The sequence below is a fragment of the Rhinoraja longicauda genome, chromosome 26 (genome assembly GCF_053455715.1).
Source record: "Rhinoraja longicauda isolate Sanriku21f chromosome 26, sRhiLon1.1, whole genome shotgun sequence".
NCBI lineage: Eukaryota > Metazoa > Chordata > Chondrichthyes > Rajiformes > Arhynchobatidae > Rhinoraja > Rhinoraja longicauda.
Window position 1 is genome coordinate 23,227,239 of NC_135978.1, and position 104,553 is coordinate 23,331,791.

Here is a 104,553-nt window from a genome sequence, read left to right on the forward strand (position 1 = left end):
GAGTAACTGGCACTCTTCGAAAGTTATGGACGGGCTTCAGAATATTCTCTGGAATGAGGTAGATGGACACATGGTGCTTTTTTTTCGGATCGTGGTTTGCTTTGAAGTGAAAAGGGACGGGTCGGCTGCTCAGAATGCTATTGGGTCCTCTTGTAGGAGCTTGCGGGTTAAGGAGCTGACTTGATGATCGATGTCTGGGGCCGTTTATTATTGTTGAACTTCGCTGAAGGATTTTTTTTAACGTAGTCTGTCACAATGAGACTTGAATGCAAAACAGTGCTGGAGTCGACTGTATGTGTGCACGGAGGCGGGTTCTGATTGACAGATCGACGTCAGCGCTAAGGCAAGTAGGCCCTGTACTCAGAACATTATCGAGCACCAGAGCAACGGAGAGATTCTGCAGCATCCAGCAGGTTCACCGTGAGAATCATCTGATAATCTTCAACTTCGCTTTATCTACATTGATAATATAAAGACATACATCAGACCCCCCCGCCCCCTCCCCCCTAATTATCCCAGGAGCAGTTGGGGAGTGGAACGCTCTCGATCGTGGGGATTTCTGCAGAAATCATCTTGTTTGCAAGACCTGGGATATCTTTTACTGGGCTCGCCCGAGGCCGCACATTCCGAGACTTTGGTCCATGGTCGTACTTTCACCAGTGGAACTACTGGGGGCCCCCTTAAAATAATTTGGATTTGCTGCATTTTGCAAAACTTCGAATGGCGAACCGCTGATCGATTCGGATAGAAGACGGGGTTCAGTTTGTTGTAAGTGATCATCCGTGACGGTTGTTTAATCGAAATGCAATGCAAAAGGAGTATTATAAAATTTGAAATATAGATCCGTTAGAATCTATAACCTGGCTGATGCATAGTAATTGAAGAGGTCCATTCTCTCTCTCTCTCTCTCTCTCTCTCTCTCTCTCTCTCTCTCTCTCTCTCTCTCTCTCTCTCTCTCTCTCTCTCTCTCTCTCTCTCTCTCTCTCTCTCTCTCTCTCTCTCTCTCTCTCTCTCTCTCTCTCTCTCTCTCTCTCTCTCTCTCTCTCCACTCCCTCGTTCTGTCAGATGTTGAATGCAGAAAGTGAGTTTTCGCATTGAAACACTTCTGTCCAAAGAAGGAGGCCCTTGAGTTTGAAGGTTTGCATAGTTTAATTCCTAATTGTACAACACCTTAGAGGAGACAGTTTCAGCTAGACCTGGCGGACCAGTATGTTGTCTGTCACTGCGTGACCCTTCTGTGGACTATAACCTTTCTGTATATTTTATTTTAATCTCATTCTTGCTTGTCTGGTCACATCGGCCTAGGAGTGGAAGTGTTTTACAAGAAAACTTGTCTCCTCTTGTCTGCCGTCCTTTCAACCTTTGGTTCAACTTTCCTATTTAAACCAGAACGTCGAAGTTCCAAATTGAACGTTGGATGATTTGCACGTTTTCCAGCAATGTCTATTTTCACTGACCAGTGAATATAAATGATTTTGACAGATTACAGAAAATCTCAGTCAGAATTTATCTAATCTACTCAAATAATTCGGACTTCTGTTCGTTTTAGTCGAGTATATTGGTAACCCACCTTGATCGCTCTACACTATTTATTAATCTGTATTAAATTGGCAAATGGCAATTATTGTATCAATACTCACCTCCCGATTTCCTGATTTAATTTGTTCAGGGTATGTTACTTTCCGCTTTGTGAATTTTAATTGTCGAAAACCAAGAATATCTTCATTATATATTTCGGCAAACCACGGAACACTAGTTCTGTCCCATTTCTTTGGTTCCAAACATTAATCTGAATACTCTCTGCCACTAACCATTACCTAACGTTGTTGTGAAATGTAATGTTACAGTTAAAAACTTCGATAGCTTCGACTTTGAATCCACACCTGGTAATGGATATAAATTGCTTGGTGCCTGATACTTTCTATTGCAGATTGTGCCCGCACAATCACATAGAGACCGAAATGTATATATCTAGTGAGTTATGAATGCAACGGTGAGGTCCATAAGGACAACTAGAAAAATTGGAAAAACCTAAGAGAAAATGCTGAGCCGCATTCGCTAAAACTGGCACCGGACGTTTCTGCAAAGAATCTATTTAACTCGGCGCAAGAGTATATTTTAAAATGCATTGTTTATGTACTTGCTTAATATTGTTGGGGTGTTTCAGTCTAACATGCTCCGAGAAGACTTCCTGCATGCACGCCATGTGTCAAGGTAGATAGAGCAGGATTTGAAGGTTTTGAATCGGTGACTCCATCTGGAAACATATACCACATCCTGACGACCAGTAGTAAACTTAATTATTGTGAAACATTTTGTAAATGTCTATCTGAGTGTGCAGAAGCAACACGGGGAGTCTGCAGATAACAAACAAAAAGGTGTTTTTCTTCTATTTAATGCCTGTTGTTCTAAAACAGCAAGTGCTTTACAACGAATCCAAGAGATCAACATCTCCTCACTTGAATCTGGACATTTATTCTTTGAGATATAAATCACTGTCCTGCGCCATCAGGCACATTCCCAAGTTGTTATTTGAAGGTTGCGAGTTTAAATTATTGCTGACTCCTAGCCCCATACATTTGACACATTGAGTTGTGTATATTGGTACCTTACCAAAGCAATGTGCAACCCAGACAGAGCGAGAATCCAGGGCGGGCATATAAGGGGGTTGCAAATCCTTACTCTGGGATCCCGTCGAGGAATAGACACCTCAACTTTTAGATATGTGGGTAAGATAGACCCATAGTGATATCGTTAAATTTGGTTATTCAACAAAATGTTACCCTCCGAATAGAAGTGGTAGATAATAAAGCGGAATGTTTAGCTGTGCGGAGTAATTACATCCACGCTGTTGCGGATGTTTGAAATTTACTCCGCCAAGATTTCTCCCCCAACAACATGTCAACACCCCCCCCCCCCCTCCCACCCCCACGGCCAAATATAAAGACGAATAACCATGGATGTTCCGGACGATATCAACTTTAAAAGCAATTATTTTTCTAACCATATTCCATTGTTCAAAACAGGATTACAACAAACAATCGGAGACAGACCATTGCCATGAAGAATTTAACGAGACCGTTATTTCTGGGGAACATTACAATTATAGAGCCATTCAAAGAGGAACAGACAAAAAAATAAGTGAAATAGATTTTTTTTAAAAGTGGAGATATGTCCAGTTCCATCGCTCCCTATTCGATTGGCAAATTGGTCAATGGACTCAACATAAAACCATCTGATGGGACGTGGGGATAATGTGATCGATGTGCGAAAATAAACCACAAGGAACATTTTTTTTGCCATTAATGAAACAATGGAGAGGGCAGGATGTGAGGAGAAACCGCTACAACTACAGGTACCGGGCCTAATGTATAAATCTAAAATAAAACACAAAAATATAACAAATTTTAAATTAATCTTTCGCTTTCAAAACAAGCAGGAAATACAATTCGCTCTGAAGATCAGTGTGTGAAAGAGAGAGAGAGAGAGATGCGTGCGTTACTTGTTTTGTTACGTTTCTGTCAAATTTGTTTTCCCGTGTATTAAAGCTCCAAAATGAAATCAACCCAAAATACATTTAGTTACCTCTGACAATTTTAACTTAAGTTAAGCCTTCTTCTAATTTACACATGTTTTTTTTCTGTTAGAAATCTTTTTTCGCTTACGAGGTTCTAAGAACCAAAACTTCTCACCATCTACATACCGATAAGTGGGAGAGAGGTCCCTGTCTGTGAATGGTTGTGCCACTTGTCAGTGATAAGAAGGTCAAAATATTTTAATGAACAGTTGATTATAAAATCAGAGTTTTAACGCCAAAAAAAAAAAGACCTAACCGAATCTTGAGGGGCGTGAGATTTTCGATTCCAGTTTCTTTCCGGCTTACCCACATATCTATATATCAAACCTTGGGTCTATTTTTTGTGTGTATGTGTACCTGAAGGTTTGGGTTGTCTCTTTCAATTCTCGGTTTATTCTTGAAGTTAGCAACTTCTTCCCATTGAATGCTCTCTTGTGAATTATTGCAGCGCCTCGCACAAATTGCGTTTCGTCTCCCATTCTCGTGAAATATCCAATGGTGTTGAGCTTCACTCAATGTGTTAGAGGTTGCTGAAAACTCTGGGCGCAGGTTTTGTGACCCTTAAGTGTCTCGGCTTGAACACGTGGGTAGTATTAAGGCGAAATAAAAGGCGATAATCGGTGCAGAAGAGGAAAGAAACAAGCACCAGAAAAGGTGATTGCAATGTTTTACAGCAAATGGTCATATTATATTCCGATGAGGGAATCCAGGTACAAATAGGTCACATTATACAGAAGCTAAAACTGACAAGCTGATAAAGTGAGGGAGCAGGAGATGAGAAATGAACAAGGAGGCCTTTGCGTGACGTAATAGTCTCAGAAATATACTTAATTCAAGGTAATTTATAATCGATTATTAATTTATAAGCTAAAGATCGTGAACAGAACCAGCCAGTGACGAGACTGCAAACTCCTGCAAGTTGCAAACAAATTTTTAATATTGCACATAGTAGAAAGTTCTATCTAATGGGGGCTAATGTTTGTTTCTGTGTAGGAAGGAACTATAGATGCTGGTTTACACCGAAAAAGACACAAAATGCTGGAGTAATTCAGCGGGACAGGAAGCATCTTCTATCGAGAGATGCTGCCTGTCTCGCTGAGTTACTCCAACATTTTGTGTCTATCTTTAAAGTTTTATATAGTTCGCCACAGATACCGAGTGATCGGTGATTACTCTGGCCCGAGTTTGGTTGGATTTCCCGAAGGATGTTGAATTTCGGCTACTGACCCGATTGTTTGGGAAATCGGCGGCTGATTTCATGGGAGGATTTGTGTGCGGCCTTGACATTAGAGGACGTTATGTGTCAAAATAAGTCTTCAAAACAACGACGTACCAAAATATATATTACAGGTTGTTTTATTTTCATGGTTGTGAGATTGCACATCATACATCAGGAACAATTTCTCGCTTAATCGAAACATGAACGCGTGGAGTTACAGCCACAAGAAGTTCATGGCAGAAAATATTTCAGGTGTCTGGGACATCCTGTTCAGCGAGTTATTATACATCAACGTTTAATTGTAATGTTGATACGTTTTCGTTTGGCAAAAAAAGTAAAGGATGTGCAACCAAAATGTTTACATGAAATCGGCTACGATCTCATTAAATGGCTGAACTTGTTCAAAGAATTGAACATTCCGTACTTAGGAAACTGTATCAGACCGATGTAGTTCCCACATTCCCGCAACCGATGATGTTGTTAGCCGAATCTTCAAGTCAACGCCACTTTGTCATCCCCATTGCCAATCTCAAAGATCCGCAACACTTTACGTGAATCTCTTTGCGTCCCTACCTCTCTAGCAGCGTATGGGCCAGCTTCTTCAATCTCCAGCCAGAGACCCTCGTCACCCACCAAATAACGCTCTCTGAAGTTTATACATTTCAATGAGAGATCATCTATTCTTCGAAACTCAAACGAGTATCATCGTCCACAGAGCAGTCCTTTCCATGGAGGCAACAGTTTAGTCAACGTTCATTGCACACATTTGGGGTACTTCCGTCAGCGAAGAGGGCCAAGAAATGCTTCAGACCGTGTCCGTCTAAACCAAAATATTGTACAATTGCAGCAGGTCTGTTGCATACCTGACACATTGATGATTAGCGATCCAATTACCGGTCGGGTGCCTTGCTTTACCTGCGCCTTAACCTCCTATGGTTTGTGCACAAGGGCAGACAAATGCCTCTGAAGGCAGCACTAACTATTTTTTAACTATTCTAATTTTCCCTTCTTTATACCGAATTGGGGGATTCAGCATATTCCCGCGATGTAACATTTGTACACAAGGTCGCCTATCAATTTATGTCATATTTCCATCCTCCTCAACATCCGCTCTCCTGCTTGGCTTTGTGTCGTCGCTGATACACTTTGTGTGTCGTTTGCGTTGCTCATTTGCAATTGATATTAAGTAAAATAACTGGAACCCATCATTGCAGCTCGCCATTGTTACACCTTGGCATATCGGCATGACTAATTAATTCCCACTCGATCTTAACTAAACCAATGTCCCCAGTCGCTCCCTCCGATCCCATCGGCAGCGTTCTATTCCCACACCAAGTTATTCGGACAAGTTAGATTTCGAACAATTGATGGGCCAACGCTTTTTGAAACAGTGCTGGGTAACTTTGAGAACTTCTTGAAACTACACGATGCGGACCATTCGGGTCACCTATCATATGCCGAATTAGCAGTCTCGCTTATTTTTATATTCTTCCTTATCAGATATTTCTAAGGATCCATTTTACACATTTAAAATTTACATACGTTTTCGGGAACATATTTCCAGCAAGGGATAATTTTAACCAACGCAGTTACGTTTTAATTAGTGTTCTTTGTAATATTTGCGCTCCAAAGTGTCTGATATTAATTTGTGGCCTTTGCGCTGATCTTCAAACTAGTCGGAACAAATATAGACACAAAGTGCTGGGATTACTCCAGTACTTTGTATCTATATTTGGTATAAATTAGCATCTGCAGTTCTTTGTTTCTAGTATTCAGAACATTTTTTCCCCAGACTGTTCCCAGACGTGGTATTCTGTGAGGTGATGCTCTGTTTCGCTTCCACGGGGCTTCTGTGTGCTCCGGATGCACGACTCTAGATTCTTCACATCCCCCTGAACGCTGCTTCTTCAGTTAGAGCGGCCATGGCTGGTAATCTTCTGGAGCCAGTACTTTGCGGATAAAGGGGTCTTACAAACTGTGTTTCTCACTCGCCTTTCCTTCAGAAAGCCTGAGCGAAATAAGGGCAAACAATTTAATATAATATAGTTTAATATAATTATCTATTTCCAGTTACTCTAGAACTTTGTGTTTTGGTCAGGATTCCAGCGTCTGCAGTTTATTATGTGCCGATCTCTTTCTACTGTCGCCACTATTCAGTCGGCGTTTTCTATTGTTTGAAAGTATAACCGGGGAGAAGGGAGGTGGTTATTTAAAATTCAACATCACAATAGTTTAAAATGCAGATCGCATCATGTTAACGTCTGTGATGATAATGCGATCTCCTATCTAATAGTGGGCGGACAGCTGATGGTGCAGTGGTATTATCTGTATCATTTTATGTAATTAAAAGTGAAGTGCTCCAAAAAGATTTTTTTATAAGTACATCCAGTAATTCCTGAAAAGACTTGCCTTCTTCACGTGTTTGGGACGAGTGCTTAAATTGTCTCCAGTATTTTCCCAACTGGCTTTCAGAGACCACCCATTTATTATCCACTGCCAGACCAGTTTATACCTCCTTTACTACCTCGGCTCGTTTTTGGGGGGTTCCAACCAGGCAGACCCTTCCACGCTCCGTCTGAGACACAGTTCTGCCACAGACACACATCAGAAGAGCTTTTCATAGCAATAAAATCTTCCAAATGTTTAGAGTGTGCAGGCAGTTCTGTCCAAACATTTCAGTGAACTGTAAGTATTAAAATTGCCGGGAGGTCCGAGGAAAGGTTGTTGGGGTTTAGGGTGGGGGTGGGGCGGGTGAAGGGTGGGGCGTTTAGCATGGTCCGAAACGGGGAGTTGCACTTTGTACCACACCAAGGATCTGCACCTCCCAGAGCAATCGTTTTCTCCAGCAAACTGGGCATCACTACCAAGTGCAAAACCAACTGGAAAAACAAAAGAGCTGAAGTTGCGACACAGACGCAATACAAACATACCATTCACTTTCATTTGGTTTAGGGAGGTTGTGTCATAAAATAAAAACGATGATACGATGATACGTCTTATCACAACTAAACAAGCAAGTGGAGGGAACCCGGAGCAAAAGAAGGAACCAGCTGGAAACACACTGGCCAATCACGCAGCAACTTTCTGTCCTCTGTCGATGTGTTTTGGGGCAAGTTAGCTCTAACGTTTCACAAAGTTAAAGCCAGGAGCTCTTCGATATTTTTATATATGTTATTTACACAAAGATCAGTGGTTGCCGGGAACCCCGCTGCCAGGGCTGGTGGTGGAGGCAGATAGGATAGTGACGTTTAAAGAGGCTTTTACATAGGCACATGGATTATGGAGGGAATGGAGGGATATGGATCACGTGAGGGCAGAAGGGATTACTTTAACTCAATATCGTGCTCCGCATAAGCATTTTGGGCGGAAGGGCCAGTTCCTACGTCGCTCTTTGTCGAGTGGCCCGCTATGCGCCACTAACACTTTCTGATTTTGTTCCAAACATTTAGAATTTGCAGAACTTTGCTTTTTCTGTAATTATTTTTAACACATAGGGTAATGGGTATATTGAATGAGTTGCCAGAGGAGGTAGTTGAGGCAGATACCATATAACAACATTTAACAGATATTTTGACAGGTACATTGACAGGAAATATTTAGAGGGAGATGGGCCAAACATGGACAGGTGGAACAAGCGTAGATGGGACTGCTTGGTCAGCATGGGCAAAATGGGCCGAATGGGCTATGACGCTATGACTCTAAATCCAATCTATATATCCCTTCACAATTATGAGGGCATTGTCACCACTGGTGAAGAATTTGGTCATTCAGTGGCAATTAATGGGATCACCTGCGCTTATTGAGGTTGCTTGACACAGTTGCTCGGAGTTTAGTATAGTTTCGAAATGCAGCGTCCGCACCGACCTGCGATCCCCGCAAATTAACACTATCCCACACACACTCGGGACAATTTACAATTATACCGAGCCAATTAACCTACAAACCTGCACTTCGTTGGAGTGTGGGAGGAAACCGGAGCTTCCGGGGAAACCCCACGCAGGTCACGGGGAGAACGTACAAACTCCGTACAGACAAACAGCCGTAGTTTTGATCGAACCCGGGTCTCTGGCGCTGTAAGGCAGCATCTCCAACGTGTTTACCGTGCCTTTATGGTGCCGGAGCTTTAGAATTTCCGCGCACAATAAGTTTTATCACATAAATCTTGAAGTTAAAGTCTCTAATTCCTTCACAGAAATATTTCAAAACATAATAATTTGAAAGTTTATAAAATGAATATATTATTAAGCTTTTCTCTTCGTTGTATGGGCATGTTCTAATCTTTATTTAATGCTCCTTAATTTTTTTTTAAATAATAAAATATCGTGCGCTCTACCTGCTTATATACTTATATCCTTATCAAATGAATAGAAACAAAATAAAAAGACAGATTTGCAGCTTTATTATAGCCAACGGCGGCCCTATTTAAGGCGACACGGAGCAACATATCTGAGTTACATACTCAGAAGAATGAGATTACAACAAAATTCTTAAGTAAAATAGAAAGATCAACGTACGTTAAAAGGATGATCACAGCACATTGTGTAGGTGTCAACTCGTTGAAAGAGTTCACCAATTAGTTCCAATCCAGTGGCTTCGCCCCACGTTCCCGACAAGACTTTTGAACCCATCTAAACATCTAATACCCCTTTGAAAGATTCTATTGAATCTGCTTGTTAAATTTGAACATTACGGAAGAACGATTTAGAAATTCGGCAATTCACTAACGTGCACAAAAAGAACTCTTGCGAGTCCAGAACACCACATAAGAACGCCTACATTGCAATTTTAGAAGACCCAAGACCTCAGGTGATTTTTCAATCCAATTGTTAAAGTCAAGTCAAGTCGAATTTATTGTCACATTTATAAGTACGACGAGCTTCAGTACAGTGAAAATCTTGCTTGCAGCAGCTACTTTTCCTACAATCATTGTGTTCTCGAACCTACTCGCATATCGGCTCAGACATCATACATAATTATGCATAAATTCCACAAGACAGCGAAAAGAAAAATATCGCAAAATCAAAACATTAGTGCAAAACACAATTAGATAAACAAGGTGCTTCCATTGCCGAGGTGGAATTAGGGTTGTGTGGATCGGTTCAGGAACTGATGGTTGTAGCAAAGTGGCTGTTCGTGAAACGGGTGGTGTGGGACTTCAGGCTTTTGCACTTGACTTTGTTTTAATTTGCGATGCTTTCAATTGTACCGCAGTGTTCTCAAACCAGATCAAAGTGAACTTACATCCTCAAGCCTGACCTGTGAGTTCACCCAGCCAGCGTTTTGTGTTTTGCTCAGGATTCTAGCAGTTGCAATTTCTTGGGATTCCTTAAAATGGACCTCCGATTACCTGTCCAATTTTGGTTGGGGAATCTCAACCAGAGCTGCAACTACTTTACTGCACAGGTTGTGTCGGAAAATAACTGCAGATGCTGGTACAAATCGAAGGTATCACAAAACGCTGGAGTAACTCAGCAGGTCAGGCAGCATCTCAGGAGAGAAGGAATGGGTAACGTTTCGGGTCGAGACCCTTCTTCAGTCTGAAACGTCACCCATTCCTTTTCTTCTGAGATGTTGCCTGACCTGCTGAGGTACTCCAGCATTTTGTGATACTTACTGCACAGGTTGGTTCTGAACCAACATGGAACTCTGCTGATAAGGGAATCTAATGGAAGTCCATACTTTGCATTCTAGACTGATGAATAAGGCAGCTCAAGAGCAATTTGAAAATCATTCAGCATCCATAGTCACCATTTCGCGTGGTATCAATTTTCATTACTTGAGCAGAATATATTGGGCCTTGTTAATAAAGAAGGGTGGACTGTTGCATTAGATTTGTTTGTACTTTGGTTCCAGTGCAGCTGCAGGGTGTGTGAGTGCCAACAGGCCTATTATCCTGGGATGTGGGTTTGGATATTGCTCTGAATATTTGAGCATTTTGAACATTTCTTTGATGTAAAAAAATCAAAGAAACCAGAGATTTTGTTAGAAAGCGATGCATTGGCCCGTGAAATTTGAAAATGGCTGGAAATGGCTTATCTTAAATCTTTGGATCCTACTCTAAACACTAGTAATAACAGAGACAGAGCTAATTAGCACCCTTCTGAAATTTATAATTTTCCCATTTTTAGAAACGGAATTGAAAAATAGCATTGACATTACATGAGACAAAGTTTGAGGGTTTTGGAGAAAAACAGAAGAGAGAATTCCAGAAAGTAATCCCAAATCACTGGTAAATAACCAGGCGTACTGTGTAATAAAAATGGAATTTCACTCAGTCACTCACCATACACCAGTGTATCAGATTATAGGGAATAGCGGAGCCTTTGTATGTTACAGACAAGGGCATTCATTTTTAGTTGACATGGAAAAATATACTGAATTATATAAAGCAAATTGTAAATTAATGGTAAAAGTCGGGATGCTGTAAAATAAACAGAACATTTGATTTAGTAAATCAGATCAAAGCAATGACCTTGGCCTTGAATAGAAATGCCAAATACTAGAGGGCATAGCTTTAAGGTGAGAGGGCTAGTGTTTGAAGGAGATGAGAGGGGCAAGTTTTTTTACACAGAGTAGTGGGTCCCTGGAACTGCCAGGGATGCTGGTGGAGGCAGATACAATAATGGCTTTTAAGAGCCTTTTAGAGAGGCACATGGATATGCAGGGAATGGAAGATATACCGATTATGAATAGGTAGATGAGATTACTTTGACTTGGCAACATGTTCTTCACAGACATTATGGGCCGAAGGGCCTGTTCGTGTGATTCCATGTTCTATTTCAAATGAGTAGAGAGGTACAGTATGTTGAGGTAGCTTGCAATCCAGATGAAGTATTGGTTTTAAAGTCATATCTTCATAAGAGATGTCATGTCCAAGTTTGCCTTCCATCACTTAAACTTTTTTAATAAGTCAGCACCCCAGTAAATAGTTACTTATAGTATTATAGGCTGTAGAAACGGATCCAGATACAAAACAGTGAATCTATTTTGAAAAAAAGGCAAAAGGATATAATCCAACAATTTAGGTTTAGAATCTAACAACTTAGCCAATTTCAGAACCAGGTTAAGTTTTTCCTAATTATATTTGTATATAATTATATTTGCTATTATTAATTTTACAAATACATTACTGATAGGCACTCAGCGTTAGAAGAACTGCTTATGGCACAGGTCCTCTTCACCAACAGCATTAGTTATCAGTTAGTGACCCCGCAATGAATCAATAACATGCATTGTGCATTTGACCACCAATATATGCCGACCTGTTCAAACTTCCTCCCACTTTGGGCAGCCCACCTGATGGGATCTGTCTCCAGACATCCTTTGGATCAAAGTAAAGGAATCAATTGAAATGAAGAACAAATTCTCGAATGAATAACCCTGCGCTTTTCCACTATTGCTGTTGAAATTGTCAGTTTCGCTTTGTGCTGATGGAAGCCAAGGGTTTTCCCCAAAAGGAATACATGGGACATTTATATTAGATTTGATTTTTGTTACTCAATATATACAACTCCATTAATATTTAATTTATTCAATTTTCAGTATCTGGGCTTCATTGGCAAAAGTAACATATATTGCCTATCCCTAGTTACCCTTTGGAAGGTGGTAGAGCAAGCTGCCTTCTTGAACCACTGAAGACCTTTTGTTAAAAGGATCCCACGCAATTGCAGAGGGGAGGGTGGAGGGGGATTTCTGGTATTTAGATCCAGTGATGATGAAGGAATTGTGACACCTTTCCAAGATTGGATTCTTTTTTTAAAATTTTATTTTTTATTTTTGAAAAGCATATGTACAGATCGAAATAAGAAAAAACACATTTGTTACAAAGTTCTTACATAGCTTCAATTTTTAAATTTTTGAAGAGAGAAAGTAAAAATAAAAATATAAAACTATAAACTTGGGGAGAGAGAGTAAGAGGGTTTAAAAAAAAAAAAGGATCTAACAATAAAAATTAACGGGAGTAGATCCGGGAGACAAAAACCACAGCTGTACATCCAACCCCCAACTCAAGTTTCAACTTTTTATTTAATTTTTTTTTAATTTTAGTCCTGTGCCAAACCCATTTACTTTTCTAAAAATTCAATAAATGGAGACCATATTTTTAAAAACAACACAGGTTTGTCGATTAAGGCAAACCTTATTTTTTCCAAATGCAGGGTCTCTGTCATTTCCATAGTCCACATTTTAATTGTGGGGGTTATTGGTTTTTTCCAAAATTTAAGTATTAGTTTTTTCGCAGTTATTAGACTGTAATCAAGAAAATGTACCTGACTTACTGTAAAATTTGTAGTATGTTCTGATAATCCTAATATAATTAATTTTGGGTCCATATCTAATTTTTTATTAATAACTTTAGAAACTATTTTAAAAATCTCCAACCAGAAGTTTTGCATTTTTATACAAGTTACGAAAATATGAGTTAAATTAGCTTCTTGAAATTGACATTTATCACACATAGGAGAGATACTAGGAAAAATCCTATTTAATTTCGTCTTCGAATAATGTAATCTATGTATTATTTTAAATTGTATTAAGGAATGTCTAGTATTCAATGAACATTGATGTATATGTTGTAAACTTTCATCCCATATATCTTGCATTATAAATTGATTCAATTCGTCCTCCCATGCTCGTCTATAAGATTCTGATGACGGAATGTCAATGTCAAGGAGAGTATTGTAAATAAAAGATATTAATTTATTTGAGTTATAATGTCGATTCAGGCATACATCAAGTGTTTCTGGACCTCTAAACTTATATTCTTGCATGTGTGATTTTACATAATCTCTAAATTGTAAATATCTAAAATAATTATTAATATGTAATCCGTACTTCTGCTGTAACTCCTGAAACGAAAGAAAAGTTCCCTTATGATAAAGATCTCCCACCCTTTTGATTCCATAACTTTTCCATTGAGCAAAGCCTCTATCTAAGACAGACGGTTTAAAAGAAGGATTATTCGCAATAGGAAGGAAAACAGATAATTTACTCAATTTTAACGTAAGCTTTAATTGTTTCCAGGTACGGATAACACTATGTATAATGGGATTACCTCCATATGTTTTTTTATTTAAATTTATTGGAGCTAAGAGGATCGCACCAATATCGAATGGTAAACAATCCTCTTTCTCCATCTTTAACCAATCCGGTTGTTGATCAGAATCATCCAACCAGCAGGTTATATTTTTAATATTAACCGCCCAATAATAAAATAAAAAGTTAGGTAAAGCAATTCCTCCATTAATTTTAGACTTACATAAGTGTCTTTTATTTATTCTATGAGTCTTGTAGTCCCAAATAAAATTAGTAACAATTGAATCAATTTTAAAAAAAAACTTTTTTGGAAGATAGATCGGAATTGCTTGAAATAAGTATAGTAGCTGTGGAAGAAAGATCATCTTTATAGCATTACTACGACCAACTAATGATATAGGAAGTGTTTTCCAAAATTGGATATTTCTGTGTAATTTAGCAAGTAAAGGAGGAAAATTTGATTTAAATAAAGAAGTATATTTCCTAGTCACGTAAATTCCAAGATATTTAAACTTTTCATAGGCAATTTTAAAAGGAAATTGTTGAAGTATGGCCGGATTATGCTCCATTATTGGCATAATTTCACTTTTATACCAGTTAATTCTATAACCTGAAAATGAACCAAATTGAGTTATGAGATTTAATAAATTCGGAATGCTAATTTCTGGCTTTGTAATATATATTAATACATCATCCGATTGGATTCTGTACGATGGTGGTGTTCTCCTGCACTTGGTCAATATGTCAAATGTTTGGGAAAGTCGTCTCTTCCCGATGGTACACACTGTAGTCGCTGTATGCAGTAGTGGAGGGAATTATTACTTAGGGTGATTGGAGTTATATCAATCAAGCTTGGATGGTATTGAACTACTTGAGAGTTGGAGCTCCACCTGTGCAGCAAGTGGAGAGAATTCTGTTGCATTCCTGATGGTGGAAAGGCTGAGTTGTGTCAGGAGGTGAGTCAGAACACCAAGCATCTGACCAGGTCTTGTAGTGTTGATATATATGTCAATGGTTCACTCGAGTTTATGATCATCTATAAGATGGGCTGCAGTTAATCGACTTGGCAACTCTTACAGCATTCCAAATCCTCACAGGACTTTGACTGTGGGGACTTGTTGATGCTGCAGAATGTTAAGGATAAGACTCTCTCTTGTTGGAGATATTTAATGCATGCCATTTCTGCAGTGTGAACTTTACTTGCCACTTCAGTTGGATTTTCTCTAGGTCTATCCATGTATGGACTGGTTCAACTGCCGAGGAGTTGCAAATGCAATTAAACATGGTGCAATCATCAGCGGACAACCTACTTCTTACCCTGATTGAAGGAAGATCATTGATGAAGCAGCTGAAGATGGTTGGTGTTAAGACTCTGGTTAAAAGATAATGGCTGATAACTTGTCTCAGTTTTCTACTCCAGTTATAAGAATCTAATGGCAGTAAAGTAGAACATTAAAAAAAATCTATTTGGAGTTAAGTGAGAGAAAAACAACTTATTCACCACCAGATTACTGACCTTCATGATAACACATGCTCCTTTGCACGTGAAGTACTCTGTGTTTTATGTCTCCTTGATATTTATTAAATAACTCAAGTCAAGGGAATGAGCCTCCCTGCTGTGCTTGGGTGTCAACAGATTTCAATATGCTGACTGCACAGTGGCACAGCTGGTGGAGCTGCTGCCTCACAGTGCCAGAGATCCGGATTGGATCCTATCTTTGGGTGCTCTCTGTGTGGAGTTTGCATGTTTTCCCTGACTGCATTGGCGTTTCTGGATGCTCCAGTTTCTTTCCACATTCTCTAGATGTGTGCGTTTGTAAGTTAATTGGCTGCTAGAAAATTGTCCCTAATGTGTAGGGAGTGGATAACATCGAACTAGTGTGAATGGGTGATCGATATTTGGTGTGGACTTGGTTGGACAAAGGGCCTGTTTCAATGCTGTATCTCTAAACTGAACTAAATGTAATGCTGAGGCTCTATAAGGCGCTGAACAGGCCGCATTTGGAGTACTGTGAGCAAATGTGGGCCCCATATCTGAGGAAGGATGTGCTCGCTCAGGAGAGGCTTCAGAGGAGGTTTACAAGAATGATTCCAGGAGCGATTGGGTTAGCATATGATGAGCGTTTGACAGTACTGGGCCTCCACTTGCTGGAGTTTAGAAGGTTGAGGGGGAACCTCATTGGAACTTACAGAATAATGAAAGGCATAGATAGAGTGGATGTGGAAAGGATGTTTCCACTGGTGGGAGAGTCTCAGACCAGAGGTCATAGCCTCAGGATTAAAGGGTGCTCTTTTAGAAAGGAGTGAGTAGGGTAGTTAATCTGTAGAACTCATTGCCACAGAGGACTGTGGAGGCCAAGTCAGTGGATATTTTTAAGGCAGAGATAGACAAATTCTTGATTATAACGGGGTGTCAAGGGTTATGGGAAGGCAGGAAAATGGTATTAGGTGGTAGAGAACAGCCATGATTGAATGGCAGACTTGATGGGCCGAATGGCCTAATTCTACTCCTAGAATGTGAACTTGTAAATAGGGCTCACCCAAATTAAGCAGCCTTTTAACGACACACAAATTATTCTAAAGCAGACACCACCCTTTCCAGTTCCAGACTATGATCCCATTCACAGAAAATTACCATTACAGCTAAAATGCCTCCTCACATTGGAGTACAATGTGCTAACAGCTTTCAATCTCTGAGAAGAACGTTGCTAGGAAAACCCACAAATAGTATTTTCCCTCTGGCTCATGAGACTGCCTAGTGAGAGAACAGCTGTGTTGAAATCATCAGCTATAAATTACATTTTCTTCCATTGAAAGAAAATATTTTAAACAGAATTATTCTGAGAGACTCATATCTTTTTAAATTCAACACCACAAAGGGAACAGCTAGTCTCTGTCAAATTCTACTCCGTGTGCTGATTTGCTGCTGAGATTCTCAAATTTCAACAAATATTATACTTCAAAATATTTGTTTATTAGCCTTGGAATATCATGAGAGACATAATAGAAATCCAAGTCTTTCCTTTTCTCAGTACCAATTTGGTTCATACATTAATAAAAAGTGTGAAATGAAGTGTGGAAAGATCTGATAAAAGTATATAAAGTTATGAGAGGCATAGATAGGACAGTTAGAACCTTTTCCCCAGGATGGAAACATCAATGACTAGAGGGTATAACTTTAAGGTGAGAGGGGCAAAGTTTAAAGGAGGTATGGGGGTAGCTTTTACACAGAGTGGTGGGTGCCTGGAACGGGCTGCCGGGGAAGGTGGTGGAGGCAGATATGATAATGGTGTTTCAGGAGCTTTTAGATGGGCACATGGATATGCAGGGAATGTTGGGATATGAATCACGTGCAGGCAGATGAGATTAGTTTAACGTGAGATCATGTTCCGCACAGACATTGTGGGCTGAAGGACCTGTTCCTGTGTTGTACTGTTCAATGTTCCAAGTACAATCAATAGGATGATAATAACCTTCAGAACTAGGATTATTACTGTGAAGGAGAGATCATTTAGTTCATCATTAGTCAGCAACGTGTATTCCTGAACCCCTTAACAAGGCACTGAGTGATCATACCTCTCACTCCCAGCTGCCCTGCTCATCCAGAAAGATCTATACAGCAAGCTGTGGGTCGATTCGTGCTGGATTCACATTCACACAGCAGTGCGCAGCAATGGAGAGAGCAGGGGTTCATGCTAGGTATCTAGCACTTGCTTACTGGCGAAGCAAGGCACGGCAATGGGGATATTGTTGGCGATACACGCTTTAGCACTAATTCCATGAGCTCTCAGGAATATAGGTTCCCAGATTCCCAGGAATACATCCCAGTGAGAAACTTAAAAACATCTAGATTTGTCAAACATTTTCTCCCTTTCATAAATCTTTGTTGTCACTGCCTAGTTATTAATTTCCAAATGCTGTGTGCCATCTGATTATAACATTCAGTATTTTTCCTCCATTGATATCAATCTAATGTTCTTTTTATAGGATATTTAAATGGGTTAACAATATACCTGTGGGATCAGAATAACAATATATCTTCAAATGTATTTTCCAAACACGTTCAAACTTATTCTCTTTAGAATTTACGAAAATCAAACTGCTGAGTCTGAATATTTTGTTACAAAATACTACTCTACCCAAATAACTCGTAATTAGAATAGAGGGAGTAATACCCAGAATCAAAATGATAACAAAACTTCTGTTTTAGTTACAATGGAGACAGAGGATGTTGGAATCTTGAGCAGAAAACAACTCATTAGGTCAGGCAGCATCGGTGAAGGGTATGGACAGGCAATGCTTTGGGTTGGGATCATTCTTCAGATTGATTGGGAAGGATTAACTTTCAGCTAAAGCATGCATTGGAATAATTCATCAAACCAAACTTTTAGTGGCATGATGATTTCAGGTACTTCTCATTCTTTGTGATTACTTTTAACATTAGAAATAATTGCTACATCTAAACCATTGGTATCTTTGTTTTTTTTTGCATTCTATTAACATTATACCTAACAAATTGAGGCTAGAAAATGCATTTCAACTGTGAGCCAGACTGGAAGCCTAGTACCCTACTTGGCTTTTGCCTGCTAGGAATTATTCAGGTGCCAGTTCTGTATATGCCACAGGGTTCTGTTCCATTGAATCCCAAACGTTGTCTGTCAAGTTGCCACTGCAGAAGGAGCCCATTCTCTGAGTCTGGAATCAATTTGAATCAATATAGATGCACCCACCACTCTGTGTAAAGAACTTGCCAAAATCCTTCTGAAAATCACAATACACCAAATCCACTGAGGTTACGAAAGGTGCAACAGGAATGTAAATCCTTTCTACACTTCTTCTAACATACTTTTTCCTCTGGATCAAACCAACACATTTCTTTGTAAAATTATTAATTTTTAATATTTAATTCTAATGAAATAATATTGAAACAATTTTTGATACATGAATAAATAATAAGTCTTAAAGATTTGGGCTGTTCTGCAAATCACTTTACAAATGATCCTTTTTCAAAAAAATTATCGATATATTGGTGGAAGTTTCATGTTCAGCTGGCACTGTAAAACCATGCCAATGGCCAGGTCGCTCATTATACAAGCTTGTTTATTAACAAATGAATCTTGGCATTGTGGGTGTTGTTGGCAAGACCATGTTATTGGGTGAAGTGTATCAGTATTGAACCCCACTGACAACTAAGGAATAGTGTTTTATTTCCAAGTAAGTATAATGTATGGTTTGGAGGAGAACATAAAGGTGGTGATGTCCCCAACAATGCCCTTTACTCTTTTGAGGTGGTAGAGTTTGGGAGATACTCAAGAGAAGAAGCCATGATGTGTTGCTGTGGTACACATTTAGATGGCCCTTACTGCAGCCAGCATGAACCACATTTAAGGTGGGTGCCAACCAAGCAAGCCATTTTGTCCATTTTGGTGTACTTCTTCAGTGGCGCTGCACTAAGTATTCTATCAAACTTGTGATATGTCTCGTAAGTGATGGAGATTAAGATTGCTTTATGAGGTCAGAAAGTGACACACTCACCACAGAATATCTACCCTCAGACTTACTTTGTAGCTTCTGTTGTTCTTGTAGCTTGGCTATTTTCAGTAGTCTCTAAACAAGAAATGGGAATGTGTTCAGAGAGTTCCTGAATACATATGTTTAATTCAATGAAAAATGATTGACTAACACAAGATCACTGCCAAGGTTGGGATTGCAGAAAGTTGAAATATTTGCCACAGTCCTGAATCTGCTATTTGAGTTTTGAAATTTGATCATATTTGTTTCTGTTACTCATTGGTGAATGGCATCACTGCATTCCACTGTCACTGTGATTTATACCTGCAATTAATTCACTTGTGGATTTCCTTCAGCAACCTTTGAAATATTGCAGAAAATGCACAGAAAATGCATTGCTTAATACAGTAGCTTAATTAGCCGGCATTTTAAATGAAACATATCTGAATTCCCTTTGACATTACTATGCCATGTTGCGATGCAGCGCAGCAGAACTTTTATCACTCCTTGTATAATTATGTGAGGTCCATGGCCATCTTTAATTTACAGTTCCTTGATTATTGAGGAGTCATGATGTGGTGCTGTAATACATTTTTAGATAGCATGCATTGCAGGCTGCATGAATCATCTTCAAGGTGTCAGACTGATGGAGTTGGGGAGGTGGGAGAAAGCTAGAAAAAGAAAGGCAGTGTTGGGGACAAGCTTGGGCTCTGATCATTAGACAGAGGTTCACTTGCATCTCTTCGAACCTCACCAACTGCATTTAGTGCTCCCAATGTGGCCTCCTCTACATTGGCGAAATGAAGTGTAGATTATGCGACTGCTTTGCTGAACACCTGCACTCCACCTGGCAAGGTCTGCTGGATCAGTCGGTTCCTAACCTATTCAACTTACCTTCCCATTTCATACCGACCTTTCTGATCTTGGCCTACTCCATTGCCAGAGAGAGGCTACACTGGAAACTGGAAGAACAGCACCTCATATTCCTCTTCGGTAGTTTACAACCCAACCTATGAACATTGAATTCTCCAATTTTCTTTCCCTTTCCCTTCACTGTCCCTCGCACATACATTTCTCCCACCATCTCCCACTACTCTAGTTACCCTGGTCCTTTCCTCTCTTCCGCACACTTGTTGCATATCTGACTCTCCTCTTCTATTCCTCTCTGAACCTTTTCACCCATATCCTGCACACTGACTTTACGTTTCAGTCCTCCTCTTTTTTCCTTCTGCCTCCTTTTCACTTCTAGCCTTCATCACATTGCATCCATCTGCCAGTCATACTCTCTCCAGTATCCAGCTATCGCTTGCTAGGCTTTGCCCCAGCCCCTCCTTTTTTCTTTCCAACTTTCTCTTTCCTACTCCATTAAGTTCATAAGTTCATAAGTGAGAGGAACAGATTTAGGCCATTCAGCCCATCAAGTCTACTCTGCTATTCAATCATGGCTGATCTATCTTTCCCTCTCAACCCCATTCTCCTGCGCCTTCTCCCCACAGCCCCTGATCAAGAATCTATCTATCTCGTCTTAAAAATATCCATTGACAGCCTCCACAGCCTTCTGTGCCAATGTATTCCACAGATTCACCACCTCTGACTAAATAAATTCCTCTTCATCTCCTTCCTAAAGGGATGTCCTTTTATTCTCATACTATGACCTCTTGTCCTTGAATCTCCCACTAGTGGAAACATCCTCTCCAAATCCACTCCATCCAGGCATTAGTGTGAAGCATCCCAACCCAAAACATCATCTGTTCATTCCCTCCACAATCCATTCCTCCACAGATGCTACCCGACTCACTGAGTTCCTCCAGTGCTTTGTTTTTTTGAACATTGATCTATCTCAGTGACTTTGAACATTGGATAAATGTTGACGAGCTTTCCTTTGCTTCTTTGAAATACGCCGTGGGATCATTAATATCCGAGGACATTCATGTAAAAGACAGCACAAGTAACAGTGCAGCAATCACTCAATATTGTGCTGAGGTGTTAGCTCAGATGTTTTGTGCATGAGTTGATGGTCTACAGTATGCCTCTGGTACAGTCAAGTGTGCTAGAACTGAACTGAGTTGATGTTCTGTGCACTTGTCTGCAGTGAATTAATGAACACCAACGAGAGGTAGATTTAAAAGGTGAACCTCGGCCTTGGCTGGGTTAGAATTTGCACATCTCTCGGGTCTTGAGTGAGGCAAAAAAATAGCTCAAGTGGCTGCTTTGAATATCGATGAGATGTTCAGCAGATCAACAAAGATTCCAATGACCTCTTCTCATGTAACCAACCGATGCTCACAGTCCAGAAATAAAAAGAGATGCTGGAAATACTCAGCAAGGCTCTTTGCTTTTAAAGTCAATGTTCAAAAATTGGCAGACACCTGGCTACTGGATTGAACGACAACCAGTCATGAATGAATGAAACCCCATTCCAATGGGAATCATTAGCTTCAGTAGAGAAAGAGAGAAATATTGGGGAAAATAAAGCAGGGAGCGTTGATTTGAGTTATAATCCATTAAAAATATTTATATTTTGGAATTGGAATAAACATTAAAGATTTAATGGATAAATTCACCAACCCCACACTGCCAGCATGGAATAGGTCTTGAAGAGATTGTGGTCAGAGTTGAGCCAAACAGTCAATCCCTTTGATTGCAGAATTATTGAATTTCCTGTCACCTTGTGAAAGGAACATAGGTTAAGTTACAGAGTGACAAATGCAGATGATGAAGGGTCTTTGAATTTCAGCATGGCTCAGAATGTAGTGATCTCCCCTCTAAATTGGTTCAAATCCTATTCTTGAGGTAAGGACATAATCATAGAACATATAGCAGTACAGCACAGGAACAGATCCTTCTCGCCACAATGTCCATGCGGGTCGAACATAATGCCAAGGTCAACTATGCTCCTCTGCCTGCACATGATCCATATCCCTTCATTCCTGGTATATCAACATGCCTGACTAGACACCTCTTAAATGCCGCTAATCCATGCTGTTACATCAGAGCAGGACTGAGAGAATGCCATTAGATTGCTGTCTTAACTCCTTTTTGGAAAGATCTAAAAAACTTTTTGGAACAATTGATGAATAAGACCATACCATTGGATTCAAGGTTGTTTTTATTGGGAGATACTAAAGGAATATTACCAAGATTAATTTTAGATAAATATCAGGATTTTTTTTTTCAAAATAGCAATAGCAATAGCAAAAAAATGTGTGGCGGTCACTTGCAAAGATCACAATGAAATAAGAATTGCAAGATGGTATGCAGAAATGCGTAGTTGTATCCCATTAGAAAAAGCTACTTATAATCTGAGAAATAAATATGATTTCTTTTTGAAACTTTGGAACCCATCTATCTATCTATCTATCTATCTATCTATCTATCTATCTATCTATCTATATAATACTAAAACTCTGCGGTCCAACATTCCGTATGTATGTATGTATATGTGTATGTACGGAAGATTACTTACAAACCCTACTCCTCCTAGACGGTACACCAAAGCGCTACGATTTTTGTACCGCCGTATTCACCATTAACCTGGGCAACTATTGTAAGTACTTTCGTTCAAATTGAAGCTACCTTTTTAAAGCTAGAGAGATATTAAAGTTTAAATTTTTCATTTCTAACCCTTTTCTTCAAGGGGCTACATTTGTTTCCAAAAGTTTCCAGAAAAGGATTTAGTTTTCAGCAAGGATTTAGTTTTCAGCTTGTGACGGCTACATTGTTTCGAAAAGCTTCCAAGAAGTCTTTTTTGTTATTGCAAGTCAAGTCAAGTCAAGTCAGTTTTATTTGTATAGCACATTTAAAAACAACCCACGTTGACCAAAGTACTGCACATCTGATTAGGAAAAAACAAACAAACATCTGATTAGGGAAAAAAAAAAAGAATGAAGGCTATAGTGGTCACTTGACATACACAGATCAGGAGGACGGGCCCAACGGGCACACTTGGAGAGTAAGAGTGGGGCTGGGGGAGGAGAGAATGGGGGGTGTGGGGACGGGCCCAACGGGCCCTCTTTTCCGGGCCCAACGGGCACACTTGGAGAGTAAGAGTGGGGCTGGGGGAGTGAGAATGGGGGGTGTGGGGACGGGCCCAACGGGCCCTAGTATAATACTAAAACTCAGATCTTGTGTATATTTTTTTTTGTGGTTTGGCCTGATATATTCGTAACAGCGATTGCAGCAAAACGGCCAACCGTAGCGCGACGGTTTTCGCACCGCGTCAATCGCCAATCTCGCGCTCGCTTGGCCGTGATATTTTCATTTAATTTGGTCGCGTGTTTTTTAAGTTACAGAGGTTTTAAAGCGCTGCCCCCCCCCCTTTTTCAGGGGGGCGCTGCGGTGAAGATTTAGTTTTCAGCTTGTGGCTTGTGACGGCTACATTGTTTCGAAAAGTTTCCAGAAAAGGATTTAGTTTTCAGCTTGTGACGGCTACATTGTTTCGAAAAGTTTCCAGAAAAGCACTGATTGTTTTGTTATTGCAAGTCAAGTCAAGTCAAGTCAAGTCAATTATATTTGTATAGCACATTTAAAAACAACCTATGTTGACCAAAGTGCTGCACATCTGATTAGGAAAAAAAAAAAAAAAGAAGGTTATAGTGGTCACTTGACATACACAGATCAGGAGGACGGGCCCAACGGGCACACTTGGAGAGTAAGAGTGGGGCTGGGGGAGGAGAGAATGGGGGGTGTGGGGACGGGCCCAACGGGCCCGCTTTGAACGGGCACACTTGTTCTAGTCTATATACTTTTAAACCTCAGATCTTGTTTATATATTTTTTTGGGGTTTGACCTGAATATATCGTATATTTATACGTAACAGCGATTGCAGCAAAACGGCGGACCGTAGCACGACGGTTTTTGCACCGCCTCAATCGCCAATCTCGCGCTCGCTCGGCCGTGATATTTTCATTTGATTTGGTCGCGTGTTTTTTAAGTTACAGAGGTTTTAAAGCGCTGCCCCCCCATTTTTCAGGGGGGCGCTGTGGTGCAGATTTAGTTTTCAGCTTGTGGCTTGTGACGGCTACATTTGTTTCCAAAAGTTTCCAGAAAAGGATTTAGTTTTCAGCTTGTGACGGCTACATTGTTTCGAAAAGCTTCCAAGTAGTCTTTTTTGTTATTGCAAGTCAAGTCAAGTCAAGTCAAGTCAGTTTTATTTGTATAGCACATTTAAAAACAACCCACGTTGACCAAAGTGCTGCACATCTGATTAGGAAAAAAAAAAAAAAGACAGTTATAGTGGTCACTTGACAGACAGAAAAGGATTTAGTTTTCAGCTTGTGACGGCTACATTGTTTCGAAAAGTTTCCAGAAAAGCAGTGATTGTTTTGTTATTGCAAGTCAAGTCAAGTCAAGTCAAGTCAATTATATTTGTATAGCACATTTAAAAACAACCCATGTTGACCAAAGTGCTGCACATCTGATTAGGAAAAAAAAAAAAAAAAGAAGGCTATAGTGGTCACTTGACATACACAGATCAGGAGGACGGGCCCAACGGGCACACTTGGAGAGTAAGAGTGGGGCTGGGGGAGGAGAGAATGGGGGGTGTGGGGACGGGCCCAAAGGGCCCTCTTTTCTAGTATACTACTAAAACTCAGATCTTGTGTTATGTATGTATATATTTTTGGGAATGACCTGAACCGTACGTAACATCGATTGCGGAAAAAAGGCAAACCGTAGCGCGAAGGTTTTCGCACCGCCTCAATCGCCAATCTCGCGCTCGCTCGGCCGTGATATTTTCATTTACTTTGGTCACGTATTTTTTAAGTTACAGAGGTTTTAAAGCGCTGCCCCCCCCCTTTTCAGGGGGGCGCTGCGGTGCAGATTTAGTCTTCAGCTTGTGACGGCTACATTGTTTCGAACATTGTTTCGAAAAGTTTCCAGTGTTTTAAAGTACTGTTTTTTGTTATTGCAAGTCAAGTCAAGTCAAGTCAATTATATTTGTATAGCACATTTAAAAACAACCCACGTTGACCAAAGTGCTGCACATCTGATTAGGAAAAAAAAAAGAAGAAAGTTATAGTGGTCACTTGACATACACAGATCAGGAGGACGGGCCCAACGGGTAAGAGTGGGGCTGGGGGAGGAGAGAATGGGGGGTGTGGGGACGGGCCCAATGGGCCCGCTTTGAACGGGCACACTTGTTCTAGTATAATACTAAAACTCAGATCTTGTGTATATTTATTTTTGTGGTTTGGCCTGATATATTCGTAACAGCGATTGCAGCAAAACGGTGGACCCTAGCACGACGGTTTTCGCACCGCCTCAATCGCCAATCTCGCGCTCGCTCGGCCGTGATATTTTCATTTAATTTGGTCGCTTGTTTTTTAAGTTACAGAGGTTTTAAAGCGCTGCCCCCCCCCCTTTTTCAGGGGGGCGCTGCGGTGCAGATTTAGTTTTCAGCTTGTGACGGCTACATTGTTTCGAAAAGTTTCCAGAAAAGGATTTAGTTTTCAGCTTGTGACGGCTACATTGTTTCAAAAAGTTTCCAGAAAAGCACTGATTGTTTTGTTATTGCAAGTCAAGTCAAGTCAAGTCAAGTCAATTATATTTGTATAGCACATTTAAAAACAACCCATGTTGACCAAAGTGCTGCACATCTGATTAGGAAAAAAAAAAAAAAAGAGGGTTATAGTGGTCACTTGACATACACAATCAGGAGGACGGGCCCAACGGGCACACTTGGAGAGTAAGAGTGGGGCTGGAGGAGGAGAGAATGGGGGGTGTGGGGACGGGCCCAACGGGCCCGCTTTGAACGGGCACACTTGTTCTAGTCTATCTATCTATCTATATAATACTAAAACTCAGATCTTGTGAATATATATATATATTATTTTTGGGTTTGACCTGAATATATCGTATATTTATACGTAACAGCGATTGCAGCAAAACGGCGGACCGTAGCACGACGGTTTTCGCACCGCCTCAATCGCCAATCTCGCGCTCACTCGGCCGTGATATTTTCATTTAATTTGGTCGCGTGTTTTTTAAGTTACAGAGGTTTTAAAGCGCTGCCCCCCCCTTTTTCAGGGGGGCGCTGCGGTGCAGATTTAGTTTTCAGCTTGTGGCTTGTGACGGCTACATTGTTTCGAAAACTTTCCAGAAAAGGATTTCGTTTTCAGCTTGTGACGGCTACATTGTTTCGAAAAGTTTCCAGAAAAGCACTGATTGTTTTGTTATTGCAAGTCAAGTCAAGTCAAGTCAAGTCAAGTCAATTAAAAACAACCCATGTTGACCAAAGTGCTGCACATCTCATTAGGAAAAAAAAAAAAAGAAGGTTATAGTGGTCACTTGACATACACAGATCAGGAGGACGGGCCCAACGGGCACACTTGGAGAGTAAGAGTGGGGCTAGGGGAGGAGAGAATGGGGGGTGTGGGGACGGGCCCAACGGGCCCGCTTTGAACGGGCACACTTGTTCTAGTATAATACTAAAACTCAGATCTTGTGAATATATATATATATTTTTTTTTTGGGTTTGACCTGAATATATCGTATATTTATACGTAACAGCGATTGCAGCAAAACGGCGGACCGTAGCACGACGGTTTTCGCACCGCCTCAATCGCCAATCTCGCGCTCGCTCGGCCGTGATTTTTTCATTTAATTTGGTCGCTTGTGGCTTGTGACGGCTACATTTGTTTCGAAAAGTTTCCAGAAAAGGATTTAGTTTTCAGCTTGTGACGGCTACATTGTTTCGAAAAGTTTCCAGAAAAGCACTGATTGTTTTGTTATTGCAAGTCAAGTCAAGTCAAGTCAATTATATTTGTATAGCACATTTAAAAACAACCCATGTTGACCAAAGTGCTGCACATCTGATTAGGAAAAAAAAAAAAAAAGGTTATAGTGGTCACTTGACATACACAGATCAGGAGGACGGGCCCAACGGGCACACTTGGATAGTAAGAGTGGGGCTGGGGGAGGAGAGAATGGGGGGTGTGGGGACGGGCCCAACGGGCCCGCTTTGAACGGGCACACTTGTTCTAGTATAATACTAAAACTCAGATCTTGTGTATATATTTTTTTGTGGTTTGGCCTGATATATTCGTAACAGCGATTGCAGCAAAACGGCCAACCGTAGCGCGACGGTTTTCGCACCGCCTCAATCGCCAATCTCGCGCTCGCTCGGCCGTGATATTTTCATTTAATTTGGTCGCGTGTTTTTTAAGTTACAGAGGTTTTAAAGCGCTGCCCCCCCCCCCTTTTTCAGGGGGGCGCTGCGGTGCAGATTTAGTTTTCAGCTTGTGGCTTGTGACGGCTACATTGTTTCGAAAAGTTTCCAGAAAAGGATTTAGTTTTCAGCTTGTGACGGCTACATTGTTTCGAAAGGTTTCCAGAAAAGCACTGATTGTTTTGTTATTGCAAGTCAAGTCAAGTCAAGTCAAGTCAATTATATTTGTATAGCACATTTAAAAACAACCCATGTTGACCAAAGTGCTGCACATCTGATTAGGAAAAAAAAAAAAGAAGAAGGTTATAGTGGTCACTTGACATACACAGATCAGGAGGACGGGCCCAACGGGCACACTTGGAGAGTAAGAGTGGGGCTTGGGGAGGAGAGATTGGGGGGGGTGGGGACGGGCCCAACGGGCCCGCTTTGAACGGGCACACTTGTTCTAGTTCACTTTAAAACTAGGATTAAGAATTGGAAATATTTAATTTTAGGATTGTTTTGATACCCCTAAAAAGAATTTAATCAGAAATTAGCCAGAAGTGTTTCCTTCTTGTCTCCAGGTTTCCTTCTTTCTTCTTTCTTTCTTTCTTTCTTTCTTTCTTTCTTTCTTTCTTTCTTTCTTTCTTTCTTTCTTTCTTTCTTTCTTTCTTTCTTTCTTTCTTTCTTTCTTTCTTTCTTTCTTTCCTTTTTTATTTTTATTTCTTTATCTTTCTTCTTCTCCTTTTTCCTCTTTTTTCTAACTGGGGGGTGGGGGGAGGGGGGTTGTGGGTGGGGAGATAATACAGAACAATACAGGTATAATCGAATTTAAAATGTATAATCGAATTTATAATGTAGGTACCATCGCGTACTATGAGTTCATACATGTATTTGTTTTGTTAAAATTTAAATAAAATTAATTTAAAAAAAAAAGATTGCTGTCTTGTGATGAGACATTAAAACAAGAGCCCATCAGTCCTCGCAGTTGGATGTAAAGGGTCCCATTTACCTTGGGTTCAGCATAAAATATATTAGCATTACTATGAGTCACATTATCTACACACATGATTGCTATTTGTTGGACGTTATTACTTACAAATTATCCACTGCGCTTTTCATATTAGACTATTATTCAAACGTATTGCATTATTACCTATATTTCAAAAGCACTTTGTATGATTGTAATGTGTTTTAGGGCATCCTGATATCATTAAGGGAGCTGCCTAAATGAAAGTCTTCCTTTTGGATTTATTTCTGGGATAGTCCAGGTACAGATCAAATTCCACTGAGTTTTAATGGAATTTTGAAGGAATCTGGTATAAGTTGGTGTTTTGACACCTCTCCGATGTAGTCTTATTCCTGGTCAGTCAGATGGAGGTACTTTAAATCTAAATCAGTGTTTCAATTGTACATCATGGACCCAGTACTCCAGTGAATGCTGATTAAAGTTTTCATAAACAGTCGAAATATAGCCAGAAGTTCCATTCAAGTCAGATTTGCTTCCAAATTCTCAGCGGTGGTATTAACTTGAGGCACTCTTACAGAGCTCAATACAAAGCCGCGGTTATAGAAATAGGTGAGTTACTGAAAGTTCTGAGACAGTAACAGGACACACTGCCAATCCTGGGAGGAAAAGTATACTTTTAATGATGGATGTTAAAGAAATAAGGCTTGCATTTCCATCTGACCCTCACTTTGCCTCTGTACTTCCAGCAAGGGATTGCCAGGTAGCAACAAAGATGGGCAAAGAAGCCAATTTTACTTCATTTCCTTAATGAAGGAAAACTGAGCCATTTGTAGCAATATTTCCAACAAAACCTATGTCAGATTGAGAGTTTGTCCCACAGACGATTTTAAGGCGACTGCCAGCGACTAGGCTGTCGCCGACAGTTCGCCAGGGTGTCGCGGGCATGATCGTGAGGAGTCTTCCAAAGATCGTAGTGGATCATAGTGGATCTCAGTGCGTCGCTGAGAAATCAAATGGTTTGAAATCTCTCGGCGACAGCTGGCTTGTCGCCAGGCATCGTAGCTTATTGCGGGCGCTGTCGCCTGCTGTCCCTAGGTTTGATAGGTTCTCTTAAGATGCATTTAGAAGCACATAATATTAAAATAAGTAAAGTCATTTAAAAATACCATAAAATGCTTGTGTTTAACCAATTTATTTACCGTCAGGCCATTTGACAGGTGGATTGGAGGCCACAGTTTGATGGTCAGGTAAGCGTGGGAATTTTTGCGATGTTTTTAGCCTCAGCCATTACATTTAAAGTGGGCTCCAAACCCAGATATTCAACCCTGAAAACAGATATGCATCTCTCTTACATTTTCAAAGAATGCCCACACACTTTTCACAAAAATCCACTGAACCACTTTTTTTTAATTTTTTTTAATACAGCTATTAGTAAACTGGAAGTAAATCCGATGTATTCCTTGTTACAGTGAAGCTTAGTTTTTAAGGTGTTATAGTTCAAAACTCTCAAGTACTTACCGACTTGTCAGTGATTTCAGCGAAAACCAGAACGCCGGAGAAGCATTGACAGTGTGGGAATTTTCACGATGTTTCAGAAGACGCTGTAATCTCGACCTGACTCAACTTGTCGTGGTCATCGTCGTCGGGTAAAAGAAAAGTTCGGCGATCTGCTACGACTTTGACAGTCGCCGGCAGTCGCCAAAAAAATCGCCTAAGTGGGACAGGCCCTTATTAAGCAATAGGTTGATATATCTCATCGCTTAATAGATGTCACAAAAGTAAAGGATGACAATGCAGGATTCTGAAGAAGGATCCCAACCCAAATGTCATCCGTCCGTTCCCTCCACAGATGCTGCCTGACCCGTTGAGTTCCACCAGCACTTTGTGTTTTGCACAGGATTCTTACCATTGCCAATCCTGGTAGGAAAGGTATACTTTTAATGATGGATGTTAAAGAAATAAGGCTTGCATTTGGAGGATGCCAGCAGATTGGAGAACTGCAAGCATTATACCTTCTTTTCAAAATGAGATGAAAGGATAAACCAAGTAAACAGATTAGTTAGTTTAACTTTGGCAATGGTAAAAGTGTTGGAATCAATGTTGAGGAATGGTATAAACCTGCATTTAGAAAGGTACGGGTGACGTTTCAGGTCGAGACCTTTCTTCAGAAATGTCACCCATTCCTTTTATCCAGAGATGCTGCTTGTTACTCCAGCATTTTGTGTCTATCTTTGATGTAAACCAGCATCTGCAGTTCCTTCCTACACATTTAGAAAGGTACAGTCAGCATGGATTTGTTGAGGGATTGTTGACTTATTTTGAGGAAGGATCAAGGGAGGGTCTGTGTTTGATTAAACCTACGTGGATTTTAGAAAGGTTTTTGACAAAGTCCTATATGGCAGGTTTGTCAACAAAATAAAAGACCAAGTGAACCAAGGGAGAGTGACCAATTAGGCTTAAAAGTGGCTCATTGGCGGGAAGGAATGGGTCACAGTCACCAATGCTCTTGCAACTGGAAGATAAGTGTCCACAGGGCTCAATACCTGGCTCTTTGCTTTTATGGGAAATATTAAGGATTCAAACTTAAACATAGGAGGCAAATGAAAGATGTGTATAGATGATGCAAAAAAAAATGATCGTATGGCCGACAGTGATGAGGAACACTCCCAACTGCAAGGATATGAATGCTCCATTCAGTTAGCAAGGAGAATAATAAATGGAATTTAATTTAGGGAAGAGTAAGAAAAATATATTTGGGGAGATACCAGATGTTAAGCGAATGTATACTGAATGAAATGGCATGGAGCATTCAAGGGACCCTTTATGTCCACAAATCCTGATAAAGGTAACAGAACAGATTAGTAAGGTGGACAAAAAAACCATATTGGATGCTTTCTCTGTTTGTCAAACATAAACTGTAAGGACAAGGGGGTTATGTTATAACTAGGAAGGACCCATTTTAATTTGCATCAGATGTGAAAAACCAAAGGCATTAGCTAGTATTTGGGGTGGTTCAACTAATTAGTAGAGATATTTGAGGATAAATGAGAAAAAAATCCTCCAAACGGTATTAGAAGTCTAGATCCCAACGCTGGAAAGAATGCTAGGGGACGGAAAACCTCATTGCGTTTAAATAGTTTTCAGGCATGTACTTGAGACATGTAACCAGCAGGAATGTGGACCAAGTTTAGATGGTAAGATCAGTTCTGAAGAAAGGTTAATTCTGCACGGATGCCTGTGGACTTGCTGAATTATGTATGGTTGTTTGAAATTTCCAGTACCTGCAGTTTTTGTTTGGCTTGGTACCTCTTTTTGCTTAAACAAACATCACAGTTCTCAATAGTCTTTGGATTCACAGCACAGTGGCACAGCTGGTAGAGCTGCTGCCTGACAATACCAGAGACCTGCGTTTGATCCTGACCTCGGTTGCTGTCTGTGTGGAGTTTGCATGTTCTTCCTATGACTGTGTGGGTTTCACCGGGTGCTCTGGTTTCCTCCCACATCTCAACGACGTGTGGGTTTGTAAGTAAAAGTAATTTGCCTCTGTAAAATGCCCTAAGTGCGTAGGCAGTTGATATAAAAATGCGATAACAGAACTGGGGTGAATGGCTGATCGATGGTTGGCGTGGACTCAATGAGCCCTCGGGCCTATTTCCATGCTATATCTTTAAACTAAATGGACAACAGCACCAGAAAAATAACTACAGCATATTTTACAACCTATGTAGTGCTCTTCGAAGTGTAGTCACTGTTGTTATGCAGGAAACATGCCAGCTAATACCTGCACACCAGGACTCCACACTCAGCAATATGATACTCATTAAATAATTTTGTTGCACTTTGTTATAATTTTCCAGAAGTCTCTGGATAACTATTATGTGTCCCATCAAAGTCATTCCAAGGAACATTTTACATATTCCTGAAAAAACTGAAAGGACCTTGATCTAATGTCTCGTCTTAAGGACAGTACAATATTCTGCCAGTGGACTGTCAACCTAGATACTTGTGCTCGTCTACACATTAATGGAGTGGGCTTGAACCCAGAACCTATTAGGCTAAGATAGAAGGAAGCTGCTAAGCCATGGTTGACCAAAATGTAAAAACAAGGAATTGCAAATGCTGGTTTATACCAAAGGGAGACATAAAGTGCTGGATAAATTAACTGGTCTAGCAGCATCTCTGGAAAAAAAGGAGAGATGACGTTTTGGGTTGGGATCCTTTTTCAGACTCTCGAGTCTGACTCGTGCCTGATTTGCTAAGTTACTCCAGCACTTTTGATTGTTGAGGAGGTTGGATGATCTTTTGATTGGTGGAGAAACGGGGGAGCTGTTGTTTCAGTATAATCTTCCTGTAAAGTTAGTGGAAGACAATTTTAAAGGAAGCAAGGAAAAATGTGTTGCAGGGAAAGGGGCCAATTGGAGAGCTCTTTAAAAGTCCATCATATGAATAATGGGCCAAATGGCAACCTTTTGTGCTGTATAATTTTGTAAATATTGTAAACCTGAACTCAACCTTAAGCTGTTCAGAAATATGTAGGTTAAATACCTGGAGATAGTTAATTTAATTTTTTTATTCACTACTTGTCATCTCTATGTTATTTATTGTGACACTTGCACCTTTCACTTCATATTGAATCCTTCAGCAATTTATTTTGCATACCAGGGTGAGGCTAGTGCTGGTAATAAATCATTACAATGATGGCACAAAGATCGGAAGCCAACTAGAATGAGAGGTGCGATTATGCTTACAGCAATTGGGAAAGTTGTGAAGTGCACTTAAATGGACCACTAATTAGTGTGCAGGCTGCAAAAACCACGAAAAAGAGCAAAGTTATTATTCATTATTCCCAAGCGAGCAAAACTGGAAACTGCTCACTTAAAAGAAATGGACAGAATCAATGAGTTTTGTTAACAGGAGTGTAATTAGTTCAAGCATGTTGGCAACTAGTGAAAATGCTTCAGGATATCTTGGCATCTACATTCAATTTTGAAATTTTGTTAAATAGATGATGATTTTTAAATGATTTTTCGCTGTTTTTGTAAAGGATTTGGTTCTTTGATTTAGCTCCATGTAAAGAGATGTACACTGCAACTCGTAGCCTGCTAGCCGATGACCTGTGTCCTTCCTGCACAGTGTGTTGGAAACAGCAATACCGATGAGAGTGAATCCATCTCACTCATTATCTCCGACTGATATTATCAATAACATAAGAATGAAATAACATGTAGTTAAAGTATCTTTCATGGTCTTCGGCTATCCCAAATTGTTGTACACTGAAGATGCATCTAAGGTGGAAGCACTATTGTAAGGAAATTCAAGCAAAGTCCAACTACCAGTGTGCAAGGTTTCAGAGCGAGAATAATGACCAGGTAATCTGTCTTTACTGGTACTAATTGGGGATAACTGTGGCTAGGACACCAGGGCACATTTTTCAAAGTTGTACTGTTGTCCATTTTGCATATAGCTGAGAGAGCGAAGGGGATCTCAGTATAATGGCTCAATCATCTGTCCTTCACCAGAAATTCAGTCCGTACTAAATAGGAGTGCCAAGTTAGATAAGGTGTTCAAATGTTTTGTGCGGGTTTGAGTACACAATGTTTTGAAGTCAGTTTCAGGCACCAACACTTGTGCAGGTTTCAGTCGGGCAATGGAATACAATCATTGTATCTTGCCGACCGCACACATTTAAAAAATGAATAGAGGTACTTATAATTGCTTGTGGAATCATCCCAAGTGGCCGACTCAAAGGGCCAAGTGTCCTACTTCAGGTTAATAACAATGATATGTTTCTACGAATATAGTTTTCTTATGGACAGAGTACCAAAATGATGATGAACAGGAACTCCCTGCAAAGTCCAGCCAATGGTCAGATCCTACAACCAAAACAAGACTGTATGTCAACACTTCAAAATCTGATTTCCAACACTGCATGCGGGCAAAAACTTGTAAAGAAAAAAATATATTTTGTTGCGAGATCAGAGTAAAACTCGGCTTCAACCTTGCATTCATGCTTGAAATTTCCATCCACCAGCGGTTCCAGTGGTTACGTCTGCAGGGCTGTAATGCGCCCAGTACTAAGATGAGATGCTACTGTCCAACCTACGCAGAGCTTCATTGGAGAGAGCAGCAGATGGATGTCAGGGACATATGATTATTTCTGGGATGCCGAATTAAGTAGCAAGAGTAGGAGTGGGATGGTGAATTAAAATGTCAGAGTGGGGGGTGGGAAGGGGGAATTAAGGTGTCAGTATGGGAGTAGAATGAGGAATTGAGGCATCAGGGTGGGAGTGGGATAGAGTATTTGTTAATAGCTCCCCGTTTAATGCACATCCCCTATTCTCAAAACCCTGCAAATTTCTCCTTCTTGAATGTATATCTAATTTCCTTTTGCAAGTTACAATTTAATCTGTTTTCAGTTTTCTCAGGCCAAGCTCAATTTATCAGCTTAGGATTCTGGGACAATGGACAGTCCACACATGATGGGGCAGTCAACACATTTTATTTAGTAGTTACATTTGTAGATTGATCATTTAGATTTCAGGTGGTGGCTTGGTGCCAAGTCATTCTGGTGCTTGAAGTTTTCCACATGCTGAACCCTCAGGCATAATTCCGAAATCAGGGGGATTCAGAGTTTGCCCTATCATCCTGCACAAATCTATCTCAAAAACATTAGAATTAAACAAATTATTGATGGATGTCACACAAAGATTAATTTTTCTATCATTGGCAAGAATAATTCAAAAATCCTGCTTTTTAAAACTATTAGTTGAAAAGCCAGCAATAAGTCATTGGGAGCTATACATTTTCATAGACCATAGAACAGGAACATGCCCTTCGTCCAACAACATCCGCGTCAAACACAACGCCAAGTTAAATTAATCTCCTCAACCTGCAGGTGATCCATATCCCTCAATTCCCTGCATATCCATGAGCCTATTTCAAAGCATCTCAAATGCCACTATTGCATCTGTCTCCACCACATGGCAATGCATTCCAGGCACTCACCAATCCCTGTGTAAAAAAACGTGCCCCGCACATTTTCTTTTAACTATGCCCCTGTGACCTTAAAGCTATACACTTGAGTCTTTGACGTTTCTATTCAAGGAAAATGGTTCTGTCTACCGTATCTATGCCTCTCATAATTTTAAATACTTCTATCACATCTCCACTCTGACGCTCCAGAGAAAATAACTCTAGTTTGTCCATCCTCTCCTTATAGCTAATACCTTGAATCCAGTATTCTGATAAACTTCTTCTGCACTTCACATTCTTTCTATAATGGTGACCAGATCTGCACACAATATTAAAAATATAGCCTAATCAAAATGCTATAAAGTAGCAACATGACTTTCTGAATCTTGTACTCTTGTGCTGACCGTTGAAGGCAAGCGTACCATGTGCCTTCTTTACTACTCTATCTACTTGTGCTGCTACTTTTTGGAAGCTGTGGACTTGGACCCCAGGATCCCTATGACAATCATTGCTGAACAACATAATGCTTTTCAGAATTTTGTTTTTAATTTATCATCATTGAATTAGGTTGGACATCTAATCTTTCACACTTTCGATGCAGCTCTCCAATCATTGCCACTCCTCCTGTTCTTTTCCAAAAGTCCTGCAACTTCCTCCTTCTCGAGTATTTATCCAGCTCTTTTGTGAATGTTACGAATGACTGTACTCAGGATGGGAGAAAAGATTCAAGGATTTGCTGAAAGCTTTTGAATGAATGCAATATTCCCACTGACCCTTGAGAGATCCTTGGCAGCTCAAAGTGGAGAAGGAATATCCTGGTGGTTTTGATAACCTTGAATCCAGGAACATCAATGAACCCGTGTAGCCTGGTGTGGGAATGCACCACCTCACAAACTACCCATTCACCCACCCTGGCGATCCTGCACTCACCCCATCTGTGGTAGAATCTGTGGCTCCAGCATTAGCCTCCTAGTCACCTCAGAAACCACAGAACTAGAGTGGATGAAAGCCATCCTTAATACCGAAGGATTGCCTACAAGGAAGAATGTTGACTCTGTTTTCATGACCTTGTCAGGAAGTGTAAATTTGATGCATTAAAGTACCAATACCATAAAAAAGTGATTTACAGTGTATTCATTTGTCCGTTAACTTTATCGGAGATAGTAACTGTTGGGTACAACAACAATATGGATGCTTGTAAGTCACTCATGGAATGCTGCGATGGGAACTGTAGGTTGCTTCTCCTGGACCAATGAGCTAATATAACATCGATTAGGTGTTAGGTCCCTTCAGTATGTTTATCTGCTGACATGATTCTACAGAACAGTAGGAGGGAGTGACTTCAACAGTAGGACAGCCAACTAGAAATTGGATTGAACAACTCTAGCGCTACTTCTCGTGAATGGTGACTGAGGAGAGATTTGGCTCACAATCTCAAAACGTATTTGAAGTAAATGCACTGTGAACACAAGAACACAAGAACACAACTGTGTAACTTGAGCAGTAAACCAAAGAGTAAATCGGTCAGGTGAAAAATTTGTAAGCTTCAAACAAGTTTAGGTAATGGAAAAGGTTGTATTTCCTTAGGACAAGGAATGTGGAATAGATTCCATAAGAGGGAACTGCACTTGAGCTTGAATATCAATTGAAAGTGGAACTATATTTTTGCTGGGAAATAAGGTTGAGCATTGTAGAGCTGGAAATCAAATTGTTTCAGCGTGGACGTCATGGGCCGAAGCATCTACTCCTCTGCCACATTGATCTCTATTCTACTTTTTATTTTTATTTTTTATTTATTTGTTTTTATTTTTACAGAACTTTTTAGAAAACAAACCCTCCCACCCTTCCCCCCACCCCCCTTATACTAACCCCAAATAAGAAAAAAGAAGAAAAGAAAAAAAGATTAAAGACTGCCTGGTTGTTGGGGGTCCTGCACACGCCCCATGGAATTCCAAACAGAATAAACTGTATATATAGATCTCTATTCTACTTGATAAGACCAGGGACTTAGTCTTCAGGACAGTTGATGTATGAACTCTAAACAGACAGACTTGGTATACTGTGCAGAAAGGAAACAACAGATACTGGTATATACCGAAAACAGACATAGAGTGCTGGAGTAACTCAGAGAGTCAGGCAGCATCCCTGGAGAAAAAGGATGTTTCGGGTTGGGACCTTTCTTCAGAATGAAGGCTTGGTGTACTCTCAAACTCCTTACAGTCTTTACCCACCTGAGTGCAGACACATTAGTGTAGCTGACCTTCCATCTCTAAACATCTGGGTGTGGAACCAAACTAAGTGTCATCCAACTCTTGTGAATCGGTGCGCCGATCGAAAGTGATGATAGCAGAAACAAACATAGGATTTATTGCATTGTCATGCATGTTATTGGTAAAACCCACTAATTACCATTTGAGAACGGAACCTAGAATTTCACTTGGTCATTACAGCCAAAGGTCATGCTCATTATGCCCTATGTTGAGTATATCTGCACTGTTTCATTAGGAGATGCTGCAAGAAAAGAGTGCTGCAGAAAGTGAAGAGAGCTATCCAGCAGCTCAGGTGGATGGACACCAGGAGCACAATGTGCAGTCGCCAGGGCACGGAGCTCCAGGAGCCAGTAGCATGTCTCCAGGCAGCCCACAGGGACAGGACCCCGACCAGGTAAGAAAGCGTCATCTCTCTCTGTGCCGCAGAATGACATTGGCTTATTTGGAATTCACAACCCACCCTGTTCACCCCAGTAATGATTCTGCCTCGATTCCCTTCTCCTTCATGGATGCCGTGGACATAACACATCTAGACAAGTTTATCACCTTATGCACAAGTACAGAGGTACGGGAATAATGATAAGGTTGCAGCATCACAGACACACAGATTCAGACACACCAAAATATAAATAATATATAGATTATATAAATAATATAAAATCCTGCACAAAGCCAAAGAAAGAATTGCAAAGAAATTAGTGCAAAACACAATCAGAAGTCCAAGGTTGTGCAAGTGGTGATCAATGGTATTAGGTTGTCAAGGTAAGGTTAGGGTTGTCAAGGTAAGGTTAGGGTTGTCAAGGTAAGGTTAGGGTTGCGCAGGTAGATTCAAGAACCTAATAATTTTAGGAAAGTAGCTGTTGCTGATTCTGGTGGTGTGGGACAATGCATTGACGAACTTCGATCTGAGCTTCAAATCTTCATTCTATCAGTCACCAAGACCACTCCTTTCATCTGTGGAACTCACTTGCTAATTATCATTCCTAGTGAGAACCTTTTGCTTTTGTAACCTGCACCCCTGACGTTACCAATGGTCTGCCTACTAGCTCAAGATGCCAGTATCTGGAGCCTCATGTCAACAAAAGGAGAATGCTGGAAATGCCCAGAACATCAGGCAGTGTGTGTGGAATGAGGGAAACTGAGTTAATATCACTAATAGATTACCTTGCAGCCGAATTAACCCTTTGTTTCTCTCGACATAAAGTCCCTCATTAATCAATTAACCAAACTGCTCGGTAAACAATGAGATCACTTCAGCAACCTGGGCTTCACTCTGTCAAAGACTAGGGATACAAAGGGTGCAGAAGAAAACAGAATTCTGTCCGTGCTGTAGAACTGGAGGAAGTCAAGAGGTCAGGAGGAGCAAGTCCATGGAAGGATACATCTAGCATCAAATTTGAGGATTTTAAACTTGAAGCATTCTCAGACCCAATGATCTTCTTCTTCTTGCGTTTGAGGCAGCAGAAGTTATGAAGCGGCTTCTGCTTCTGCTGTCTCTGTTTGTTGTCGTTCGCCTGACTGAGGTCAGTTGACAGGGCTCACCACGGGGAGGTCGACAACGTGAGCCCCACCCAATGATTCAGCAACAAAAACAAAAAGAATGCTGGAGACTCCAGTTCTGATGGAGAGTTGCTGATCCGAAACATTATTTTTTCTCTTTCCACAGCTGCTGTCTGACCAGGTGAGTGTTTCCAGCATTTTGTTCTTTACTCCCCGATACAAAATTCTCCATTTCCAAAAGGAAACTTCGCCACCTTTTGGTCCCTCTTCTGCATCTGTCTTTCACTCGGAGGATAGTGGTATATGGAACGAGCTGCCAGAGAAGGTAGTTAAGGCAGGTGCTGTAACAAAATTTAAAAGACATTTGGGCAGATACATAGGTAGGAAAGGTTCAGAGGGATATGTTCCAAATCTGGGCTGGTGGGACTAACATAGAAATCTATTGTCTTACCTAATCTTGGTCGGCACGGTCAAATTGGACCAATGCACCTGCTTCCGTGCTGTTTCACTCAATGACTCTAATGTAGCCCCTACCTTTGGCGGGTGGACTGTGAGTCATCTCATCTTCCACACATACATTCTCCTCTAAACTATTCAATGTTATTTAATTCTTCACCATATTAATCATCCTTAATATCAACCTCTTTAGCATTTGCCTCCCTTAATTTCCCACCTATATTTGTTTGGGTCCAGCCCTAAAAAGATTAAAAGTACCATTAGCAAATTTGCAGATGATACAAAGCTGGGTGGTAGTGTGAACTGTGAGGAAGATGCTATGAGGTTGCAGGGTGACTTGGACAGGTTGTGCGAGTGGGCAGATGCATGGCAGATGCAGTTTAATATGGATAAGTGTGAGGTTATCCACTTTGGTGGTAAGAATAGGAAGACAGATTATTATCTGAATGGTGTCAAGTTAGGAAAAGGGGATGCACAACGAGATCGGGATGTCCTAGTGCATCAGTCACTGAAAAGAAGCATGCAGGTACAGCAAGCAGTGAAGAAAGACAATGGAATGTTGGCCTTCATAACAAGAGGAGTTGAGTATAGGAACAAAGAGGTCCTTCTGCAGTTGTACAGGGCCCTGGTGAGACTGCACCTGGAGTACTGTGTGCAGTTTTGGTTTCCAAATTTGAGGAAGGATATTCTTGCTATTGAGGGCATGCAGCGTAGGTTCACTAGGTAAATTCCCGGAATGGCACGACTGTCATATGTTGAAAGACTGGAGCGACTAGACTTGTATACACTGGAATTTAGAAGGATCAGAGGGGATCTTATCGAAACATATAAGATTATTAAGGGGTTGAACACGTTAGAGGCAGGAAACATGTTCCCAATGTTGGAGTCCAGAACCAGGGGCCACAGCTTCAGAATAAGTGGTAGGCCATTTAGAACGGAGATGAGGAAAAACTTTTTCAGTCAGAGAGTTGTGAATCTGTGGAATCCTCTGCCTCAGAAGGCAGTGGAGGCCAATTCCCTGAATGCATTCAAGAGAGAGATAGATAGAGCTCTTAAGGATAGCGGAGTCAGGAGGTATGGGGAGAAGGCAGGAACGGTGTACTGATTGAGAATGATCAGCCATGATCACATTGAATGGTGGTGTGGCTCAAAGGCCGAATGGCCTACTCCTGCACCTATTGTCTATTGTCTATTGTCTATAAACTGGCAAGCATCTTGAGGTATCTGGCGACACATGTTACAAACTGTGAGACTGTACGAGATGTTCTTTCAGGTTTAACATTACTGGTTTCTTCCATAAACATATTTTATGATGAGGATAAAGGAGATCAGCACACACCTCCAGGAGACATGCTCATGTTTTCACAATATTATCACTGTGCCAGCTACACACTCTATATTATATCTCCGTAAATAGCTCAATGATACAAATTATTGATTGCCTCCAGCTTCAGAGGTAAACAGCACCTCTCCTCAATGGGCCCCTATGTTTCCCAGTACACATGGGTGTCCATAGAGTACCATCCATCAGATTTAACCAAACTCTCACATAATGTGCCTATGGCAATGTGTCTGTTAAATGACCGATGGTACCAGTGTATGGGCCAAGTCTTGACTGGCACGCTGAGACCCAGGTAGTAGGCCTGGGTACTACATGAGCAACATGAGTAACATGAGCCTTGGTTCAGTGGAATAATGGATAAAACTAGAAAAACATCAGGTTGGAAAAGGATTTAAAAGGAAAAGGAAAATCTGGAAATGTTGCTTCTCCAAAACACGAGTGCAGGCTAGTGGCATAGAGCAGCAGCGCGAGATCTGGATCAGTCATCCAGAGCCAAGAGTTCCAATCCCACCATGGCTAATGGGAATTTAAATTTGTGTGATTAAATATATCTCTAACTTATAGAAGAACACTAGATTGTGATTGTGATTTTAAAGATAACACTTGCTAAAAGAAATTCTTGCAGGGAAAGGAAATCTGTTGCACTTACCCATTCTAATTTATAGCTAGCTGCAGACCCACTAACATGTTGAATCCTAACCGGCCGTTTAGTTTGGGAGAACAATAAAGGGCAGTTTAGTTTAGAGATGCAGTGTAGAAATGGACCTTTTGGCCCACCATATCCATGCCGACCAGCGATCCCCACATACTAACACTATCCTACACACACTAGGGAAAATTTACAATTTTAGCAAGCCAATTAGCCTACAAACCTGTACGTCTTTGAGTGTGGGAGGAATCTGGAGCACCCGGAGAAAATCCATGCAGGTCACGGGGAGAACATACAAACTACATACAGGCAGAACCCGTAGTCAGGATTGAACCAAGATCACTGGCACAGCAAGGCAGCAACTGTACCATTGTGCCACCATGCCGCCCACTAGTTTAAAAGAGGACGACTAACATCCAAACATTCAAACAACATGTCATTTAAAAAATGTTGATGTCTTTTATAAGCAGGAGTTGTAGAGAGGATGTAGGAGGAATTAGGGGGCAATTGATAGGACGGTCTGCGATGGAGAAGAGTGCTCTGCAAAGTGAAGCGAAGAGGCTGGAAATGGATTTTAAGGAACAAAAGTGGAGAGTGACTAAAGAAGTGACGAAAGGAATGGGAGAGTAATTGCTGAGAGAGTGGAGGGTACGGGTGCGAGATTGGGGGATGGCATTGGGACAGAGGGGAAGGGTGGCCAAGGGCAAACCTGCAGCCAAGAATAAGACTGGATATGCTGAGAGTTGAGGAACAAACACATACAGCCACTGATGGCCTGGTAGAAGGGTAGAATTTTGTAACAAGAAAGCAATTTATGTTAAGGTAAGGCTTGGGAGGATTTTAAGAAAAATAGAGTTGATTGAGGATATGGTTATTTTTAAGGTGTTGAAGATCTCATTTATGATAACCAAATGTGGTTTTAGATGTTTAGCTCAAGGTCCGGTTACAGCTTGTGGTGTGCTGGATGCTAAATCTAATCATAGCCCTAGGCAAGGGGATGGGATTGACAACAGAGAACAAGCCCTAATAGAAGGTATTTATTCACAAAATGCTGGAGTAACTCAGCAGGTCAGGCAGCATCTCAGGAGAGAAGGAATGGGTGACGTTTCAGGTCGAGACCCTTCTTCAGACTGATGTCAGGGGGGGCGGGACAAAGGAAGGATATAGGTGGAGACAGGAAGATAGAGGGAGAACTGGGAAGAGGGAGGGGAAGAGAGGGACAGAGGAACTATCTAAAGTTGGAGGTCAATGTTCATACCGCTGGGCTGCAAGCTGCCCAAGCGAAATATGAGGTGCTGTTCCTCCAATTTCCGGTGGGCCTCACTATGGCACTGGAGGAGGCCCATGACAGAAAGGTCAGACTGGGAGTGGGAGGGGGAGTTGAAGTGCTCAGCCACCGGGAGATCAGGTTGGTTAAGGCGGACTGAGCGAAGGTGTTGAGCGAGACGATCGCCAAGCCTGCGTTTGGTTTCGCCGATGTAACGAAGTTGACATCTAGAGCAGCGGATGCAATAGATGAGCTTGGAGGAGGTGCAGATGAACCTCTGTCTCCAACAGTCCGGGTGAACCTCTGTCTCCAACGGTCAGGGTGAACCTCTGTCTCCAACAGTCCAGCAGTGGCGGACCGCTCCCTCCATAACTCCCTGGTCCACTCGTCCTTTCCTACCCAAACCACCCCATCCCCGGGCACTTTCCCCTGCAACCACAGGAGATGCACCACCTGTCCCTTTACTTCCCGCCTCAACTCTATCCATGGACCCAAACAGTCTTTCCAGGTGAGGCAGAGGTTCACCTGCACCTCCTCCAACCTCATTAGGCCATTCTGCTCATCAAGTCTACTCCACCATTCAATCGTGGCTGATCTATCTCTCCCTCCCAACTCCATTCTCCTGCCTTCTCCCCATAACCTCTGACACCTGTACTAATCAAGAATCTATCTATCTCTGCCTTAAAAATAGCCACTGACTTGGCCTCCACAGCCTTCTGTGGCAAAGAATTCCACAGATTCACTACCCTCTGACTAAAAACATTTCTCCTCATCTCCTTCCTAAAAGAACTTCCTTTAATTCTGAGGTTATGACCTCTAGTCCTAGAGGTCCATACATATTAAGTATTAAGACACTATTAAGAACAAGGAATAAAATTAACTTCTTCATAGAGCCCAGGTCTTGAAAGTCTTTGGTGCATTGGACATCAAATATGGAAAAGGTGTTTATTGATAATTTTCTGCTATGGGGTTGATCCAATTTCCTCAGGAATCCTTTATTGTTAATGATAAATGATCATTTATCAATTAGAAATCTATTTTTGTAAAATGTTATCTTTATTCACACCGTGGCCATCACTTGCCCCTCCCTAATGATCCTTGAAAAGGTGGTGGTCCCTCTGTTGAATGATTAGGTTGAATGACTGGTGAAGATATTCCCACAAAACCTTTGGGAAGGAGTCCAATGATTTAGACCCAGCAACAAAGGAGGACCTCCAAATCACCATAGTGTGAATTGGAGGAGAACTTGCTGGTGGTGAGGTTACTATGCACCTGTTGCTTTGTCCCACATGATGGCAGGGGTCATGAGTTAAGGAGGTGCAGTTGGAATATCGGGAAGGAATTCCAGTGCATTTTGTAGATGGCACCGCATTGCAGCCACAGTACTGTCATGATGGATGGTGCCAATCAAGTGTGCTACTTTGTCCTGAATATTCTTAGGTTTTTGAAAGTTTCTGAAACTGCACTCATCCGGGCACGTGGAAAGCTTTAAAGATATCAGAAAATCTCTGTGCTGCCAGGATGTGATTTAGTTATGATTGATCGATTGAAAAATACAGCATGAATACAGGCCGTGTAGCCCATTGAGTCATCGCCGACCATCGATCACCTGTTTGCACTAGTTCTATCTTCTCCCACTTTAGCATCCACTACCTACACAATAGAAGCAATTACAGAGGCCAATTAATCTACAAACCTGCATGTCTTTGGGATATGGGAGGAAATTGGAGCGCCGGGAGAAAACCCATGCGGTTTGAGGTAGAATCTGCAAACTCTACACAGACTGCACCTGAGATCAAGAACAAATTCGGGTCTCTGGCACTGTGAGGCAGCAACCGTACCAGCTGATCCTCTCTGCTACCACTGTATTTGCACCATGATACCCAACCTCTGACCTATTCTTACAGCCACAGTATTCCGATGGCAGATCCAACTGAGTATCTAGTGAATGGTGACTCCCAAGATTGGGGAACATAGAGTGATTATACCATTAAATATTGAATGTATAAGCGGTTTGTCTCTTTCCTCAATGGCAAGAGCCATTTCCTCAATGGCATTGCTCGGCATGAATGTGGTATGAATGTCCCTTGACACTTATCAGCTTTTGTCTGAATATTGTCCAGATCTTGCTGAGTATTTCTGAGGAACAATTGAGTATTGTACAACCATCGGTGAACAACCAATCCAAAGATACTGCCAATGAGATTTTATCAGCCATTCTATTAATTGATTACAGAATTTTTGGAACGTTAGTCTATCACCATTGGAATTATTGTTGTTACACAAAATGTTCACAGTACTAAACAGATCCATTCACTTGCAGAGCATAGAGAACATCAAGGTTTATCTGCATGAAAAGGAGCTTTGGAAGAAATTTCACGAAGCTGGGACAGAAATGATCATCACCAAGGCTGGCAGGTAGGTTTATTGTGTAAATGGGATTAGCCGGACATTTCCTACGAATTGATTTGAATTGTTTCATGGAACAACATGCATTATTTTTCTGCTGCTTTGGGATTCTGTTACATGTGCAATTATGCTGCTAGTTTGTTTAAATTAATCAACAAAAATAAAACCCAATGTTAACTTGAGGAATATGTTGTTTTATGTGAGAAGTTCTTATCTGAATGCGTCATTAGACAGGGTGATGGGTGTAGATTTAATTAACATTCATAAAGGAAATGGATAAATATTCTAAAATGGGAACGTTAGCTGCACTTTAGGCAAAGAACAGGTAAGTGGGATTAAATGGGTAATTCTTTCAAGGAGCTGGCACAGGTATCACTTACAGGTCCCCTTGTGTGACTGTAATTCTGCAATCTCAAAACTGTAAGTCTTTACAAATATTATTTTTTCTCATTCAATAAATTAGTTTAGAATGCAAGATCACCAGCACTGTAAGATAGATTGATGTAACCCAAACCTTTGGGTGATGGGTATATGGATTGAGCTGCCAGATTTCCCTCCTCCTTCCATTTGTATATTGTGGTCTGCCGTGAACATACCTATGGAGCAGACTGTGCAACATAACCCAGACTTCACAATACGAGTAACACATTGCACAAAGGAGCTAACTGTCCATTCAATGGGTATCCATCATTTCATCGTATTACTGATACTCCTTTTGTTCCACCCATTGCCCTGCACACTTTCTCAGTTAATGTGTCGAGAGTGTTTAATTGTCATTTGTACTGATAATGGAACAGTGAAATTCTTACTTGCAGAAGCGTAAACGCAATACACAGAGATAAAATAATATAATGATCAATAAAATTCAATAAATCAATAACCGGAATACTCGATAGCTATACTAGTGCAAAAACACACTCTCTAGTACAACCAAAGACACAGTCCATAGAAGTTTATAGTTGAGGTTAGTGTCGTGTTGTTTTCAAGAGCTTGATAGTTGCTGGGAAGAAGCTATTATTGAATGTGGTGATCATGGTTCCTGTCCCTTGTGGTTATTTCATGTTCAAAGAGGTCAGGCTGATCTTCTATCCTGGACCCTATTTTCCTGCTCAGTCTCCACATCTCTCAATTCCTTTAACATTCAGAAATCTATTGATAACTATTTTGTATGCAATCAATGACTGAGTCTCCATAGAGAAGTCCAAAGGTTCACCACTCTCTGAATGACGAAACCTCTCCTCATTTCAGTCCTACACAGTCTCCCTTGTTCTGAATCTGTGTCTCCTCGTTCAAGATTCTTCAGATGGGGAAACATCCTTCATGGAGTGTGGCCAAATTTGATTGATGTCACCGTGAAAACACTCAGCAAGTTGGGCAACATCTACAGAGGGAGAAACAGAGTTAACATTTGAGGTTGAAAACTCTTTATCAGAATTAAATAAATGACTTTTAATTTGCAGAAATGATGGGGAAGATACAGATTGGCTCAAAAGGAATATCTCTGATAGGGCGAGTATTGCTATCGTGATAATTTTGAATGGGAGAAGCGAGAAGAAGGAATGACCAGGGTGGGAAAAGCCTGTGATTATGTTGGCTGCTTTTCTGTGGCAGTGTGAAGTGTAGATAGAGTCAATGGTGCTTTTCCATTTACCTGAATCACAGCAAGTTTTACAGCCTGTTCAACTCAATGATGCCACTTCATAGGCAAAACAAAAGGGTTTTTTTCACCACCTTCAGTAGACTGCTTTGACCAATTTAGGTGGAGTGGCCCTTTGTGTTAGCATTTGGGAGGTAATTTGTGTTGTCTCCAGATTCTGGGAGATCAGTTGTCTGTGTTAAAGTAGCAGAATTATGTTGTTTTATCACAAAATGGAAGGCCATGGATCTGAAACCATTATTCATCCGCCACTCCACATATGCTGTCGACCTGCTGGGTTTCTCCATAATTTTACATTTTTTTAGTGTAGACAAATTAAAATCAATGGTGGTTTCCCTTGGATCTCCATGTATGATATCAAATGTGTGGAGTTCCGTCAAAAATATATTACATAAACGAGTGTTATAAGGGGAAAGAAATACAAATATTTATGCGGTGCCTCTCTATGGGTTCAGGGTACCACATGTTTCAAGACCAATATCTCCTGTCACGTTACACATCTTTCTCTGAGTCACACGCTCTCAACTCTAATCAAGAGCTCACTCAAAAAAGAAGGACATTCTTAAACTTGGTTAATCTAAAAATGATATAATAAGAAATATTCAGTCCAAGAATATTGTCTTTTCAAATCTCTTAATAAGTTTCAGAAAGCTTCATACATTAAAGTACATTAACTGATCAAACCGAAGGGCATTTTACCTAAAATTATGAGTTTAAGTTAGGGCGGCACAGAGGCACAGCTGTTAGAGTTGCTGCTTCACATTACCAGAGATCCTGGTTCAATCCTGAATTTTGGTGCTGTCTCTGTGGACTTTGCACATTCTCCCTGTGACTGTGTGGGGTTTCCTTTGGTTGCCCCAATTTCCTCTCACATCCCAAAGACATGCGGGTTTGTAGATTAATTGGCCTCTGTAAATTGCCTCGAGAGTGCAAGGAGTGGATACCAAAGTGGGATAACATAGAGCTAGTGTGAACAGGTGATCAATGGTCAACATGGACTCGATGGGCTGAAGGGCCTATTTCCATGCTGTATCTTTAAACTAAACTAAACTAAGCAGAAGCTTTGAGCTCCACCGGCATTCATAAACAACTGGAGTTTTACTCTATAATTTTTCAAAATACTCACCACTCCAACTGGAGTCAAAGGCAAGCCAGACATTACTTTGAAAATATTATGTAGATATTAATATTTTGTGTCAGTTGCTGTTATTAGGTTGATATTGAAATGTGAACATGATTTTATTGCAAACAACCTGCCAATTTAACACAAACCAAATGTACACTCTCATTTCCTTTACTCACACTCAATTCTGCTCACTATTTACGATCCATGCGGTGAAAAGGTATAGAATAGCTACTAATATTTCATCGTTCTTTCTTTCAGAATTGAACCAGATTACCCTGCAATTGATTGTTATTCCACATCTATTGTAGATGGGATTATGCAAAGCAGTACCATGGAAATGCACCTATTATAGTAATGCAGACAGACAGCATGGAAACAGGCCCTTCAGCCCATCAGTTCCAGAGAGTCCTTCAACTAATCCCACACTAATCCCACTTTATTCTTCTCAATTCCCATCAACTCCCCAAATGCTATCATTCATTCAAACAGCAGGGCAATTTACAGCTGCCAATTAACCTACCAACCTGCATGCATCAACAGTTAGTAATACTGCAAACTTAAAGCCTGCACAAAAAGTGTGATTTAAACAAGTTGTTTTATACTCTGTACATTGTTTATATCATTCAGCCAAGTATAATTGTGGATCATAAACAAATAGGCATGAATATCTTTTTACAGAAGGATACATTTTGGATGATTGTTGGGGGGGGGGGGTGGGGGGGGGAGACGATGATGACGACTCATGCCTCTATCTGATCTAAAATGTACCTCAAGGTCAGATTTTTTCCAATAACACTCACATGAGGAACTTTGAGATGTTCAACCATACATATATAATAAAATGAGAATGCCTCAAAAATCTGCAAAATGCTGTAAGCTAAAAGCTACAGGACAATTCAGAGTATTGGAACAGAGAGAGCACCTGTATATCACAGTGCAGGATGAGCACAGATGATTCTCTAATATGTGAATATTCAGGAGTCATTGCTTACCTGCTTGCATGACTCACCCTCACTTGGCACACGTGACAATAATAAACTAATACCAATACCAATATATATAAAGTGTGAAGTATCTGAAGTAGAGTCTCGACCTGAGACATCACCTATCCATGTTCTCAAGAGATGCTGCCTGACCCGCTGAGTTAGTCCAGCACTTTGTGTCTTCTCTTAAACAAAGTGAATACCTGGAAAGGATTAATTTGCTACGTTAAAAAAAAAACTACTTTTCTTTTGGACAATTTCAGGCTTCACCCAATCCTCTTCACAAATCTATTTACTGTTTCCTGGATTGCATGAAGCAGTCCTTTCAAGCCTTTTTGATTACTTTATGACATCTCTCCAATAAGCCAGTTTTGCAGAAATATCAGTGATATCAGTGATGGATCATGGACAGATCCCATTCCATTCCACAATATCACTTGGCTGTTTATCACATAAACAAGGTACAGAGTATGAAAATTTTAAGTGCAAAAGGCTTGCTGATTTAATTAGATTAAAGCCTTCATACTGGAGCAACCTATTTGTTTACTTCAGTCGAAAATTCAACCTGAAATATCAGCTGAGAAAGCACATTCTCCTCTCAAGTTAGCACATGACCATTAAAAACCATGAAATAGATAACTTAAAAAGTCTCAGTGTTCAACATGAAGAGAAATCAATGCTACATTTTCAATGATACATAAGACAAATAAACCCAACTCACTGATAACAGCAGACATGTCTGCCCCTTCACAGTTTGTTAATAAGATTTACTGTTCACTGTTAAAGTGTCCAGGAGATGAATGAGGATCAGGGCAAACCTTCAGAAGGATAAAAGGCAGGTTAGACGAACAAACTGAAAGAAAATCGAGAAAATTAGATTGTTCCCTCATAAGTTAAAAAAACAGCGGAAGGACCAGACGTGTGAGTAAAAGTTCAACGGGATTAATAATGTTATTGTGGACTGAAGAGCAAGCAATCACCATTATAAGATCATGAAAGAAATGGTACAACCATTGCACAGTGGCTGCTTCATTCGAATTGAAATCACAATCTTCAAAAGCCATCGGACCAGATTAAATTCTGACACAGTGGCAGCTTTTTTTGTTTTTGTTTCATTGCCAAAGTTAATTCTGTTGGATTCTACAGGGAGAGATCCAGACAGCGTACACCATCGTAGGCTGGCCTAAACCAGCACAGCTACACGGGACCTCTTGAGCCCATTCTACCATGGATCAAAATACAAAGCCTGGAGGAATTCAGTGGATCGGGCAGGAAGTGTGGAGGAAATGGACGGATGACTTTTCGTGTCTGGACACTTCTTCGGACTGATAACTCCACAAATATTGCCTGATCTGCTGAGTTCCTCCAGCACTTTGTGTTTTGCTCATGTTCCAGCATCTGTAGTTCCATGCGTCTGCATTAATTCAGATCAGGTTGCCTGTACGTTGCCTCCATGAGGTACGTTTACTCCATGGAGTAAATTCACTTCCTTTCCCATCCAGACCGAACAAAAAGTAATTCACAAAAAGCTGGAGTAAAGCAGCAGGTCAGACAGCATCTCTGGAGAAAAGGAATAGTTGACGTTTCGGGTCGAGACCCTTCTTCAGACTGAGAGTCAGGGAAAAGTCTGAAGAAAGGTTTCGACCAGAAACGTCACCTATTCCTTTTCTCCAGAGAAAGTGTTTTGATTCGAGAGATTAGATTTGCATAACACTTTTGAATGGAGAAATTCTTCCCACATCCCGCTCCCAGAAGGCGGGGGTCAAACTTTATTTCTCCTTGTTCTTGTTCTCTTCCTCACTGGAGGAAATTGCCTCGAAATTTAGTTTAGAGATATAGCATGGAAACAGGCTCTCCAGCCTACTGGGTCCACACTAACCATCGATCATCCATTCACATTAGTTCTATGTTATCCCACTTTCACATCCACTCCCTACACATTAGAGGCACTTTTTTACCCAGAGCACAATTAACCTACAAACCCACGTCTTTGGAATGTGGAAGGAAACCAGAGCACCAGAGGAAACCTGCTAAGTTACAGAGGCCAAATTAACCTTTCAATCTGGACATCTTTGGGATGCTCCACCACACCGCCCCTATCTTCTGTTGGGTAAGTGCTAGCAATTCACTGGGAGTGAAATTGCACCAAGCATGAAGTAATGCTACAAAATGCACCGTGAACTCACAAGTGCTGGATCACTAGCACATCAATTTTCTCAGTATCTTGTAGGAGCCACCAACACTGTCACAGGGAGGCAGTGTACTTCTTCCACCATTCTCACTGGGTTCTGTGTGTTCCTGATAAATAGACTCAAGATGCTCATTCTCGTCCCAGGCTTCTTCCTTTTCCAGGTTGAGTGGTCTGGTGTCAGGGATTACTAGGAGTTAGTGGAAATGTCGCATTCTTTTCATGGAGGCTTTCAGAACATCTATGAATCTTTTCCTCCATGTTCCTGGCAATCTTTTGACAGTATGCTTCTCGGAGTAATGCCTGATTCAGTAGTCTGGAACTGGGCCATGCGATGATATGGCCTGCCCGATGGAGCTGACATGTGTTATTGAAACTTTGGTGCTGGAGATTTTGATTGAAAGATGCAACACGGAAACAGGCCCTTTGCCCCACCGAGTCCATGCCAATCATCGATCACCCATTCACACTAGTACCATGCCATCCCACTTTCTCATCCACACACCACACACTAAGGGCAACTTACAGAGGCCAATTAACCTACAAACCTGCATATCTTTGGGAGGTGGAAGGAGACTGGAGCATTCGGAGGAAACCCACACAGTCATAGGGAGAACGTGAAAATTCCACACTGTCAGCACCTGAGGTCAGTATCAAACCTGGGTCCCTAGCATTGTCCGGTAGCAGCTCTACCAGCTCCCCCACTGAGGTGTTTGCCTGGGTAAGGATTCTGATGTAGGAGTTGGAGGATTTTGTGGAGACAATACTGATGGTACCCCTCCTATACCCTGAGGTACTTGCTGTAATAGCCCATGTCACAGAGGCACACAGGAGGGCATGGGGCACTGCTGCCCAGCAGTCCAATGGCTTTTGGCCAGATTTGAAGTCTTGAACTTCAATCATCTTTTCCTCACGTGGCCAAAGGTAATGCTAATCATGGATCGTTATTGCCAGAGATCCAGGTTGTACAATGAGAGAGTGTGTGTGGGGGGGGGGGGGGGGGGGGGGGGGGAGGCAGGGGGGCATGAACGGAGGGAGAATAACTTTTTTGCAAACGTTTAGAATCAGGTTTATCCTCTTATATTTTCAGTGAAGAATTCAAAGATGATTTAGAAATCAAATTCCACTGGCGTGAGCATCGTCTGCAGCCTGGCGCTCAGTGCTTGAAGCTGGGGTGACTATGTGTCTGAAATGTAACTGTGGCAGGCTGCATTGCCTCCCATTTGTGAGGTGCAGCAGTCAGCAGTGCAGTGAGGAAGATTGAAAGAAGTGTTGGTGCTCTGACCCAGCCAACAGGTCTAGATAGAATAGATGTGGAGAGGATGTTTCCAGTGGAAACGTAGAAACATAGAAAAAATAGTTGCAGGAGTAGGTCATTCGGCCCTTCGAGCCAGCATCGCCATTCAATATGATCATGGCTGATCGTCTCAAATCAGTACCCCGTTCCTGCTTTATCTCCATATCGCTTGATTCCTTTAGCCCTGAGTTAAATCTATCTAGTAGTGGGAGTCTAAAACTAGAGGACACAACCGCAGAATAAAATGATGCACACCTATAGAATGGAGATGAGGAGGAATTTCTTTAGCCAGAGGGTAGTGAATCTGTGGAATTCATTGCCACCAGAGGCTGTGGAGGCCAAGTCATTGGGTATTTTTAAAACGGAGATTGATAGGTTCTTGATTAGTAAGGGTGTCAAAGGTTACAGGGAAAAGGAAGGAGAATGGGGATGAGCGGGTAAAAATAGATCAATAATGGTCAAATGGCAGAGCAGACTTAATGGACTGAATGGACTGAATTCTGCTCCTATGTCTTATGGTCTATGTGCATGTGCATACTGACTGATACAAATAAGTAGAAAATATACAGACAGACTTCGGTAAGTACCCACATACAGATCATGTACGGCTCTGATTTTACCCTCTAAAACCTTTCAACATTTTGAACACCTCAATCAAATCATCACTCAGTCTCCCTCAATGAATGTGTCAAGTTTAAGCAACCTGGCTTCAGTAATTTATCCTCAAAGGTCCAGTATTATTCTGTTGAATCAAGGCTGATAGTCCTTTGAGGCCAATATATCCTTCCTTAGGTGCCATGGGCATTACTGCTGGAGTCTGGCCAAGACCCTGTACATCTGAAACACCACATCCTCCCTTTGTAGCTGGTCCACTCTCAATTCCATTGGGCTGCTTGAATGCTCTTTGTACATGTCTGCTAATTTTAGATGATTTATATACATGTATACTAAACATCCTTATTCACTTACAGTTCCTTGTTCTCACCACTTATACTCCTTTTTTAAGTTAGATCCAAAAGAAAATGATTTGCTGGATCCAAAAATCCAGCCTGCCCAACATAAATTAAATATAGTTTTATCCATTCACTTCATTTCTCAATATCCCTTTGTCCCTTGACTCAGACACAGAGCACTCTTCAACATCAGGATACTTTTGGTGCAAGTATTTGCTTTCCCATAAAACTAAAAATATAGTTGTGCTACCTCCAACATCCATTGTTCTGATTGAAATCTCAAATGCTAGGTTAAGGGTTAATAAGCCAGTCTGAGCCACTGTCAGATGTGATTGCAAATCTCTTAATTCACTTGGGACTCATGAAGCTTGATCCCAACCAGATCAAAGCTGTTAGCTTGAACTTGCACCCTAGCTCACTGTGGACGTTTAATCTAAAGATGCACTCAACAAGATAAGGACCTCCTTCTTCTGCAAAATCAGCTACCAATATTAACTAAAGCAGCACAGGAGCCCTTGAGTTACATAGCATCCTGAATTTCGAACACTCTGTGAAATATTCATCTTCACTGAGTCGCTTAGTTGTAACTCTCACCAAATTGAGTAGTGGAAGCAGCAGCACCACGGGAAGTGACATGATTCCAGCGGAAGACCCATTATCACCTTGTACGAGAAGCTAGATCTTGGCAATAAATGTGGCTCTGATGGCAGTGCCTACATCTGAACAACGAATAGTAAAAGGGTAGACTGATGGCAGTTCAGACTAGCTGTTCTATCCTTGTGATATCTCCCAACTGATAACACCATTTATTAATAATCAACAGCTTCAAGAGAAGTGAATGAAGGAATATCATGGAGCTCCTGCGGTAGTTGTCAAATTTCCATTGTATGGACTACTTTGGTTCCAATTAACCAACTCTAAAATTGGCAGCAGAGATAATAAATGGTAGGGAATTGATATTAAAGTGAGCAGATAGAAGTTCTTTGGTGTATTAATATGTAATGCCCTCATGGAATTTGGATCTGTGCTTTTGATTCCCCACACAAGGTCCCAATCTAGGGATCTGCTGAGTGACTCTCAGAAACCCAAAATGGCAAAAAATGGAAGTGAATTTTTGTGATTGTTCTCACCAATACCTCCTACCCAGGTACAGGAATTGATTTTAGCCCATATCCTACAACCGGTAGCTACAAGTTAAATGTTGTCATTTCTCACTATTACAGAACTAAAAATAGTTGGTTACATAATTAATTCCAGAAACTAAACAGAGCCAGGGTGACATTGGAAGAATCGAGGGTGCAAATCAGCACTTGTTCGCTAAGCAATGAAAGGATCCAAAGGCAACAAAATAACCCTGGAGATGCACACTGAGGTGGTTCAATTCAAAACTAGAACAGTATAAGCACAGGAACAGGCCCATCGGCCCACAATGTCTGTGCTGAACAGGATGCCAAGACAAACTCTTACCTGCCAATTCAGAACAAAGTAATGGGAAAATAAGAATGAGAATAGCAATTAAAAACATAATCAAGAATTATATTGTTAACATTGGAGTGGCCCGAAGGACATGGGAAGGGAAACAATGTTCCTTCAGTCACTTTGAAAAGTGAAATATTCCAAACGTTTGCCCAGTTGTACATCTATCACACAATGAACCAAGTACGGTGTTAAAACATCAAAGAACAAGGTGGGGTAAGGAGATTGGTTTTATTTTTTAAAATACAGAACAATCCCACATTTCACAAGCACCGAGTGAACAAGGGGAATGCTTTCGAATATACAAAAAGCCAATCATAACATCTGTCCAGATTTAGTCCAGACTAGATATCACATCTAAACCTTTGTATCCTGTGGGCTGCATCATTAAGCCACATAATAAGACACCGAGTGCCGGAGCAACTCGGTGGGTCAGGCAGAACATGAATAGGTGATATTTCAAGTCAGGTCCCTTCTTCAGACAGATTTTGGTGGGGAAGGGAAAGATAGCTGGAAGGACAGGATAAAGTCGGGCAAGTGATAGATTGATACAGGTGAGGGGGGTAATTGATAGGCAGATGATTGGACAAAGGCCAGAAATGGAAGAACAAAATGTGTGAGATCAGGATAGAAGAATTGTGAAGAAGGAAGATATGTAGGTGGAAGAGGAAGGGGAGGGAAGAAATAGGTGTGAGTTCAGATGGGGCCCAGGGAATAGAGAAGGAGGGAGGAGTGAGAAAATGGGGAGAGGGAGGGTGTTGGGTTAGTCACAAATTAGAGAATTCAATGTTCATACTTGGGTTTCTTGTAATCCCAGGCTAGCTCAGTTTGTAATCATTTGGATTGGAATTAAATTAAATTAAATACAAGTCAAGACTGTCACACATGAGGTGGGTTCGGAATGTTGAGCAGAACTTAAACTGAGGCTGGAGTGCCACATGGGTCTGGTGCAGATTTATTTTGAAGTTAACTCTATTAAACATCAGTTCACAGGATAGAGTATGTTTTACCTCTGGATAGCAGCTTTCAGAATTAATTACACTGATCGGGAGTAGGGAGGAGATTAGGAATGTCTGAATTCAGTTTTCTGTCCCTTGAGAGAGGCTGGGGAAGTGCTGGATACATTTTCCTGATACAGATCCATGCTTTGTGGTGACATTTGCTGCATCTGGCAATGGAGTCGGAGACAAGGTTTCCCAGGAAGCTGTGTGTTCACAGCCTGCCTGTGTGATTAGCAGCTTGGGATCAGCCAGGTAGGAAACAAACTGTGACTGGATAGGGCTGTGGGAGTGGTACATCGTTAATGCGCCGAGTACCAGCCCAGATGAAAACAAGACACTTAACATATGGGCAATAAAAATACTTCTGTTACCAACGAGAAACAAAAAATATAATGTTGGATAGTGCTTAACTCTGATTACCATTAACCTGCTGACATCATTTAGGAGTTGTAAAAATACCTGAAGATTTCTCAAGAGGAGTTACAAAGAGATGCCTGAGCTGGAGATGAGACTAAATTGTCCCCCCGCCCATTCAGGCCAACTAGACCACAACAAAGCTAATGATCCACACCAACCCCCTATCGTGCTTCACTTCATTCCACGTGTATTCACGACAAGCGCAAGGACAGACAAATAGATGCTAATCTGTACATGGGATTCCCGTGGCATCTCTCAGTTATCCAACTGGACAATAATTGGTTCAACATGGCAAACGTTTCTCGAAATCGTGAGGGAGAAGAGAGAAGTAAGGAATTGCAGAGACTGGTTTGCAGAAAAATAGCGCGACAGTGGGAGAAATGGGTGCACACCCAGGTGGGCACAAGAAAGAGAAGGGAAAAAGCCTTGGGGGATGTTACGTTAAATTGGATATGAGAATAGAGAAGTGAGTAGAGGTATCAAGTCCTTGTGAGATGCTTCTTAGAAGAAGTCAGGTGTGCAATGTCCAAGTACCTTGGTGTCTTCTCACCAGTGGGGTGGGGAAATGATGCAGGAAGAAAGTGAACGGAGCAGAAGAAGTGAATTGTATAGAATGGTGGTTGTGGTAGGGTGAGGTGGTGGTGAATGATGAAACCGTTACAAAGCATGAAAGCGAATGTCTGTTCCATCTGTCATACAGAGCTGACAGAGCTGACCACGGGAAGACATGAACCCAGTAACTGGTGTCCTGTCAGAAATCTGACAAATTCATTTCTCAGTCTCACAGACTCTGACAGAGCACAAAAAGCACCTTGTCTACGGACCTGACACCAGATTAATGTGGCTGCAGACGACACCTCCTCACGTCCAGAGACTTCATTTCTTTTGTTTGTGCTGGTGACAGTGAGGTTAGATTTGAAAAATTAACATGACACAAGAACTCCCATTGAACTGGCCTTGTTTGTTATTATGAGAATTGCCTCTGGCGGACCCTAATCCAGAACTTCAAAGCGAATGGACTTCACTGTATACACAGCACCAGGAGGGCTGCTGGAAGAAGGCATGATAAGAGGACGCAGAGACCTAAACCATTTAAATACTTAGAGTGGAGCAGGCTCTGTCAGGCACCCCCCCCCCTCCCCCTCTTCTTTGATCTTGTCTGAAGCATTTTCTTAGAGTAAGAATCTATCACAAAGCACTAAAAGTAGATCAGCCAGAGAAACACTATAAAATAACACAGCTTTTAAAAGCAATGGGTTAATTTATCCATAAGGTGCCAGAACCCAACACTCTAACAACTGCTGCTTATCTCCGCTGTGTGATTTGTGCAGCCAGGTGATGATAAATTCTGAGCTCAATAGGCTGGGTAATTCACAATTCCCTTCCCCTTCAGTGGATGGCATGCTTGGCACTGTCAGGAGCTATAGATTCAAGTTCTATGCCAGAGACCAGAGTTCAAAATAGACCCTGATCGTCCCAGAGTAGTGCCAAGGAAGAGTTACATGTTCAGAGGTGCGACCTCTCAGATTTGATTATAAACAATGGCAATGTAGTATACCCGTTAATGGCATTTCCATTATAAGCAATGGATCTGCTTCTCTTCATTGGTTGGGGCATTATATAAGAATAATGGAGTCATGTTGCAGCTTTATAGGATTTTGGTTGAGCCACATTAGAAGTGTGCAGTTCTGGTCACCTCATTACAGAGAGAATGTGAAGGCTTATAAAGAGAGGTTGGAACTTACAGCTAACAGGCCCTTCAGCCCACAATATCTGTGCCGAACATAAGGTCAAAATAAAAAAAATCTCATCTGTCTGCACATGATCCATATCCCTCCATTCTCTGCATATCCTCATGCCTATCTGAAAGCCTCTTACTGTAAATGCCACTGTTGTATCTGCCACCATCCCTGATAGTGTGTTCCAGTAACCCACCACCGTCTGTGTAAAAAACTGGCCCCACACATCATCTTTAAATTTTGCTCCATTCATCTTAAATGAAGATTAAGTTATTGACATTTCCACCCTGGGAAAAGGTCACTATATGTGCCTCTCATAACGTTACATACTTATATCAGGATAAAAATACTATCTTCGACAATAGACAATAGGTGCAGGAGTAGGCCATTCGGCCCTTCGAGCCAGCACCACCATTCAATGTGATCATGGCTGATCATTCTCAATCAGTACCCCATTCCTGCCTTCTCCCCATACTCCCTGACTCTGCTATCCTTAAGAGCTCTATCTAGCTCTCTCTTGAATGCATTCAGAGACTTGGCCTCCATTGCCTTCTGAGGCAGTGAATCCCACAGATTTTCAACTCTCTGACTGAAAAGGTTTTTCCTCATCTCCGTTCTAAATGGCCTACCCCTTATTCTAAAACTGTGGCCCCTGGTTCTGGACTCCCCCAACATTGGGAACATGTTTCCTGCCTCTAACATGTCCAACCCCTTAATAAACTTATATGTTTCGATAAGATCCCCTCTCATCCTTCTAAATTCCAGTGTATACAAGCCTAGCCGCTCCAATCTTTCAACATACAACAGTCCCGCCATTCCGGGAATTAACCTAGTAAACCTACGCTGCATGCCCTCAATAGCAAGAATATCCTTCCTCAAATTTGGAGACCAAAACTGCACTTAGTACTCCAGGTGCGGTCTCACTCGGGCCCTATACAACTGCAGAAGGGCCTCTTTGCTCCTATACTCAACTCCTCTTGTTATGAAGGCCAAATTCCATCTTCTCTAAGATAGAGTAAAAATAATGAACCTTACATAACTATGATGGTGGCTAACTGTATTACTATAGAATCAGCTGGAGCCTATTTTCAACCAATGAGGAACCAAACAAAAAATATGATGGTTAAATGGTAAGGGAGTTCTGCAATGTGTGTTTTAGGTTTCGCTGGAGTTTCCTTGAAGTGTCTTAGGGGTTGTTGGTGGGGACACAGGGAGAGGCAGGTGGAGGTACTGGGAATGGAGGTGGAATATGTGTGTAAATGTGTTAGGGACTGTTGGACATTCATACAATGGAAGGGGGGGGGTTGTTGGAAGGTGAGGGATTGGGTGTTTAGGGCAGAGGGTATAATATGAGATATAATATGTGACTAGTCCCTTATCAAATTCATACCTCTAACAAAAGAGGCAATTACTTGATCTATTTCTCTACTTCAGTGACCATTGCATTGACATGTGGTCGCATGGTGCTGCTGTTCCCAGTACTATGTTTCCTGGAGTTGAACAAGATTGCGTGGATTTCTGAGCTAAATGACACCACTCTGGAAAATCAGTCTAGATCTTCTGTTGTGGAAAGATACACACAATGTGGACTTCAGAAGGGCTAAACATCCAAGGACGTACACGCCACTGGAGATAAATGGGTCTACTGTGGATAGGGTGAGCAGTTTTAAATACTTGGGAGCCGCATCACAGAGGATCTGACGTGGGCAACGCACATCGCCGCACTGGTGGGTAAGGCAAAGCAGCGCCTTTACCACCTTAGACAACTGAGGAAATTCAGAGTGTCTCTGAGGATCCTTCATTGCTTCTACTCTGGGGCTGTAAAGAGCATCCTGTCCGGCAACATTACAGTCTGGTTTGGGAACAGCTCTGCCCAGGACAGGATGGCCCTGCAGAGAGTAGTGCGTTCGGCAGAACGCACCATGGGAACTACACTCGTCCCCCTGCAGGACCTATACATCAGGAGGTGCAGGTCCAGAGCAAGTAAGATCATGAGGGACCCCTGCCACCCCAGTAACGGACTGTTCCAGATGCTACGATCAGGCAAACGCCTCCGCTGTCACGCTGTAAAAACGGAGAGGATGAGACGGAGTTTCTTCCCACAGGCCATCAGGACTGTCAACTTTTATAACCCCAGAGACTAAATTTTTGTCTACACTATAGTATCTTATTAACTTTATTTATATGCTGTAACTGTAATTCTTTTTTGTGCACAATCCGCAGGCATTGCCGCTTTCATTTCACTGCACATCGTGTATGTGTATGTGACAAATAAATTTGACTTGACTTGACACACAGATGAGCTGTTTTCCCCCTCAGATGATATTTGTTTCTTACAGTCAAACAGTTGGATCATCGTGTCAAAATGCAGAGAAACAGGCATTTTAGTCCACCTTTGAAGTACATCAAACATTTTTTCACATCCCCGAGATAACCCAGTTCAGCAACTGCACAAATCAGGGACAGAGCATGGGGAGAGCTAGTGAACCCTTCATTTTCTTGGTAGCCGGTTTTGACAGTCCTATCTCCAATTAAACACGGGAGCATGAAAACAGCTCGGCAAAAAGGAAGTACATCAAACATTTGTTCACATCCCCGAGTTGTAGGCTGACCAACTGGTACAAAATGAATGGGAAATCTGTTCAGATTTATGTCATGTTTATGTCATGTTTACTGGATTTGACAGAAAATGGAGATGTGTATAAATTTGGGTTCCCACAACCAAACCTCAGAGGAAAATAAATTGACTTTTAAGAAGTTAGTTATTGATGCAACAAGTTATTTCTCCGAAGTAGGTAGGCATAGGATGGCAAAATACAAGGCTGACAACTGTTATTCTAATTTTCACACATATTGGTTGGACTCCTCCTGATTTTCCTCAGTGTCCTAACCTCTTCAACATTCACTAGAGAGATTGTCCATGGATCAGTTTAGTGTTAGCACCTCTGGTCAAGGTTCTGACCCTTGGTACAGGTGCAGCAACAGCAGATTAGGTGTTTAAGGTGCCCAAAATGATTAAGAAGTGAGGATGCAACACAGTGAACAGTGGTTGACAATTTAGTCATAAGAGCATGTAAAAAGCACATTACAATAAAAAAGAGGAGAGGGTGGGGAAGGAAATCGTAAACTTTCTAATCAACTCCAGGCCAGTCTAGTATATCTGTTGGAGCAGCAGTACTGATATAGATCCCGAGATTGAATACTCTCTGCCACATGTAGTTAGACAAAAGGTCTGGCATAGGAAGATATTGCCAGATTCGAGGGCAGTTGTGGGAGGTAGCAAACACAGAAGCAGCTAGTTTCATTGGTATGCCCATGTTCTACTTTTCTTAAATGTTCTACTTTTCTTAAATGTTCTACAATATTTTGCTCAACTGGAAATGAAATAGTCTTCCAGATGACACAATAACTCACTAGTCTTAGCTTGGTCATGTGAATTATCCTGAATGTGCATTAATTAGTCATTGGCACAGTGGGTGTTGAACTTGTGAAACAAAACACCATAATAGTTGGAGATAGATACAAAACGATGGAGTAACTCAGCGGGCCAGGCAGCATCTCCGAAGAATAGGTGACATTTTGGGTCACATGATCATAAGATCATAAGTGATAGGTGCAGAATTAGGCCATTCGGCCCATTAAGTGTACTCTGCCATTCAATCATGGCTGATCTATCTCTCCCTCCTAACCCCATTCTCCTGCCTTCTCCCCATAACCTCTGACACCCGTACTAATCAAGAATCTATCTATTTCTGCCTTAAATATATCCACTGACTTGGCCTCCACAGCCTTCTTTGGCAAAGAATTCCACAGAATCACCACCCCCTGACTAAACAAATTCCTCCTCATCTCCTTCCTAAAAGAATGCCCTTTAATTCTGAGGCTATGACCTCTAGTCCTAGACTCTCCCACTAATGGAAACATCCTCTCCACATCCACTCTATCCAAGACTCTGAAAAAGTCTGAAGAAGGGTCTCGAACCGAAACGTCACCTATTCCTTTTCTCCAGAGATGATGCTTGACCCGCTGAGTTACTCTAGCTTTTTATGTATATCTTTGGTTTCAACCAGCATCTACGCTTCCTTCCTATATATCATAATAGTTGGATTCTCTGACACTCGGCACCCCTCTGTTCCTCAGGCCAAGGGACAATAAGCACCTGACAATTTTTGGTCTAACCATTGTTGATATAAATTGGAAGGGAAAGTTTGGATTATTGAAGGTGACCATGAAACAACTGGATTACTGCAAAAACTTTTATGGTTCCCGTTCTTGCCCAGACTCACCACTGTGGAAAATTCATTGGTGTCCTTTGATATAGCCCAGAGAGACGTTCAGTTGTAGGGGCAAATAGATTTGGCCATAAGTGCCATTGCCTTGCTGGTGATATTCAAATACTGCAACAAATGAAGTAAAAAACTATAAATAAAGATATTGTTGCTCTCGCACTGGTACTATGCAGCTTTATACTTTTAATCACAGGTGTTGAGAATAATGGCATTGACAATAAGAGGCTGTAATAGTTAGAATGATGACCATGATAGTTAGAATGTTTGCAGGCAGTGACAGATAGGACACTACAATGACACTGGCAATAATCATAGAACCAGTGACAACACTGGTGAATGGCAGCAGGACACTCAGAGACAGTCAGAATGTTTTGTTCACATTGGCAGACAATGATGGTTAAACACTGGCAGGCAGGCAGTAACAGTCAGAACGGCAGCATTGACTGCAGTGAGTGGTAACAGTTAGAACAGCACATTTGCACTGGTGGGTGATGATTGTTGGGGCAACACAATTGACACCGGTGGGTATGTCTCTATGGCAACAGTCGGAATAACAACATTGGCACTGGTAGGTATGACAATCAGAAAACTGTCTATGATAGTTACAGGTCTCTAAAACACAATTACCAGGACAAAACAGTGAAAGAGTAGAGTAAAAAAAATGTGGGATATTTTACAGTATGTGACCTGTTGTAACTCTGGTGCATTGCATGGGAGTTCTCAAGAACAGCAGTGAGGAGGGGGACAAGCTTAATGTTATGAAAACATTTAAAAGCAACTTATCTCTGGCGTTCTGTCATACAACATGGTCCTTATCAAAATAATCAACTGTCCCGTGGAATTACATTGAGAAAAAGAAATGGAGGGTATTTAAAATGAACCCATAAAACATTTTTATTAATTACATTCCCTGAATATAAGCGGACAAATTTTGAGCATATCATATTTAGTGACAAGGTCCAGAAAATTCACAGTGGATCACAGATAGTTAAAAATCCCATGAGGATGTTAATAAAAATTACAAAATGAAAACCAGAGATCAGCAGGTCAACCGGGCAGCAAACTCTCCTAGAGCTTAAAAAAGCACTTCCATTCTGGTAAAGCTCTGATACTTTCAACTACATTAGCGGACTATAATTCTGCTACTTGAGTTCTCTGTGAACCCACTTAAAAATGTCCAGATATGTCAACAATATGAATTTCACATGCCTCGACTCTTTTTACGGCCATTAAAAAAGCACTTAAAATTTAAAAGGCCAGGCTACTTTAGCTGCTAACTTCAGGCATGTGGGCTGAGCAACAAATTATTTTCCAGAAGCCATGACTAATAAATCCCGGTCAGTATGAAGCTCTCTCTACTGATAGGTCTCATTAACTGCCCCCACTCTCTCCCACTTCCCTTCCTTGCTTCTCCTGCCTTCTGTGTCAGTTTAGAAATCCCCTCACCCATCGAAGTTCTCTGAACACTGAATAACACTGGCCATTGAACAATTATCATCATTGGCAATCACTAAAAGTCGAGTAGGATTGTCCTTCTAGTGGATCCTTTCTGTTGGGCTTGAGATGACTGAAGAGGCCGATCCCAGACCCACAGACTTTATTGCAGTGTTGGCAAGAATATATTGGTGTTGGGCCTTCTTGGTGTTGAGTTTCTCATTTCATTGCTGGCGCTAAACAACAACCAGGAATGGAAACTATTATATTTCCTTCACCCAAAAATCAAAGTCCAACTGAAATACCACATCGCATATCTTCCCATTCATTAGCCAGAAATAATAGTGACAACATTAATGAAGAAAGACAATAAATTTCAGGAGACGTTCTCCAGTCCACTATTGTAATGTAGGTGATGACCTGTTTATTCTGAGTGAGCTAAATACCCCGACTAAATTGAATGTGAAGGATTAGCATTAAGAGTTTAACAATTAATATCACTCAAATTGATTTAAGTAGGAATATAAGAACAGAACCATACTATTCAGTCTTTTAAAGCTGCTCTGCCAATGAAATAGATTATGATTGATCTGCAATTTATCCTTATTTGCCTCCTTGGGTTACATAATTCTTAATATCCTCACTTAACAAATAAAATCATCAATGCCTTTTTGTACTATTATTATCTGGTTACCGAGTATTTACTGTATTATTGATTATTGTAAATGTATTTGTATGTTATTATATTAGTGGTCCTGTAAAGCTACAGCAAATAAAAATCTCACTGTCCCGTTCCTGATGTATTTTGCAACTGAACATTTGGCTCTTGGAAACCTTGACCTTTAAATTTTCAAAGTGATGTCTCCAGCAGCCAATTTGCGAAAAGAGGATTCTAGATACTACTGTGTGAAGAAGTGTTCCTCAATGTCAACGCCATGATTCCAGCTCTAAGATGAATCACCTTGTCATGGAGTCGCTACCAGGGAAAATAATTTCTCTCGATCGAAATTCCTAAACTCATATAAATGATTTAAACAGTTACAGTCTTATAAATTCAATAGAATGCATGCTTAGACTGTGCAAATTATTCTCAAAATCTACTTGTTGTAAACTTCTTATTTCTTTCATGATCGTAAATCATTTTTTAATTTCTCAGGATGTGGATGTGGTTTGTGGGGTTAAAATTTACTACACTCCCGAAGCAATCTTGTGAAGTTGTGGTGTACAATCTTCGTGAGCTGATGGAATGGTTTTGTACATGGGGACAGTTGTCTATCATCATAATTTGCCATCTTGATATCATTTGGTCTCTCTACTTCGTCCAGGCGAATGTTTCCGAGTTACAAGGTGAAGGTTACAGGGATGAATCCGAAAACCAAGTACATTCTGCTGATCGACATTGTGCCTGCAGATGATCATCGATATAAATTCTGTGACAACAAGTGGTATGTACTTGAAACTTGAATCTTCCAAGTCATTATGTATCAATAGATACTTGGAGCAAAGATAGTCTCTTTGTTCTTGATTGTGGGCCAGGGGAAGCTTTAATACTGAAGGTGCTCCTACAAAATTAATAAATGACACTGACTAGAAGGATCACCTTGTTCCAGCATGTTTGTGGCTATTTGACCGTAAAGATAATCACAAGTTACCCCAAGCTTTTTGCTAATTAGTTAGCCACAAATGATGAGTGGGTACCTGAATCTACTGGACACACAGGAACTGCAGGTGATGGAATCTTGAGTAAAACACAAAGTAACTCAACAGGTCAAGCAGCTGCTTTGGAGGGAATGGACAGGTACCATTTCAGGTTGGGACCCTTCTCCAGATGCTATTGAACAGAGAATAGTACAGCACAGGAACATCTCTTTGGCCTCGAACGTTGAACATGATACAACATTAAAGTAATCTTTGCTGCCTGCAGCTGATTCTTAAATCTCCGTTCTCTGCAAATTCCTGTGCCTATCTAAAAGCCTCTTAAATGCCACTATCATATCGGCCTCCACCACCTACTTTGGCGGCATATTGCAGGCACTCACCACTCTCTGTTTAAAAACTTGCCCCACACATCTCCTTTCAATTTTGCCCCAATAAGCCATTGCCCATTTCTCCCACTGGATGATGGCCAATTTGTCCCATTCCCCTCCTCTAGTCTTACAGGATTATAATTCCAGACCCTATCAATCTGCTGCATAGAATACATTTTTCCTTTTGTCCTCTTGTTGTCAATAAATCGATCTCCTTTTGGTATCGACTGTCTGGCCAGAAAATCATAGCATACTCACTGCCTTGGGTTCCATACGATACGTTTAACAGCTGCTCATTTTGTGCAGGATGGTGGCTGGAAAGGCAGAGCCGGCCATGCCCGGGAGGCTGTACGTGCATCCGGATTCACCAGCTACAGGGTCACACTGGATGCGGCAACTCGTCTCCTTCCAGAAACTGAAACTGACCAACAATCACCTGGATCCATTTGGGCATGTAAGTGGGCAAACAGGCAACGTTTTTTGATCTTGGTAGTGGTTAATTATTGTTGATGCTGATACAGTAATACATTTAGTTTTACGTGTTATCCAGACAAATCATACCATATCATATTGTATAGGAGTACCTCTGGTAGTGTGAAAGAGAAAATAAACAGAGCGCAGAATTTAGTGCCACAGCTGCAGAAAGAGTGCAGATAAAAATAGTGCAAGGGGCACAATTAGGTAGATTGGAAGATTGGGAATTCATCCTGAGTATATGAGCGATCCATTCAAGAGTCATGATCAATTCCCCTTTAGGTGAAAGAATAATATCACCTTGCTTCCACTATCAATTCTTTATGATCCTACGCCTGTCACTCTAACAGGAATGTTATCAACTCTTTCATTGGCTGTTTAAAACATCAACCAACTGAATAAAGATTACAGGACTATTTCTAAAATGCTTACGTTACTATAATGCCTTTCACAATCTCAGGCAGTATCCGTGATTCTTTACTGTGGATGGGGCACCTTTGAAGAGAGGTCATTTTCTGATGTGGGAACAAGAACATTTGAGCACATCAAGATCCCACACACGGTGACATGATAGTGACCAGATAATCCGTTTCAGGGATATTGAATGGGGATAAATACTGGCCAGGAAGCCATGAATAAATCCTTCAAAATGCTTTTCCTTTTACCTGAGATGGACAGGGTGCCCAACAATGTTCTGCTCCCTTAAAGCAGTAAGTACATGCTCAGGCCTCTGACTCTGGTGAGAGTACTCCCCTTTTGTATCTATCTTCGGTGTAAACCAGCATCTGCAGTTCCTTCCTACACATTTCGTCTGCTCCACCAATGTTTACATCTCCAATCATGAAAGCTCCATTCTAGTGGAATTACATTATATACATTTTAAATGTTCAGGCAATAACTTTAAGTCCCAATGTGCAGCACAACATTGTCCATGTCTTTGTAAGAAAATAACTGCAGATGCCGGTACAAATCGAAGGTATTTATTCACAAAATGCTGGAGTAACTCAGCAGGTCAGGCAGCATCTCAGGAGAGAAGGAATGGGTAACGTTTCGGGTCGAGTCCCTTCTTCCTCAGTCTGAAGAAGGGCCTCGACCCGAAACGTTACCCATTCCTTCTCTCCTGAGATGCTGCCTGACCTGCTGAGTTACTCCAGCATTTTGTTCATGTCTTTGATCTCCTTTGGTAGACACAAAATGCTGGAGTAACTCAGCAGGACAGGCAGCATCTCTGGAATCAAACATAGCTCCTTAATATGGTCTCAACTTTACCAAGTCTGAAGTTCAATCATCTTTCCAATTCTGCTCTTAATTGATTGAAAGATACAGCAAGGAAACAGGTTCTTCAGCCCACTGAGTTCACACCGACCATCGATCACCCATTCACACCAGTTCTATGTTATCCCACATTCGCATCTACTCCCTTCACATGAGAGGCAATTTACAGATGACAATTAATCTACAAACCTGCACATCTTTGGGAGGTGGAGGAAACTGGAGCACCCAGGTCACAGGTGTGGTCACAAGGAGAACGTGCAAACTCCACACGGACAGCATTTCACACAGACAGCACCCGAGGTCAGGATCAAACCTGGATCTCTGGATAATGATCATAGGTACTTCATGTCAGGATGCTATGTGTTGTCACTGTGTAATTCTGTTAATGGCATAGGCATGGACTTTACATCAATACATACTGTATATAAGCAGATAGATGTCCTGAAGCAATCTGCACTCTGTGGACATTTACAGCATGAAATTAAACTGTGATATAAGTGTGTTTAATGCATGAAATTCTTTTGCCTCATTTAATAGCATTGAATTAAACCATCTATTTTCATTGATTAAAGGCTGTTAAAATAACATCCAAATGAACTTCATAAGTTGTTTTTAACTATTTTCACACTAACATTACAGTGCTCTATTTCGAAGTGAAACGTTTAATGACTAATTCTAAGATCTTATTGCAGAGAGTGTGGATTTGAGATAGCAATATTACACGGAGAAAGGAATTTAAAGTGACATTTCACAGTTCACATCCTCAACTACTAATTACAAAGGTCTGCACAGCCTTTGAACCACTTCAACTGCAGATGAATGTCAACTATTCTGCACAGCAAGATCCCATAAACAGAAATAAACTGCTCGTTTATTTAGTTTGATGTTGGTTGAAGGGTAAACAATGGTGGGGATTCCACCAGAACACTGGTCTTCTTCCAGTCCTGCCTCAGCAGCTTTTAATTCCACCCAAAATTACAGGGCTATCAGTTGACGTTCCATCCTCTATCAATGCATACGCTCAGTGCAATACTAAAATGGCAGCTTATTTTACATGCTTAAGTGGGCTTCTAACAATGAGGTACGAGGGCAGTCTTTCATTGATGGGTTGGCAGTGAAGAGAGATAACACCTTCAAATGTGTAAGAAGGAACTGCAGATGCTGGTTTAAACTGAGGATAGACACAAAAAGCTGGAGTAACTCAGCAGGACAGGCAACATATGTGGAGAGAAGAAATGCGTGACGTATCCGGTCTGAAGAAGGGTCTCGACCCGAAACGTCACCCATTCCTTCTCTCAAGAGATACTGCCCGTTCTGCTGAGTTACTCCAGTTTTTTGTGTCTATTAACAGCTTCAAGTACCTGGCCATTAACATCTTGGATGACCTGTTCTGGACCCAGCACATGCACGTAATCATGAAGAAGGTATGCCAGTGTCCGTACTTTCTTAGAAGTTTAAAGAGGTTTAGCATGTCCTTGAATACTCCAACAAACTTCCACAGATTTACTGTAGAAAGTATCCTCACTGATTGCATCCTGGCCTGGTATGGTAATTCCAATGCACAGGAAAGTCAGAGGCTGCAGAGAGCGGTACAATCCAGTCCATTGGAGGCCCAGCCCTCCATACTATTGAATGCATCCACATGGGGCAATGCCTCAAGATGGCAGCATCTTTTATCGATCCCGACCATCTGGGCCATACCCTCTTCTCACTGCTAATGTCAGGCAGGAGGTACAGAAACTTAAAGTCTAACACCACCAGTTCAGGTATAACTACATTCCTACGATCATCAGGTCCTTGAAATGACCTGCATAACCCTAATCCTACCTCTGCAGTGTAATATCACTGACCTCCTCTTGCACTGCCATGGAAGTGCATTCACTATGTGTTGTTGCAATGATGTCTAGTTTTTTTGCAGTCTCTTTCCTTTCACCATTTTGTAGAATTTATTTATAATTTCTGTGTAATTTATGTTTTTTTGTGTATTATCTTCTCTATGTGCCTGCGATGCTGCTGCAAGCAAGACTTTAAGGCCATTTGGCCCATTACGTCTGCTCTGCTATTCGATCATGGTTGATCTATTTTCCCCCTCTCAATCCCATTCTCCCTTCTCACCACACCTTTAATGCCCTTATTAATCATAAATCTATCAATCTCCGCTTTCAAAATGCTCAATGACTTGGCCTCCACAGCTCTCTGTGACAATGAATTCCACAGATTCATCACCCTTCTGGCTAAAGAAATTCTTCCTCATCTCCATTCTAAAGGTACTTACTGTTATTCTGAGGCTGTGCCTTCTAGTCTTCCACTACGGGAAACATTCTCTCCATATCCACACTATTTAGGCCTAGGTACAATTTTCATCTTTATAAGTAATTTTCAGTGTGCCTGCACCAACACTGCAATTGTGCATATGGTAATAAACTGAACTTGATTTGACCTGACTCAGAATGAGGACTGCAAATAAAAATATACTATTATGTTCCCTCTGACATTCACGTACACCCAGACAGGAATTCATTCTGGAACAAGAATAATAATGCTGGGCATTCATTTTAATTCTAGTCAGACCTATGTAGACAGAGGCTGGAATTTTAGGATTTAACCTCACTCAAAGCGCCGTCTGCTGAATAAAAATTAAATAAAAAATCTGCTGCCATCAACCACATCTCTATAAGCAAGCTGTCATAACAGAGTTTGCGGATGATAAAATAAGTAAAGTGAAACTACTAGCACAGGCGTGAAGCTATGCATAACTTCTTGAGCAGTATGATTCAGAAAAATAATTCAGTTGGCAACTTACTGGCAGTGGAAACTGTGAAAGGGTGGGAACTATAGCGCTGTACCTCCTGACGTGACCATTCCAATGCTCGCTCAACTGGCTCATCTTTCGTTCTCCATGGATCAGCTCGTCCAAAATTCTCAAAAATAAAATCAGCAGTGCCACGAAGAAGAAAGTCATGGCATTTTCTAAAAAACATAAAGTTGGTCCATCAACTGTGAAATACTGGAAAGGAGTTAATGCAGCACTGTGACATGAGCAAAGAGCAGTCTGACACAAGGGAGCCCTGAAGTGCTCGCCCCATTCTATTTCCCCTAAGTTGTGCTCATTAGGTCCTCAGTTTGAAGGGCTCAACCTTAATCTCATTGTCAGAATCACTTGCACCATTTACAAATGATAAGAAAGGAGTTTGGAACAGAGGAAGCAAGTAGATGTCACTCTGTCGTCCAGACCAGACCTCATTGTGCCAAAGAAAAACGAGTGACACAAGAGCACATTCTTTCATTCATTAAACACTTCTGAAGATGAATGTGTGCACCAGTTATTGGTTACTTACACTGAACTTGGTTCTTCTGCTATTTTCGGAGAGCACACTAAATGTGCGTTAAGTTAAAACAATTCAGACAGCTTACTGGTGACTAAATATGTTGCTGATTATAATTTATTAATAGATGCAACGAGGAGAGCAATTGACTGGCAAAGTTCATGCTTTCCTACTTTTTATACGTGCTCTTTCACTGTGAAATGGTTAACGTCTGCGTAAAAATGTCATATACAAGAATTCAGCATTTGTAGTTTGCTCGGTACTTGAATGGGAATGTGCGGATTGATTCCGATGACTATCAATGGGGAAGTTTCAAACAATAACTTACATTTCAAAGTGCCTGATAGAAAGAGTGATCAACAGTGACCAGGAAATCCTTATGGGTTTTTAATAGTCTACACTTTTGTGTAGTGCAATATTCTGAGTTAAATTCCCTTGGTCATATCCTGCAATGTCGAAGGTCTGTTTGTTATTGTTCTTCTTATTAAAGCTTTTACTTTGAAAGGGCATTGTCAAAATGCAGAAGCAGAATTTTAGATGTGGAGACATAAGGAACTGCAGATGCTAGAACCTTGAGCAAAACACAAAGTGCTGGAGGAACTCAACATGTTAAGTGGTCTGAAGAAGGGTCCCGACTCAAAACTTCGCCTGTCCATTCCCTCCACAGATGCTGCTCGCCCCACTGAGTTCCTCCAGCACTTTGTGTTTTGCTCAAATGTAGGCATGATTGGTGGCAGGTTCTCTTTGAGTGAACAGATGTGTTCTTTCAACAATCTTGATGGTTATTTTTCTGGTACTAGTCCAATGCATCCTTACATCTTATCATTTTGATTTATTACTTCCGAGCTGCTAGTTATTAAAATGGTATTGAGAACACTTGTTGTATTTCAGTTCTAACAGAAGAAAGTACACACATTAGCACTGTTCTTAATTTCTTTCTCTTAAAGACTATAACTTCAAGTTCAATTGTTTGGGTCTCAGCAGAAATAAGGATCATTAAAACTCAGTCTTGCCATTTTTCTGACCCCTTACTAGAGTTCAGTGGGAGACGGGGAGGGGTGAATTTGGGGGAATGTAACACCAACCTTGGACCCTTTCCCCATGCCATTCCACATGATATTGAGGAGTGATAGCAAGTGATTGGAAGAATTGCTGGACTGTGCCAGCACTTCCACCTTTCTGTTGAATTCTTGAAAAAGCTAGCAGTTGCAACTGTCCCGAGGGCAGAACAACTATTTTACTGGGCATGCAAGACTCCCATGGGGAGCTGAGTATTATTTTAGGTAACTGGTTCTTTGAGCTTGATACAGTTTTGGCTGGATCCTTAGTGGAGTGACTGTGAGTCACTCTGCCTTGGTGGGCGCCAATAAGGCACTCGTGCAGATGGATTATACAATTGATTGTGTCCTCGGAATCTGAAAAAGGATCTATAGCATTTGGGATGACAGACCTATTTGTTTTGCATGCCTGTTGATGGAACATGTGAATTTGATTTTTGGCTCATTCCTTCACAATTTAATTTGCTTTTCATATTTTCCACTCTGTCAGAATAGCGTTTCCATGTTTTCTGCACCATTTTCATTGGATGTAAAGTCAAAGATGTGATTTGCTGCTTCCTAGACTATGACAATGCAGTTTAGGTGACAACTTGATATGACAACCACAGGAGAGTGGGACAATTCATTTACAGAATGTCTCTACTTTTGGAAGAACAAAAATTTCTGTTGCAGTAGTTGGGCAGGGGGGACATTAAAAGATGTAAAAAATACCTTTCTTGTGATAGAGCCTTCCATTTGTTCCAGTAGTGAATGGAAGTGAATAGAACTGCCATAATATTTTACAGAGATCCTCTCTCATTATTCTCCCTGTGATTCCTGCTGCTGGCTGACCATGTTTTGACCCAGATGCACCTCTAGTCTTTGTCACTTACTCCACTTATCTGTCCATTAACCTCCCCCAACCCCATCCTTCCTCACCTGTATCCACCTATCACTTCCCAGGCTTTGTTCAGTTCCTATCTCTCTTTTCCAGTTTTCTTCCCCCTATTATAATTAGTGTGAAGAAGTATCCCGATCTGAAACATCACCTGCGCATTCCCTCCATAGATGCTGCCTAATCCGCTGAGTTCCTCCAGTGCTTAGTGTTCAGCTCGAGATTTCAGCACCTGCAGTTCCTTGTGTGTCCAAATAACTTTTTAAGTGTTTCCTTGGTCTGACATGAAATTGTGACACTAAATTTGAGCACAGCTATAACTAGATAATTTATTTTTGTGATCTTGAGTAGAAAATTAATTTCACCACAATGAAACCTCAGTATTTTCTTTTGAAAATTGCTGCAAGATGTTTTACTTCCATCTGATAGAGTTTCTGATCAATTGACTATACACTGGAGTGTCCGTCCATTGCGTCTGATATCTATAGGAAGATGAGCCCATATTCTTCTGACTCAGGCATTGATGTCAACTGAGCCCTGGCTGACACCCTAGAGGTCACTTTCTGCAGAAAATACCGTAGGAAAGTCAAATATCCAGCTACTCTACACTGAATATATGTTGAAACAATGAACTGCAGATACTGGCCTACAAAAAAAATCACAAAGTGCTGGAGTGACTCAGCAGGTCAGAGAGAACATGAGAGGTAACTTTGGTCAGGGCCCTTATTCAGAGTCTAAAGAAGGGTCCCAACCCAAAACGTTACCTATCCATGTTCTCCAGAGATGCTGCCTGACCCGCTGAGTTACTCCAGCACTTTGAATCTGAATATACAGTATGTTGGCTCCATTGTTTCCAATAAGGATCCAAACCTGGAACAAAGCTGGATTTCTACCAGATACATACAGATAAGAGAACCCGCCTGTAAATTACCTTTTTTCGTCTGCAAAGAAACCCAGATTCTGAAATGGTCTTTCAACATTCCAAGCATTCTTTGGACTGTTGTCCCTGTTGTTCTCTGGAAAAAATCAACAATAAAAATAGAGGTGACATTTAGCACTTGATATCGTTATCAAGCACTGGGCTTAGTTTCCTTGTCAGTCGTCAGAAGAAAAAGGATTCAAACCCCACTTCAGAGGGGGAAGATTTAATAGGAACATGAGGGCCAACTTTTTCAAACAGATGGTCCGATGTATATAGAACGAACTGCCTAATGAAGTATTTGAGGCAGTATGATAACTACATTTAAAAAGCATTTGAAGGCAGACACAAAATGCTGGAGCAACTCAGCAGGACAGGCAGCATCTCTGGAGAGAAGGAACGGGTGACACTTCGGGTCGAGACCCCTCCCCAGACTGACCAGACTTTAAAAAAGCATTTGGACAGGTAAATGGATAGGAATGGTTTAGTGGGATGTGGATCAAACACATGCAAATGGCACTATCATACATGGCATTAGGCAAAAGGCCTCTTTCCATGCTGTATGATTCTATGATTCTAACTGCAGGAGGAACTCAGCGGGCTAGATAGCATCCTTGGAGGGAAATGTTTGTGATGGGCAGGTGAGTGGGGTGGGAAAGAACCTGTGTGTTGTGTGAAAGAAGAGTATGTGTGGGAGGATCTGGGTGGATAGAGGGACCGAGATGGAGCAGGTTTCCTGAAATTAGAAAATTCAATGTTCATGCTTTTGGGTTTGTAGGCTATTGGGGTGGAATATTAAGTGTTGTTCATTTAGTTTGAGTTTGGCCTTAACTTGACAATGGAAGAAGCTGAGGTCAGACAGGTCAATTTGGGAATTGGGAAGGGAATTGAAATGGCAACCAGGAGCTCTAGATGGACATGGCGGACACATTTGATGTGACCTTCTGTACATTGGTGAGACCAAGCGCAGACTAGGTGACTGCTTTGCACAGGTGCTCAGCAAAGCAGTCACCTAGTCTGCGCTTGGTCTCACCAATGTACAGAAGGTCACATCAAGTGCACCTAAAGCAAGAGACTCTATATTGCATTGAGTCTCCATGTTGAACAGAATCGACTTGATTTAATTGTTTCTAATGGTCAAAAATGTCACTGTGGATTATGATCCCATGTAACCTCAGCACTCATAGCACTTCAGTCATTGTTTACCATCATCTCCCTCACTCACAAAGACTTTGCCTTTTTAAAATAAAAAAGGCCAAATGTTTAGATTTCGTTAAAAATGACCATCCCTGTCCTTGTTCAATTGTTTCTACTTTTCTAACACTTCATTCACATGTTCCTACCCCATTCTCCCTGCAAACTGCCCATCTCATTAGCAATCGCTCATACTCCCTGGTCTCTGTCACCTTAACGGCCAATTGATTTTAGTCTGGCTTGTCATTATTTGCAAGCTTTCTAAAAAGCAAACAGGCAACTAATTGCATTAATGATTACTGCATGAAAAAGCTAATTTAATGAAGAGATATTTATACATCCTTTCATTTCTACAGCACCTTGTCAGATAAACACAAAACCAAAGATACTTATCTCAGAAGCCACAGAACATGCTTAGTCACATATTAGCTCTATAAATCTGCGATTTAACTTAGTCAAGTGACCTGTTGTACAGTACCTAAAATTTACAATTACAATTATTCATAATTAATAAATCCAGTGTGGAATGTTCAGTATGACAGTGGGGATGAAAGATCCTGAGACAGCAATTTCGAGAAAGGCAGAGAAGATTTTTTTCATTGTAGGGGATCCTATAATATTTTAAATCTGAGGTGGTATTGTCTTTGTTGCAGCATTAGAAATGTCCAAGACAATTCACACACAGCATTCTCCTACAAACAACAATGGTCAGAAGATCTATCGTGGACATGAAAACAGAAAATGCTGGAAACATTTAGTGGGTCAGGCTGCATCTGTGGAAGAAACTTTCCTCTAAACTGAGGTAGATTCTGAAACATCAACACTGTTCTCTTTTCACGGATGTTGCCTGGTCCATTCAGTGTTTCCAGCATTTACTGTTTTTATTTCGGATTTCCAGCATCCGCAGGTTTTTTTGATCTGTTGTGGAAATGGGAACCAAGGCGTAAATATCAACCAAAACAAAAGTGCTGGACGAACTCAGTCTTAAGAAGGGTCTTGACCCATAATGTCACCGTCCATTCTCTCCACGGATGCTGCCTGGCCAGCTGATCTCCTAGTGCACTTTGTGTTTTGGTCAATATTCCAGCTTAAGCAGTTCCTTGAGTCTCCATAAATATTGCCCAGGTCAGAGATTCTGATGTTTCTTCCCTCCTTAGAAAAGGGAATTTTTACGTGAGAAAAGAGACTCTTAAGCTTACCATTTCACCACAGGAACTGGATCCCCATCAGGAGACGTCGGTGGCTTAACCATAAAAATAACCCAAAATCAAATGTTTCACTTCCACTTATGATCTCTGTTCAGAAGAAACCCCAGCTGTCCTGTTACTGGACAATGATGAGATTCAGAAAACTTCCATCGCAACATGACCATTGCTCTTACCATCAAACCATCAAACACCATCAAACCAGTGGGACACTCCACATCCTCAGCTGCAATGGAATGGATAGGTGGACAAAACTATTAGCTGCAGCTCTTTTGTTCATTGCGTGGACCTGGACAAATAATTCACCGAACTGCATTTTTCTGTTTATCTTGCCAACTCTTAATAATTATATATTTTACTCCCCTTTCCATAGATCATTTTGAATTCCATGCACAAGTACCAACCAAGACTCCACATCGTGAAAGCAGATGAAAATAATGCCTTTGGTTCAAAAAACACAGCCTTCTCTACTCATGTATTTACGGAGACGACATTCATCTCGGTCACATCATATCAGAATCACAAGGTAAGCTCTCGCTCACATACTATCTCTGAGCCTATCCATTCCTCATAACTGTGCTGGTATAACATATAACAAAGAATAGCACAGGAACAGAGCCTTCAGCCCACAATGTCTTTTCCGAGCGTAATGCCAAAATAAACTAATCTCAGTTACCTGCACACGGTCCATATACCTCCAATCCCTGCATATTCACTTCTATCTAAAAGCCTTTTCAACCCAACTATTGTCGATGGCAGGTGGACATAGTGTGCAGTCCTAGGACTTTTCTACTAGCCTAATAATATTGGTCACTCTCTTTCTCCAACTAAAGATCCATTTTCCAACAGAGGATCTTTAGATCTCATCGTTAAAAACATGAGCTAAACCGCAGTGGTTGGTGTGGGTAGGAGAGATATATCGTGTGACACAACATTCAAAATCATGATTGTAGCTGACATGGCTCATAAATGCATTCTTGGAGAATGAGTGTCACTGACAAGACTAGTACTGCCTGACCTTAGTTACCCTCAAAATACTAGCAGCGAACTACTTTGTCCTGTAGTCCATGAGTTGCCAGTGCTATTGGATATAGTTCCAGAATTTAGATATCTCACTTTGTTATTTGCATATTTATTTATCAATTGCCTACTTATTAAATGAATAATTATTATTACATGGCATCGTTATTTAAATAATCCATCTGTAATTCACATAAAAATTAAACTAACAATCTTGTTTAAAGAGCCGTGTTATCAGATAATCTCTTCTGCCCTTGGACAGTCTAGCAAAATGTCTGCATATCCTCGTCATCTTTGTTAGTCCATATGGCGTCATCAACTCAACCATGAAATGGGTTGTACTGTTTTAATGGGGCAAGATGGGACAACAAGTAAACCCTCGCTTGACGTGAGAAAAAAAAAAGAAAACATCTAAAATAATTGCTTTGATACTAAGCTGTATTAAAATGACTCCTAACATCACTCCCCCTATGCTCCAAATGTAGCAACAGGGCTTTCAGGCATAGACTCTCATGACAGTTAAACTAGTTAAGTATCCAGTCCTATTCCATATATATATATTCTCCTTTGGCTCAGTATTACTTTTCATGGGTTTACACTTCTGGAACATTTTCCCATTTTAAATGTAAGTTAAATAGTTAGTAGTGAAAGATTGACCATGTATCGATATCCAGATAAATTTTGTATAACTAAGATTGTGACTAATAATTCAGATGTTCATCTGAGAATTGTTTTATGGTAGATCACAAAACCACTGTTCAATAGAAATAGATTAACCACAATACATTTCAACAATTTCTAGTCATTTTCATTAAAATTGCCTTTCACTCAATGCAAGTAAAAGCATTCTGATTATTTACCATCATTCAAGTTTTTTGAAAGCTGAGATCAAGAGATTTTTATTTATATCAGGCAAAACCCCGTATAATACATTTGTACAGATGAACCATAATGTAATAGAATGGCAGAATGGGGTAGAGTGGTTAGATAGACTATTCCTATGTTAGTGGATATTTTTAAGGCAGAGATAGATAGATTCTTGATTAATACAGGTCAGAGGTTTTGGGGAGAAGGCAGGAGAATGGGGAGAAGGCAGGAGAATGAGGTTAGGAGGGAGAGATAGATCAGTCATGATTGAATGGCGGAGTAGACATAAAGTCAATTTACTCACTGAACAGTCTATTTAAATAGCAGAATAATTAATCTACAGCTAGATACATAGATACATAGACAATACGTGCAGGGGTAGGCCATTCAGCCCTTCGAGCCAGCACCGCCATTCAATGTGATCATGGCTGATTATCCGCAATCAGTACCCCGTTCCTGCTTTCTACCCATACCCCTTGATTCCGTTAGCCCTAAGAGCTCTATCTAACTCTCTTTTGAATGCATCCAGTGAATCAGCCTCCACTGCCTTCTGAGGCAGAGAATCCCACAAATTCACAACTCCGTGGTGAAAAATGTTTTTCCTCATCTCAGTTCTAAATGGCCTTCCCCTTATTCTTAAACTGTGGCCCCTGGTTCTGGACTCCCCCAACATCGGGAACGTTTCCTGCATCTAGCGTGTCCAATCCCTTATTAATTTCATATGTTTCTATAAGATCCCCTCTCATCCTTCTAAATTCCAGTGAATACAAGGCCAGTCACTCCATTCTTTCATCATATGACAGTCCCGCCATCCCGAGAATTAACCTCGTGAACCTACGCTGCACTCCCTCAATAGCAAGAATGTCCTTCCTCAAATTAGGAAACCAAAACTGCACACAATACTCCAGGTGCAGTCTCACCAGGGCCCTGTACAACTGCAGAAGGACCTCTGCTCCTACACTTAACTCCTCTCATTATGAGGGCTAATATGCCATTAGCTTTCTTCATTGCCTATTGTACCTGCATGCTTACTTTCAGTGACTGATGTACAAGGACACCCAGGTCTCGTTGTACTTCCCCTTTTACTAACCAGACACCATTCAGATAATAATCTGCCTTCCAGTTCTTGCCACCAAAGTGGATAACCTCACATTTATCCATATTACACTGCATCTGCCATGCATCTGCCCACTCACCCAACTGTCCAAGTCATCCTGCATCCTCATAGCATCCTCTTCACAGTTCACACGGCCACCCAGCTTTGTGTCATCTGTAAATTTGCTAATGTTACTTTTAATTCCTTCATCTAAATCATTAATGTATATTGTAAATAGCTGCGGTCCCAGCACCGAGCCTTGCGGCATGCTACTAGTCATTGCCTGCCATTCTGAAAGGGACCTGTTAATCCCTACTTTTTGTTTCCTGTCCCATCAACCAATTTTCTATCCATGTCAATACCCTACCCCCATACCATGTGCTCTAATTTTGCCCACTAATCTCCTGTGTGGGACCTTATCAAAGGCTTTCTGAAAGTCCAGGTACACTACATCCACTGGCTCTCCCGTGTCCATTTTACTTGTTTGATCCTCAAAAAATTCCAGAACATTAGTCAAGCATGATTTCCCCTTCGTAAATCCATGTTGACTTGGACCGATCCTGTTACTGCTATCCAAATGTGTCGCTATTACATCTTTGATAATCAACTCCAGCACCACTGATGTCAGGCTAACTGGTCTATAATTCCCTGTTTTCTCTCTCCCTCCTTTCTTGAAAAGTGGGATTACATTAGCTACCCTCCAATCCACAGGAACTGATCTAGAATCTATAGAACATTGGAAAATTATCACCAATGCATCCACGATTTCCAGAGTCATGCCCTTGAGTACCCTGGGATGCAAACCATCAGGCCCTGGGGATTTATCAGCCTTCAGTCCCATAAGTCTACCCAACACCATTTCTTGCTTCTACCAGTAAAATTAGGATCATTTCTCAGAACAAAATATAATGTGAAGGATAACTAAATATAAATGAAACATATAAAATCCCTTCCAATAGTGGTGTGGTAGTGGAAATACACAATCATTATTTCTGCTGGTTATAGCATTGCCACAGAATGCTACCTTCCCAGTTGTATGTAAAACTCTACACAGGTGGAAAAAATACCTGTTTGGAAAGCAAATATTGGATGAGAAACCATCTGAAGAAGGACAGGTAATGAACAGGTGGTTTTATACAGAAGCTTGCCCTTTGTCCTTTATTCATAACTATGTATCTTTGAGATTTCTTCATGTGCTGCAGAATAGGAATTACTATTTGAGTGATCATGGGTGGGAAGCTGGCCAAAACATTCATAACTTGAAATTAAATACCTCCATATTTCAGTACAATAAATCATGGAAAACCTGACCCTCTTTCATTTATGTGTTGGAAATTATGGCTAAGTAACTACGTACAGTCAAAAATATTCCACCAGTTTTTACAACTTGTTCGTATTCTGCTAAAAGATAATTAAAAAGTCACACAGTAGATTTGACAACTTCTGTTACCATGTAGAGCATTTCAAACATCATAGAGTACCATCCAATTAATCATGAATAATATAGCAACTACTCGAAGAAACTCACACTACCCTGGCACTCCTGAGGCTGTCGTCTTGAGTAGAATATTGTTAAAAGTAGAAAACCATCTAGAGCTGTGGCTGAGGCATAGACATACTGAACACAGCGGCTGCTGTGCTATTGTAAGCAGTACAACATATAACAGAGAAAAGTACAACACAGGACAAGCCCTTCAGTCCAAAATGTCTGTGCTGAATATAATGCCAGCATAAACTATTCTCAATTATCTGCACATAATCCATATTCTTTCATTCCATACATATCCATGTGTCTATCTAAAATCCATATAAACACCACTATCCTATCTGCCTTCATCACCACCCCTGGCAAAAGCCTTTCAGGCACCAACCATGTCCTGTGTAAATAACATGTCCTGCATTTCTCCTTTAAATCTTGCCCCTCTCACCTAAAAGCTATGCCTCATGCCAAATACTGATATCATAAATGACATGCAGCAGCATGTTATGACAATTTTATGTTTAATCTGTTGGATTGCATGTCATTGAGGTGCAATATACAATTAAATCATGAGAAATTGTCATTTGAAAGAATGCTTGGCACTGAGAATTGAGCATGAGCTCATAGGAAAAATGGTTCTTTATTACTCTTTTAACATAATTCCATTTAACAAACCTGCCAAATCAGTTGGAATCTGAACTTACAAAGAATCTATGAGATATCCAGTAATAGATATGTTGACACTAAACGCCTGCTGCCTCGGCACGGTGGCGTAGCGTTAGAGCTGCAACCTTACAGCGCCAGAGACCCGGGGTTGATCCTGACTATGTGTGCTGTCTCTACTGAGTTTGTATGTTCTCCCCATGACCTGTCTGGGTTTTCTCCAGGTGCTCCGGTTTCCTCACACACTCCAAAGACATACCAAGGTTAATTGGCTTGGTATAATTGTAAATTGTCCCCACTGTGTGTGGGGATCACTGTCTGGCGTGGACTTGGTGGGCCAAAGGGCCTGTTTCCGCGCTGTATTTCTAAACTAAACTAAACTGAGCTAAACATGGGCTGGGGTTACTGGGATTGGAGACTTACTATGCCACCCAATTTGTTTTGCAACAGGACAGTGTGGTGATGCAAAGGTCTAGAAAAGCAGCTCTTCTGTACAGGAAACTTTTCTTATCAACAGGAATGTAGTCAGGATCCAGGTACCAGGAATGTTCAGTCCCCTGTTCTCACTGCTACCACTGGGCAGAACCCTGAAGGCCCACACCAACAGGTTCAGGAACAGTTACTTTTCATACAACCATCAGGTTCTTGAACCGACCAGCATAAACTAATCCTACCTCATTGAACTCCATGGACAATTTCCTGCACTAATTATTTATTTTTGCACTAATGTCTTCTTTAGTCTTTTTCTTTTCACTGCCTTGTAGAATTTACGTGTGCTTTATGTTTAATTTATCTTTTTGTGTGTTGTCTGAGTCTATATGCCTTTGATGCTGCTGCAAGCAAAATTTTCATTGTACCTGTACTTCACCGTGTGCGTGGATATGACAATAAACTTGAAGCACAGTGATAAAATGTGCCAAATATATGACAAATCTTTCAGCTTGCTTTTGTGTTTCTTATAATTAATATAAATGAAATATGTTAGTTATATAAGAAAATAGTCTCACAGGGAAATGTAGGATGGTAAGAAATATGAGAAGATACATCAAACACGATCAAAGATGAAACTACCTATGATATTGGAACTGAGCTTTCAAAGTATTTAATTCCCTCAACTTCACTGTGATTTAATAGACTGCATGAAATGAATGTACTACAGTTTCAGACGTGATGCTTCAATTTTGACTAAACACCCAATTAAGCTCCAGAGGCAGGAAGCTTTGGACCTCAGCTCGCCCTCATCTGGATAACAGCCACACATTTACCTGCAGGTTTAAAGCTCCTGCGCTCCTTCTCAGTTAGAATGTTGACATCTTGATGATGATCCTGTTATCATGTTTTAAATCTGCTCTGAAGACATCTTTATTTTCCAAGAGGGAAGCAGATGCTAGGAGTCTAATAGGAGTACGAAAGAGCCACTTTAGAAATGAGGAGGAGGGTGGCTTCCGAATCACTGCCTCGCTTTAGTTCTTCTGTAACAGACAGGGATTAATTTCCACTTGAACTCAGCACATGAAGGACCCAGGGGTATATTCTGTGGTTCATTTGTTCTCTAATTTGCTATAGGCTTCTGCGCTACTTCAGATTTAATGGACTACTGAGACAAAGTAGCTTCTATTACAATGTACGGGGCACCAATTCTAATTAAAACAAGGAATCAATATTCACAAGACATGGGCTTATCATTTATGACATAAACTGGCAGTTTTTGAACTGTCTTTGAACTACAATCTTAAAAGGATGTTTTCAGTAAGAAAGGAGGAAATAAGATGAAGGCCAAATTAATATCAATATTGTGTTTTATCTTCACAGATTACCCAGTTGAAGATTGAAAACAATCCATTTGCTAAGGGATTTAGAGGAGGAGATGACAGTGACTTGCGCGTATCTCGTTTGCAGAGGTACGTCATGCAACAAACATGCAGGTACTATATTTTATTTTAATCATTTTTCTGTTCTAATGTTTACATTTCCCTTGTGTATAACACAATGTGTTTCCTGACTTGGCAAACTGGATTATTTCTAAGTTTTTTTAACTCTTTCAAAGTAGGTTAGAGGTCAGGAATCTTAATTGCCAATCAGAAATGCCCATTTCCAAATGTAATATGTTATATCAATCAGAAAATGGATGGAGAATAAATCTTATCCATAAAATATTTGAATGGATTTAAAGTTTCAGTTATGTTTTAAAATGAGTAAGTAAATTATGAAATATTCCCTTACAAAATAGAAGGAGGCTATTTGTCACATCAAGTCTATGCCAACACACAGACAAGTCCTATTCCTCCGCTGAAGTCCCGAAGAAGGGTCCTGACCTGAAACATCGTTTTTTCCATAGATGCTGCCTGACCCCGAGTTTTGTGTTTTACTCTATTCCTCTACTAATTATCTCTGTAATCTACTTACCCCTCATCCCATTAATTCTATCACCTATCACCAGGGGCGAATTTTCAGTGACATTAACCTGTTAGCCTGCATGTCTTTGGGATGTGGGAGGAAATTGCAGTTCCAAAAGGAAAGCCAAATGGTTACAAGGAGAACTTGTAAACTCTACACAGCAAACGCCAGTGGTTAGGATTGAACCCAGGTTACAGTTGCGCCAACATGCCACCTGTCGACTGCATTTCAAAAAAGAGAATAATCGTGAATAGACAGAGGTTCCATAATGATGAAGTTAGAAGAGATTTAATCCACAAAACACAAGCACCTTTTTATACTCATTCTGTCTCTTCTATGCTTGCTAATTGATAGATTAATAAAAAACAGTTTAAGAGAACAAATAACGTGATTCTTGATTTTATCTTATGAGGTTTAGAATATAAATCTGAGAGGTATTGATGAGTCTGGATCAAAATAAGATCCCAGGAATATGGTGTACTATGTTTGTTTCCACATTGTGGAAGAGATATTAAGAGGACATAAACAGAGTACCAATGTGCCTCCTGTTATGGGGAAATCCCAAAACAAAGAACCTATGAAATATTGGTGTTTTCTTCCTATAATAATACATACATTGAGCCAAGTCATGTAAGGTTTTACAATAATGAAAGAAGGGTTTGCATTGACAGAAGTACACTGTTTTCAGTAACTAGAAGTCTAGAATGAGGTGAATGAATATAAAAAATTATCTGGTATAAAACAAGCAAAATTGAGTTCAAACAAGCAAAAGCAGGCATAGAATTTACTGGAAACAAAAACTGGCAATGTACAAAAGGAGACTGTCAACATCCAAAATTTCAATATACAAAGTTGGACATTTGGATGGTGAAAATGGGAGAATGACAGAAAATGGATGAAAGAAGGAAAAGACACAATATGGAAACAGATGAATGAGGTTATTCAGAACTATGGGTTCTGGAGAGATTTAAATGTTAAAAATATAGTTGATCTGAACAATCTGTTCAGTACTTCCATGTAAATATGAATTCAAGCTCTCTGTTCCACAAGATTTCAGAACTTTCTGATAGTGAGATCATTCCCTTAACAGTGAAGAACTGTTGGTCATGATGGAAATGTTTTACAAGCAAAACGAAGGCAGATGGTGAAAGAAGGAATGATTCCTCCAGACTGCTCTCTGAATTAGGGGATATTAACTACATGGTTGGCAGACTTTAATTGTTTTCTCTGGAGTTCCAGAGATTGACGGGAGACCTAATAGAAGCATATAAAATAATGAGATGTGTACATGGGGTAGACAGTCAACCTTTTTTCTCAGGGTAGAAATGTCAAAGACTAGAGCACATCGCTTTAAGGCGAGAGGGGCAAAGAATAAAGGAATGCGGAGCAAGTTTTTTCACACAGAATGGTGGGTGTCTGGAACATGCTGCCAGGGGTGGTGATGGAGGCTGATACGATAGTCGTTGAAGAGGCATTTTGATAGGAACATGAATGTGCAGGGAATGGAGGGACATGCAGGTAGATAAGACTAGTTTAACTCAGTATTGCGTTTGGCACTGACTTTGTAGGCTGAAGGGCCTGTTCCTGTGCTGTACTGTTCTATGTTCTATGTAAATATGGGAAGCTGTCATCAGAGTTTATAAGATTTTTAAATATGATTTATGTCTCTGTGAAGAATTAACTATTGATTCAGTTCAATTTTATTAAACTTCATAAAAATGTTATATTTAGATTTTCAATCTCAGAATCTACCTAACTCATCCCAGTTTAGTTACATCTGTGTTGTTAATAATATTAAAGATGTCATATCCACAAATACAATGCAAATACCCATTTAATTCTGATGACATGATTCCTTGGAATTGCAAGCTCCCAAGTCTGGTGGTGCTTTCATACTTTAGTGTTGCTTCCCAAAATTGCCAGTTTTATTTTCCACATAAATATGTTATTAACAGTCTTTTATCTGGGCAACTAAGTCCAGTTATCTTCCCTCTCTAATTCATTCTTTGTCTTAACTCTATATTTAATGTTACAGGTGAACCTTCCAGCAGAATGTTCTTCCCATGTGCTTTGTTTCCTTTTCAGAGAATATCCGGTTATTTCTAAAAGCATTGTAAGACAAAGACTTATTTCAAACCACGGTCAATTGACACCGAAGATGGAAGGCAGTGGGCCTCATGGAACGCAGGGTCATCAGCACTATCCTTACGACAACAATGGACCAATACAAATAACGGCATCAGGCGCCCAAGATCTGGCAATCAGCCCATTTGCACCTCAAAGAGATTCAGGACTAATCTATCACTGTTTTAAACCACGAGGTAACTAATAGCAATGTTTAAGTGCAAAACAGATGGCGATTCACATATAAGGTTCAAGCAAAAGGTAAAGGATGGTACTGCAACAGTCTTTCCAAATAATTCTATTGTAAGGTTAATTTTCAAAAGTATTCCTTTGATTTGAGATTGAAATGCACACTGAACACCTCTAATTGCTTCTCTCCCCCACTAAGTGTGCATGTGTCCATATGCATACACACACACACACGCACATACACACACGATCAAGTTAAGTTTTCCCCTGGTCAGTCATATCCTATCCTCCAAGATTGATTATGTTATTCCTCCAAGGGGCCAGGAGATAGCTCTGGCGGGTAGCATTAAGGACAATCCCAAAAGATTTTATAAATACATAAGGGGGAAAAGGGTAACTGGAGAGAGAGTGGGACCTCTCAGGAATCAAAACGGTCACCTCTGTGTGGAGCCACAGGTGATGGGCAAGGTCCTAAATGAGTCTTTCTCCTCTGTATTTACCGAGGAGAAAGACAATAGGACGGAAGAAATTGGAGCAGTCACTGGAAGTGTCTTGAGAGCAGTCAAGGTTACCGTCGAAGAAGTACTGAAGGTACTGTTGTGTTTCAAGGAAGACAAATCTCCAGGGCCTGATCAGATATATCCGAGGACATTGTGGGAAACTAGAGAGGAAATTGCAGGAGCCCTGATTGAAATTTACGAGTCATCCTTAAATACAGGAGAAGTGCCGAATGACTGGAGGGTGGTAAATGTTGTGCCTCTTTTCAAGAAGAGCTGCAGGAAAATGCTGGGAACTATAGGCCGGTGAGCTTAACATCTGTAGTGGTAAGTTACTGGAGAGTATTCTCAGGGATAGGATATACAGGCATTTGGATGGTCAAGGGCTGATTAGGGACAGTCAGCATGGTTTTGTATGTGGGAGGTCGTATCTCACAAATCTGATTGATTTTTCTGCCGACGTGACCAAAAAGGTTGATGAGGGCAGAGCTGTAGATGTTGTGTACATGGACTCAAGTAAGGCATTTGACAAAGTTCCGCATGGTAGGCTGTTCTGGAAGGTTAGATCACATGGGATCCAAGGAGAGATAGCCAAATGGATAGCAAATTGGCTCCATGGAAGGAAGCAGAGGGTGATGGTGGAAGGTTGCTTCTCAGACTGGAAGCCTGTGACTAGTGGTGTGCCTCAGGGTTTGGTGCTAGGTCCGTTACTGTTTGTTATCTACATCAATGATTTGGATGAGAACATATAGGGCAAGGTTAGCAAGTTTGCTGATGATACAAAAGTTAGTGGTTTTGCAGATAATGAAGATCATTGTGAATGATTGCAGCAGGATCTGGATCGATTGGCCAGGTGGGCAGAGGTATGGTTGATGGAATTTAATGCAGAGAGGTGTGAGGTGTTGCATTTTGGGACGTCGAACAAGGGCAGGATCTTCACAGTAAATGGTAGGCCTCTGGGTAATGTTGTAGAGCAGAGGGATCTAAGAGTACATGTGCATGGTTCCTTGAAGGTCGAGTCGCAGGTAGATAAGGTGGTCAAAAAGGCTTTTGGCATTTTGGCCTTCATCAGTCAGAGTATTGAGTATAGAAGTTGGGAGGTCATGTTGCAGTTGTATAAGACGTTGGTGAGATCGCATTTAGAATATTCTGTTCAGTTCTGGGCACCATGTTTTTGAAAAGATATTGTCAAGCTTAAAAGGGTTCAGAAAAGATTTACGAGGATGTTGCCTGGACTAGAGGGTCTGAGCTATAGGGAGAGGTTTAGGCTGGGTCGCTATTCCATGGAGCGCAGGAGGATGAGGGGAAATCTTATAGAGGTATACAAAATCACGAGAGGAATAGATCAGGTAGCTGCACATAGTCTTTTGCCCAGAGGAGGGGAATCGAGGACCAGAGGACATAGGTTCAAAACGAAGGGGAAAAGAATTAATAGGAATCTGATGGGGTAACCTTTTCACCCAAAGGGTGGTGGGTGTATGGAACAAGCTGCCACAGGAGGTAGTTGAGGCTGGGACTATCCCGTCGTTCAAGAAACAGTTAGACAGATACATGGATTGGACAGGTTTGGAGGGATATGGATCAAGTGCAGGCATGTGGAACTAGGGTAGCTGGGACATTGTTGGACGGTGTGGGCGAGTTGGGCCGAAGGGCCTGTTCCCACACAGTATCACTCTATGACTCTACGACTCGAAACCTACTGCAACTGCATTAGATACAAATTCATGACATATGATCTCCCATGCACAAAACCATGACGACTATCCCTAATCAACCTAATCAGGACTGTCCTCAAGACATCACCATTAACTTTCCCAAGTTCTTTAGTCTTTATATCCTTCTCTGTGGTAAAAACAGAAGAGAAATATTAATTGAGGACTTTGCCCATCTCCTGCAGCTCCACACATAGATAACCATTTTGGATTTTTAGGGGTCCTATTATCACCCCAGTTACTCTTCTCCCCTTAAAATACTTATAAAATCAAATTGAATTCTCCTTAATCTTATGTGCTACAGCTATCTCTTGATCCTGTATGTTCTCCTGATTTCCTTCTTATGTATATTTCTCAATCCCCTATACTCGTCCAGGGATACACTCGATCCCAGCTGCCTATACCTGACTCATGCCTCCTTCTTTCCCCTGACCCTTAATTTCTCTTGTTATCCAAGACTGCAAGAAATTGCAGTGAATTGTGGACGCAGCCCAGACCATCACCCAAACCAACCTCCCTTCTTTAGGCTCTATTTATACCTCATGTTGCCTCGATAAGGCCAGCCGCATGATCAAGGATGAGTTGCATCCTGGCCACTCCCTCTTCTCTCCTCTCCCATCAGGAAAAAGGTATAGACGTGTGAAAATGGATTTGAGGATAGTCTTCCCAGCTGTTATCAGGCAACTGAATCATCCTACCATAACTAGAGAGCAGTGCTGAACTACTTTCTACTTCGTTGGTGACCCTCGGACTACCCGTGATCGGACTTTGCTGGCTTTACCTTGCACTAAACATTATTTCCTTATCATCCAAAATGATTATCTATACACTGTAAATGGATCAAATGTAATTATGTATTGCCTTTCTGCTGTCAGGTTAGCACGCAACAAAAAACCTTTCACTGTCCCTCGATACACGTGACAATAAACTAAACTAAACTAGGTTCCTTACACCTACTCAACTTGTCCTTCACTCTAACAGGAACATGCATACTTTGAACTCTCACCATCACATTTTCTGGAGTCATTTTCCCCACAAATAACCTACCCCAATCTTCTTTAGCAAGTTCCTGCCCAACACCATCAAAGATGGCCTTGCCACAATTTACAACTTTAATTTGTAGACCAGTGCTATCCCTATCTATAACCATTTAAAAGCTGGTCTCAAAGTGCTCATCCACTGACACTTCAGGCAGTTGCCCTGTGCAATTCCTTAAGAATGGGTCAAGCTTTGTCTTTTTCCTTGTAGGGTCTTCTATATAGGACAGTTTCCTGAACACATTTGACAAATTCCATCCCTTCTAAGCCTTGGTACAACGTCAATCCTAGTCGATATTGGGAAAGTTAAAATTCCCATCTATGACAACCCTATTAGCCTTGCAGCAGTCTGCAATCACCTGTTATACTTTCCCCTCTAATTCCTTCTGATTATTTTGGGGGCCTACAGTTCAATCCTAACAAAGTGATCATCCCTTTTTTGTTTCTTAGCTCCACCCATATAGCCTCACTGGACAATCCCTCAGTAAAGTCATGTCTGACAACTGCCGTGAAGTTCTCTTGAATCAGTTACGCACCTCCCCTCCTCTTATACCTCCACCTCTATCTTGCCTGTTGCACCAGTACCCTGCAACATTAAGCCACTAGTCCCATCCCTCCTTTGACCAGGTTTCCATAATGGCCATAACATCCCAGTAGCACGTAACAATCCATGCCTTGAGTTCATCCAACTTATCCGTCATGCCTTCAGCATTGAAATAAATGTAACTTAATTCAACCATCTTTCATGTGTTCAATGTGCTAACCCAAGAAAAGAAGGTGCTGAAATCCTGTGCAAAAAAACAAAATGCTGGAGCAACTCAGTGGGTCAGGCAGCATCTGGGGAGAGAATGGACAGATGATGTTTCGGCTTGGGACCCTTCTTCAGACTCAATGGAGTTCAATGCGCTTATCTGTAATACATTTAAAAAATATTTTGTCGGGAGCAAAATAAAGATTGTGACATAAGTCACAAGATTGAAGTAGAAGTTGAAATATTAAAAACAAACAAAAATAAAAATAGAACCTCTTGGGATAGCTGTACAAGAAAATGCCAATTGGTTTCGAGCTAGAGAGGTTATTAGGCGATGCTTCTGGCTTTGTACACCATTTAAATGCATTTTTATACAAATGTATTACAAGAACAAATATTACTGTAAGATCTCAGCAAGGAGAGAGAAATGAAGTCAACCTTTCAGGTCAACGATCACTCACTCATTAGAATTGGAAATTTTCTATTTCCTGTTTTGGTTCGGGTTATCAGTACCCGTAGTTATTTGTTCCAATCGCAAACATAAATACCGTGGTGTGCTTGTGCTAAACGCACAAAACGGAACTGACTAAACGCTGCTTCCAAACTTCGGCCACATCATGTCAATAGAACCAATTTCTCAGAAACAGTCGCTACTTTGCTGCGCTCCCCGTGGAGGGGCGGGGAAACTGAAAACAACTTCTGCACTTCTACGGTTAGGCACAGAGGTTACACATTTTCTCCACACTGACAATGAGCGTCGATAGCCTAAAGCGTACTTTTCTCCGCACATCCTGGACCATTATTATTTGTAACAAATTAATCTATAAATCTGTTGTATATACTATACATTATTCATATAAATAGGCAATCCAGTTTATACCTTAATATTAATGCATTTTATTCACTGGTGCGTCTAACCAGATGACGATATTTGTTGTCTGAAGAAAGAAATGTCGCTTGCCCATTTCCCTCCACAGACGCTGTCTGATCCGCTGAGTTCCTCCAGCACTTTTTGTTGTGCTCAAGATTCCAGCATCTGCAGTTTCTGGTGTCTCTCTCTGGAGATATTATCTTGCTGACATTAATGGGAAATGCAATTTGACTGTGGTGAGGATGAGAGGGAAGGGGGCGATAAGGTGAATGACCAAGGTTGCTTGATCTTGTCAGGGAATGTGACGGTAAATGGACTCTTGCTATCTGGGTAAGTGCAAGAACGGGGCCTGACAGCAGACAGTTAGTAATTAACTGAGCTTAGGCTGATAAGCATTCCTTCTGTTGGCCGATGTTTGAGGCGATTTGTCTTTGTAGCTGTACAGTAATGGTATTTTTATAACAGAGAGCTGAAACGATCCTCCGATTTCTCCTCGGACAAGCTGTTTCCACTTATGGATGGCAGTAAATTATTGAAACGTACACACTCTAGAAAAAAAAAGGCCAATGAAAAGAAACCGCATTTACCGACCCGGTTTCTTTCAGAAGATATTTTTTTAATGTATTGCTATTTCATTCACTTTCTCACTTACAAAATTCTTAGACGCTTTTTCGCTTTTGAGTTTCGTGTCTTGCAATGCGTTGACAGGGGTTACTGATTACACAGCTCCCGCGTCCTCATCCACACGGAGAAACTTTCTCATATTTCTTATCAACATCTCACCCAATATTTAGACCTTTAGCTGCTTGCGATGCGTCCCGTGGTAATCGTGACTCCGGTCTCCGGCTCAATTTACGCCGGGGACACGCGAGACCTCAGCAGAGAATCTTGATCAAAACACAAAGTGCTGCAGGAACTCAGCGGGTCTGGCATCATCTGTGGAGGGAACGGACATACGTTTCCAGTCGGGACTTTTCTTCCCCGTCTTCAATTTTGCACTAGTCGGGGGTCATTTGTACCAACAGTGGGCGTCTTTTCCATTTCACTACACTGGCAATATCAAGAAGGATCCCGAGCCGAAGCATCACCGATCTATTTCCTCCATTGCTTGACCCGCTGAGTTACTCGAGCACTTTGTGTTTTTCTCAAGATCCCAACATCTGCAGATCATGTCTTTCAAACTACGTCTTTCTCTGTTAACTGCAACTTTGCACCATTGGAAGCAAAGTCCTTTGTCACCTTCCTACATACTTGGTTGTACTTGTCTCTTTTCGCGATATTTCCCGTGTGTCGATTTCTGATGGAAGGAATAGACACTTCTGCGGGGTCTCGGGAGAAGTGAGGGGTAACCAGTCCTTCTTCAATACTATCCACCTGGTGAGGGAGGGGCGAGTCTCTAGCTACACTTTGATGGGCCGCAGCTCTACCTGTCGGACTGAATTCACTGATTATCTCAGATAGTAGAAAAATCAACTGGAGAGTGTGTTACGGTGACACAAGAAAATGCAGATGCTTGAACCTGTTACGGTGTTCTCACTTACTTTCCTCATATTGTCTTACAACATGGAATGAGGCCACGGCGCATCAAGTCTATATCGGCGCTTGAAGCAATCCCATTCCGGCAGTTATTCCCCTGTAACCTCTTCTCTCTTTCATCAACTCCATTCTGACCCTCTCCATCCTCACTGCCGCTGGCAATTCACCCGCCATCGTGTCAGTTTGGGAAGCACAGATGGGGTAGGCAGTCAGAACCCCTTTCCCAATGTAGAAATATCAAAGACAGGAGGGTATAACTTTAAAATAAGATATGCAAAGTTTAAAGGAGATGCGCAGGGCAAGTATTTTTTGCACCGAGAGTGGCGGTGTCTGGAACGCGCTGTTAGGGGTGACGGTGAAGGCAGATGCGATAGAGGCAATTAAAAGGCTTTAGTATAAGCACATGGATATGTAAGGAATGGAGAGATACGGATCACGTCCAGTCAGGGGAGATCAGTTTATATTGGCATCATGTTCGGCACGGACATTGTGGGCCGAAGTGTCGGTTTCTGTGTTGTCACAAGAAGAACCTGTGAAACAGATACATATTTTTCACTCGGCTAATAGTTTATTTCACTTTGTAGCTACAAGAATGTGAAGTTATTCTATTAAGTCCAAAAGATAAGGCCGAGTGCCGATTTCTCCCTTTGAACCAATCTAGCTAATATATCGTATTATAATTCAATCGGTTCATGGAAAAGCATTTTAAAACGTTTGACATTTGAAATGATAAACACATTACGGGGTGTCATTGTGAAACTGAAGATGAATAATATTTTGATCTGATCACAAAGGTGCTGGAGGAGCTCAACGGTTCGGGCAGCATTTGGGTTGGGAAATGGAGAGGCGACGTTTCGGGTCGGGAACCTTCTTCAGACTGATCCAATCCGAAACGTCGTATTCACTCCCTCCACAGTTGTACCCGACCCGCTGAGTCTCTCCAGCACTTCATGTTTTGCTCAGGATTCCAGCATCCGCAGTTTCTTGTCTACAATATTTTGTCGCTAAAGTTGGTTGATATCGGTGTCGTTTGATGCCTCAAGCCCAGTGTCCGCTCGTAATATTCACCCTTCCCTATTTTCCTGTTCACTTTCAGAAGCCCATGGTCATCCAGAGTTGCCTTGCAAGCGGCCTTTTCTAGAAGCCCCCGCCTCCATTGCGGATGAACATTACTTCCGTCCACCACCTTATGACCAGCAGGTGATGACTCCGTCGTATCGGAACGAGCAAGATTTAAGGGATGCCTGTATGTTTTCCGCCCCTGGAAGTGATGTGCCTGCGGGAGCCACGGTCGAGGAGCACCCTTCTCAAACGCTAAACTGCAACATGTGGGCTTCTGTTCCACCGTACGGTAACTGCAGCGTTCAGACCATGGAGACCGTTCCTTACCAGCATTTCTCGGCCCACTTTACCACCACGGCGATGATGCCACATCTCTCCAGTCTGCCTGGACAGAGCTCACAGCCCCCGTGCGAGTCACAGTTCAGTGGCTATCACTCGCCACCGCAGCAGCAGGTCCGACAGAGAGTACCCATCTCCTCTTGCTCACCCCGAGACAGAGTGCCCCTCTCCCCACACGACAGAGTACCACCTCCTCCTCACGCCCAGAACCCTCGCGAGTTCCTTTTCTCACAAAGCCTCTCCCTACCGAGGGAGCTACCCAGCCAATACCATTCTGGTTTGGGGCCCGTGACAAACTGGACTGACAGCTGACTCAGAATGATATGAAGAAGCAGTATTATTACCAAGGATGTAGGAAAGGCCTGGGTGTCTACTGTCCAGCGGTTGTCCCACTTCAGAAGCTTACAATATGCCTCAAAATGTCAATATCAAGACTCCACCACACCAAAGAAACCGCCCAGAATACTTTTCCAACGATACTGCTTTTCTCACTATTTGCCTGAGATTATGCTCCTTGGTCTATGGTGAATTCCCAAAATCAATGGCAAAGATGAGTTCTGCAAATAAGAGTAAAACCAAGAAAAACATAAGGGGCAATCCTGCAGTAATCTCCTATTACTAGACTTGGGAATCTAAGGGTTCTGCAAATTATTTTATGTATTACAGACAGCACTAAAAGACAAGTATTATGTGCTTATATCCAATAGTGGAATATATAAATAACAGTATAATATTTTTTTAAATTCATCTATCTATGAATAATTTTGGATGACTGTGAATTCAGTGGCTGAAGCAGTCATTATTTCTGTTTCTCTAACCAATTTCCATTCTCTTAGCTTCTACCCTACCCACCATTTCCTATTGTGTGCTCATGTTGTATTTTATTCTGTTACGTAGACTGTGGGCAAGAATTTCATTGCCAGCTGGCTGCTGATGCTGTACTGAACTGGCCACAGAAAGATGCAAAACATTTATATAAAGCATCATTCTGCTCTTCCACAGGGAATGGGAATAACTGAACCCAGCACCTTCCAATGGTTGATCTTTGAGGTCCACCATCTGCAGGGAGACTAAGGAGAATGAATATCCTCTCATTCTGTATTGTCGTGTGCTAGTGAATGAATCCACTGCAGAATCACCAACTTGTAATTCTTTTTGTAATTTAATATTTGAATAAGTGCCCAGTTGCTGATTAGTGCAAAATATATATTCATTTGCTTAATTATCCATGTAAACTAGCCATTTTCATGTGCATAATTATACAATCTTTTTACATGCAGTTTCTGATAAGTAAAGCAAAATATTTGCAAACTTTGGTAATCAATTGTTTGCAGTGTAAAACCTGTGTAAATCATGATGTTCAATTATTGATGCAGAGAAAATTTGAAAAAAAAATGTAAGTATTTTATGCAAATGTTCAGTTTGATATATAATTATGGCTTAAAAATATTAAAAGACATTGAGTAAACTTGTCTGAAATCCCATGCTAAATTCAGCATTTCACACATCTGTATCAGTTTTCCAATCCATTTATATTCTTATTCATGATACAGATTAGTCCATGCTGCACAGAAATTATGTTTGTCAGCTGTCAATTAACCTTCTAACTGTTGCTGTTCACTAAACCGCTTGAAAAAAGCTTCAAGAACAAGCACTCAAAGGAGCTTTTGAAAAGAATGATTTTACTTCTGTTATCGTGCTGCGTCCTAAAGTGTTTTAGATCAGGAGTATTAGATACTTGCACTTTTGCGAAAGGGAATATTTGTCCGTAAGTTTGACAAAGCAAAAGAAGTTATTTATGAATGAGTTTATATTTTCTCCCAATTCTATCTACAGGGAAACTGTTTCCTCTTGATTTTCATCAATCACCCTTCTTTTGCTCCATTCCAGTCAAAGGGTAAATGATCTTCCTGCCCTCTGGCCTGTTTTAGCTGACAGTCTGATCGTAACCAAGCAGGATTTTAAAATTATGTTTGGCCTCTCTTCTCTGTGGATAACCTCAACCTTTAAAATCAGACATCAGCAGTGCAGAAAATGTGGTAATGACATTGCAACACTAATTTATCAGAAACCTTAATTTATTCTGTAAATATTCGACTAGTTTCAAAGAATAATTGAAATGCAATTAGATGCAAATGTAAGATATCAGTTTGATGTCATCTCTCTGCATTTTGCAAAAGGATATTTCTATTTTGCTCATTGTGCAAACATTACTGAGTTACTGAGTGAAAGAATGAACATATATTTTTACAGCATCATTTTAATTCCTTGCAATTGCCATAGTACTTAACAATTGATGGAATTTATTGAAGCATTATATTTATTGAAGCATTGGTAAGTTATCTACCAATTTGTATCTACGACAAATCTAAAAAATGACATAAGTACATGAAGAGATGCCCAGGTTGTATTTTGTGGCATGTTTAAAATAGGCAGCTACCATCTTAAATTCATAAATGATGTAGTGCATAGAGTGATGTTGCCTCTGGACTAGGAAAAACACGTATTTGATGACATATAAATGACTTTGGACATAAATGTAGGTGGATTGATTAGTAAGTTTGCAGAAGACACCAAGATTACTGGAGTTGAGTATTGTGCAGCAGGCTGTCAAAACATACAGAAATGGATGGAGAAATGGCAGATGGAGTTTAATCCAAGCTAATGTAAAATGTTGCATTTTGGGAGATTGAATTTAAGGGGAAAGTATACAGTTAATGGCAAGATCCTTAACAGAATTAATGCCCTCTGTCCTCTCATCTTAAACATATGCCCTCTTGTTTTTGATACCGCTCCCATGATTCTGACCATCTACCTATCTATGCCTGTCCTAATTTTATATATCTCTTCTTCCTGATATGGTCATCAACTCTCTTCCATTTTCTTGCCACAAACCTGCCCTGGAAGTAATATATAACGGCTAATTAATGTACTAGCATGAATTTGGGAAATGGAGCAGCCAGAGGAAACCTGTGCAGTTATGAGGAGAGCGTGCAGGCTCCATACAGTTAGAACTCAGATCACTGGTTAAGTTCAGTATGGCTGTGCTGACATGAAAGAGCTCTATGAGATTTTGAAACAATTTCATAAGGTGGTTGACAAGTGGCAGTATCAGCATCTACTTTTCTTTGGTGCTGGACTCATAGAAATAGAGCCTCAGTTCCACAAATTGTGGGTTCTTCTTACATGAAGCAAATTGATGACAACATTTACACAACAACAAGAAAATCTAATATTTATAATTCTTTACAAAATCACATTTCTCCATCAAATGATGTCGGCTTATGGCAAAGTTCTGTTTAAACTTAACATGCAACAACATGGCTTTGGAGATTCTGAAAGCATTAATCAGATATTTTCTATATTCTCTGCCATGGATTTTACCTGTAAATAATCTAAATTCTTCTATGGAATTTGTCCATGATTTTGCACCAAATGAAGAATTATGCTACTTGGTTATATACATTTTTTTTCTAACTATTATATTACATTATATTCAACTTTAAAAATCATATAGTGCATATTTTCAGGGTTCATTTTTGTACAGTATGCTGTATTATGCAAGAAATTTCAAAAGGTAATACACTAATAACACATTCAGAAATATTTTGTCCGTAAGAACCATACCCATCGAATTGTATCTTAACTGGGCTGCTGTATTAAAGTAAGCAATTAATATATTTTTTTAAAACAGGTGATTGGGAAAAGAGGCCTATTTCAGTTGCAATAGAGAGCCAATGGAGTTAGCATTATACTGATAGGTCACATTGTTTTTAGAAGTAAAGGAGAGAACAAGAGAACTGAATAGGTAGAAATTATAACAGTAGAAATAGTAGGAAGATTAAATTGTGAAAGAGAAATCTTCTGGACAAAGTTCATGTGCATCTCAAATCATCTTCGTTTGAAAACACTGGCTGAATGTAACATTCAACATCATGACGGCTCAAAATGAATGTGTTGTCATTGTAATTTTTAAAAGGACTTGCGTTCGTACTTTCCACTTTTTGGATAACAAACAGTTCCATCAAGCAGAATTGCATCTAATGAAAACTGCATCTTGCTAGAGGCCTGAACCCTAACTTTAACTATATTCTTGTATATTGTATATGGTAGAAAAATGTGCAATTAAAAAAAAATCAGGGAATGGTCTTTACTTCAAATATAGTTATTCTGTGTGATTTGGCTTCCTTACAATTTTAATGGATTTGGCAGAGATTATTAAAATGTGTAGATAGGTGGCTCAAGAACAATATAAGATATTTCTTTGTTGTGACTTTCATAAATATTTCACCCCTTAATGCTACTGCACCTGTTATACTTCTTTATTTGGTCCAAAGGCCACAATTACTGCAGCCCACCAGTGTGTGTACTCAGTGTACCCACTTGCTCAACTCCCAGCCTATGTATTTGCAAAGGCTTGAGCCAATGTAGTCTTTTGCAAGATTGTTGTAGGTACCACTGGATTATTTGGTAATTTATTTTTGTGCTCCTTTAGATATGATTAGGAATTAATTAACTGAGGGAAGACAAGTTCCAACAGTTAAAACTATAATGCATTAACTGTATTGCAATTATAGTGACCATTCCCTAAAGGGATTCATCTTATGGACCATGACAAATGCAAAATGACAGTTACAATGCTACTAGTCCAAAAATAGTTTGCATTTATGTTAACTATGAATGCGAGATTGATATTATAGTAAGGGAATCAAAGTTTCATGCTGCATTATCTTACCTGTATGAAACCAGTTAATTAGAATCTTGACAAAGAGGGTCCATTAAGTTGTAAAAGTTTGTGCTGAGGTAATCTTAGCAGATTTGTTTTATGTGGCTCCTGATTCTCTGTGCTCTATTAGAAGTGTGGTCCAAATGAGAAACATTTTTCTAAAACTGTAATAAGAGGGTTGTAATTCACACTGCGGGGTTATTGTGTTAAGATTTAGAGAAGAATATTTTCAGCATTATAAGTGTGATTCCATTAACCGCTGCTCAAAGATGTTTGTATAAAGTTCTCAAAAATCATTTTTCAACCACGCCTATTTGGCTGCAAACAATGTGTGCCAAAAAACAAACAAGTCCATTGTTTTGTTTCACAACTTAATTTTCCTGTTATTTCTTGTTATTTTCCCGCTCAGCACTACTGGCAAACTTTCACCACAGTAATGCGTCTTTTTTAGTTTTATAGTAAGAATTTCATTGTTCCATTTCGGTACATATGACAATTAAACACTCTTGACATGTTCCCTTGTTCTTGCATTCCTCCTTTATTTTGAAGACTCTTTATCATATCATATCATATCATATATATACAGCCGGAAACAGGCCTTTTCGGCCCACCAAGTCCGTGCCGCCCAGTGATCCCCGTACATTAACACTATCCTACACCCACTAGGGACAATTTTTACATTTACCCAGCCAATTAACCTACATACCTGTACGTCTTTGGAGTGTGGGAGGAAACCGAAGATCTCGGAGAAAACCCACGCAGGTCACGGGGAGAACGTACAAACTCCTTACAGTGCAGTACCCGTAGTCAGGATCGAACCTGAGTCTCCGGCGCTGCATTCGCTGTAAAGCAGCAACTCTACCGCTGCGCTACCGTGCCGCCCTTATCTTACAACTATTGTGATTTAGCTGCACATTAATGTCAGTGTCTTGTAAAATGCAGTATAATTCAGTCAAAGGCAGAATAAAAATCACATAAAATAGAACGATACTCAGTGTTACACTGTAAGCATCCTAATTAACAGTATAATTTTATGCTACAACTGTGGCCAGGAAATCTCTCCTATACCAAAAAGTTCTATTATGCAAGTTACAGGATCAGAGAATGGTTATAGTACAGGAGGCCATTTGGCCCTTTGAATTTCATATTAGTTCAATATAAGATTCTAATTTCACTCCCCTGCCCTCTCCCCATAGCCCTGCAAATTATTTATTTCTGATGCATATCCAATTTCTTTTCAAACATTAGTTTAATCTGTCTTCACTACCAGCTTTGACAGTACATTTCAAATTCTAACCAGCAATGACTAATTCACTTCATATTAAAGCTTTTCCTCCTGTCATTTTTTGTTCCTCTTCTAATTAGCTTTTATCTATGTCCCATAGTTCTTGATCCCTCCACCAGTGAAAACAGTTCCTCTCTATCAACCGTGTTTGTATTTCATATAGTTCTATTAAATCTCGAGACAACTTCCTATGTTCCAAGGAAAACAACACCAGAGTCTCCAGTTTGGCCACATAACTGGTCCATCATCCCTAGGATCATTTATTTCTGTAACCTCTCTAAAGCCTTTGCATTTATCCAAAATGTAATTCCTAGAACTTGACATAATAGTGCAGCTGTAGTCAGAAAAAATGTTTCAAAAAGTTTTATAATGAGTTCCTTGCTCCTATATACTTTGCCACTATTTATAAGGCCCAGGATCCCATTAATCATATTCATGTATTGTGGACATGACCTCGCAAGATTGAGAAAATTCTTTTTTCTTGTTACTGCATAATCTTGTTGTTCACTTTATACTTCTTGAAAAATGTATTAATACAAGGATTTGCTACACATTATAAAATATTTTTGATTATGCTCACCTTCATGTCGATAGGTGTAATCTTCTATGAGTAGCCTTTGGTAAGAACTTAATGATATTGCCCAGTGATGATTAAGAAGCATGTCCAAATCCATCATTCTCCTTTGGCATAATTCCCATAGCATTTGAATTGACCACAAATAATACGTCCGGCACCACCATTATAAAAGAGAGAGCACAGAGAGATAGTCATGAATGATTTTAAATTCTATTTTATATGTCAGATTACACCATTTTCCTGTGGGTTACAAAACTGAAATCCCAAAGAGCAGATGCAGCTGGATTGGGAAATATCGTGAGCTTCTAGATTGGTGCAGATTAAGGCTACAATCTTGCAGCTTCACCTCTGTCCCTGGGTCCATTCAGCAATGCAACACCACAATAACTAAGAAAAAGACTGCTGCTGATGACGTGCAAAAATGGTTCAAAATTCAGTCATTATGCACATCTTCCAATGAATCACATAATTCTAGAAAAAATAGTTCACCTTATAGCTTTCGATCAGTTTGCATCATATGACGCAATTATTCCCTGTCAATTAAAAATTAGAATTGAGACTTCCCCCTCGCCACTGATAACATTCTGCACTGCTGTAACCCACCTACATAATAATAGTTTAATAGAACCTTGAGGATATAACTATCAACATTTGTGCAAATGTTTGTACAAAATACAGCCAAAACACCGCATTATCACTCTTAAATCAACTATTTTGGAGAAGGAATTTTCAAATAAAGAAATCAATAATCAAAAATATGTTACAAAAAAGATGATAAAATAACTTACAGTAAAGTAGCAATTGAGTAAATTGATGATTCAAATTTGAGCAGGAAAGGCTGGAATCCTATGAAGGACAAGTTTTGAAAGGTAATATTTTCCTTATATTGTAAGGATATTCATTACAAATGTAAACTTTACTCAGTGGGCCTTAAGCTGGGTAACATAACTTAAGTGCCACTCTCCTTTACACTGTCATCTTTATGGTTAGAACTGTTTTGTAAATCTGGTATTTAAAAGTTGGATTCTTAAAAGTCATGGTAGAGATTGGTATATTACTTTTCAAGTTTGATTTCTTTTCACTATCTTATTATTTTACTCTTTTATTAATTCTTGTTTCTTCATGTGTCATTTTACACTATGCGTGATTTTTATTTACCATATTCATTACTGCAACAGTATTGTTTGCTTGCAATAGGTGACTTTAAATGATACCGCAAAATTTGTAGAGGAAAATGAATTCACAAGTTAAGTTCACAAGAAGGCAGCAGGCAAGTTCCATTGTACCTAGGTTCATGCACATTCATATCACAACTGCATTTTTTCATCCCCAACAACTCTATCTGAAACTCTTTGATGGGCTATGTTTTCTTCATTACTAGTTTACAAGGGAAGTTGGCCTTTCATGATGGCTATTTTATTATTTACATAAATGTTCCTAGATGAAGTATTAAATTGAAGGTTCCATATATCTTTTAGGAGGGTGGTTTTTAAAACTGCACTGGACAGTTCGTTTTGAGGAATGATTGAACGAGCCAAAAGGCCTTGTTCAGTAAACTGATCTTTTGATTTTCCCAGGAATAGTCTTTGCAAAAGGTTGAAATTAAATTTCAGGAGACAAAGGAAACCAAACATTTTACCAAGTCAAGCCTTTTGGTACTGCCTAAATATTTAAGCATGTGATTGTTGTATTTTTTAGAGTCAAGAGTGGTTAATTGTCATATGTACGACCACAGAACAATGAATGCCTTACTTGCAGTAGTATAACAGGCCTGTAAATGCAATACATGCAGATAATATATAGTAAGCAAAAAAGTCAATAAATTCAATGAATCACCTCAAAACATTTTATATGCATATAATGCATAAAATCATAATCATTATTATATTCAGTTTCTTTTCAATTCCAATGTTCTTATGTGCCTTCAGTGAACATGCAGATTGAGCTAAGACAGACTATAAATCAACAAGCATTATTTTTAATGCCAACCTTTAGATTTATATGGTGATTTCCTTGACTGCTAATTGGCTAGAATTATTACTCTGCTCAGTTTTTATACGCTTGTTCTAAGGATATGAGTGTCATTATCAAGACCAGCATTTATCATGCACTTGTCCTTTTGAGAAACTTCCCTTTGTAACTTACATTTTGTCAATGTGACCACAGAGTTGTTGGATAGCAAAATTAGTAATTTAGTGTATGATGGCAAGGAAATGAATGTCCAAGTCAGGATGGTGTGGGGTTTCTGGGGAAATCTAAGGCGGATGGCAGTCTCTTGCTCATTACTGCCCTATCTGAAAGGTGCTGTTGAATAATTATTGATTTTTTGCAACTGGCCATCAAAATGCCTGAAAGTCTGAAACATAACTTTATTTTGTCTTCTTTAATTAAAAGAGTGATAACTTTAGGGGTGGCACAATGGCACAGCTGGTAGAGCTGCTGCTTCACAGCACTAGAGACCCAGGTTAGATTCTGACCTTGGGTGCTGACTGTGTGGAGTTTGCACATTCTCCCTGTGTCTGCATGGGTTTCCTTCAGGTGCTCTAGCTTTCACCCACATCCCAAAGTTGTTGGGTTTACAGGTTAATAGGCTGCTGAACATTGCCCCTGTATGTAAGGAATGGATGTAAAAGTGGGATGATGTAGAACCGGTCGATGGTTGGCATGGACCTGGTGGGCCGAAGGGTCTGTTTCCATGCTGTCTTTCAGTCAAACAAAACGTAAACCCAACTTGAATAAATATGGCTGCTTGTTCCAACTTGTTTGCTATCTGACTCAACACACTAATCTATGGTCTAACTGCTGGATCTGGCCCTCTCTAGACTTTTGAGTGTTAGCTGGCTGTTTGAGAATAAGCTAGCTCTAAATGATATAAAAATGAAACTGTAGAATGCATTTTTTTAAAACTATACAAGTGTCTCTTGACTCACCTTCAGGTGTCTTTTGATTTCACAACGTCTGTGTGTAGAACAGATTCCTTTCATGACTGAGATAAATATAGTATAATGGAAAAGTGTTCTATGCATATTCTGCCAAAGTCTCTTTATCCACCGGTTCAGTGCTTTCAACAGCCAGTCACTGACGAATTCATCAGTGTTGTCAGAGAAACGATAAGGATGTATTTGATTCTGTTGCGGTACATTATTGGTGCGGGAAACAAAACATGTTGCTAATCCATGGTCTTCTAATGGGAGGACAAAGTATTGCTGCAAAGTAGGACATGCTTGAAATGTTTGCTAATTTTACAAATAATATCTCTCGAATCATTTGCAGAAATAATAGAATAGAGAAAATCTGTTTGGGAGTAGAGATACCACCATTTGGAATTTAAAACAATAATTAAAATGAATTGAACCAAACTATGATAACGGTGTCAAGGGGGATATTTACTGTGTATCCTCTTGAGGTTTTGCATAAACTGGTTTAATCTGACATACATTCCAAATGGCAGTTGCATTGGAGACTGCACTCATTTTTGAAAGAATCAGGTGATGTAATCAATTTTAAACTTACTGCAGTGACTAAAATGCTAGTATATTGCCTGCGGGAACACTGATTCTGCAGTATTCAAATTTGTCATCACACACAGTAAAATGGATCTGAAAAAGAACAGCTATAGGATTGAATTCTAATGTACAAATTAAGTAAGTGGTATTACCGAAAGTCTGAAAATAACAGAAACTGTGATTTTGTTACTTATGTTTTTATAGGCTTGTAAGTTTACCACAGAAGTTAAAACATAGGCCATAAACATAGTCATCAGATGTCTGTTGCAGATAAAAGGCCTGCTTCATGTATGGAAATAGACGAGGCAAAGAAAGTACAGTAAAAGCCATTTTCCGTGTCAGGTTTCACTGCTTCCTTCTTCATTTTGCCAGCGTGGTATCAGGAATTCTAAGCAGAGGGCAATGCCAAACAGCTGTGGGAACCAACCAGACCTTTAGAAGTAAGAAGAAATAGTAATTAGCATTGTAAAAGACTTCATGTGTCTGAAACCAAGTAACAAGATGCTAAAGCTTATGCTGAGACAAGACTGGTATAGTGGAGTTGATTTTAATGCTGAGTAATTATGGTTGGGCTGTTATCAGGAC

The 104,553-nt window shown here is 40.6% G+C and overlaps 1 protein-coding gene across 3 annotated transcripts; it reads left to right on the top strand.

Annotated features, from left to right (window-relative positions):
* Positions 1 to 679: 679 nt before the first annotated feature.
* Positions 680 to 95,247, top strand: tbx4 (T-box transcription factor 4). Of its 3 annotated transcripts, none has more exons than XM_078422125.1 (10): positions 680 to 768; positions 37,934 to 38,092; positions 45,236 to 45,330; positions 65,207 to 65,326; positions 66,215 to 66,362; positions 76,607 to 76,759; positions 83,172 to 83,284; positions 85,842 to 86,077; positions 93,570 to 93,824; positions 94,772 to 95,247. In XM_078422125.1, exons 2-10 carry the CDS (start codon positions 37,937 to 37,939, stop codon positions 94,891 to 94,893), a joined length of 1,398 nt encoding a protein of 465 aa, XP_078278251.1. In that variant the 5' UTR covers positions 680 to 768; positions 37,934 to 37,936; the 3' UTR covers positions 94,894 to 95,247. The 3 variants fall into 3 exon arrangements, with proteins under 3 accessions (XP_078278251.1, XP_078278252.1, XP_078278250.1); XM_078422126.1 differs by having other exon boundaries at positions 94,877 to 95,247; XM_078422124.1 differs by having other exon boundaries at positions 93,570 to 94,889.
* The last annotated feature ends 9,306 nt before the right edge of the window (positions 95,248 to 104,553 follow it).

Bases quoted from the DNA above. Each gene is read 5' to 3' on its own strand.
- tbx4 (XM_078422124.1), top strand. From the start codon at position 37,937: ATGCTGCAAGAAAAGAGTGCTGCAGAAAGTGAAGAGAGCTATCCAGCA. The intron at 83,285-85,841 runs GTACTATATTTT...TTTCCTTTTCAG, and splicing joins GTCATGCAACAAACATGCAG to AGAATATCCGGTTATTTCTA. The intron at 86,078-93,569 runs GTAACTAATAGC...GTTCACTTTCAG, and splicing joins TCACTGTTTTAAACCACGAG to AAGCCCATGGTCATCCAGAG.